Source organism: Lepidochelys kempii, chromosome 25 (genome assembly GCF_965140285.1).
Source record: "Lepidochelys kempii isolate rLepKem1 chromosome 25, rLepKem1.hap1, whole genome shotgun sequence".
Taxonomy (NCBI): Eukaryota; Metazoa; Chordata; order Testudines; family Cheloniidae; genus Lepidochelys; species Lepidochelys kempii.
This window is the reverse complement of record NC_136404.1, coordinates 10,045,523-10,171,028: the sequence shown is the minus strand read 5'-3', so window position 1 is coordinate 10,171,028 and position 125,506 is coordinate 10,045,523. Positions and strand designations below refer to the sequence as shown.

At 49.8% G+C, this 125,506-nt stretch overlaps 3 protein-coding genes and 1 long non-coding RNA gene across 11 annotated transcripts; 1 reads left to right on the top strand and 3 right to left on the bottom strand.

Annotated features, from left to right (window-relative positions):
• Positions 1-28,928: 28,928 nt before the first annotated feature.
• ACER1 (alkaline ceramidase 1) lies at positions 28,929-65,926 on the bottom strand. Its single transcript, XM_073324222.1, has 7 exons — positions 65,836-65,926; positions 60,392-60,497; positions 44,220-44,334; positions 42,036-42,174; positions 36,165-36,302; positions 32,267-32,404; positions 28,929-29,455 (listed from the first exon to the last, which is right to left on the bottom strand). Exons 2-7 carry the CDS (start codon positions 60,482-60,484, stop codon positions 29,287-29,289), a joined length of 792 nt encoding a protein of 263 aa, XP_073180323.1. The 5' UTR covers positions 60,485-60,497; positions 65,836-65,926; the 3' UTR covers positions 28,929-29,286.
• Positions 65,927-81,222: 15,296 nt separating this feature from the next.
• Positions 81,223-95,272, top strand: LOC140903275 (acidic leucine-rich nuclear phosphoprotein 32 family member B). 3 transcript variants are annotated; one of them, XM_073324286.1, is made up of 7 exons: positions 81,223-81,372; positions 87,826-87,975; positions 89,829-89,951; positions 90,492-90,693; positions 91,078-91,196; positions 91,708-91,744; positions 93,316-95,272. In XM_073324286.1, exons 1-7 carry the CDS (start codon positions 81,319-81,321, stop codon positions 93,402-93,404), a joined length of 774 nt encoding a protein of 257 aa, XP_073180387.1. In that variant the 5' UTR covers positions 81,223-81,318; the 3' UTR covers positions 93,405-95,272. The 3 variants fall into 3 exon arrangements, with proteins under 3 accessions (XP_073180387.1, XP_073180385.1, XP_073180384.1); XM_073324284.1 differs by having other exon boundaries at positions 81,224-81,372; positions 91,081-91,196; positions 91,708-91,753; XM_073324283.1 differs by having other exon boundaries at positions 81,225-81,372; positions 91,708-91,753.
• On the bottom strand, positions 84,510-89,951 carry LOC140903276 (uncharacterized). Of its 2 annotated transcripts, none has more exons than XR_012156206.2 (2): positions 89,775-89,951; positions 84,510-84,720 (listed from the first exon to the last, which is right to left on the bottom strand). It is a non-coding gene; the product is annotated as an uncharacterized LOC140903276 (long non-coding RNA). The 2 variants fall into 2 exon arrangements; XR_012156207.2 differs by having other exon boundaries at positions 88,954-89,822.
• ZNF414 (zinc finger protein 414) lies at positions 94,137-124,981 on the bottom strand. 5 transcript variants are annotated; one of them, XM_073324278.2, is made up of 9 exons: positions 124,835-124,981; positions 111,394-111,547; positions 109,569-109,679; positions 108,460-108,567; positions 107,240-107,345; positions 106,031-106,569; positions 104,944-104,994; positions 103,471-103,629; positions 94,137-102,631 (listed from the first exon to the last, which is right to left on the bottom strand). In XM_073324278.2, the coding sequence occupies exons 1-9, from the start codon at positions 124,835-124,837 to the stop codon at positions 102,555-102,557; spliced, it is 1,308 nt and encodes a 435-aa protein (XP_073180379.1). In that variant the 5' UTR covers positions 124,838-124,981; the 3' UTR covers positions 94,137-102,554. The 5 variants fall into 5 exon arrangements, with proteins under 5 accessions (XP_073180379.1, XP_073180380.1, XP_073180381.1 ...); XM_073324279.2 differs by having other exon boundaries at positions 102,123-102,631; positions 109,569-109,676; XM_073324281.2 differs by having other exon boundaries at positions 102,544-102,631; positions 103,451-103,629.
• Positions 124,982-125,506: the final 525 nt, after the last annotated feature.

Genomic DNA, 125,506 nt, shown 5'->3' with positions numbered 1-125,506 from the left:
AAAAGTTGATAGCACGTTTTCAGTTGTACATCAAGAAGCCCTTGCAATGCAACATCATATGAAGTAACTCCTGCAAAATGAGTGGTTATTAGCCACAGGCCCAGCTGTGCTATGAGATGCAGCAGTTACTACCACAAGCCCAGCTGTGGATGAGGCGCCTGAAAGGAACTGTTGTCTGTGGCATGCAGTTCACTGAGAAAAGATCCTCAGATGTGGTTCTCAGTGCTGCTGGTGAGTTTGTGTGTCATATTTACAACCAAAAAAACAAAAGGTTTTAATTTTTTTGAGCCTGGAAGGCAAGTTATTTTCCTCAGTTATGTAAGGCTCCAAATAAGCCCCTGGCTATCATCACATTTTGAAAGTTTGTTGAAATCTGTAGGGGTACATACAAAAATACATGTCATCCATTAACATAGTATGTGTAGCCAACTCATAGGGAAGAGGCAGGGATGAAAATGAGGGTAAGTTAGTGACATCTGAAAAAAATTAACCAAGATCCTAAATTATTCTAGACACAGAAACAGTTTTATTAGCCTGATGTCAGATGTTTGCAAAGCACAATGGACTAGAAGTGTTGAATCTCAGTTGTCTAACAGCAATGACTCCATCACTGTCTCCTGGTTTGAATGCCACTGCTAACTGCTACTCTTTTAGTTTTCCATGTTCCCCTCTGCTAGAAACAGGGTCTGAAAACTGTCTCTCTGTTCTTCTCCTTAGAGCTTCTCTTTATGGAAGGTCTCCTTGATAGCTTTGATTGTGAACATCACTTCCATGCAGATAACTCCCAGCTCTACACGCCTCTTTTTCCTCTAGCTCACTGTCCTGACTGTTAGTTCCTAGTATCATCATATGGTCCTTAGTGTCTGCATGCTGCAAAGACTGAAGTCCGTTTTGGAGAAGAATCTCTTTTCCCCTTGTCTCAGGCTCCGCTATTGATCTCTTAAACTTTGCTCCTAAAACTAGTCATTTGTGTCATTCTTCCCTTGAACTTTTCATCCTTCGTCTTCCTTCTCTGTAAATTGTAAACTTCTCTCTATTCAGTTTATTTGTACGTGAATATTATCAGGATACTTCTTTTCTTTGAGCCTGCCCCCGTCAAAAATATTTTAATTCCTTAATCTTCCTTTATCTCAAATATTACCATTCTTTCTTTAACACTTTCCCTAAATTACCATCCTCTAAACTCCAGGGATTCCACAATGCAATGACCAGACTATTCGCTCGCTTCAGAATGTGGGACTGTATCTCTCCTGTCTTTGAGTACAAGTTTCCCTTCTGGCTTTCAGTTGTTCCTGGTCTCCGCGCTTACTGCAACTCAGCCATTTTCTCTTCTGGCCTTTTGCCCGTGACTTCTCTGGCTCTCATTTTATTAAAGACCTCTCTGTACTCTGCCCCAGGCCATTGGGAATTTTCAAAAAACATGCATCAAGGACTCGGTACAGAGCCAATCTAACTAGCACAGCTAAAACTATTGCCATCTGAAATGACTGGAGAATGAGGAAGATTTCCACAGTGCAAATGTATGTAGCACATTACAACATGAACATTCCCACATCTGAAGTGCGTTCTAAGGAGGTGATAAATTAATGAGAGGGGTGGGTCTCAGGAAAATTTTGGATTTTTTACGTTCTCCGATGCTCTGCTCTCATACTAGTCAGGAATATATATGCTTCAAAGCCAGGTCTGGGGGTAATAAATTGCATCCGCTCTTCTCCCTGGTAAAGTCTGTGTGCAAAATGATGACGTTTTGAAGTAAATTCATACCAGAACATGAAATCTAATGTTAGAGAGATGCACAGGTTGGGTTAGAATAGTCAACTTTTGAGAGAGAAAATTTCTTCTTAAAGTATGGTTCTAATCTATTTAAAAATGGCACTGTGTTATGCCATATATCTTGTACTTCTGATTCATATTTGTGGCTTTAGTGATTAAAATAGGGTTTTATTGATTTTTTACTCCGGATAGCCCTACACAATCAGCGTTGCTAGGGTCTTATATTCTTTTAACATGGAGAGGCTAACATGTATTAACTCGCACATTAAAATCCTTGTGTATGGAAAACAAGTTGTAGTTTTAATATGTCTTAGCTGGTCAAGGTAAACTCTAGGTTCCTGCAGACATATCTCCACTGCTACAATGATCAGCTCCTCCACAACACACTTTTGAAGATCCATGGGTCCTACTCTTGCCTATCACAACATGTTGTGTACCTCATCCCGTGCACTAAAAGCCCTGATAGCAACTGTCTGGGTGAAACGAGACAATCACCATGCTCTAGAATGAACTTGCGTAGGAAAGTGATAAAAGACAAAACCTGTGCATCACCTGAGGGTGAACACTTTTGGCAAAGCAATCACTCTCTAGCTGACCAATCAGTCCTCACCCTCAAAGAAAACTTGCACCACACTTTCAAAAGATGAACCTGTGAGCTAACATTAATGACTTTGCTAGATACTCAAAATTATGAACTGAATAAAGACACCAATTTTATGGCTTATTGCAACAATCTCTTAACCCACTCCAAACCCTGCTTTTCCCTTCCTTCCTTTCCTCCCTGTGACTGGGGTGTATTAATGGGCCACTTCACCTTGAATGGTCCCTTGAAATATATGATAACTACTTATGCTAAACAATCTGCTCTACCTTGTCTTTAGCTGTGACACTGAAGGCTGGTCTACACTACAGAGTTAGGTCAACATAAGGCAGCTTACATTGACCTAACTCTGTGTCTACACAAAAATGTAGCTCCCACTGATGTAACTTGCCCACTACGCCAACTTAATAACTCCGCCTCCGCGAGAGGCATAGCGCTTAGGTTGATGTAGACATTGCGTTGTTTACATCATAGAATCATAGAATATCAGTGTTGGTAGGGACCTCAGGAGGTCATCTAGTCCAACCCCCTGCTCAAAGCAGGACCAATCCTCAACTAAATCATCCCAGCCAGGGGTCTGTCAAGCCTGACCTTAAAAACTTCTAAGGAAGGAGATTCCACCACCTCCCTAGGTAGTGCATTCCAGCGTTTCACCACCATTCCTAGTGAAAAAGTTTTTCCTAATATCCAACCTAAACCTCCCCCACTGCAACTTGAGACCATTACTCCTTGTTCTGTCATCTGCTACCCCTGAGAACAGTCTAGATCCATCCTCTTTGGAACCCCCTTTCAGGTAGTTGAAAGCAGCTATCAAATCCCCCCTCATTCTTCTGCAGACTAAACAATCCCAGTTCCCTCAGCCTCTCCTCATAAGTCATGTGTTCCAGTCCCCTAATCATTTTTGTTGTCCTCCCCTGGACTCTTTCCAATTTTTCCACATCCTTCTTGTAGTGTGGGGCCCAAAACTGGACACAGTACTCCAGAGGAGGCCTCACCAATGTCGAATAGAGGGGAACGATCACGTCCCTCGATCTGCTGGCAATGCCCCTACTTATACATCCCAAAATGCCATTGGCCTTCTTGGCAACAAGGGCACACTGCTGACTCATATCCAACTTCTCATCCACTGAAACCCCTAGGTCCTTTTCTGCAGAACTGCTGCCGAGCCATTCGGTCCCCAGCCTGTGGCGGTGCATGGGATTCTTCTGTCCTAAGTGCAGGACTCTGCACTTGTCCTTGTTGAGCCTCATCAGATTTCTTTTGGCCCAATCCTCCAATTTGTCTAGGGCCCTCTGTCCCTAGTTGGTTCCTCCAGCACTTGCACCATCAACTATTACTGCCTTTCAGAAGCTGCCCCTCACTGTCAGTTAAATCGGTGCAAGTGCCCCTGGTGAGGACATGCACCGCTGACACAAGGAGCGTAGTATGGACATGCAAAAGTGATGTAATTACTATGGTGGCTGTATGTCAATGTAACTTCGGTCAACTTAATTTTGTTGTGTAGACTTCCCCTGAGTTAGTTCTGTAGCCTGAAGAAGAGCTCTGTGTAAGCTTGAAAACTTGTCTCTCACCGCCAGCAGTTGGTCCAATAAAAAATATTACCTCGCCTACCTTGTCTCTCTTGTCTACACTAGGAATGTAAAACCAGTTGGCTAACTTGTGTTAGCCGACACATTAATAATACACCTTTTTTCCTTGTGTAGATTTCTTGTGAACTGACTTTCTTGTGATCTGGAGTTACAGAACCCAGTGAAGCCATACGCTGTGTAGCTTTTCTGAGTAGAAGAACATTTCAAGGGAAAACTTTAAAAATTCCCTTTGGGAAAATGTTATGGTGCATTTAGAATTACATTCTACATCATTCAACAAGGGAAATGGGCAGAACAATTTGCTACACAAATTCAAATTAATTACACTTTCTAGAATCTTTGTAGATTGGAAAATGCATGAGTATTTTGATAGGATAGCGCTAAGAAAGGTAATTTGACAGTCTTTCCCTTAACTTCCGTGGGACTTGGCTCAGTCCCTTTGGGAGGAATATAAGAGAGGAAAGGATCCTTGCCAAGACCAACCAATCCTTAATGTGGGATCAAGTCCAGAAACTGCGTGCTGAGGAAGGAAAATACACATTGTTTGAGAATAGCTAGAGTGATCTGACGTCAAGTAACAGTCACATAATGCTCATGCTGTGGGAATGACAAAATGGACCAGTGGGCAGGAAAAGACAAATAAATACCATAGCTGAGTATGAAAGAAAAGGAACTAGCAATCCTCATCATTTACCTACAGTCTCTAGAATATTCCCAGTATGACAGTGGGAACACATCATCTTCCCTGCAGCTGTTTATTTAAAGGAGCACTGTCAACATGTTTAGGTTCCAAAATATACCTGCAAAAATCTAACATTACTCCTTCGGTGTAACTAAAGTGGATAATCTCCCCTCTCCCTCAACAGAAGCTGCAGAGCATGAGGTTTGCCATGCTTCCACTGCAACAACCTGGGGTAAGTTTTCACTACAGTCAGAAGTGTGACTGCAGCTTGCCATACTCAGGCTAGCTTTAATCTAGCTAGCCGTGCTAAAAGTACCATGAAGATGCAACAGCTCAGGCTTCACCATGGGCTGTACAAGCCTATCCAGGACCCTGGCTACTTATTTGCATTACTAGGCTGCTAACTGTGTCGCCACGTCTTCACTGTTATTTTTAGCCGCGCTAGCTAGATGGAAGCTAGCCTGAGTGTGCCTACTCAAGCCAATCACACCTTCAGTCGCAATGTAGATATACCCATGGTTACAGCAGCACAATGATTTGTCACAAGGGACAGGAGTACATTGCAGAAGTGGGAGAGAATGGATAATACGGAGAAAATTGTGGGGATTTTGCAGAGATTTTCCTCAGTTTTTGCTGATGTTTCTCCTGATTAGGAGGAATTATCTACCTTTCTGAGGTACATTCACCCTTATGCTGCAGTCTAATGGTAAAGCATGTAGCTAGGACTAGTAGAGAATCTATCAATCTATCTGTTTTAAGATTCTGTACATCTACCTACCACTGTAGTTTATGAGCCCCTCTCACATAAAATAGATTGGCAATAGCAAAATCCAGTGTGGCCGCCTTGGAGTCTCTGGCACACCAGTTTTGTATTATAGAACTCTTTCTGCATGGGGAGGGAAGGGTGGACATTTCTGGTGGGGAAAGTGGGGTGGCTGATGTTGTAAATACTGTTCTGGTTTTGATGGAAAAACGTTATCAAAAAGGAAGATTGTCCAGCATTTCCTTCAGGTGGTCAGACTCTGTTTTCATCTGATCTCCTCTGGAAGTTCATTCTGTAGCTGGATTCCGTCAACCAAGAATACTTTGTAGAGTTGGGTGGAAAACAATTTTCCAACTTGTGAGAGTTTTCAATATTTTGAAATGTTTCCTGTCCCAAAATAGGACAAAATGTCCCAATCTCGAAAATATTAATGAATCAATCATTTGAAAAATGTTGGAATCAATCAATCAAAATGTTTCTTTTGGTAAATTTTTGAAACATTTTGTTTGTACCTTTTAAAATATAAATTAATTTAGATTTCAAAACAAAAATAAAAAAATGATTTCCCCTCCCCCTAAAATGTCAGAGTGGGATGTTTCAACAATCTTGACTTTTTTTTTTCTTCAAAAACTGTTCTATTTGAGAGATTCATCAAAACTGGCCCTTTCTTGTAAACAGTTTTGGTTCCAACAAATCAACGTTTTCTGATGTAAAACCATTTCATCAGGACATTCCTGACCAGCTCAAGTCTTCTGTGTTTTGTTCTGCATTGTCTCAGAAAAGCATAACTGCCTTGGTGATTCATAGATTGAAATGTGGTCTCTAATGTAGCTAGAACCTGATCCATTAAATGTTTTGGAGATTAGGATTTAAACTGGCAGCAGAAGGAGTCGGTGGTAGGACTGGAGCAAAGACTAAATGTGTTCATGGAGCTGGAGCAAAGGCTTAATGTGTTCAGCCTAAACCACAAAGAAGGTGGGTAACTGCATTTGTATCAGCTGGACTCTTTGCAGAGGTTTCACAGTCAGCTTGAGATACACAATTATACAGCAGTTTCATTTATGAAGAGAAAGAGAATACATCATTTTGTTGACACTTTAGAGGGAGTTTAGGAGGTTGAAAGCAGTTACCCAAATTAGAATTTGGCCAGGACACTATGATTAACCCCTGTTACTCTTGTGAAAAATATCTGAGGATGTTAAATGTCCACAAGGGAAGCTATCCTTTGAATACATCTTCATTATTTAGTTACAAAAAGGAAGCAGGACTCTAAATGATTGTGTGCTACAGTTACGGCCTCACAAATGAACTGACCACATTTTCTCTCTCTCTATCTTAGAGTTTTATACTGCCTCCTATCATCATAGTATCTGAGCACCTTCCATGTAAAATCAATAGCAATAGAAAAGTTCCTAGTGGACTTCATGGACTCTGTAGCTCCTCCTGCCTTTTTGAAGTAAAAACTCTGCTTGAAGTGGTTTGTGACCGGTGTTTTTGTTTTATTTTGTTTTGGTTTTTTGTTTGGTTGTTATAGGGTTTTTCTGGGGAGTGGGTGTTGTGCGACGTCAGCATTGTGAGTGACAATTTTGCTATGGTAGAAATGCGTTTTTCAGAAGGAAGGTTTTATGGCATTTCCTAACAATGGTTAACCTCAGTATTCGCTTGATTTCTGGAAGTTTGTTCCACAGCCTTATCCCCTTGACTGTCCCCTGCTCTCATGTACTTCATCCTTGGGTTTGGGATCCCCATTGTCCCAGGAGAGTGCAACTGTCTCAGTAGTCCAAAGATCAAAATTCGATCTATAATGTAGCTGGTGCTTGATCCAAAAATCAAGTTGAATATTAGGACTAAGGCCTTGAACTGGCATCAGCTGAAATGATATCTTAATGCTGATCAGCAGGTGTACTTTGGGACTTTCCACTGTGGCCATACTGTAGATAGAGGCAGGTACACCAAATGTACTATAGAATGTATCTGTTGGCTCACTGTATAATATTCATCACTTATAAATTAGTATCACAGACTAAGTATGTGTGTATGGAAAAGGGACAAATTCTGCCCTCAGTTAAACTGTTGTAAATCTGGACTAATCCCAGGCTTATCACAGAATTACATGGTGGAAGGGGGCAGAATTTAGCCCAAAGTTTATACTAAATTGAGCTGTCAAAATGTTTTTGTTATTCACTGTAATTCTTATTGCAAAACTTGCTCTACCACTTACATGTAATGACATCTGAAACCCATAACTAATCTACATAATATGCCAGCTCATTACATATTCATAATATAGAGCAATGTGAACTCTGAGGCCTTGTCTGTCCCTCTTCGGGGGGGGAGGGATAGCTCAGCAGTTTGAGCATTGGCCTGCTAAACCCAGGGTTGTGAGTTCAATCCTTGAGGGGGCCATTTAGGGATCTGGGGCAAAAATTGGAGATTGGTCCTGCTTGGAGCAGGGGGTGGGACTAGATGACCTCCTGAGGTCCTTTCCAACTCAGATATTCTATGATTCCCGACTGGAGAGATCAATTGAATTGTTCTTCATTCGGTAGGCTGTGCCCTTCACACATACAAGTTTGCTACAATTGACTTTTCACTTGTTATCAAGTCTGTTCAAGTTATCCCAATTTCTTGAGAACCTTAATTGGAATTAGCTCAATCAACTGTTTGCTTGTGTGAACCCATCTCACTACTGTGCTAACACAATAAAATACAAATAGTCCTCCCTTCTGCTGTCCCACAGTACCCCAGTGACTGTAAAAATGGCTTGTCTGGTTGGTCTCTTTTCTGCACTCTGCTGTCCAGGGATCAGTTTGGCTGGAAGTCATCTACCATACCAGCAGTGCTGGGCACTGTGTGATGTTCATTTGTGAGCCATATCATAGTGAGCAGCTTCTGGATACAGAGCTGTTTTTTGCAACAAGAATTTATGGAAATTCCCTAACTCCTCCTCCCACAGTTCCTTTGAGTAGCGCTGGTTCTATCTCACAATACTGAGCACAAATTGCCCAGAAGTTAGAAGGCATAGCACCATGCTAGTGAGCAGTGCCAGGAATTCTGGGATACATACCCAGAATGCAACGTACTACAATCAGGATAGCCCAATACTAGTGTGGATGCAGGACAAAGCTGTACATGTTTACTTGCATCAGTACATCACTAAGAATGTAAATACACTCAACTGGAATTTAAGCATTTAAGTATTCTGTATAGGATTTATACCCCACTTGTCACCATAATATCTGAGGGTGTGTCTTCACAGCATAGTTAGCTCAAGTTGTAACTCGAGTGTTACCCCAATTCAGCTCCCACCTACACACACAAAATTTTTATTCAAGTTAAGTGGCGCTTTAAGCCTGAGCTACGTACCCTGTTGAGGGCAGGGGTCGGGGAGGGGGTCGAAGCTGAAATGAGTAAGGTAGTAGTGCTGTGGAGATGCAGCACCTTATCAGCGCCTCATTTGTTGGCTGCTCATCAAATCTGTGCTGCTCATCAAATCACCCTGTGTAAATCCAGTGTTGTTTTGAACACTAAGGACTTGTCTTCGTGTACAGTGCTACTACACCGATAGGAGAGCCTCTTTTGTTGGCATAATTAAGGCACCTCCCCGAGAGGCAGTAGCTATGTGAATGGGAGAAGCTCTCCTGTCAACAGGGCTGCGTACGAGGGAGGTTCGGCTGGTATAGCTACATCGCTCAGGGGTGTGGATTTCTCAACACTACAGACCAATATAGGTCTGTAGTGTAGACCTGGCCTAACTCGAGCTAGCTATTGCAGTGAAGACATACCCTGAGTGCCTTCCAGCAGTGCATTAAGCAACACAACTAACATCTGCTAAATGTTGTTTGTTCTCTGCTCATGAGATTAAACCAGATGATTTTTGTAATAGAGACAAGACCTATATTGTTAAAAACATACTTTGTACTTTACCTGACAGACTTTACCTAACATCCCTTAGCACTGTTCCTGAGGCAATTGATCAGCCCTGACTCAGGCTGGGTCTGTACCTAAAATGTTTAGCTCCACCTAGCTACATCGCTCAGGGGAGTTTGTAGTATCTGTAGTGTAACTACACCCTCAGAGAAAACAGTGTTACCAACATTAGTTCCTCTGAGACCTGCCTGTTCTTTGGGGGTCTCCATTGATGTGCTTATCCCTTCGTGCTTTATGAGATTTGAAAAGATCCCCAAGGTGGAATGGTTGCATAAGTAAATGGGAGTGCATAAGGAATTTAATGTGCACAAAGCACTGGGGAAGGCATAGCTAGTAGACAAATCAGCCCTCTCAATGGTTCTAAATGTATGGGGATGTCCCACATTAATGAGCTGTCAGCTGAATGTCTCAGCATCCAAGACAACCATGGGCTGAGCTCCTGTTTCTTTATATTCATTCCAGCAACTTCTGGGTTTTGCAGTGGGTGATGCAAATCCAATTAGCTTCCTTCTTTCGGGGGCTGTATTCTGGCAGAGAGTTGCTATTTTGCTGTCATTTACAGCAGATCCAGTGCTCATGGATAAGAAACTGGCCTAATTTGCATATTCATATATGCAGATTCAGTGTGGTAGATCTCCTTTATTCTTGTTTAGGTTTTTTCTTTCAGAGGCTCTGCTTCTGAAATCCTTGACTTGGGCCTTGCCCACAACAGAGAATTTTACAAAATAATTGCCACTGGTTCTACAAGCAGGGTTAAAACTGGTGGGTGATTATGTAGCCAAGCAGGTCACTATGGCTCTCATTGGTGCTACCATCAGATAAACTGGTGTTAGGACCAGGAGGGATATTTTTTGGAAAAATCTCTCATGTAAACTCTGCCTCAATGTTTATGTGTAAGAGGAAAAGGGAATCATAGAGTCCAAGGATGGAGAAGACCAACTGGATCATTTTGTTCAACGTAGGTGGAGAGATACCAAGGACAGACTAATCTCCAGCCCTTCTTGGGAGGGTGCAAAAGGAATATCAAACAAACCCTCTCTGACCCCTACAGGTACACAAGCCTGGACCAGATATATCCCCATTGCATCAGCTAAGTCTTGCTATCTGGGGAGCATACAAGCTTGTGTCTGATACCAGGGAGGGGGAAACTCTTCTGTGTTGACAGGAGAAGTGAGTCCAGATGCATTGGTGGAGAGTCTGGCAGTATCAAGCTAGCAGAGTGCAAGCTGTTCTCAGTTACCCCACAAGGCACACTTCTGGGGAGCCAGCTGACCATCAGGCACTGAACTCCTCACTTCTGTCACCCCCTCACTCAACTCTCAGGCTTCCTTACCTGGGCCCTTTGAGAGCGTTTGACTGGATCTGTTTGAAAAGAGGAAACAGGAGAGCAGATGCCAAAGCTGAGTCCAGGAGGTTCTTTCCACTCCCCACTCCCCACACTCCAACCCCCACGCCCCCATTACCATAGTACCTTCAGGCCCCAACGTGGGAAACCTTAATTCTATTATTTCCAAACTTTGGAGTGATTGATTTTGAAACCTTTATAAAATCCAGCCATCTGTCTAATTCCTGTTCTCTTTGTCACACCCATGGAGATATACTGATCATTATCTGTATTACTGTTTTATTATTACTTCATTTGATTCTTTGAGGATGTGCGTGAAAAGCTAAGAGGAGTGTGTTTTGCACTCTGAGCTGAAGGTGCCTGACTTTGTAGTCATTCTGTGCTTTGGTGGGTGAGAGTTTTGTCGTCGTGGTCCGGTCTCTAAGAAAAAACACTATCTCCTGTACTGACGATTGTTAGATAACATGTTTGCAGTTTCTGCAGAACATGGCTGATGTGGAAAGTAGTGACCACGGACACTCTTTAATAGCTTGAACCAGTCCCCTGTAAGAGTTTTGAAGATTCAGACACAGACCTTGCATCTACCTTGGTATTCACTGGGGAGCCGTTTTGTTCCTCTTTTGTTCCTTATGCAGTGCAGCCTAGTGGATAGAGCACTGATCTGAGGCTCAGAAGATCTGGATTTTGTTCCTGGCTCTGCCACTGGTCTGATGGGTCACCTTAGGGAAGTCACTTCACCTCTTTGTACTTCAGTTTCCCATCTATAAAATGGGTATAATGATGCTTACCTCCTTTTTACAGCACTTTGAACTCTACTGTTGGAAAGTGCTATATAAGAGCTAGGTATTATTGATAAAGAACTTCAAAAATAGCAGAACTGCATCTGAACCAGAGAGACTCTGGTTTGTATATTTATGGATATAGATATCAGTTTCCCAAACACAGTAACTAACAAGGACACGAAAACAATGAGGAGTCCAGTGGCATCTTAAAGACTAACAGATTTATTTGGGCATAAGCTTTCGTGGGTAAAAAAACCCACTTCTTCAGATGCCTCACAAAGACTCAACATTCTTCTCTTGGCAATTAGAATTGCTGGGTGGCATTGCTAGTAATGATATCACATCCCCCCACTTACGCACTTAGCAAATATTTTGAATCCAAGGTAGCGAAATTATTCAGTTACTTTGGGCGGAGTGAGGGGCCGTGTGCTGTTTTGGTTCATGCCACAGAGTTCAATGAAGGACACTCTCTCCAAGGAACACTTCCCTGTTGGTTGCCAGAGAGAAGATAGAACAAAGGGTAGTAACAGAGGGAGAAAACAGCTGGCAGGATGAAGAAATTTTGGTTCTGCGGCCATAGATCCTTCTGATATTCTAGTACTACCAGTGTATGAGCAGCGTGCCTCGGGTGGCATGTGACCGGGATTCATCACTGAATTTGGTCCACTGATTTGATCATTAGCTTCCCTGGCCCGGGGAGTGTGACGTGAATGCTGATCCATGCCCTGGTTATAGTACTGATACTCAGGGACTCCCAGCATGTTTCTGTGTATGGTGACCCTGACAACGCATGAGATCTTATGAGCACGTTAGGTCTTAAAAACAAATCAGATGCTTATCCCCAGTGATGTATTTTTTCTTCTCTCGGGAACTGCTGTTTAAAATGAGGTGCAAGGCCTCTCCTTCACCCCCACTATTCACAGCACATATTTAACTCCAGCACACAGGATAGTGAAGGCCCAGATTGTTAATAGCCAAGAAATTGGATTGCCAAAAAGATACTCTTAGCAACTATGAGCTGCATCTGGGAAAAATTACTGACAGCTTGAACATTCTTCTAGTCTCCTGATTAGTGAGGGACTCAGTAGGGAAAAAAAACCAACAACACTGTCAGATAGTTAGCTTAACTAAGTTCTTTTGTGGTAGAGAAAAATCTAAATTATAGTGTATATCAACCGAAAAATGCAAAAGACGTTAAAAGCACAATCACCCTCCTTGCCAGAAGGAGGAGAGACATTTTTCTTAGTAAGTAGGAACACAATGGAATTTATTTTCTTCTTTCAGTGTATTTAGTGCTGATGAAAAGAACCAGATGAACAGTCATGAATACAGCATGTCCCTAGCAGATGCTGCACAGGCCATGCAAGTGTCCTCAGGCTGCCCTGCTAACGTGCTTCAATTCTGAATTAGAGGGACCAGCTTTATGGGTAGGAAAGCCATACCATCCGTTTCCACTTCTATTCAGTCCTTCACCTTTCTGCTTGAGACTGCTCGTGAGAGATCCAATTAACACCAAAGGTGAGGCTGGTTTTACAATGTGGCCATTTGTCCATTGGGATCTAAACCGAGACCCACCAACTCCTGTTGCACAGACTATTGAATCGCTTTCTGTCACACTCTACAGACTTATGCTGGATTTGAACTAGTGATGGAAAGGCTCCTTCTATTATCAGTCCCTTGAGCCAGCCAGATCCTCCGCAATGAACACTTTACTTGGCATACGTGTCCAATACCGAATATGAGATCTTGGCAGTAGTGCATGATGGACAGCAAATCCCTGCCACGGAAACGCCTAATCACATGACTTGCCCTTGGCAGCTTATGCATTTCTGATGCAATTGGAGGGTGACAGCGCACTGAAGAAACCACCATCTGCTCTCAAGGTGCCGCCTCCTGGCTGACACATGGGCTTGCACTGATGATGGTTTCACTGGAAGCTGCTCAATTGCAATGTCAGACTGATGCAGCCTTTAAGCGTAATGTTTGCTGCTGACAATCCACCTAAGAAAGGATTTCCCTGGTAACTTATAAGCCGATCAAACATCCTAACAGAAAAACAAGGTCACAAAGAGTAGGATATTATTTTCTATGGAGAGCATATTACCCTGCCTCCTAAAGGCAGTGACCGGCAGTGGCGGGCAGGGGAATCAGACCGGTGCTGAGAACTCAGCCCATGTGGAACTGCTCACATGGATCAAAGAGGTTCAGTGTCCAAAAGGGGAGGTGTGTTTCACCGCTTGAGAATCAGCCTCTGAAAAAAGCCACTACAAAAATATACTGCCCTGGAGTGTAACAGCTCCATGGTCACTTACGGTGGCTGGTGTTTCCCCGTACCCTGGATTATAGCTTGCCATGGCATACATGCTTGCTGGTGTTTCAGAAGATCTCAGACAGCTGGTGTTGGTGGTCCTCACGCTGGCTGATGTTTCTGATGCCCCACGCCCTAAGTGTCCGAGTTCGGTGCCCACAGCCCCCATAGTGACTGTCACTTCTGATACCTTTGAAGTTCCAACATGGCAATTTGATTCTCTCAGCCCTCACAGAGGACTGAACTTATGAGGTTCCCAGGTGTCCGTGCAGCATTTCAGTGACCACAGACCTCAGAATTACTGGAATTTCTAAGGTGCCTGAATCCCAATATGGCAGCTAGATGCTGGTAGCTCTGACTGTACCTGGTGCTTCCAATGTTACAGACCCCAATGCGGCATCTGAGAGCTTGTGTCTCTAACAGCAACTGCTGTCTCTGGTGCCTTGGAATCCAGTGCAGCAGCACAGAACCACAGCTCTCTCAGTTTTAGTGGCCCATGCTGGGCCATAAGGTGTAGGACATATGTGATGGCTGCCATACCAGGAGCTGAACCCGGGGCCTCTAGAGCTATAAACATGAGCTGCTGTTATTTGAACTACTGAGCCAGATCTCCCTGCTTAGAGCTATAACACCCATGTCCACTGTAAAACACACTTACCAGTGGGTTGTGTATATTTCTTATACATCATAAATATTTTATATAGATGGAGGATAGGATCAATTTGGCCACATTTCATGCCTTTAAAATGCATTCTGTAAACATCACCAATGCTGGCCAGAGTCATTCTGTTGCCCGTTTATTTTTATATGCAGTCACATATCATTTAAATATACGTGCGAAATGTGTCATGAAACATCTGATGTAGATGGAAAATGTATGACTGTACTGTATAGGCAGTACACACTAGATCACTTGTCAACAGCTCAAAAGTGGTGAGCATTTGCATATAATTGTGTGTATGCTGCAATATAATGATGCCATAATAGGGTCATTAAGGTGCACATCACTAACCTGGCCACAAAAAGCCACAGTATCTATTGGTCAGCAATAAACAAAGTGATTTTAGCAACTAACGACAGCTAGATTATTTAGTGTTTGCAGATTATGATCTACCCTCTTTTTTTGCTTTGGTTCCTCATTAGGCTACAGCTCCTGGGGTCCATACAAATCACTGCCTGAAAATGAGCAACAGAAAAGCCAGGGGTGAGAATTCTTCTTATGGCATGTTGCTTTTGGGTCGATATAAAATATTGATCATGAGAAGTGAACCTAGTCGAAAAAGGAGGCCCTTATTTCTAGTGGTGTAAAGTCTGGGAAAATGAATTTTAAGGGCCAGTTTTTGCTCTTGTTTAGACCAGTGTACATTTGAAATGATACTGCACCTCTCTTCCTGACGTTTGGCCAGTCAGTGAGTGCAAACCTGCCCCCCATCTCACCAGGGCGGATCTGACGCTAGAGCTTCCCTTCTGTGCTGAAGGGCCCCGGGTGGATGGGGGAGAATTTTAATTAACTGTCTGCCTCTGCATCATCCCTTGTTCCTAAATTATTTTTCTCCCTGTGTCCTGCCCCTCACTGGGATGCTGGGTTCTGGAGTCTGAAATTCTCTTCCAGATACCATCAAATGTTCCTGCCTGTCATCTTCATGCAGTGTGACTCTAGCCCTAGGAGGAGGAGTCAGGGAGCAAGGGGAAGGAAATCCCATGGGCGGGACTGAGATAGGGGTAGGGTTAGAGTGACCAGGGGCCCATATGTTTGTTTCAGTTTTCACCACAAACCTTAGCAGTGATTGGAGGACTAATGTAGTGAACATCTGTGAAAACGGGGTAAGAGCTGAGACTAAAATAGGGAAAGAACAAGTTAAGAATTACTTGACAAGTTAGATGTCTTCATGTTGGCAGGGCCTGATGCAGTACATCCTAGAATACCTAAGCAACTGGCTGAAGAGATCTCTGAGCCATTAGCGATTATCTTTGAGGACTTTTGGAGGATGGGTAAAGGACTGGAAAAGGGCAACTATTGTACCGATCTATAAAAAGGGGAATAATAGACCAGTCAACCTAACTCCGGTACCCAGAAAGATAACGGAGGAAATAATCAAATAATCAGTTTGTAAGCACCTGGAGGAAAATGTGGTGATAAGTAACAGTCAATATGGATTTGTCAAGAACAGATCATGGCAAACCAACCTAATATCCTTATTTGACAGGGTAACAAGCTCGATGGGGGGAAGCAGTAGATGTGATATATCTTGACTTTAGTAAGGCTTTTGATGCTGTCTCACATGACCTTTTCAGAAACAAACTAGGGCAATGTAGCTGAGACAATCCCCACTCCATTCATGCTGCTCCCCATGCATGGTGCAAAACACGAATCCATTCAAATTCAGAGAACGATGTCCCGAACTGTTCCTTTGATGATCCCATCCGTTTTCTAATAATGTGTTCATAAGCACGACAGTTTGATCTCACCCCGCCTGTGCCACGTGCATCCTGCAGATCCCACTCCTTTGCTTAGCCCACGTTCACTGCTCTCCCCAAGCTAGCAGGCAGGAGGATGCTGGTGGGGGCACACCCTGCAGCCCCTTTAAAGCAGCCTCGTGTTTTTTTACAGGTGTCTAGGGTCAGGGACTCAGCGCCCAGCCTTGGCAATAACGTTTGGCTTCATCCAAAACCCCATGAAGGTTTCAGATGCCACGAGGCCTCTCCGGGTATCGATCCACTTGACTGGGCGTTTCAGTTACACACCTAGGTGTGACTGAGGCCTGGGGCACCCACTCAAGTGCAGTAACCTCATTTTTAATGTAGATGCGCTTAGAACAGATCCCTTGTTACAGTCAGATGCAGGGGCTTTTGCCTCTGGGTTTGTCTGCAGCGGAAACTGCCCCCACAGTGACTCGCTGAGTCTGGGGATTGTTGCTTCCCTGTATGGCATCTATGTGTCTGATTATCTAGGGCCTTGGGAAATGCCCACCACCACAGCCCTTCCAGGCAGCCCCTGGAGGAGGCTGGGGGAGCATGGGTGACCAGCTCTTCCTGTGCCAAGTTACCTGGCAACGGAGTCATTTCTTTGAGCAGGAGGGAGGGGAAGAAAAACCCCACTGCACTTTTGAACTTGGTGCCAGAATGCTGAGTGGCTGGGGCTGGATAGCTCCATTGGTGGGGAGGGCACCCAGCAGTCAACCTGTGAAATTGACCAGAAGTTATTAATAGGCAGAAGAAGAATGCAATGGGGGGGGAGGGAGGGAGCGGGGGAGAGGGAGGGAGCGAGCGGGTGAGCGAGAGAGAATTAAATGGGGAGGAAAAGTGAAAGGGAGAGAGTGTGACAGAGAGAGAGAGAGACAGACAGTGATGGAATATGAGAGACAAAGAGAGGGAGAGACAGACACACTGGACGAGGAAGAAAGCAGCGAGGCAGGTGGACAAAGACAGGGGATCTGATTCTCCGTTGTCCAGCTTGTGCAGTCATTTGACTAGGGTAAAGTGAGCGCACAGTGGGTGTAAAATTCAACCACAGCATTCCCCTTTGTACTGGTGTACATGTCTGCCCACTGTTTCATTTCTTCACCTTTGTCTCTCTCTGGAACCATAAATGTTTACCTAATTTTACATGCAGTGCTGACATCTAGTGGCTGCAGAGGGGGTAGGAAAGGGAACCGGCAGGGTTGGGCTGAAAGGTCTGGTGTCCATGGGAGCTCTCCTGGCGCTTTTGCACAGTGTCTCTGGCACCGATGCAGCTCCCCTGGAGCTCGCATCACCAGGGCACTGGTGTTCTTAGGGCTTTGTTGTCGAACTCCATTCAAAGCACATTGAGATGACACAGTGCCAGGGTGAACACACTGAAGCACTGTCTGCCGCGTAGTGTTTCTGCTGTTGGTTCAGCTGTGAGGAAAGGGCTGACCATTCCCAATGCAAGTGTACCCACAGTTACCTGACTCCGGGAGGCATGTAACATTGTGGGGAGTGAGCCCCTGCAGCAGCTGGTCCCCATTCGGAGCCACCCTTTAAGCTGTGTGCAGAGATCTTCTCCTACTGCTTGTGCGGGGACACAGACTCCCCAGGCAGTGTGGCCCCTGGGAGGCAAGGCAGCTCACAGCCCACAGAGAGGACACGGAGAGATGGGGCCAATAACTGTGTCCTCTTCTCAGCCTGAACAACCCCACTGAGTCCTCAGTGTGTGTCTGTTTTGCTGCAGTCGGGTGAAGCCTTTGGCATCAGTAAGGTCATGGGGCTGACGATCCTGGTGGCCGACACATCTCTGCCCGACTTCATCAACAGCATGGTCATCACTCAGAAAGGTCCGGGGACACGGCCGTGCCCAGCTCCATCTTCGACACCATGGTTGTGTAGGCAGCCAGAAAAGGCTGCAGAGTGGCTGTGGCCTGGCGCAACGCAGTTCCCTCTGCTGGGGCTTTAAATCCGCTCTGGCTCCTGCCATCCAAGGGGCCCAAAGTGCTTTACACCAGTGCTGCAACTCAGCATCCCCCGTCCCTCCCAGATAGCAATGGCTAGCATGTGGCTGCCATATCTTCTGCTGGGCCGTGGCCAGAGAGTGTCGGAGTAAGGGCTGGTCTCCAGATGGGAGAGGCAGGGCCAGGTGGAGATTGGCAGTCGTGAGGGAAAGGGATAGAGGGAGACAGAAAGGGAGAGGAGTAAAGGGAAGGCAAGGGGGAAGTGTAGCAAGAGAGCTGGAGAGGTATAAATCCAGGTACCGAGCTGCAGTCCTCAGGAGATGCAGACAGAGAGTGTGGGGAGAGAAAGGGGATGGCTCTGAGCCACCTTTGCCCCTCCCTGATTCTGGGCTGCTCCTGGGGCTTATATGACCCCGAGGGTAGGTTAGAGCACCCCGACCTAGCTCCCAGGGCTAGCATAGTCCCTGTTTTGGCTGTGACGTGTTCTCCGAGCACTAAGAGGGTTTCTCTTTCCCAGGCTGCCGGCTCCAAGGCTCTTGTGCTCTCTCTTCTCACGTTTCTCCGCCCCATCATGCTTCTCTTCCTCATGCTCTTCCTCGTCTTTTCAGTGGTGCTGGGTAAGTGGAGGATGAGCAGGCCTTGGGCGGGGGGGGCTGGCTGCTTGTGCTCTGCCTCCCGCTCCTCACTGTAAGCATCCTGCTAGAGAAGAGGATTCTGCAGTGCTGCACACTGGCGTGAAGATCCCAGTCAAAGCCAGGCTGCTCCTTGCCTCCAAGGAAAGGCAAAGAAACAGGGGGCTGTCCCCTTGTGAAATCTGATCGTACAATCATAGAAGATTAGGGTTGGAAGGGACCTCAGGAGGTCATCTAGTCCAACCCCCTGCTCAAAGCAGGACCCATCCCCAACTAAATCATCCCAGCCAGGGCTTTGTCAAGCTGGGCTTTAAAAACCTCTAAGGAAGGAGATTCCACCACCTCCCTAGGGAACCATTTCCAGTGCTTCACCACCCTCCTAGTGAAAAAGTTTTTCCTAATATCCAACCTAGACCTCCCCCATTGCAACTTGAGACCATTGCTCCTGGTTCTGTCATCTGCTACCCCTGAGAACAGCCGAGCTCCATCCTCTTTGGAACCCCCCTTCAGGTAGTTGAAAGCAGCTATCAAATCCCCCCTCACTCTTCTCTTCTGCAGACTAAATAACCCCAGTTCCCTCAGCCTCTCCTCGTAAGTCATGTGCTCCAGCCCCCTAATCATCTTTACAATTTTTCCATATCCCTGGAGATCCAGGAGAGCTGGCCCTTCCCTGCAGACTGGGGGTTGGAGCACAGGAGCTGTCAGAGCGGGTGGGAGAGTATATGCATGCTGGGGAGTGCGGGGGGGAATGCGGCCTAGGGGTTCCAGCAGTGGACTGGTGTCAGGAGAGCCAACTGTCACAGACTCGCTGCTTGACTTGGGGCAGGGCTGCTCTGTGCCTCAGTTTCACCATCTGTGAAACAAAGAGAGTGACACTGACTCCTCTCGCGGGGTCGGGGTCACGAGGCTCAATTCACATTTGGTAAGGTTTCTGCCAGAGATGGGTTGGGGGCTTGTATTGTGTGTCTGGAGGAGCTTGTATCGGAGGGGACTAGAGAGGGCTTGTGTCAGAGGGGTGTGGTAGAGGGGTAGGCCTTATGTCAAAGTGGGCAACTGTCTCATGGGTGGTAACGGATGCTGAGGTGCATGAGGTGGACTGTGCATTGTGACAAAGTTTCTGCTCTACCCTGGTGGGTCTTGCGCTTATTGGCAGATTTGTTCACCTTGGAGCTTCACGGCAGCCCTCAGCTTGGCTGTTTTTCTGAACCCACAGTCCAGGTCGACTCCTCCTGTGTCTGACCAGGAGTTGGGAGGATTTGGGGGGAACCCGGGCCTGCCGTCTACTCCGGGTTCCAGCCCAGGGCCCTGTGGCATGCAGCTGTCGAGTGCCTCCTGGAACAGCTGTGCGACAGCTACAACTCCCTGGGCTACTTCCCCACGGCCTCCTCCCAACCCCTTCTTTATCCTCGCCATAGGACCTTCCTCCTGGTGTCTGATAATGCTTGTACACCTCAGTCCTCCAACAGTCCGCGTTCTCACTCTCAGCTCCTAGTGCCTCTTGCTCCCAGCTCCTCACACGCACACCATAAACTGAAGTGAGCTCCTTTTTAAAACCCAGGTGCCCCAATTAGCCTGCCTTAATTGATTCTAGCAGCTTCTTGATTGGCTGCAGGTATTCTAATCAGCCTGTCATCATTGTCTCCAGAAGGTTCCTGATTGTTCGGAAACCTTCCCTGTTACCTTACCCAGGGAAAAGGGACCTACTTAGCCTGCTCTCCTGCTGCTGCCCTCTGGCCTGGGCTTTCCTTGCTTTTTGCCCCAGCTGTTGGCTTCTCCCCCCGACTGGGCCAGGCGCCTTCCCCCCTTTCTTTTCTTTTTGTTTTTTTTTTTTCTTTCTTTGCTGTTGCTAGAGTGCCTGCTGGCTGCTGGCCAGCTGTTAGCCCCCCCCCCCCCCCCCCGCCCGCCCTCGGACGCTGCTGCTCCAGCTGAAACCCCCCCCCCCAGAGAGGGGGGGCCTGCCGGCCCGCTTCCCCAGAGTGGGGGAGTGGAAGGACCCAGACTCCAGACCCAGCCGCTTGCTGTTTGTCTGCTGACCCATCTCCGGTTGAGATGACTCTTATCACTTGCTCCGGCATTTCTGGAATGCAAAAAAGAAAGCCCGGAACAGACAGAGAAAAAGCCGTCCACCGGAGGAACACCGCCCGGGGAATCTACAAATCGCCGTGGAGGGGGCCTAAGACTGAGTAACTTTTGAACTGTGCTCTTGTGTGGGGGGAGGCCTTGACTGTGTATCACCTGTCACCGCCCCCGCTGGGGCATCGGCAATGGAGGGCACCGGGGTGACTTCCGCCGCTGCCATGCCCATCGCCTCCCCAGACTCTAGGGAAGCCCCCCCAGCCGACGGGAAAGGCCAGGGTAAGAAGAAGGGGAAGGGCCCCGCTAAAACCACCAGGCCCTCCATGGCAGGGGCCACCCCCACTGCTGCAGCCCCGCCACCGACCACGGTGTCCTCCCCCACTGTCCCCTCCACCAGCTCTGCGGATGTCCCTCCCTCAGCCCCCAGGATGTATGCCTGGGCGGCGGTAGCCCCCCCGCCTGCCGCCTCGTCCTCTCTCCCGCCCACCACCTCAGTCACCATCAATAGCGGCCGGGGCCCCTTTCCCACCGTGACAAGGAAGCACGGTGTCTGATGCCTCCTGGTGCTCGCCTCGCCCCACATGGAGACCTACGTGCGGGCGTTGGCGAGGATGGTGGGGCCCTCGGCCATTGTGGCTGCCTCCAAAATGTACGGGAAGGTCGTTTTCTTCTTAGCATCGGAGGCTGCCACCCAGGAAGCGGTGGAGAGGGGCCAGGCGGTGGGGGGGGGGTGTTTGTCCCCCTAGAGCCGCTAGAGGACCTGGGCGTTCGCCTGGTCCTGACTTCTGTCCCTCCTTTTCTCCCCAATGCTGCCCTGCTACCCGCCCTTTCCACCCTGGGGAAACCTGTTTCTGTTATCAGCCCTCTCCCGTTGGGTTGCAAGGACCCCACCCTCCGTCACATTTTTTCCTTCCGCCGGCAAGTGCAACTTTTACTGCCATCAGCGGCGCGTGACAGAGTGGCGCTCGAAGGGTCCTTCCTAGTCCCCCGCCAGGGGGCCCGTTACCGGGTGTACTTTTTCACGGGGGAAGCCCAGTGCTACCTCTGTCAGGCGCCAGGGCATGTGTGGAGGGACTGCCCCTTAGCGCGGCAAGGAGGGGCACCTGGGATCCCCAAGACCCAGCAGGACATTGGCCCTGTCATTGCCGACGCCCCGGCCGCCTGGTACCCGAACCCGTCCCCCCTCCTCTTCAGACCACCACTTCTCCCGCTCAGGCCCAAGGGGCACCTCCCCTACAATGCCCAGACGAGCGAGAGAGCCCCGCCCTCGCTGCTGACAATCTAGCGGGGCCTATGGAGGAGGGTGTGGCAGAAATACCACCAGGCATGGGAGAGAGCCTGCCCCAGGGAGAATCCTCCCTCCCTTATGCTGCCCCACTGTTCCCCCCACAAGTCCCTGAGCCATCGCCTTTACCCCCTGACACGACCCCTGCTGACCAGCCCCCAGATGATGCCAAGGAGGGCTGGGCCCTAGTCTAGGGGAAGTGAGGCAAGTGGAAGGCTCGAGCTCCGCCTCATCTACCCGAGACGGAGGCCCCCCGGAAGACCAGGAAGGGGGGCACCGATGCCGAACTTTCCGCTTTGCCCACGAGTGCATCCCATCCACCAGTGTCAGCCGGGAAAGACGTGGCAGCACCGGAGGGTAGTGTCTCCCCTCCATGGGAGACCCTCCCCTCCGAGACCCTTGAGGAAGCCGCTTCTGTCCTGACACTACCCGAAGCCCCCGTGAACCCCGAGGCAACCGTCGTGGCGGGTGCCAGCGGGGAGAACCCCAGGGCGACAGAAAGTGTCCTCTCCTCCATGTTCGAGGAGATCGAGGCCTTAGATCTGACCTCAGTCGCCCAGGGGGAGGATGACCTTTTGCCAGCAAATCTCGATCTGAGCGACCTCACTCCACCCCTCTTTTCCCCATGCTCCCTCCCCTTAACTGCTGCTTCCGCTCCCACCTCCAAGGAGCCCCTGGACTCCTCCACCGACCAGCCGCTGATGGCACCCCGCTGACGACCACCAAGCCTGCTCAGGTGACAGCTGGTGCCACGCGGCCGGGGCACGAGTCGCCAGGGGCACCCTCCGTTGGTGCTGAGCAATCGACTTCCTTCCCAGGCAGGGGCCCTATGGAAGATAATCCACCTCCTGATGCTGTGGCCACTAAATCCACCACAGAGCGCATCACCTAGCCACCGTGACAGCCTCCCTCTGTGCGGAGAGGCTGGGGCCAGCCTACTGGCATTTTAACAACAGCCTGTTGGAGGACGAGGGCTTTGTGACGTCCTTCTGGGAATTCTGGCTGGCCTGGCGAGGGCAGCAGCGTGCCTTTCCCTTGGCGCGGCGATGGTGGGACCTGGGAAAGGTGTGCGCCAGGCTTTTCTGCCGCGACTACACCCGGGGCACCAGCTGACGGAGAAATGCAGCGATAGAGCAGTTGGAATGAGAGGTTTTAGAGCTGGAGAGGCATCTGGCCGCCATCCCTGAAGACCCGCTCCTCTGCGGAGCATGCCGGGAGAAGCGGGAGGAGGTCCGGGGGCGCCTTTGTTCAATCCCGCATCTGCCTCCTTCGGGAGATGGATCGCGGCTCCCGCTTCTTCTATGCCCTGGAGAAAATGAGGGGGGCCAAGAAACACGTCACCTGCCTCCTGGCAGAAGACGGCACCCCCCTCACGGAACCGGTGGAGATGTGCGGGAGGGCCTGAGCCTTCTACTCAAGTCTTTTCTCCCCGGATCCGACCGACCCTGGCGCTTGCAGAGTGCTCTGGGAGGAGCTCCCTACGGTCAGCGCGAGCGACCGAGACCGGCTAGAGTTGCCTCTCACTCTGGCCGAGTTCTCGGAAGCCCTCTGTCGCGTACCCACTAATAAGTCTCCAGGCATGGACGGGCTGACCGTGGAGTTCTACCGCGTGTTTTGGGACGTCCTCGGCCCAGACCTAGTCACTGTCTGGGCCAAGTCTCTGCAGAGCAGGGTCCTCCCTCTTTCGTGCAGGCGAGCCGTGCTCGCCTTACTGCCGAAGAAGGGGGACCTCCGCGGTTTACGAAATTGGCGTCCCGTCTCGCTCCTCAGCACGGACTACAAAATCGTAGCGAAAGCAATCTCGCTGCGGCTAGGGTCTGTGCTGGCGGACGTGATCCACCCAGACCAGACCTACACCGTCCCGGACCGCAGTATCTTTGATAACCTATTTCTGGTTCGGGACCTTTTGGAACTCGGGCGTAGAGACGGTCTGTTGTTCGCCCTCCTGTCCCTAGATCAGGAGAAGGCATTCGATAGGGTGGACCACGGGTACCTCCTGAACACTCTGCGAGCGTTTGGCTTCGGACCCCAGTTTGTGGGTTTTCTCCGGGTGCTGTACGCCTCCGCAGTGTCTGGTTAAGCTCAACTGGACCCTGACTGAACCGGTCAGCTTCGAGTGAGGAGTACGGCAGGGGTGCCCCCTCTCGGGCTAGCTGTATGCTCTGGCAATCGAGCCCTTCCTCTGCCTCCTCTGCAGGAGGTTGACAGGGTTGGTGCTGCGGGAGCCGGAGCTGCGACTGGTCCTGTCGTTGTACGCTGATGACGTGTTCCTCGTGGTCCAGGACTCAGGCGACTTGGCACGAGTGGAGGCTTGCCAGGCCATCTATTCGGCAGCCTCCTCCACCTGGGTCAACTGGGTCAAGCGCTCTGGCTTGGCGGTAGGGGACTGGCGGCAGGCGAGCTCCCTCCCACCCGCGCTTCAGACCATCTGGTGGAGCGCAGGTCCGCTGCTCTACCTCGGTGTTTACCTTTCTGCCACGCATCCCTCTTCGCCGGAGAACTGGGAAAATGTAGAGGGCGGGGTAATAGAGTGGCTCCGGAAATGGACGGGACTACTCTGATGTCTCTCCCTTCGTGGGAGACCGCTGGTGCTTAATCAACTAGTCCTGTCCAAGCTCTGGTACCGGCTCAACACCCTGGTCCTAGCCCCGGGTTTCCTGACCAACCTCCGGACATCGATTCTGGGGTTCTTTTGGTCAGGAATGCACTGGACCCCTGTAGGGGTTCTTCATCTAACCCTGAAGGAAGGAGGGCAGGGCCTGAAGTGTCTGCACACTCAGGTCTGCGTCTTCCGCCTCCAGGCCCTACAGAGGCTCCTCTATAGTGCAGGCAGTTCGTCGTGGCGCATACTGGTGCACGCCTTCCTGTGCTGCATCCGAGGGCTCCGATATGACCAGCAGCTTTTTTATCTCTGTCCGGGAGGTCTTCCGCGAGACCTCTTCGGGCTGCCGGTCTTCTACCAGGACCTCCTCCGGACTTGGAAATGTTTTTTAATGACCAGGTCCGTGGCGGCCACCGAGGGGGCAGATCTCCTCACGGAGCCCCTGCTACACAACCCCCAGCTCCATGTGTAGGTGGCGGAGTCCCGCTCGGTGCGCCAGAGCTTGATCCTGGCAGAAGTCACGAGAATTGGAGACCTCCTGGACTATGACTGGGGAGACTGGCTGGATCCCCTGACGCTTGCTTGGCGCATGGGGCTCTCCAGACCTTGTACCCCACGGTGCATACTTCAGGAGGTGAAAGCCGCTTTTCCGCCCGCTGCTAGAATTTACCTCGATCGGGTCCTGCTCGAGGGCACGCCCTGCCCACCCTCTACCCCAGGCCCGCCGGACCCAATCAACCCCCTCACCCCTTTACGGCGAGCCGGCTGCATGAACTGCAGCTGGTATGCTTCCAAACTGCACCAAGAAAACATCTATACACGCTCGTGCTCCACACCCTTCACGCCCTCACCCTAGTGTCCCACCCCGACACAAAGTGGCGAGACCTTCTGCCACCTTTGGAGGGTGAGCAGCCCCGGTGGGCCAGCCTATATTCCACCTTGGTTCCGAGGCCCGTCGGGGACGTCAGTTGGCGGCTCCTTCACGGAGCTGTGAGCACGGGCACGTACTTGGCACGGTTCACCCCCGTCCCAGATACTTGTCCCTTTTGCGGTGTGAGGGAAACCCTGGCACACGTATAGTTGGAGTGCGCCAGGCTGCAGCCCCTGTTCCGGCTCCTCACAAATCTTTTATTACGTTTTTGGTTGCATTTTTCCCCTCACCTTTTTATTTATGCACTCCCCATGCATGGCCTCCCAAAGTCGTGGGATCTCCTAGTTAACCTCCTCCTGGCCCTGGCTAAAACGGCCATCTATAAAACCAGAAAGAGGAGGTTGGCCGATGGAGTTTCCTGTGACTGTGGGGCTGTTTTCCGATCCTCGGTCCGTTCACGTATCCAACGGAGTTCCTCTGGGCGGCGTCCATTGACTCCCTTGATGCTTTTGAGGAGCAGTGGGCGCTGTCCGAGGCTCTCTGCTCTGTGTCCCCGTCCGGCTCCCTTTGTTTTTGACCCTTTGATTGGGGGAGAGAGTAAGGGACCCCAGCCCCAGCCATTGCTGCTGCGGACACCACCACCTTAGAGGGGTCCTTTCACACGTGGGTGTACGTGCCCCCTCCCCGGGTTGTCCACCCCACAGCCTGCCCCTTTTGTTGGATGCTTTCAGAGGAGGGAATTGTTGGTGACACTCAAGTGTGGCGCCAGGTAACTCGAGGGGGTGGCAGACCTTGAGAGTCGATGAAGCCCCCTCGTTCTGGACCACCAGGTAACTTGGAAGGGTGGAAGACCATGTGAGTCGAGGAAGCCCCCCGCGCTGGGCCCAGGCAAGCTTGAACACTTCCTTCCCCTGAAGCTAATGAGAAAACAATTGTGATTGGTTGCTGTGTTACACATTGCATATGCTGTTGTTTTGTTTTGTAAGTGTGTTATGCAAATAAAAAACACCTTTTTTGCTTAAAAAAAAAATTACTCTCCTATAGCCATCTGGTCCGACCCTGTCACAGCATGTACAGTAATTCTGACACCTGCAAGCTAGCGAGGTCCCTGTCTAGACTAGGAAAATAGCTCACTTTTGAAAACATGTCAGGCAACATGTGCTTGACCACAAGTGTAGACCCCAAGTGTAGACAGGATTTAACACTTTTTAAACCACGTAGCTGCTTATGGTTGAGCTCAGACTCCCCACTCTCCCTAGGGATGCAAGGGAATTTGACAGTTGCTAAATCTTTCCCTCTGGTAGGGAGGGCCATAGAGGAAGATGTTGTCATCACTCGAGTTTCCCAGGCATGGGCCAACTCACTTCATTTAATAATAATAATAATACCTAGCACTTACATGGTGCTTCACATCATATCAAAACAAATCCTGGTTTGTGAATCTGACTTTCCAAACACCCTGAGGCATGATTACCATCCTGAGCAATTACCCAGTGCTGTATGTCTTCAAAGCCTTGTGCAAACATTAATTAATCTTAACAATCCCCCGGAGGTGAGACAGCAATGTTACCCCCATTACACGGAGGCTGGGACAGAGACGGGTGAAGTAACTCACCCAAAGCCATAGATGGAATCACTGTCACTCAGTAATTCCTGGCTCCAAGTCCTGTACTTAATCCAACCTCCCAGCTGGGCAGAGAGACTGATCCCTTTGTCACCTATAACTTCGATGTGCCTTATCAAAAACCAACCATCAGCTCCGGTGTGCATGCAACACAGGGAGAGGGAGTGAGGGGCAGGAAGCTGGAGGGATTCCAAAGCTCAGAATTTATGAGAATGTCTTTGGTTTGGGAATCTGTGGAGCTTTTGCTCACCTGGAAGTCTCCGGTTTGGGTTGGTTCATACGTGCTTCTAGATCAGCTCCTCGTTGTTCTGTGAACACCTCACGAAAGTGGACAGAACCTTCTTGGATGCTGGGTTGATTGGAAGTTGGGGTGATAGCTCTGGGTAGATTTTGTGTGGTTAGAGTTGGCTCCATGGAGAGCAGAGAAATGGATCTTAAAATAGCTCTGTGTAATCTGAGATGGTTTTTTAGCTGGGGTGAGGGTGCGGAGCTGGGGAGGTTAAGTCTGGGAAATCAAGTGAACATAGCTACAGAAGGATAAACCCAAAGTGCTCTAAGTATAGCTGGGTGGTGGATACTGTGTTTCTGATCCCTTCCCTCCCAGATTCCTGACTTGGTACTGGACAATGAACCATAGGGTTTACAGAGGAAGACAGAATCACCTTCTCAACCCACTTACTGGGTCAAATTCTGATCTCAGTTACACCAGTGTAAAGCCAGAGTAACCCCAGTGGGGGTACATTAGTGTAATGTTAGTCTGAGTAAGCTCAGAACTGTGCCCATAGATGCAGTATCTTTCCTTCTGGTCCCAGTGTTGCTGTGGCATCCCACCCCAGAGATGGCTGCATTTCTGCAGTGAGTGAAGGGAATTTTTCCTAAAATGCGTATATGGTTTGTAATAGCACAGAGCACTTTATGGCTGGCTGTACTGTTGGTTTAGGACCACATTGTGCCTGATAGGATCTGGGCCCGTGATGGGTGTGATGCTCAGCTGCACCCTTCATAGGAGGGACTCGAGAAGAGATTGCATCTCCATGCCTTCTGCAGAAACGAGGCATGCTGGGAGAATGCACTGAGAGAACACAGCTTGATTGCATGTCCGGTTAGGCCTTTCGTGTTAGCAGCTTCACCAAGGATGCCCCCTATAGGGTTAGCAGAGCTACAGGTAACAGTAGAAGGGAGCAGCACCTGTGCTCAGGAGAGTTGCAAGGACTGCAATTACACCTGGCTCTGACCCAGGGTCTGTAAGAGGGAATGGCTCCTTGTATCTCGCCCCTCTTTGGACACCCAGTCATCATCTATCACTTAGAAAATCTAGCCCTCTCAGGATCAGGTGGCAGACGGATGCTTTGGTGGAAATCTTTGTCCAAGTGACTCACAGACAATGGGTGTGAAATTAGGTACAGAGATGTGTTCCGGCAGTCATCATTGTCTATAGCTATAATACACAACACTCATGAGAGGTCTCACATACATCAATAAATAACAATAATGTTAATCATAGCAGACCCATAGCCAGTTGCCAGCACTTTGGCTTCTGTTTTATTAATAAAAAGGAGGACTTGTGGCACCTCAGAGACTAACCAATTTATTTGAGCATAAGCTTTCGTGAGCTACAGCTCACTTCATCGGATGCACGAAAGCTTATGCTCAAATAAATTGGTTAGTCTCTAAGGTGTCACAAGTCCTCCTTTTCTTTTTGCGGATACAGACTAACATGGCTGCTACTCTGAAACCTGTTTTATTAGTGTGATTCCTCCAGCCGGGGTCACCCCCTCTCCCTGGGGATCAGTGCAAAGTGTGAACTCAGGACAACGTTGGATTCTTCCAACTGTGCAGACGTCACAGTCAGTCTCTAGCACCAGGCGCTGCACCCCAGTCACCATGGTGGCATCCAAACAGCCATTCAAAGCAACGCACAGAGAGAATTGGGTATTTTAGCAGAAAATGGCTGTGCTCTGGCACTCCTCCCCCTCCCAATGTATGCCAGGGATCTGAAAGACAGCACCTCACCCTAACACCGTTTGTAAGGTGTCCTCAGAGCAAGGTAGGGCAGTGCAATTGGCCAGGAGTCACTAGGCCAGTACTCCAGCTCCGGTTCAAAGGAAGGTATCTCGTACTGAGAATCGAAGTAGATAAACAAGGGACAGCAATAGAGGATAGCGATGGATATCAGTACATGCCTGGCAAAGAAACAAAGAATGGGTGTGAGAAGCAGGCGGCAACACCAAAGCCAGTAAATCTTGCTCTCTGCAACAACACAGCCCCTGTCCATATGACGGTGGAAAGTATTCCAGCCACACGGTAGTTGCCAGGATAGTATGGTGTGGATTTGTTGAAGAACACATTAGACCACGTCGCTCGACACAAACCAGGCCAGATTCTGGTGTAAATCCATGTGGCTCCATTGAAGTCAGTGGCCAACTAACCCCATCGGAGGTCTTGGCCCAGTCATTACCCTCTCCTAATTCTCAAACCAAAACTCAGTCTACACTGAGCTCTGATAATGTGATGGATGCTAGAACAATTCCAGCCACAGTGTGGCTACAGCTACACAGTTAGATCAAAACCAAATTATCAAGAAATCATATGCTGTCTGGCCTTGTATGTTCTGGATTTCAGGGCCTGATCATTTGGATCTCAGGTCTCATAACATTTAGCTGTGAGGTGGAATTTGGAGATGCTCCCTGAGCATGGAGTTTTTGAACAAAGTGGCTGACCCACTCAGGCAGCTATAAATCCTGTGAAAGCAAATTATTATCCTTCTCCTTCACTGTCGGTTATTCAGAGAATTCAGAGAACATGACAATTGATACAGCTCCCTGAGAAGAGATCCAGCATATGGAAAGAAAAAGGCATAGACTGCTATTTAATCAGAACAGTGTAAGAAAAGGTCTGGTTGGTAAGAATGTATTTGGCTAGTGCCAAGGGCTTAAATGGTGTTTAATCAATTGTTAGGGCCAATTGAGTGGTGCGAAACATTCACTGAGTTTTGTGTAAGTAAAGACTGAGGCCATGTCTATACACACAGCACTGCTGCAGCATGTCTGATGAAAAAGCTTTATGACAAGAGGAGAAAGCTGTCCTGTCAGCATAAAAAAACACCTCCATGAATGGCGGAAGCTATGTCAGTGGGAGAAGCTGTCCTGCCAACATAGCACAGTGCACACGAGTGTTTATGTCAGTGTAACTTATGTCGCTCATGGGCGTTGGAATATTCACACCCCTGAGTGACAAAAATTATGCCGACATAGGCTGTAGTGAGACAGACTGTGAGTAAAAACTGAATCAGGACCTCAGGATGCAGTCCTTATTGCAGAAAGTGTCAAATAAATAGAGCTGTGCAGAAACAGGAATTTCCATCCTGCAGGAAGTTTCACACTTCAGACAAAAATTTAGTTACAAACTGGAACAAAAAGTCAAATGTGTGAGAGTTTCTGCAGAACAGAAATGGTTGAGAAAGTCCATTCTGGAAGAACTGTAAGGGAATGTTTTAAAACATCCTGGGCCAAGCCCAGGGATCCAGCTTCCCAGGAAGATGGCAGACCGGGGACCCAGGGAGTCAGCTGTCTGGGGAGACTGGCAGGTGGGTGAGCTGCCGGAAAGGAAAGCCATCCAGGCTGCCTGAGGTGTTTACTGGCCACTTCACTTTGAATGGTCTTTTACAGTATGTGTTAAATACAAATGCTAAACAATCTGTTCCACCTTGTATTTAGCTGCGACACTTTTGAGGCTTGGTCTACATGAGCAAATGAGGTCGGTATAACTGAAAAACCCACACCCCTGAGCAACACAGTTAAACCAACCTAGCCCCCGTGTGACGATGTGACGCAGCAGGGAGAGGGGAGTGTTGACCTGGGAATGTGCCCTGCGGATGGGAGACCTGAGAGCCTGTCACCTGAGCCAGGAGGGGAAGGGGGAGGTAACACCTCTGCCCAGGAATGTGGACAAAGGCTGCAGGAGGGAACCTGCTGTGGGGGTTTAGTTTCAGTTTGGTGCTGGGTGGAGGAACGCAGGGAACCCCAGGGCTGGGGTCTAAGCTCCCTGCTCCCCCAGAAGGACTTGACTGAGGGGTCCTGGGGGTACCCACAAGCTCTGTTTTAGACTGTGTTCCTATTGTCCAATAAACCTTCCGTTTTACTGGCTGGCTGAGAGTCTCAGTGAATCCCAGGAAGAGGGGTGCAGGCCCCGGACTCCCCCACACTCCGTGACACCCCGGTGTAGACAGCGCTAGGCTGACAGGAGAATTCTCCCATTGACCTAGCTACCACACTGCCTCTCAGGGAGGAGGAATACCTACACCAGTGGGAGAATGCTTCCTCTTGGTGTAGATGGTGTCTTCACTGAAGTGCTATGGCTGAACAGCTGTGCCGTTGCAGCGTTTTAAGTGTAGACAAGCCCTAAGTACCTTTCCCAGACCGGAAGATGAGCTCTGTGTAGCTCAAAAGCTTGTCTCTTTCATCAACAGAAGTTGGTCCAATAAAAGATACTACCCTACCCACTTTGTCTCTCTGGTTTTCATAGAAAGTTTCAACAGAATCGACACGTTCCGGTGGAACTCTTCAGCTCTGTTGAATCAGCATTTTTCCGACAGACAACTGGTCCTTCAGAAAAATTTCAGCCAATTCGAGAAATAAAGATTGAGGCTGGGATTTTCAAAGCAGACTAAGGGAGTTAGGCACACCCATCCAATGGGATTTAGGGACCTGACTCCCTTAGGTTCCTTTGGAACTCCCACCCTAAAAGAATTAAAAAATGAAAATGTATATAACAGTAAGGGATCATTTATCAACCCTAATCTTGATTTCACATCACCATAGAGCTTCTCATGCTCTCCCCCCCCCAAGTGCTTTCTGATCTCCTAAACTCCCAGGCTGTCTCTGGGCATTCCATTCTGAAATCAGCAAGATGGATTTTCCCGTTGTGGAGTAACTCCCCATAGCAACTTCCCTACTGAGTCAAAGCAGCACTGGGGAAGAAACAGCCACTCTTACCAGAAGCTGTGAAGGTAACAAAAGTTGATCCTCTGCCAAAATCCACAGAACCACTTGTCGCTTAACCAGCAGCTAATGGCTAGCACCCACCACATGACCATGAACGCAGCTGTGCGGTGAACACGTGGGTTACTGCACCTGGGAGAGAGGAGTGGGGGAAAGATTGGTGTCTTGAGGTTAGGAGAAAATTGTCCTTTCAGTATAGAATACATTTTTAAAAAGCAACAGTTAGATTTGATTTGCCAACCTTGATATATCAGAGCAAGACTTGGCTGCTTCCCATTGGAAATGGACAGACCACATTTTCCTGCTGTTCCAGAAGCAATTTGATTTATGTAAATGGCAGTGTGCAGTGCTTAATTTTTGCCAGGGCTGAGCCCTGGCACCTCTGGGCCTGGCAGTTCATAGCCCGGCACCTCTGGGCCTGGCAATTCATAGCCCGGCACCTCTGGGCTTGCTGCATCAGTTATGAAAGTAAAAAAATGGCGTGAGCCCCAGCACCTCTTTCATTACAAATTAAGCCCTGGTTTGGTGATGATGAAACGTGCAGGATTGACAATCCTGGAAACATTCAGGTGGGATTTCCAAAAGAGTATGAGGGAGGTAGGCACCTACCTCCAATTGGAGCATTTTCAGCTCCTAACTCCCTTAGGCTCTTTTGAAAATACCAGCCCCTGTCCCCAGAACAAGTACAGCCCAGGGAGTGGCAGAGCAAACTTCTGCACAGATTACCATGTAGACATACTCCTTAGACTGTCAACAGGAGGGTGCATTCATACCAGTTGTGCTGGTGGTTTCATGTGCTTGGGCATTTGCCCGTTAGGAACTGAGCCCACCTCACAGAAGCCATCAAACAGCTGCAAATTGGGAACACCAATCGCTCTTCACTGACAGAAGCTGGATTTGAGCTTCCCTTCCCCAGCTCACTAGATTCTGAGCATCTTCAGAGAAACGATAATTTGCCCATTCTTTCTCAGGTTGACGAGCCTGAACCTTCTGATTTTGGGGCAGCGAAGCCTGTATGAGCTCACTCTGAGAGGCTGAGTGTCCATCCCAAATGTCTGTTGGTTCCAGCTGGCCAGCCTGATCCTCAAAAGAAAGGCAAGTTGTCTTTGTTCACAGTTTTGTGTGCGCTGTTTACACCGGCGCTTTACAGTGCTGAAACTTGCTGCGCTCAGGGGGGTGTTTTTTCACATCCCTGAGTGAGACAGTTGCAGGGCTGTAAATTGCCAGGGGAGACCAGCCCTAAGGTCATGTCTAGCCAGTTTATAGCAGCACAATGGTGCCAATTCAGCTGCACCACTGTAGGCTCTCACCAGTAGCCACTCCATGCTGGCGGGAGAGAACTCTCCTGTCGACATAATGAAACCACCTCCTACAAGCAGCGGTAGCTTTGTCCATGGGCGAGCGTCTCCAGCCACCATAATGCTGTCCACACCGGCGCTTTTGACGGTGTGGCTTACATCAGTCAGCGGGGTGTTTTTTTCACACCCCTGAGCAGCATCCAAGTTATACCAACCAAAGTGCTAGTGTAGTCGGATTACCAGATAGCAAGTGTGAAAAATCGGGACAGGAGGTGGGGGGTAATAGGTATCTATATACGAGAAAGCCCCCAAAATCGGGACTGTCCCTATAAAATCGGGACATCCTGGTCACCCTACAGTGTAGACATAGCCTGAGTAGGTTTCCCAGACGTGAAGAAGAGCTCTGTGTAAGCTTGAAAGCTTTTCTCTCTAACCAACAGAAGCTGGTTCAATAAAAGATATTATCTCACCCCCTTGTGCCTGAGTTTTTTGTGTCATTTAAGCCCCAGTTCAGCACAGCACTCCAATCCCTATTCACCAAAGCACTTAAGCAAATGCTCAATTATTTCCCTGAATAGGGATGTACTTAAGCAGGTACCTGAATGCTTTGCTGAACTGGGGCCTTAATGCAGGCAGTGGCCCTGTATCTGTCTAGGGACCACCTGAATTGGAACTGATGGCCTGTTCCAAAGCCCCTTGCAGTCAATGCATCCGACGAAGTGGGTATTCACCCACGAAAGCTTATGCTCCAATATATCTGTTAGTCTATGAGGTGCCACAGGACTCTTTGCCGCTTTCACAGCTCCAGACTAACAAGGCTACCCCCTCTGATACTAGTCTTTCCATTGACATCAGCAGGTTTTAGATTAGGCTCATGGAGAATAGAATTAGGATACAATCATTTAGGGTAGCGATAGACTTAATGCAGATGTTATCTTAGCTGTTTATACAATCCTCATTACCCCATCTGAGCAGCTTCCAGTCTTTAATATATTTATCCTCACAAACATACTGTGAGGTAGGGGAGTGCTATTTATTTCCCTTCTAAAGAAGGGTAACAGTGGCAGAGCAGGGCGTTCCCAGACTTCCCAAGTGCAGGCTAGCACTCTCATCAATGGGCCACCCTTCCTCTTCATAGAGCCCTAATGGACAGAACCAAAGCAAGATTCGTGTCTTTGAGTTACGCCTAGGTTCCTTTGTGCCTGTGTGAATGTCTCCCTACGGCTGGGATTCAGTCATTACTGTTTTCCTGTTTAAAGTAGGTTTCAGTATCTTGTTTCCTTTCATTTTGTCATTAGAATTGTCCGATGAGGACAATTTTTGCACGCAAATTGTTGCACCCAAATGGCTGAAGGGGTTTAGTGCAAGCTTAACCAAAAAATTCCCCATGAGGCAGACACAAAAGGGTGGATACTGTGGTCAGTTCTGAGTATGTGAAAAGAGGGGGTGTTAATGGTTGCCTTTTGCAACCTTATCAGCAGTGGGTGCAATTCAGCGTCCACTATCACGCTGTAACATGATGCTTGGCTGACTTCCCACAACACTTACCTGGTAAATAAACTGATACCAGTTTCTAAATCCTGTAATTGATTCAAGGCATTTGCTTCACTTTGAGTGGTTGCTAATTCTGCTGATTTGGCTCTAAACTAGAAAATTGTCGCATGCCAGGTTCTTACATATTTGCTTATGTCTGTTGAAATAACAAATTAAATTGCAGGTTTGCAAAGCCCTTTGCACAGACATTGTACAGACTTGTACACCTTGACTTCTGTTCATTTCAGCCATGGTGTACGGTCCTCACAGACTGTAGGAGAAGTCCCCAATTTCATTTTCAGTTTAATTTCACCACTGTTACCCACAGGTACTATTGATTGTTAAAAGATTGCAGTGGGGGAGGTTTAGATTGGATATTAGGAAAAACTTTTTCACTAAGAGGGTGGTGAAACACTGGAATGCGTTACCTAGGGAGGTGGTAGAATCTCCTTCCTTAGAGGTTTTTAAGGTCAGGCTTGACAAAGCCCTGGCTGGGATGATTTAACTGGGAATTGGTCCTGCTTCGAGCAGGGGGTTGGACTAGATGACCTTCTGGGGTCCCTTCCGACCCTGATATTCTATGATTCTATGATTGAGGCACAAGGCAAATAAACAAAAGAAATCTGAATGGACAGATGTAGGTCTATCCAAAGTGCTTGTGTATTCTTTTGGCACATCTTTGGAAATCTTGATTTACTGCAGTGCTGGTGATGCGGTGTATGTGTCTGTTTGTGCACACATGTGCGAGGATGTTTGTCCGTGCACAGGTACCTTTGCATGTGCGTGCTGGCACGCTTGTGCGTTAGTGCATGTGGGGGGGGTGCACTTGTGTGTGTCTTTGTGTGTGTGCATATTTGGCCTGCGTGGGCACATTTGGGTGCATGTATTCGCGTCTTTGCTTATGTGTATGCAAGTGTGTGTGTGTTTGTGTGTGTGTGTGTGTGTGTGTGTGTGTGTACTTTTTTTGTGTCTGTGGGTCAGCTTTCCCCTACACTCCTGCCTGCAGAAGCATGAAATAAAAGTGCAAACAAACTGCCCTGCAAAGAAAACCCACATCTTACTTTTTCAGCTCCTGACGTGTTAAATACAGGAGGTGGAGGGAAATGCTGTTGAGCAGATAAGCGTTGAAGGTAGGTTTGATGAATGACATCAGGGTGCAGACAACGGTGGTGAAGCCAACCAGCCAGACAAACTGAGTCCTAATGAGAAAGGGGAGGCAGTCAGATGGGAGTGAGTATTAGGGGTTATACATGTCACAGCAATGCGGGGAGGAGAAAGTTCCCTGTCAGTTGCTGAGAGGGTTAATATTAGGGCTGCTGATTAATCACAGTTAACTCAAAAAAATTAATCGTGGTTAAAAAAATTAATCACGATTAATCGCACTGTTAATAATAGAATGCCAACTGAAATGTATTAAATATTTTTGGATGTTTTTCTACATTTTCAAATATATTGATTTCTGTTACAACACAGTCTACAAAGTGTACAGGGCTCACTTTATATTATTATTTTTTATTACAAATATTTGCACTGTAAAAATGATAAAAGAAATAGTATTTTTCAATTCACCTCATACAAGTACTGTAGTGCAATCTCTTTATCATGAAAGCGCAGCTTACAAATGTAGGGCTTTTTTGTTACATAGCTGCACTCAAAAACAAAACAATGTAAAAATTTAGAGCCTACAAGTCCACTCAGTCCTACTTCTTCTTCAGCCAATCGCTAAGACAAACAAGTTTGTTTACACTGACGGGAGATAATGTTGCCCGCTTCTTATTTACAATGTCACCTGCAAGTGAGACCAAGCATTCGCATGGCACTTTTGTAGCTGGTATTGCAAGGTATTTACATGCCAGATGCGCTAAACATTCGTATGCCTCTTCATGCTTTGGCCACCATTCCAGAGGACAGGCTTCCATGCTGATGATGCTCATTAAAAAAAAATGTGTAAATTAATTTGTGACTGAACTCCTTGGGGGAGAATTGTATGTCTCCTGCTCAGTTTTACCCACATTCTGCCATATATTTCATGTTACAGCAGTCTCACATGATGACCCAGCACATGGTTATTTTATGAACACTTTCACAGCAGATTTGACAAAATGCAAAGAAGGTACCAATGTGAGATTTCTAAAGATAACTACAGCATTCGATCCAAGGTTTAAGAATCTGAAGTGCCATCAAAAATCTGAGAGGGAGGAGGTGTGGAGCATGCTTTCAGAAGTCTTAAAAGAGCAACACTCTGATGTGGAAACTACAGAACCCAAACCATCAGAAAATAAAATCAACCCTCTGCTGGTGGCATCTGACTCAGAGAATGAAATTGAAAATACGTTGGTTCGCACTGCTTTGGATCATTACTGCGCTGATCCCATCATCAGCATGGACGCATGAAGGGACATAGGAATCTTTAGCACATCTGGCATGTAAATATATTGATATGCCAGCTACAACAGTGCCATGAGAACGCCTGTTCTCACTTTCAGGTGACATTGTAAACAAGAAGCAGGCAGCATTATCTCCTGCAAATGCAACCAAACTTGTTGGTCTGAGTGATTGGCTGAACAAGAAGTAGGACTGAGTGGACTTGTAGGCTTTAAAGTTTTACAGTGTTTTATTTTTGAATGCAGTTTTTTTGTACATAATTCTACATTTGTAAGTTCAACTTTCATGATAAAGAGATTGCACAACAGTACTGTACTTGTATGAGGTGAATTGAAAAATACTATTTCTTTTGTTTTTTTACAGTGCAAATATTTGTAATAAAAAAAAATACAAAGTGAGCCCTGTGCACTTTGCATGCTGTGTTGTAATTGAAATCAATATATTTGAAAATGTAGAAAACGTCCAAAAATGTTTAAAGAAATGGTATTCCATTCTTGTTTAACCATCACAATTAATTTTTTTCATCGCTTGACAGCCCTAGTTAATATTAATGAAACGTTGCCCTTCTCTAGCACCTTTCAGTGTTTTGCACAATGAGCTCAGCCTCACCCCACCCCTTCCCCATGGGGTTGGTGGTGTTATTCCTATGGTACAGATGGGGAAACTGAGGTACAGAGAGAGGAAGTGACTTGCCCAAGGCTTCAGAGGGACTCCATGGCAGAGCCTAACTGAGATTGGCTAACCATCACCCCAGGCACAAAGTGATCCATGTGCACATTCACAGTGACAGTGCTCAGCTGGTTAGCAAGTCTGCCCAGGGCTGCCATCTCCTTAGCGGTCTCTCCCTAGATCTTTCTCCAGTGATAGCTTGGGGGTGGGGAGGTTGGAGGGTGGCGAAGGCTACACAGCAACGGGATCTCAGCAAGGGCAGGTGACTGGCACTACATGGGGACTACAGACACTTCCAAAGTAGACACCCTGGAGGGCACAACGGGAGGGTGGGTGGGAGCAAGTTAACTATACATCAGCCCCAATTCCCAAGGCTGCTGGGGTCAGGACGTGTTGGATCAGTCCCTCAAAGCTGTTCTGACAGCAGCTTGTAATGGTCCCCAAGGGACCATTATGCCAGTTGTGACTGCTGGAGCACATTTGCCTCCAGCATGCCGCAGAGAAGGGCTAAGAGGAAACGGCATGGATCTGGCTGCACCAGCTTCCTGGGAGTTCCCCCGTTCAGGCGGAATCCTCAGCTGTCAGCTTAGGGCAGCTTTAGGTCTGCTTTGGACTGCGAGAACGGCATAAGCAGGTTTACAACGAGGCAAGATCTAGTCCCTTACGTAGGACACATGCTTTTGCCGGCTTGTCTCGTTGTGGTTCCTTCTTTCTGTCTCTAATACACGGCACAGGCTGCCGTTTGGCTAGGAAACCGTGTTTGTTTTATTAACTGAATCACTCTGGGAAGGAACCCCTGTGTTTAAATGTTGGCAAACAACATTTTGTTCCCTGGTAGCTGTCCCAGCTGAATCTCTGGGATCTTCCGCAGGAAGGGAGATGAGGACAAACGGCCGAAATCCTCCCTTCAGGCTGCTGCGATAGGATAGCCAGCTCACTGCCCTGATGCCCCGGGACAAGGTTGGCCTGCTGCAGCAGGCTTTGAGTGAATGATCCCTGCCACGCAGTCCCATTCTCTGTTGCCCTCCCCCTACCCCAGGCCTTTTCACTTTCAGAAACTCAAGGCAGGTTTATGTCCAGGACAGGCCCATTAGAAATGTCCCAAAGAACCAAATGCTCCTGAAGGTTCATGCTATCAGCATGCCTTTGCAGAGCCCAAACCAGCAGCTGACTCTAAATTTGCATCCAGCTCCTGCCTGGAGGTCTCCCAGTATGGAGCCCAAGTATGCTTTATCCACCTGGAAAGGCCCAGAGCTGTGCCTGGCAGAGGGCAGGGGTCACCTGAGCAACAGTTGGACTGAGACAGCAACAGGGCAGAGCCCAGGAGAACAAGACCAAGAACAGAGTCTCCCAGAATGTCTGTTCTCCAAGGGAAGCTTCCCAGAAAGCAGGCACACCTCTGCGGGAGAGAGAGGGGATTTTCCAAAAGGCTCCTTGAGAGTAAGGCTGGGTTGTCTGGCTCTTGGGGTGGGCATGGAAGAGTTGGGGATTCCCAAAGGAAAAGAAGGTGGAAATGGCAACAAGAAGCTGCAAGCACGAGCCGCTTCTGCTTTGTGCTTTGCCGGAGAGGCAGGACGGATGCAAAGTCAGTGGGAGTTTTGCTTGCATAAGGGGACTGCAGGATTGAGCCCAGTGGCAGGAGTTCTGTCACTAATGACAACCCTCCATTTCTCCTGAAAACCCATTCAGATTTTGCCCATTGCTGAACAACAATAGGGCTCTCGCATGGGGGCATTCACGTGCAAATCCCTTGCAAGGTCCCTCCACAGCTCCTCCCGCCCAGGGCTCTGCAGTGAACTCCCGATGACCTCCTCTTTCGCCTGGAAATGACAAACTCCAAGTGTCACCAAGCCCAGCTTGGAGAGCAAAGTCTCACCGGCCTGAAGGGGGAAGACAGACTGTCTCCCCAGACTCTGCCCTTACCCCACAATGAGAAATCCAGAGCTGCCGCTGTGAGGCTGCCCTAAGCCACTCCTCTGGGTGCGCTCATGGATTTTATTGTGCAATAGTGCTAGTCGGACTAGGAAATGCCCAGCACAATGGGGCCCACTGGTCCTGGTTGGGGACTTGGGGGGCTGCTGCAAAACCAGAATAAACAGTAATAAAATAAGCCATGAGAAAAACAATTGCTCCCTGTGAGTGAACAAGGACAATTGCAGGGCTCCTTTGTGGCTGGTCTGGACTTTCCTCCCCCACTGCTCTATTTGCCACCTGTCCGGTTTTTGGCTTCTGGGTGCCATTTAGAGTGCCCGGTTACTGCGGGGCAGGAGGAGGTGATGGGTCATTACTGCCTCCTATCTGCAGGTAGGCTTCTTGAGACAATCCAGCGAATGACCAGGGGCGGGTGGTGAGAGGAGCAAGCGATGGGGGCAGGGTCTTGGGGAAAGAGGCAGAGAAGGGGCGGGGCCTGAGGGAAGAGGTGGGGCCTTGGGGGAAGAGGCGTGGCAGGAATGGGGCCTCAGGGATCCGGTTACCAGGAATTAGAAAGGTGGCAACCGTAGTCTTCGGGGACCCTTTCTCACTTGCTGCAATGGGAGCACCTATATGCAGTGACCCAGCTCCAACCAGCAGTCCTGAGATTTTGGTGGCAGTCTCAAGAAAGCCCCCCAAAGCCTGAGGCTCAGACAAAAAGCCTGAGATTGGAGCAGATTTGGCCCTAGTCTCTGCTCTTGGGGACAGGGCCCAGGGATAGGCAGAGCATCCTCTTGCATACGAAGCTGCAGCCATGTCCCTCAGCCTATCAGAGTGACCATCTGGGCATGGATGGTACTGCAGGGTCAGGTACAGGGAGACAAAGGCCATCCAGAAGTTAACCAGGACAAGGAAATAAGAGGTTTCAGTGATCAGAGGGCAACACAGGAAGTGCTAAAGGAGGAGTGGTAGCAACCAGTGTATTGATTTTGCCCAATGCTGTTCCTTATAAATATTTTTCCAACCGTTTTTATTTTAAGAGTTCTTGCATCGCCATGTTCTGGAGCAGGAACTTGAAATTGGGCAGGGGATGGACCTGGGGGCAGCCTTCTGCTGTCCCCACGAAAATCCAGCCAGATTTGGTGGACTTATAAACTGCTGAAAATTCCCATTTGCTTGTGCTCAGTGGAGCTTCTGATTTGTTGCTAAAAGCACTGATATTCCATCTGCACTGAGCATGCTCCCCAGAATCTCCCTGCATCATGCGGAAGCAGAAATCCTGAACTGAACCCCCCATATGGGAGAGGACACAGACAAGATGGAACATCACCCTCATCCTCATGCTTTCTTCCATCAAAATACTCTTTGACTGAGGCCTCGTGGGTGGGAACTGGGAGACCATGTGTCCTAAATTCACTTCTTGTAGCAGCTGGTGATATAATAAGCAACTTCGTCCTTATTAATAAGCCAGCAACCCTGCCAGAACATGAATTCGCTAGAGCTCTTAAAATAAAAGTGGTTGGGAAAATACATATAATGGGAGGCATTAGGCAACCTCATTATAGTGGTTGCTACCCACTGAGAGGTTATACAAACAGGAGCTAGATCTTAGGTCTCTAACTTGGCAAACCCAAGTCTTCTCCACTCAGCCACACGCCCTGTAAGAGCGATCTTGCCAAGTCTATGTATTTGAAATTCTCCATGCTCAGCCCCCTGGTAAGCTTTGTAAAGAAAGCCAGCTCCAGCTGAGATGAGCTCTTGGAATGGAGGATCCCCTCATGGGTCCATTGACAGAGCTTCTGCCTGTGAACGATGAGGTTTCTGGTTCCCAGTACAAGCGATGGTACCCTGCAGGGTGTCTCCTCTCAGTAAGGCTGGCTGATGAATGGGGGATTCTCTGGATCAGACAAATCCAATATAGTGTCACAGCCCTGGAATCTGCACCACGTGTCCCGCCCAGGTTGTACCTGTCCTTGATAAATCCCGGGAAGTAACATTTTGGGATCCAAAAGGTGTACGTCAAGGCGACTGTCCAGAGGATGGAGAGCTCATCCAGCAGCTGTCCCACATAGCTCAGGGTCACGTGATAGTAGGTAGAGAAAATACCTGCAATGAGTGAGGCGGGTTGTGTTAATAACCTTCCTCCTTCCAGCTCAGCACCCCCCTCAAGGAGACAGTCCGCTGCAATTCCTGGGAGAGATTCTCTGCTTCAGAAGATCCCGCAGTTCAGTTTCGTCCCACCAGCCCCTTGATGCTTGTGTTGCAGGAACCCTCCCTGCCTTTCAGGCCTTCGCTAGGCCAGATCAGCTCAGCTGCTGTTCCTGTCTAACCCCAATGGACACAGCAGGGTTGGATGTTTATAATGGAGACTAAGGTCCAGCCCCACCTGTCCAGTGGGGGAGAACTGGGTGGAACTCCCTTGGGAGGTGGCAAGAGCACTCCTGGCTTAAGCAGAGGAGGTCACGCTGGGCACCCCTTTGGGGGCTTGGTGTATCCGTGGCACAGGACATGCAGCCTCTGGTGAGCCTGGGCCGCAAGAGAGCACAGCCAGGAGTCAGCGAATGGGAGATCTGAACCCTTTGGGCCTGATTCCTCTTTATCCTAAGGCCCCTTTACACTGCTTCTGGCCAGGTAAAAGGGCCTTCAAGTATGACCGGGCCTTAGTGCAAATGAGAATCAGCCTTGGCGTTCAGTGGGACTGGGTGGCAGGGGAGGTTTCCATGGCAGACAGCACATGCTCCTATTTTCAATTTCCAGATAAACACACCACCCCTTCTTCCTATGGGAGCTCCTAGGCACCACCCTGCCAGCCACGGAGAGCACAGGGGGACTCTGCTCAGAGTCTACATAAAGGGAATTCGTCCCATGCGAGTGAAAATTCGTTAATATTGTCAGGGCTGCTAGTTGGGTGGCTGGGTCACTGTTACACATTGTGAAGGACTCGCTCCCCACGGAGGCCCTGATTCAGGAAGGTCCCAAGGCACTTGTCTAAGGTGGCACACATCCCCGTGCAGGTATGAGCTTAAAGTTAACCATGTACTTAAGGACCTTCCTGAATCAGCGTCTTAGCCTGTAGGGAAGTGAGGCAGAGGGGACCTGCGGGAAGTGTCCTGGGATGATGGAGGGGCTAATCAATCCCTCTTCTTTTCACCCTTTTCCATAATACGAGAACAAAGGGTAGCTCCAAAAGTGCGAACCTGAGACTCTCCTCGAAGCGTCAGTGGGTGTATCTACGCTGCAGGTGGGAGGGGTGGTTCCCAGCCCGGGCAGTTGTACATGATCTGGCTGTGCTCAAGCGAGCCTGCCGAAAACAGGAATCTGGCTGCAGCAGGGCGGGAGACCCCTCAGGCTGGCCACCCAAGTGCAGCCCCATCCGAGGTCTTAGGTGCGTGCTTGGGCGGCCACACGGCTATTTTGGCGTGTTAGCTCGAGAAGCTATCACGTGTACACCTCCCAGCTGCAGGGTAGACCTACCCGGTGTGGGAAAGGGCTAAACTATCCTGCAGGCCCCCAGGGCTTTACTGAGAAAATATGTAACCCGCAGGGAATAAATAATTGGGCTGCATTCTGGCTCCTGCTTTGGTGACATAAAGGGGCTGGAGAGAAGTCCCTTGGTCCAAATGCAGCTTAGGGCTTGCATATACAGCCTTTTGCCACCCCCCGCCCCCTTGCAGACCCTGGCATGCCTGAAGGGTTCAGCGCTACAAGGATTCTGGGCTGCAAACCAGCCCATTTAAGTCTTATGCCTGGGGCCATTTTAAATCCTGCAGGCAGCACAGAATCCGGGGGTACGTCTACGCTGCAAGGAAAAACCCATGGTGCCAAGTCTCAGAGCCCAGTCAATGGATCAGGCTTGTGGGGCGTGGGCTGCGGAGCTAAAAACAGCAGTGTGTAGACTTTCCCGCTCGGGCAGGAGGAACCTGGCTCTGAAACCCGGCGAGTCAATCGACCCAGGCTCTGAGAGTTATCGCTGCAGTGTAAACATGCCCTAGGGGCCTAAAGCTATCTTTGGCTTCTCCCGGGTTGTGTCCTTTCTTCAGCATCTCTCAGGAGAGGTAGCACAGAACAGAATCTCGCTCCACAGTCTGGTCCTTTGGAAAGCTGAAGGCAGTGGGGGTTATGTTAGGCCTTTTAATAACCCTGAAACATACCTATTAATAGGAACATGAAGGAGATGCTATAGGCAGACAGGGGGCGCTGTTGGACATATTGGTGGTTCAGGTACAGCAAGATGGGGAAAAGGAGGAAGAAACTCACATTGCTGATCTGAAAAACAACAAAGCAACACACACATTCAGCTTAAAGGGCAAAGGACCTGTGTCAGCTCGGGCAAGTCACTTCACCTTTCCATGCCTCAGTTTCCCCCTCTATAAAATGGATACCTACCTCCAGTGAAAAGCACAGTATGCGAGTGAGGGGTTGTTAAAGGTGCAAGCGGCGAAGGGGTCAGTCAAAAAGCAGGGGTGAACATGGGTGTAGGGTGACTCCTGGGGAGGAGGGTACTGCTGTATTCTTTCTGACTGAAGTCAGCAAGCCAGTCCTCGGGCCAGATTCCTGGGGTAATTCCATGCAAGTCAATGGAGACATGTCAGGAGTGAGTCTGGCCCAGTGAGGTTAAACTGGCTTCTTTACTCAAGCATGGCCACCGAAATGCCAGTGTTCACCCGCCCACCCTGTCCCTCTCTCCTCCCCAAACTCCTCTAGTACCGCCAGCTCTGTCCAGCTAGCCCTGAACACACAAGGGAGTCCGGGTGGTATTGACTGGGAATGAGGAGCTTTGCATAAAGAGGCCAGTAAACCAGGATGGGGCAGAACTAGCATTCGCAAGGGGTGTGGGTGGGGTGGGATGGGGCAAGAGCAGGAAGATAGATGGGGTAGGGATTCGACTGGGGCCAGAGTAATGGGGTGTTACGTGGGAAGCTCTCTAGGGCGGAGGGGAGGGAGAGAGGTGGCAGCTATTCAGTACAACAGTGATCCCATGAAGCAATAAGCATCCGTTAATCATACTGGTGAAATTAACGTGACAAGATGACTCTTCCCAGTCCATCTTCAAAGCACTTTGTAACAATTACATGTTATTACAGTAATTAGCATGTTTTAATATGTTTAGAATCACAGACATGTAGGGTTGGAAGGCACTTTGCGAGGTCATCTAGTCCAGCCCCCTGCTCTGAGGTGGGATCAAGTATACTCACACTGACCCCGACAGGCGTTGTTTAACCTGTTCTTAAAAACCTCCAGTGATGGTGTGATGGGGCAAAGAGGCCCACACCAGCAGAGAGCCTATAGGCCAAGCTAGCTCTGCCCCACTATACCTGTAGCCAGTGCCAAGCCTGAAGGGGGAATAAAAGGAGAGAGTCTGGCTCAATTCTGGGGTAAGACATTTTAGCTGTCTAACAATGTGCAGCAATGTCCCACAGTGGTTTTGGGCAAGAGGAATCTTTTATCCAGTTGAAATTGCAAGAGGAATTGAAAGAGGTGAAATGTAGCAAGGACACCAGAACTAACAGCCTGATTCTTGTGAAAAGTACCCTGAAATCTCTACAGACCACGAGGGTCAGGAGCTTGGCGTTAAACCTCATCTGAAACGTAGCACCTTTGGGATGCATCTGTTAAGTACTGAACCAGAGGGAAGAGAGCCAGATGATGAACAACCAAGATGACTTCCTGCCTCGCCTAGGTGGTCCTCCTTTTGTCTCCCATCTAGGTACGAACTTGGGCCCTGATCCTGCAGTCAGTTCTGCAGGGATGGACCCTCATATCCGACTGGACTCTCATTCATCTCATGAATCTGATTGCAAGATCAGGCTTTGCTTATCTTGTGAGACCCAAAGCGATCTCAGCTCAAGGTAACATGGCTGTAGGCTAGAATGAAGTTGTTAGAGGTATGGTGCACAGGCTAGCATACTTGGGATGCAAATGTTGACGCTCTCCTTTAACTTTTACGGATTAATCTTGAATTGCATCAAGTCTTTCATGAAACCAGTTGATGCTTTTATTTACTGGAATTTTCAGGCCAAGGAGATCTGCCTGTTGTTGTCATTTAGCACTAAATCCTGCAGCTTTTGCACCCTGGACTGGGCAATATAACCAAAACTAGAATCGGCGCAGCCTTACCCTTCATATCTTCAGGTTGTGACACAACAGACGCAAGAGGAAATACTAGTCCCACTGATGAGATCAGTGACAAACTGTTCAAGAAAGGCAGAGAAAACATACCAAAGATGTAAAAATCACAAACAGGCTGTAAAAACATTCCTGAAAACCAGGTAAAAGAGGCTCCTGGAGAACAAACAGGGATTACAAAGGACAAGTGAAGAGAAAGTGTGCACAGAAAGGATGGCAGAGTGCAGATTACAGGAGTTAGCGGAAGGAATTAGCGCTGGTTGCTCAATCAAACACTCAGCAGACCGGAAACATAGATGTTTAAGGTTGCCCACACAGATTGCCTCATTGTGCATTGCGACAGTGTCCTTAATATCTGATCTCAACACGATTTCCCAAAAGATACAGTCTGTGAAGCACAGCAAGAGCTGAGATTAGTGGAAAGGTATAGTGTACAGGAGGATGCTAGGCTGGGAACTGTGCAAATGAGAATCAAGAAATATCAGACTAGCTGAAATCAGGGCAGTTAAGCTTGGCAGCTAGATGCTGAGGCACTATAATATTGTTGGCCGTAATGTCAGCCCATACCCCTCAGCCGTGAACCCTTGGAAAATTAGAAAGTAGCAGCTGACCTCCTCCAAGCTGCTAAAGGGATGGCAACAGGAATTCACCTCTAAGAGTGAGTCAGTTCATTGGCTTTCCATCTCTTGGGTTCACATACAGGTTTAGCTCTTGAGGAGAGTGAGTCAGAGTTATAGGTCCCCATTTGTCCAGGTCACATCATTTGGCAAGATTCTCGGTCTCAGTTTAGGAGCAAACCTGGACTGGGATAGCAGAGATGCTTCCAGGGAGGACTGAGCAATAGCAGGGCGGTGCGAGGTGGCCCTGGACTGGTGTAACGGGGCATGCTGCAGATCAGGCTAGAGGTGCAGGTGTGGAAGATTTTTCCAAAGAAGCTGCCTGCACTGTACATGGCTTAGGTCAGTGCTGTTCACTGGCACTAAATTCATTTCCACAGAAAGGGGATCTCCCCCTAGAGAAAATACCAGAAGAGGCAGCAAGAACTACCAGGCTGTTCTTTGCCCTAGATTCTAATCAGACTGAAACCGGTCGTTCAGCAGATGGTATCTCCAAGCCACTCCTTTGGAATCCATCTCATGCTCTAACCGTCACCAGCGGAGCGGGACTGTACATACCAATCAACCTTTGTCCCACTGCCAGGCACACCCACCCAGTAGTATCAGCCTGGGCCCGTTTCAGACACTGTATCATATCATAATCCGACTCTGAATCTGTCTTGCATTGCAAGAGCAAAATGGCAAAAGCTCAAGAAACAGGTTCAAGGGACATTATCAGTGATCCAAAAGAATTTTCCTTCAGGCACAGGCATTCTTCGACTTTTAGGCCACCTTTTAATAGCGAGACAGTCTCCTGGGCACACCTCCCCTCCCATTCATGATTGTATAATATCCCTGGAGCTAAACAAGCAATGGCCCACATGGAAAAGTAAAACATTGATGTGTTTCCAGCTGCCCAGTGCAGCGAGGGTTAATCAAGCTGGATGGGATTTTCAAAAGCACCATAGAGAGGAAGGTGCCCGACTCTCACTGAAAGCCAGTGGAAAGTTGAGCATCTAACTCTCTTGGGTGATGCTGAAAAACCTGATCTTCACTTGCTCTGCATTTCGTCTCTGGATTAACACGGGTGGAACTGAGAGTGTGGAGGGAATAATTGATTTTTTGGTTCAGTGGCCAAACCGAGGGCAGGATTGAGTTCACTTGGAACCAGAACTGATTGTTTTCAGGTTTCCTGGAGTCACAAAATGAAAAAAAGAATTTCATTTGTGTCGACTGCAGTGTTTAAAATGTTGATGGGAAACCAAGTGCACAAACTGTTCATTTGGAAACTGTCAAAAAGGAACATTGTTTTGACATTTTCCCCCCAAATTTTTTCTCATTTTTTTTTCAGCTGAAACTCTGTGCCAAATTCAACCCAAATTAGACACACACACCCCCATGCACTTTTCTGCAAATTTACTATTTGCTGAAAATATTTCACCCAGCTCTATAACGGGGAGCAGGATTTGGCCAGGTGGGGGTGGAGAACAAACCACGACATCTGTGATTGGTAGAGAACCGGTTTTGTCCAGAAGCCAAAGAGACTTTCTCACCATGCTGTACCTGAGTGGTTGAGAATAATTATGTGAGCATAATCAATGATTATTGCTCACAAGTTCCAGGACCTAGATTTACCTGACACCCTAGGGCCTTCAAGGCTTCAGCTACTAACAGTAGAAGCAAATACCGATGAAGCAAGCTGATGAAGGGTAGGCTGAGGGACTAGCGTGACGGTTCTGCCTGACACCCATCCACTCCCCATCCACGGGATCCTCTGCATTAGCAACAAGAAGCCATGATCAGAGGGCACGGCTACAGCGGAGCTGGAGGTGTAATTCCCAGCCCAGGTAGATGTACACGCACTAGCTCTGATCAAAGCAGTGTACTAAAAATAGCGCTGTATTTGCGGCGACCCGGGAGGCAGCATGAGTTCGATGGGACTGTTGTCAGGGTAAGTACTTAGGCAGCTAGCCTGTGCTGCTGCAGCTACACGGCTATTTCAAGCGTCCCGACTCGGTCAAAGTTAGCATGTGTGTGGCCACCTGAGCTGGAAAATGCCGCGCCAGCCTGCAGCATAGACTTAGAATCAGAGAACCAAGCCGACCAGATTTAGCATGTACTGAGCAGACACTTATGGTAATTCAGATGTCACCAGATGGCTTCATTAGATAATGCCTCCGCTGAGAGACAAAGATGACTGGGCCACTCAGTCGTGCCTATATTTTGAGAAAATGCCACAGAAACGGTGGTCGTTCCCAAGAAGTGAGGGAAGTTTGACACTCACAGTCCACTTGGAATTGCAGAAGGCTTTTTGAAGTGTCCCACAAGCCGCCGCTTCATAGAACTGGGGGATCATTATTAATAAAAACACAATAGCAGAGAGAGGCTCCAACGGAGATCAGGGCCCCATTGTGCTGGGAACTGCTCAGACACCTCATGAGACAGTCTCTGCCCCAAACAGTTTGCAACCTAGATCAGGGGTCCCAAACGCACGGCACGCGGGGTTATTTTCTGCCACCCGCCAGCTCCTTGTGGCACCCCCGAACCCCTCCTGCAGCCGAACCCCCTGCCCTGAGCACCCTGCTGCACCCCTCCTGCACTCCAACCCCCTGCCCTGAGCCCCCCGCCACACCCCACACCTCTCCTGCACCCCAACCCCCCTGCCCTGAGCCCCCTGCTGCACCCCTCCTGCACTCCAACCCCCTGCCCTGAGCCCCCCGCCACACCCCACACCTCTCCTGCACTCCAACCCCCTGCCCTGAGCCCCCCGCCACACCCCACACCCCTCCTGCATCCCAACCCCCTGCCCTGAGCCCCCTGCCACACCCCACACCCCACCTGCACCCCAGCTCCCTGCTGTGCCCCACACCCCTCCTGCACCCCAACCCCCTGCCCTGAGCCCCCTGCCACACCCTGCACCCCTCCTGCACTCCCTGGGGACAGGGAGGGCACGGAGTTGGGGGGTGGGGATTTCAGGGAAGGGGTTGGAATGAGGGCAGGGAAGGGGTGGGAAGAGGTGGAGCAGGGCGTCACTGAAGGGGTGGAGTGAGGGTGAGGCCAGGGCAGCCGGGGAGGCGGGGGTGGTCAGTGGTGCGGCCCTCAGGCCAATGTACTAGTCCTCATGTGGCCCTCGTGGTCATTTGAGTTTGAGACCCCTGACCTAGATGGACATGAGGCAGAAGGGGAAGTGATTTGCATAAAGTCCGTGGCAGAGCCAGGAATAGAGCCCATGTTTCTTGATTCCCAGGCCAATGCTGTACCCACTAGACCATGCTATCTACCAATAAAACAGCTACCCAGAGTGCAATGGGACTGCAGTGGTGGATTAGAATCCCGCGTGCGGGGCAGAAGCTCATCTGGAGGAAGCTGACTAGTGTGGACACACTCCACTGCTGTTGGTTCTACCCGTGCGATCCTGACAGTGCCCTGACCAGCGGCCCAGCACGCTCATGTAGCTGCTGCTGCTGGAGAAGCCCCAGTGGGGCTGGGAGCAGAATGTAGCCCTCAGCACAGTGTATCCTAGCCATGGGTTATCTGCCACAGCCGTTTGTTGGCAGACAACTGCCGGGCCAGCTGGTTAAAGCACTGGGTATAATAGCCAGTGTGAGAGGCATTATGCTATCTAGTTAAGCCTGAATTCCAACTTCAATTCTAACCCCTCTTTCTAGCTGCTAATAACTTCCCAAACAAGTTCCTTTTTTGTGCTGAAATTTTCCATGCTGAGTCTGAGCCTGGAGGCAATTTAAAACAAACAACCAAAAAAGTTTGATCCAGATCAGTTCAGTTTCAAGCATGAAAAGCAAAACAGGCTTCTCTTCTCCACCATCAGCCGGGTGGAGATTCCTCTGATAATGCGTCTGGCTGCGTAAACTTTCCATACCCTTTTCTCTTAGAGATTCAGGGGAGTAAACCCACTTGATGGAACAATTGGCTTAAGTGCTTGGTGGAATCAGACTCTAAGCCTTAACAATGTGCATGGTGCTGTACAAGGAGCCACGGGAGCGGTGCGCCTTTTGAAAATCCCACTAGGTGCCTATATTCAGATTTAGGTGCCTGAATCCCCTTAAAGATCTGGCCCAAATTCCTTACCCTGAGTTTCCCACAATCTTTGGGCCCAGTCTTGCTCCCATTGAAATCAATTGAAAATCTTTCGTTGGCTTCAGTGGGTGCAGGATTAGGCCCTAAATACAGGCGGATACCAGAGGGGCTGGTCAGTCACAAACTTCTAATTGATTTATTGAGTTTCTCCATTTATACATTTATCTGTATCTAATTCCCACTTATTTATATTTGCCAGAAGCTGGGAATAGGTGACAGGGGATGGATCACTTGGTGATTCCCTGTTCTGTTCATTCCCTCTGGGGCACCTGGCATTGACCATACTGGGCTAGATGGACCTTTGGTCTGGCCGTTCTTATGTTACCAGCCTATGTGAGTTTACAGCTGTCCTGTTGTCTTGGAAATATTGATTTACTGCTATGTACTTGTACTGCATTTAGAATGGTTTCAGAGTAACAGCCGTGTTAGTCTGTATTCGCAAAAAGAAAAGGAGTACTTGTGGCACCTTAGAGACTAACCAATTTATTTGAGCATGAGCTTTCGTGAGCTACAGCTCACTTCATCGGATGCATACCGTGGAAACTGTAGCAGACTTTATATATACACAGAGAATATGAAAAAATACCTCCTCCCACCCCACTGTCCAGCTGGTAATAGCTTATCTAAAGTGATCATCAGGTGGGCCATTTCCAGCACAAATCCAGGTTTTCTCACCCTCCACCCCCCCCCACAAATTCACTCTCCTGCTGGTGATAGCCCATCCAAAGTGACAACTCCTTACACAATGTGCATGATAATAAAGTTGGGCCATTTCCTGCACAAATCCAGGTTCTCTCACCCCCTCACCCCCCTCCCAAAAACCACACACACAAACTCACTATCCTGCTGGTAATAGCTCATCCAAAGTGACCATTCTCCCTACAATGTGCATAATTAAGGTGGGCCATTTCCAGCACAAATCCAGGTTTTCTCACATCCCCCCCACCCCCATACACACACAAACTCACTCTCCTGCTGGTAATAGCTCATCCAAACTGACCACTCTCCAAGTTTAAATCCAAGTTAAACCAGAACATCGGGGGGGGGGGGGGGGTAGGAAAAAACAAGAGGAAATAGGCTACCTTGCATAATGACTTAGCCACTCCCAGTCTCTATTTAAGCCTAAATTAATAGTATCCAATTTGCAAATAAATTCCAATTCAGCAGTTTCTCGCTGGAGTCTGGATTTGAAGTTTTTTTGTTTTAAGATAGCGACCTTCATGTCTGTGATTGCGTGACCAGAGAGATTGAAGTGTTCTCCGACTGGTTTATGAATGTTATAATTCTTGACATCTGATTTGTGTCCATTTATTCTTTTACGTAGAGACTGTCCAGTTTGACCAATGTACATGGCAGAGGGGCATTGCTGGCACATGATGGCATATATCACATTGGTGGATGTGCAGGTATACGAGCCTCATTTAGAATGATAATTTACCATTATTGATGATCAACCATGATTGATTTTCATTAATAATTATTAATAATATGTGATGATGTAATCTGAGCTCAGACTTGGGAGAACAGAGACCTTGGATTCTTCTATTCCTGGCTTTGTCAAAGACTTACTGTGTGACTTCACACAAATCATAGAAATAATGTAAGATGAGATAAGGAAGCAAAAATGGGTCCTGAGAAAACTGTACCCATTGGGTTCAATTTTAATCATGATTGCGGGCCGTTCTGGGCTTGGGCTTATTTTGTGTCTGGCTAGGAGGCCAACATTAGACTAGTTAGGAACATTATTTTCATAGATGTGTTTGCAAAGCAGAGACTAGAGATGGATTTAGGAAAGTAGCTGTAGCTATCTAAAAGTTACCATTGCACTTGCGTTGGTCTAGGATATTTGTCAGACAGAAGAATAATTGACAGCTGGTGTAACTGAAATAATCATTGCCTGCCCGCAGCTAAGGGGCTGATCACAGCAAGTACCACTAAAATTCTAAAGAAAATGAATGACTAGCAACAAACCACAATGGAAGAAAGCCAGTCACAGGAGGAAAGCTTAATAGGAAAGACAAAGCAGACTGGTTTCAGAGTTGTAGCCCTGTTAGTCTGTATCAGCAAAAACAATGAGGAGTCCTTGTGGCACCTTAGAGACTAACAAATTTATTTGGTCATAAGCTTTCTTGAGCTGCAGCTCACTTCATCGGATGCTGAGCTGTAGCTCACGAAAGCTTAATGCTCAAATAAATTTGTTAGTCTCTAAGGTGCCACAAGTCCTCCTTTTCTTTTTGCGCAGTTGTTTCCATTGCAAAGTGGGTATAAAGTGCTACCACTCCGATCTGGTGGCAAGTTTACATTCATTTTGTCCTGGTGAAAATGACAGCACCAGGTGCAGGGTAATGGAGAATCAAACCCAAACCTGAACAAAGGACAAAGCAAACTAGCCCTAGGGAAAATTAGGAGTTTTGCTTTTCCCCAGTGGGACAAGTCCTGGAAGTACCCAAGCTAGTTACTGTGATGTATTGAAAACTGTGTTAAAATTATATGCTACCACTTTACATTCTCAGGGTTTCCTGGTCCTGCTTGCAGGCCAGAGGGCTCTGTAAAGAGGTGTGCAGTCTAGATTTCAGCAATCTGTCTGCAAAGAGTCAGCCTAGAACAAGGTGGGATGACTTCTGCCTCTCTGTCTGAGGAGCAGTTTGCTTTCTCTCTCTCTGTTTTTTGTTCTTGAGTGTTCAAGTTCTGGATTTTAATAAATAAAGTAATGTAACGTCGCAAGCTGCTTGAAGGATAAAACCATAAAATACTCCAACTTCCCTCTCTATATATGACTTGGATGTAGAGTTACCAAGTTAGATCCTAGTTATCACTGGTAGTATGTTGGTGGGACAAGGGGAGAATATTATCCAAGGCTCAGAGGAGACAGGCTACCCAGGGCTTGACAGTGTCAGGGAGAATCCTTGAAGTTCCTCCTAGATGCTGATGGTGTAACCGTTTGTACTAAGGAGCCCATTCACCTAAGGAGAGCTACACCACAGCGGTGTTGGAATATACCACTCTGAGTGATTTCCCTTTCAGATTTACATGGTTTTTCTTCTTTGAGTACGGGGAGTTCTCTGCTGACCCTCTATTCTCTCAATGGCCCAGATTCCCATAGGTATTTATGCACCTAACTCCCATTGAGTTAGGATCTGGCCAATATCTCTCCAGCCCTGACCAACAACATGACTTGGGCCCAGATCAGCAGGAAAAGATCCAAAACCTTCAAGCTGGCCTGTGGAAGCCTGAGAGGGAAGTTACTGAGAGTGGTAAATTCCAACACCCCATTAGGCTCCTGTGCAGGTGGACATTAGAGTCCTATTACAATGAATGAAGTCAAATGACAAACCTGCTTCCTTATCTAGCTTCCCTGTTTATGAGCCCATTAAAGCTGCTTGAAAACTGGCAGTTTGTCTCCAGTGAATCACCACTTTAGTTGTATCAGAAGAACTGTGCGGCCCAGACCTGGATCTCTCTGAGCCTAAAGTCTTTCCAGCAAAGATGGGGTTGATACTGCTGGAATGGGGATAGGATGCAATTGATCGAACGCTGTACCTTATGTAGCTTGCTGGTTCCGTTTCTGTTAACGCCCGAGGAGAAACTTGTGCTCCTAGGTTTCATGGATCACGAGGTGCGTGAAGGAAGATGATGGGCTCCATGAGAACCAGAGCCAAGGAGGCACAAGGGGACACATGCAAAAAGGTGTTGAGATGGAAGTGAAGGGAAATATACAAGGGATTGTTAGCACCCTAACAATATCTGTCTCTAAGCTCACTATTTCCTTGCGCTCTTCCATCTGTCTGTATCCACCGGGTTCCTCTTGTCTGGTACAGACTGCAAGCTGTTTGGGGCAGCTTGTTAGCTTTGTGTCTGTACATCGCCTAGCACAATGGGGTTATGGGTCCGTGGTTGGGGCTCCAAGGCGCTACAAGATATAACTAATAATAAATAATAATAGGGCAGCAATGGCTGGAGAATTTTCACTTAGCTACTATGAATTATTACACTTCTGCTACTGAATTACAGTGCAATCATCAACTATAATTCATTGATTACATATTTAACTGTCGATTTAATTTATATGTAGCCTTATCTTTTGTATCTAATTTTTATATAACGTTTTAAAAAGGACTTGATCTAAGACATGGGATGGAACAACACAGTCTTGCATGAAGTTATTCCGTAGCAGCAAACCACAGCAGATGGTAAGAATATAACTTTTTAGATGCCACCCAGGATCGTTTTGAGAAGGAGCCTTCATTGAAAGTTCTGCTGATTTAATGCTGCAGCTGCAGCCGCCGATAGGGAGGGCCATATCCTCAGCTGGTGTAACTAATTGGGCATAGCTCCACTGAAGTCAACACTGATAAATATTCAGACAAGGATCTGGCCCCAGGCCATGCATGAGAGATAAAGCCCAAAAGATTTGTATAAAGTGCCGATGCATACAGAACGCGTCGTATTATTTATTCATTTGAAAGCACCCACTGCTGTATTGTGCACCTCACAGTGAAAACAAAAGGGGCAGATTTTCATGCAAATTATCATAGTTCGATCCAGCTGAGGGTCTGCCTCAAAGAGGAAACGATCTGCCTACAACTTGGCCCTACCAGTAAGGGGTATAAACAGACTGAGGGGGAAAGGTGGGAGGAGAGGAAGGACAAAGGTGCCGATCAATGTCTCATCTGATCCCCAGCCAGTGCTGTCAAACATCTTATCTAAGGCGCACTTGTGAGCTGGCTGACATATCTGCTCAGGGGAGTTGGGTGTATAAGATACTACTCTACTCTCCCCTGCGGGGGCCGTTCACCGTTACAGGTCAAAGTGCAACTGGGAGAACCACCACCGTGGGGCTGCTACTGTCAGCTCCCTTGCAGATAGAGGAAGAGTGGATCGAGCCCTGAATCTAACCCCAACCCCAACGCACTGGCCAGCACAGAGGAGGAAGTCAGCTGTGCCACAAGAAGAGCTGGGATAGCTGACTTCCCCCATGGAGCAAGCCGGGAGCAGCTGACTCTGCTCCTGGGGCCCCATCCTCAGTGCACATTGCTAGGTGCCAACCCAGCCCTTCGTGTCTGGTAGGGACTGGGGCAGAGAGTTGCTAGATAAAGCTGCACCTGGAAAAGACTAATAAGCTAATGCTGGTAAACTGCTGAAAGCAACTGGAAGGTGCGGTGAGGATTGTTTCTGCCTGCCAAAGGGTGACGGGTCATTTTTTGTGGGGGGGGGGGTCCAGTGCACCTCTGAGTAATTACCTGGTTTAAGGGAAAGCATCTGGGCCTCATAAAGGGAAAGGAAGAGAAAGATGCTGCTAGAAGAAGCTGTTTAGAGTCAGCCGAAGGGCCCTGTAGGAGACCCTGAGGGACCTTGAGTGTGGAAGATGGGGTTCGCCTGCTGATTAGAGAGAGCTGAAGAAGGCTGAGCTGGCGAGGAGAAGGGCTGCTTGGTTAAGAGCTGACTGGCACAGAAGACTAGGGTTGCCAACTTTCTAATTGCACAAAACTGAACATGCTGGCCCTGCCCTGCCTTCCCTGAGGCTCCGCCCCTTCTCCAAGGCCCTGCCCCAACTCACTCCAGCCTGCCTCCCTCCGTCTCTTGCTCTCCCCCACCCTCACTCACTTTCACTGGGCTGGGGCAGCAGGTTGGGGTGTGGGAGGGGGTGAGGTCTCCGGCTGGGGGTGCAGGCTCTGGGGTGGGGCCATAAATGAGGGGTTCAGGGTGCAGGAGGGGGCTCCTGGCTGGGGCAGAGGGTTGAGTGCGGGAGGGGGTGCAGACTCTGGCTGGGGTTGGGCTCTGGGGTGGGGCTGGGGATGAGGGGTTTGGGGTGCATGAAGGTGCTCCGGGCTGGGGCTGAGGGATTTGGAGTGCAGGGGCGGTTTCCAGGAGGGAGTTTGGGTGTTGGAGGGGGCTCAGGGCTGGGGCAGGGGGTTGGGGTGCAGGAGGAGGTGCGGGGTCTGGGAGGGAGTTAGGGTGCAGGAGGACATTCTGACCTAGGGTAGGGGGTTCAGGGTGCAGGGTCTGGGAGGGAGTTAGGGTGCGGGTGGGGGTTCTGACCTGGGGCAGGGGGTTGGGGTACCAGTGGGGATGCGGGGTCTGGGAGGAAGTTAAGGTGCTGGAGGGGATTCTGACCTGGGGCAAGGGGTTGGGGTGCGGGCTCTGGCCAGGCGGTGCTTACCTCAGGTTGCTCCTGGTCAGCAGTGCAGCAGGGCTAAGGCAGGCTCCCTGCCTGCCCTGGCTCTGCACTGCTCCCAGAAGAGGTCAGGGGCTGCGGATCCAGCGCTGGGGATCGGGGCAGCATGCGGAACTTCCCTGATTGCCCCTGCGCCTAGGGACCAGACACGCTGGCCGCTTCCGGGGAGCTGAGCAGAGCCAGTGCTGATCGGAGCCACCAGGGTCCCTTCCCGTTTGAAAACCAGATGCCTGGCAACCCTATAAAGCACCCTTTTATACTGCCCCTTTAAGTGAGCAGGTGTGCCTGCCCTTTGTTATTAGAGTTCTCCTTCCGGGCATGTCGCAGCTGTTGTACGATGATCACAGGACGATGGTCCTGATTTTTCTCTTGCTGAGGACCTGCTCTGAGGGGTGTTGAGTACTCTTAACTCCCACTGACTGTAATAGAATAGCTGTGGTTGCTCAGCACCTTGCAGGATCAGGCCCTTACACCTGAAGGCAAGAGCCCTATTGAGGAGAGCACTTATGGATGTTCTTAAGTCCACCCCCCAGTCAGGACAGCACTTCAGAACATGCTTCAGTCCCAAGGACCTGCTTCCATCCCCTGGGACTTAAGTACATGCTTCAACATCCACTTAAGGGAGGCTTTCTTGAATCGGGAGCTGAGCCTGAGTGTGGATCAAAATTACCTTCATGGGGTGCGATCCCACTGCAGTCAAAGAAGTAAGGCCCAGATCCACACAGTATTTAGGCTCCTATTGTCCCTTGATTTCATTGGAAGTTCTGAGCATAATAAGTGTACAACTGGAGTGAGATCAGGTGCCCCCAAGGACCAGAAAAATCTCTCTCTCTCTCTGCGCAGTTGCTCTGTGTTCAAACTGAAGGGACACAACTAGCCACTTAATCACCAAAACAAATCCTGTAAGGTTCATGCTGTCTGCAAAATCTATTTTCGTTCTTGGTCTCACAAGTTGGGCACCTGGGTATAAAAATACTTTTATCTCGTTCTCCATCCTATGAGAGACAAGCTCGTGTGTGAGGCCTGGCTAGTGGGAATGAAATAAGACAAACCTGGTTAGGTCAGAACTTTAGGCATCCAGATTTGAAAGTTAAGCACCTAACCCCATATTTAGACACTTAAGGTGACATTTTCAGACGCACATATAGGATTTAAGAGCTTCAGTCCCGGATTTTTACAGTCATTGCTGGGCTCAGCATTCCAATGCCTAAGTCTCCTTTTCAAAAGTGATTTGCGCCCACCGTCTCAGAGGTATTTCAGCATCTAACTCCCATTGATTTCCTCCTAAATGCCTTTGAGGGTCGGGGCCTTAGGTCCTTTTGAGAATCCCATTGGGGCTGATCTGCATCTTTAGGTGCGTTAGTATCTTTAACAATCTGGCCTGAAGAGCCCAAGTCTCTTTTGAAAACGGGACTCTGCTCCTACATCTCGTGACATTTTTTCCTTTGAACTTATTTAGGTGCTAAAAACCATAGGGCCAAGATTCATGATTTTTGTGAGTTTGAGACAGAGCTTCGTTTTCAGAGTGTGGATTGCTCACCGCTTTCTGATACCAGGCCACTGTAGGGTATCTTTGGGGCACTGAGAACTGCTAGTCCCATTTGAGAATGCTGGCCTAAGTGTTTGACTTGAGTAAACCAAGTGTAAAAAATGTTAGCATCCTTGCTTGCTATTCCCCCGTCTGATATAGGCCCACTCAGCAGCGATGCACCGCCATTTGCCGGGCAAGTTAAATGCAGCGTAGGCCTTAGTCAGTCAGACCGTGGGTGCCAGTGGCAATGTAGGGCGACTTGCACGGATGATGACATTTGCTGGGTTGTGTAAGACCAGGGTAATGTATACCACGGGGGTGGTCTATCTGGACCAAACTCAGCTCTGGTGTAAGCAGGTGCAATACCTCTTTAAACCCAGGGTTGTGAGTTCAATCCTTGAGGGGGCCATTTAGGGATCTGGAGCAAAAATTGGGGATTGGTCCTGCTTTGAGCAGGGGGTTGGACCAGATGACCTCCTGAGGTCCCTTCCAACCCTGAGATTCTATGATTCTATGAAATCTGTAGGATGTGTGTTCACTTGCACTAAGGGGGAATTTGTCTGGGGGGACTCCAGGGTAATGTCTACTCTGCAGCTGGCATTGTGCCTCCCAGCCTGGATAGACAGGCTCATGTTAGTGGGCTAAAACGCAGTGTGGACATTGTGGGATGGGCAGTGGCTAGCCACCCGAGCTGGGACCCAGGGGATCAGACAGGTTTAGATGCAGCTGGCTAGCCTGAGCCACCACCAGCTTGCGCGGACCTAGCGCCCGTCTGTCTGCCAGGGCTGGGAGGCTCGCTCCCAGCTGCAGCGTAGCTGTACCCATAGAGAACTGCGTGAATTGCATGGGTTCCGCGATCGACTAGAAGATCCACTCTGCCATGCAGGCGCTGGTGGTGGGTTGGTAGGGGGAAGCTGCAGTACTGTGTTAAGGGAATTGTTAAACCTGGGAGGTATCACAAAAGGAAGAACCATCTCCATGGATGATGGGAACGTCCAGAATTAGAACAGTTATTAAACAAGAGCCTGGGGAGGGATACAAATCCACAAGCTTCAGGGTTTAAGCCAGTTCCTAACTATTGGGGATGGGGGTAGGAGGAAACATTCCCAGGGCAGGTTATGCCTTAACTGCCTACTGCAGCACCTTCCCCTGAAAAAGCTGGTCCCGGCCACTGTCAGGCAGAGGACCCTGGATTAGATGGGCCCTCTTCTCTGATCTAGCCTGGCAGTGACTGCGTTCTTAAGTGCGGTGGGGATGTGGTTTGTTAATGCATTAACATTCCATTTTCTGGAGTCGTGGGTTCAGAAGCTGGCTTGCGGTGCCTTTCAGCCCCTCCTGTATTTTTCTCTGTATTACATGAATCTGGCTGTGGTGTATACAGCAATTGGCAGAAGAACTGCCGGACTGAAAAGCAGGATTTTCGCAGAGCTCTCAGAGTGGGAACCCTGCACCGTACCCACCTCCAGGATCCCCAACTCCAGCTGACGCTGTCAGAACCTCACTTTCATCAGCAATAAATATCCCATGATTTACCTGGCGTTTAGCACCTTCTTTCCATCCCCACTCTCCCAAAACACTGATATTCAAAGCAGAGGGGTGCCTGGAGACAGACAAAGCACAAGCCCACTTCTCAGACCTGCCTGGCCTCTCCCATCTCCGCTTGCCTCTTCCCTCGATTATACACAGCATTTGCCCCACAATTGCTGTTTTCAGCTGCCCCAGGGATGTGTGTGAGTTTCACAGTCACAGCACAGCAGTCCACAGTGAGTCCTTGCCCCCCTGGCTGCTCACACTCACCGTGTTGTAATACTCCGCGATGACCTCAGAGTGCTCAAAGTTGCCTTCGCACCAGTCGACTTCGGAGGTGAGGTAGGTGAATATGCTCGGCATTTTGGGGCTCCCTCTGCCAAGGGAGAGAAGCTGGTTAGGTTGTTCCCGGAGAGGAAGAGTGCACTGCACACCACTAGGGAAGAGGTGAAACCTGCTCTGCCTGGCTGCCCTCCTGTATCTCTATTCACGAGCACACACTACATCAGCCAGTTTGAGCAAAAAACCAACATCCAAGCCCTTGGCAGTCACGCTGCTTGTAAAACTAGGGTGTGCCACTGGGTTAAACTAGAGATAAACCCAGGTCCATTCACCTGCCTGCTTGTTTTTTAATTCAAACCAAGGGCAGGGCCAGATCCAAAATCTGCAAATGGACGTGCTCCTTATGCTGCAAGCCAAAATCCTGGATCCAAACTCCCCCACCCTTGGGGGATGGGGTTTGAAATCTGGATCCAGACTTTATGGCTTGAGCCCCATCTCTAATTACAGCAGAGAGGAGAGAAAAGGCGAGGCCCCTTTTCTCCCCTTCACTACCATCCCCTGCTCCCCAGTTGCAGTTATGGGAAATTGATCATGTGAGCCAGACACACCTCAGCCTAAAGAAAGATAGGAAAACACCAAGGCTGTGGGGAAGTTCCTTCCTGACCCCAAATTTGGCAACCAGTGAAAAACCGCCATGGTTAAGTGTCCCAGAGGCCAGATTACTCCTGCTTCAGAAAAGGTTTGAAATTGTCAAGGTGTTTTTCAGTCGTTCGGCCCCTTTAGGTGTGTAATTTACGTTCAGCAGAGCTGGGGTGTGGCTGGGCCCCGTCTCTGGTTTCTATGGAGCTGAGCAGGCATTCCTCCTGGTTTTTCCACCCCTGAGAGATGTAGCTGAGTCAACCTCACTGTTTAGTGTAGACCTGGCTTAAGTCTCCTTCTCTTCCCGACGTGCATCAAATTGCAGAATGTGTCTTCCTTGTCCCTTGCAGCTCAGGAGCTGCATGGCATTCTAGAAACTCCCCAGATATAAGCACTAAAACAGCTGCCAGCATCACTGGTCATCTCTCTCACCAGACATAGAATCATAGGACTGGAAGGGACCTCGAAAGGTCCAGTCCCCTGCCCGCATGGCAGGACTAAGTATTATTTAGACCATCCCTGACAGGTGTCTGTCTAACCAGCTCGTTAAAATCTCCAATGATGGAGATTCCACAACCCCCTACAACACAATTTATTCCAGTGCTTAACCACCCTGTCAGGAAGTTTTCCCTAGTGTCCGACCTAAACCGCCCTTGCAGCAATTTAAGCCCATTGCTTCTTGCCCTATCCTGAGAGGTTAAGGAGAACAAGTTTTCTCCCTCTTCCTTGTAACAACTTTTTAAGCACGTGAAAACTGTTATGTCCCCCCTCAGTCTTCTCTTCTCTAGACTAAACAAACCCATTTTTTTCAATCTTCCCTCATAGGTCATGTTTTCTAGACCTTTCATCGTTTTTGTTGCTTTTCTCTAGATTTTCTCCAATTTATCCGCATCTTTCCTGAAATGTGGTGCACAGAAGTGGACACAGTACTCCAGTTGAGGCCTTATCAGCATGCAGTAGAGCGGAAGAATTACTTCTCGTGTCTTACTTATAACGCTCCTGCTAATACACCCCACAATGACATTTGCTTTTTTTGCAACAGTGTTATACTCATATTTAGCCTGTGATCTACTATGACCCCCAGATCTCTTTCCACAGTACTCCTTCTTAGGCCGTCATTTCCCATTTTTATGTGTGCAACTGATTGTTCCTTCCTGAGTAGAGAACTTTGTATTTTCCTTATTTGAATTTCATCCTGTTTCTTTCAGACCATTTCTCCTATTTGTCCAGATCATTTTGTATTTTAATCCTATCCTCCAAAGTACTTGCAACCCCTCCCAGCTTGGTATCATCCGCAAACTTTTTGAGTGTACTCTCTGTGCCATTATCTAAATCATTGATGAAGATATTGAACAGAACCAGACCCAGAATCAATCCCTGCGGGACCCCACTCGTTATGCCCTTCCAGCCAGACTGTGAACCACTGATAACTACTCTCTGAGAATGGTTTTCCAACCAGTTATACACCCACCTTATAGTAGCACAATCTAGCCTGTATTTCCCTAGTTTGTTTATGAGAAGGTCATGCGAAACAGTATCAGAAGCCTTACTAAAGTCAAGTTATACCACATCTACCACTTTCCCCCATCCACAAGGCTTGTTACCCTGTCAAAGAAAGCTATCAGGTTGGTTTGACAAGATTTGTTCTTGACAAATCCATGCTGACTGTTACTTATCACCTTATTGTCTTCTACGTGTTTGCAAATTGATTATTTGCTCCATTATCTTTCCAGGTACAGAAGTTAAGATGCCTGGTCTGTAATTCCCCGGATTGTCCTTATTCCCCTTTTTATAGATGGGCACTAGATTTGCCCTTTTCCTGTCCACTGGATTCTCTCCCGTCTTCCATGACTTTTAAAAGATAATCGCTAATGGCTCAGATATCTCCTCAGTCAGCTCCTTGAGTATTCGAGGATGTATTTCACCAGGCCCTGGTAACTTGAAGACATCTAACTTGTCTAAGTAATTTTCAACTTGTTCTTGTTTCAACCCCATAATTGTTCCGCTCCTTCTCCCTTCCAAGTTCACATCATTTTTGCTGTTAGACAGAGGAGCGTCTTGTTTGGAGAAAAATGCAGAGTTAGTTACTTTTCAGGGTTGCATGAGTTCTGCTCATTGGGTTTATCCTTGTAAATCAGTCAATTACTAAGCAAAGCTACAAACTGCTCTAGGTCAGTTTGAAGTGGGGATCAGGGTCATCACTAAGGGTGAAATTCACCCCTGCGCAGGCCTCTAGCAGAAGATCAATGCATCACTTAAGTCCTGGTTATGTGGAACAGAGGCATCATGCTGCAGCTCTATGCAGGGGTGAATCTCTGCCTTAGTGCACATCTTGAGGAAAATACCTTCCCTGGCAGTAACATTGTGCTCTCAACCATCTAGGAGGGATTTTCACCTGACCATTCATAGGTCTAGCATCCCCAAACTAGCCTGATGACTGCAGATGCTGTGTTTTGAAAAAGGAGGTGGTGGAAAATTCACCCCCTTTTATCCCGCTCTTCCAAAAAGCCAAAGGATCTCCTACTCCCAAGATGGGCATCATCACTTTCATAGTCCTCTCCTGCTCATTTTTAAAAGCAATTCTGTGTTTTTTGTTTGTTTGTCTCACAGCTTAGAAGTTGAGATGCAGGGACACATTTAGACTTTGGCAGGTTAGAAATTCTGTGCATCCAACTGCTTAGATTTCCTTGGAACTGGTCCAATCTGGCTTGTTTTGGAGTCCAGTGGAGGGCAACAAAAATGATTAGGGGACTGGAACACATGCCTTATGAGGAAAGGCTGAGGGAACTGGGATTGTTTAGTCTACAGAAGAGAAGAATGAGGGGGGATTTGATAGCTGCTTTCAACTACCTGAAAGGGGGTTTCAAAGAGGATGGATCTAGACTGTTCTCAGGGGTAGCAGATGACAGAACAAGGAGTAATGGTCTCAAGTTACAGTGGGGGAGGTTTAGGTTGGATATTAGGAAAAACTTTTTCACTAGGGGAGTGGTGAAGCCCTGGAATGGGTTCCCTAGGGAGGTGGTGGAATCTCCATCCTTAGAGGTTTTTAAGGTCCGGCTTGATAAAGCCCTGGCTGGGATGATTTAGTTGGGGCTTGGTCCTGCTTTGAGCAGGGGTTGGACTAGATGACCTCCTGAGGTCCCTTCCAACCCTGTGATTCTATGATTCTATGATTTTGTTTGTTTTTAAGGCATCCTAAAGGGTAGTTTAAACACAGCACTCTGAGTTTTGTAAAACATTAGTTACAAAGCATGGGATTTTCAGAAGCGCCTGAGTGTTAGGAGCACCTGGTCCATTCCCTCGCGTGAGACTTTTGGTCAAGATGCTCAAAAGTGACTGCAGTGGTGTGGGAACAATTTTTATAGAGAAGATGCTGAAGGTGGAGACCATGTGTTTGAGTTGTTATTACTCCTTCAAGCCAGGAGTTGTGGCAACACCCACTCATTCCAGCATCTAGGAGTGACTGGTTTTTGGGAATGCAACTATAGATGCCATAAAGGGGCCTGATTTTTCAGAGCGTGGGATAGCCCAAAATGACTAGTCAATTTTTAAAACCTTAGTCGTTGCTCCTAAGTCACATAGGCACGTGTGAAAATGGCACCCAGAACCTAATGGCTGAGAGGCAGGTACCCAATATCCACAGAAAATCAATGAGTTGGGCGCCTTAGGTGCCATTGAAAGCTCCAGCCAGTGCAAACAGAATTCCCTCATAGATGTGCTATGTAAATGTTTTTCAGGAGTTAAATCTTCTCCTACAGTAATCACTGGAAACGCCAATTCCATAGATTTACATTAGGCTCCCAGGCTGAAACTGACTAGATACATAACAGAAACTAACGCTTCTAGTTACACTTCCTTAGCTCTGAAAAGTCTAAAATGTGGAATAATAAAACTTGGCATTGACATCGTGCTTTAAATCTTCTAAACACCCAGCAGGCATTACGTTTGATTGCTTTCTTTTTGCCTTTTTCAGGTTTAATAATCTAAGAGTGAAGGGAATGTTTCGGGGGGGGAGGGAGGGGTGGGAATAGTACAATTTGTATCTTGATCATGTTCCTTGAAATTAGGGACCCAAATTCTGCTGCCACTAACACCAGTGAAATCCAGAGTAACTTCACTGAGTACATGCAGTTTCTCAGATTCATACTAGTGTAAGTGAGACCTGAATTTGATTTATTTGCATCTCCATGGGAAAATTCAAAGGGAGAGAAAATAGGAATGTAATATTAAAACAAACAACTTCTCACTTCATCTATTGTACCGTAATAGCAGACAAACTGGGCTGTGAATAAACATCTGTCCCTTATTTCGCTCCAGGTTAGCAGACTATGTTTAAGATACCTCTACCTTAATTAAACTCATGCTGTTCCTCAGTGAGAGTGGGAATGCAACTCTGGAAATAAAACCAAACATTGGAGGAGCAGATTAAAGTTATTAGTGGGTCTCATTCTCCATGGCCCTGCATTTTGTGTGGTCGTTCAGGCCAAAGCAAAGTGGATGTAAACTAATTCCTTCCTGATCTGGCAGCAGTTTGCGCTCACTTTTGCAGTGGTGTAAATGACTGCACCAGCTGCAGGGTAAGAGAGAATCAGGCCCACAGTGTAGATAATCCATCTCCCAGCAAACTAAGCCTTTGTCAACTATTAGCATGAGGGAAGTACAGAAAGTCCAGGTGAAGAAATCCTTAAAATAAAACAAAGTGAAAGGGAAAAGAAAATCTAAGCAACACTACTGAATGAAGCTCTAGGTAGCTTGCTCACCTGCTGTTTGCTTCTTAGATGGGTCTAGCTTACCTGTATTTCCCCTCACACGACCCAAACCTGCTGTCACACCGAGCAGCCAGACATCGAGAGCCTCAAGGTGCTTCTGGTAACGCTGGAGTCACTTACAACCTGCCCTGCCCCTCTGGTTCTAAAGGAGCACCCACTATGTGAGGTCATCGAGAGCAGCAGCCAGGAAGCATGAACTCACTATTGCTCCATCTCTGGGATATGCCACTAGAGGAGAAGGCAGCACCCTCTGTCCAGACCTTCCAATGTGCTTGCCAAAGAGAACAGGTTGGCTGGAGGGTTTAAATCTCTAAGCCGGAAGGTTGTGGGGAGGGATGGAGAACGTGAGCTGGAAAAGTAGATGCAGCTGTAATCAGAAACCATTTCAAAACCTCTGTGCCTGCATACATATGCACACAGACATTACAATCTTTTATTTTCCATGGATATGATAGAGGCTGTCCTATTCGGATTTGCTGGTACAGCTGCTTTTTTTTAAAAAAATGACTCTTTTCACCAAAACAAAACCCAAAACTTTGAAGTTGTTTCCATTTTGCAGTTTGAAATAGAATCCATTGTTCAATTTTTTAAAATTTTGTTTGTGACTACCAGATATTGTGTTTGCAAAAGAAAAAATGTGATTTTTTTGATCAACTGCTTTTTCCCCACTTACTAAAAAAGAAAGAAGAAGAAAAGAACTCGGGGTTGGGTAAACATAACATTTTTGAGAGTGCTTTCAACTAAAAGCAATTTTGATTTTAAATGTCACAAAAAAAAAAAGTGATAAATGAAAGCTTCCCCAAAAGTCAATATTGTAGTTATGTAGAACTGCCAGTTTAGCATCACAGAAATTACCAGACTGGATGAGAGCAGGATCCATCTAGTGTAGTGTTCTGTCCCTAGCTACTTCCAGGGAAGATTAAAGATCCCCTGCAGTAGGCAAGTGTGGGATAACCTGCCTGTTTCCTCCTGACCCCGGTTTTTAGGGTCTGGCTCATGCTCTGAAGCAGATGGGTTTAGATCCCTTTATAAACTTCCTGTTTGTTTATTTATTTATTATTTACTGTTATCACTCTGAATGTTCTTGTTATCCCATCCTTTTCCAAAAATAAGTGATCAACAATCATCATGAGGTTTGAAAATGGCGCATAGTCCGCTCCAAACATAAAACCCGGCAAACTTCTTGTTAAGGCAAAGTTACACATCATACATTACTTGTTCAAAGAACCTGGCTAAGGATTGTGGTTTGCTGGCTGGGGAGCCCTCCTCCTCCTCTGAGTATGCTAAAAAGGGTAAGCAAATTTCTCAATACCTTTCCTCTTTTTGGTGCTTCTCTTGTGTACAGACTTGGTTTGAAAGCTTTTCCTTTACAAGCACAGTCCATATTTAGTCCACAGGAGGAGAAATCACATTTTTCTAATAGCATCAAGATTTTGTACTGCACATTAACAATAAAAAGGAAATTAATTTGTCTTTCTGTTTAAATGTAGATCCTTGAGTAAAGAGGTCGGGGATCTTTCGGAAGGTGGCATTTTTGTCATAAGATAACTCTCTTTATAATAATTTCCTCCCAAAACCATCTCATGGGTATGTGCAACTTTCCATGCAGCTCCTCCATCAGAGCACCTCCCTATGAATAAAATAGATCTTAAATCGAGTCAAATACCATGGAGAGGATGGTGTGATGAGATTGCTTACAATGCCATGTGGCCCATCTGTGACTGCTAGTAGCAAATATCTCCGATGGCCAGAGATGGGACCCTATGCACTCACCAGTGTGTTACACAAGGAAGCAAGTAGGTGAGCAGAGGTAGCTCATTGGGGCCAGGACTGTCTCTTCATCTGTGTTTGTACAGTGCCCAGCACAATGAGGCCCCAGTCCCGCCTGGGGTGATGGGCACCACTGCAAAATAAGGGGGTTTGAACCTGGAGCAGAATCAGCTCCAGGTGTCATGATAAAAGAACGCACTGTAATGAATGGCATGGAGCGAGTAGAGCGGGAACATCTCTTCCCCTTTTCTGCTGCTGTAAGAGGAAGGAGACATTCAATGAATTCAAAAGGTGGCAAATTGGTAACTGATAAAAGGAAATACTTTTTCACCGCATACTGTTGACTTGTGGAACTCCCTGCCATAAGATCTCGCTGAGGCCAAGTGTTTAGCAGGAGTCAGAGAAGGACTGGACATTTATAAGTTAACATCTATGGAGCCATCGATACAGGAAGGGCCCATTGTGATCTATTCTGTGATCTATTCTGTGCACATCGCAAGCCACAGAACCTCACCCACCCACTCCAGCACGTGACCCGTGCCCCATGCTGCAGGGGAAAATCAAACCCCCCCACGGTTTCTGCCGATCTGACCTGGGGGAAAATTCCTTCCCGACCCCAAATATGGCAATCATTTAGGCTCTGAGCAGGTGGGCAAGACCCACTAGCCAGATGGCTGGGAAAGAATTCACTGTAGTAACTCAGAGTCCTCTGGGTCCTCTGTGCCTGATCTGCAGAGGATGCAAGTCTGCTACGACTATGTGCTCCGAAGCTTGGACTCTTTAGCTCAAGCTACAGCAGCTCATGCTTTTAGCTCTGGAGCTCCCTGTTTAAATTGCGATAGCCAAGACAGCAGCCATCACATGTCCTCTCCCCCATCGAAATAACCTTTGGTCCAGAGGGAAGGCGCACTGGGCTGGGCCAAAGAGAGGATTCTTGCTGGAGAGGGGCTAGACTAATCTGAAAGCTGATTTCAGCAGAGCCCACAAGGCCATGTGTGTGGTCTTGTCTGAAGGTAGGGGAGTTCAGGGTAGGAAGAAGTCAGGTGGCTCAGAAGGGGAGGAAAAGCAGAAGGTTCTTCTGTTGCACTTAATCCTAGAATAAAAGAGAACAACTTGTCGGGGGCCGTGTCTTTGCCTGTTCCCAGCACAACTTCTTACCATTGATTGGCAGGAGATGCAGGATGATATTTCACACTCCCCATAGGAAGCCAAACCCTTTCTTCCAAAGATCCAAGCTACCCCCCTCCTTAGACAGCACCACATTCTTTAGTGGGGTATGTGTCCCTCTTCCAAAGACTCAAGATCAGAAAGCAAAGCCTCCCTCTGAAGATCTAAATTCAGACACTGTTACTCTAAAACATCTCCAAGGACTGGCAGTATAAAGCCGGCTTTTCACATACAGTTGCCTTATTGTTTCTATTAATAGAGCACCTCTGTCAAGGGAATTGTTTCTCCAGTTTGACACATGTGGGTAGACTAGTCTCTGGATTATCACAGCTTGAGTTTACCTGATTAGGGAGACGAGATATAATACTCCTATGGGTATGGCTTCCCGCCCTAGGGTTAGGGTTCCTATGAGTACGGGACTTGGGGCTAGGGTTAAGGTTCTCATCCCGTTCCACATCCTTTCTTGCATTTCCCAAGACAAGTGGGGCCAGATTTTTCCAAGCTGCTCCCATTGTGATACTTGTAGACAAATTGTCACCACATGTGCTGAGCTGGCTTGAAAATCGGGCCACTTATTTTGGTGCCTAATGGGAGTGAAGCTGTTTTGGAAGATCTGGTGCATACGGTATAGTTCCCTTTCAGCATCTACACACAGCACAAGCTGCACCACAAATTCCAAAGAGAAATCGGATGCAAAATTTTTAACAGTGAGTGATTAACCACTGGACCAACTTCTGAGGGATGTTGTAGACTCTCCGTCACTTGAGATCTTTAAGTCAAGACTGGATGTCTTGCTAAATGACATGCTATGGCTTGAACGAAAGTTATAGGCTTGATGCAGAAATTACCTACGATTTTGAATGACGGGAGGGCATGTCACACACAGGGCTCAGGAGAGATTCTTTCCCCGTGACTACCGCCATTCTACGCCTTGCTGCCTACCATGGCAAGTAGGTGGGCAAAGTTGGAGGAGACGAGTGTGTCTGGAGCCAACGTGTCAAAGACAACAACAAGCTGTGGTAATAGCAGCCCTACTTGTCAGGAGATGTTCTCTCTGCACAGTGGTATTCTTCTTCTGAGCCATTGCTTGTGATTATTTATAATGTAGCACCTTTAAGCCTTAACTGGGATTGGGGTTCCATTGTGTTAGGCACTGTCCAAACAGTTCCTGTTGAGAAAAACTTATGCGTTATATAGACAGGGTGGGAGAGGGAAACGGAGGTAGGATGAAAGTCGGATCAAAGCAGGTCCCTAGCAGAGCTAAGAATAGACCCTAGGTCTCTGACCCCACTCCAGTACTCTGGCCACTAGACCACACTGCCTCTTTGCTGACTGCCTCTCTTAGGTTTCTATGCATCAGCTCTCACTGCAGTATCTAAGCATTGCACACAGTCATGATATGTGTAAAGCTGGAATAACAAAGTCTGTTTTCTTCTTCCACCCCTCCAAGGCAGAGGGGTGTGACTGTGTGTGTGGGACGTTATTGTATTGTTTTGTTTTGATCTGGGGGAAAGGAACCCAGCAGGTTCCATGAGCCAGCGGATTGAACAAGTTTTTCCCCCTGAAGGGAAAGGGGCACTCTGGATTCAAACCAAAGGAATCACTTGTCAGTCCTTGCCCAAAAAATAGCTTTCCCCCTACCCAACCTTAAATAACAGAGACAGAGTGTGTCCAGCTATGTAGACTGCATTAGCAAGGAAAGTTCCAGGCCATGAAATCCTGAGTTGACCCTGATGAGTATCACAGTGTGTCTCTTTCTGCGTCCCCCGCCCCCCCCCCCCCCACATCCCAAACGGATAGGTCCCATATAGTGGTTTACTATTTATTCCTCCCTTCTGGGCATGCTGCTTTAGTTCAACGAGGAGCAGCTTCTGCTTTCAGCTGCTGAAGGCCCCCCTGCTCAGTTGCAGCCGGTCACGCATAGGCGGTGAGTTATATGGGCCCACGATGCCGTGCTCCACCAATATTTAGGAACGTGAGCAGGGCTCCACCAATGTTTGGGCCTATATTTTACATACATTTTGATGTGACCAATACCTCTGTTCACAATTGTCCACTGAGCATCAACTTGAAGGGCCCGCTTAAACTTATTTTCATAGGTGCGGGAACTAGGGATGCAGGGACTGCTGCAGCACCCCCATGTTTTACGCGGGGTCCTGGCTGATGCTCAGGACTCTGCTGCTGGCCCTGCTAGGGTCCTGGCTTCGGCCTGGGGCTCGGCCCCCTTACCCTATCCTGGTCCCCCCTCCTGGAGACGTGGCCCTGCTCCTGGTCACAGCTGGAGGGCTGGTGGACAGGGATAAGGATATATATCGGCTTATTAGGTAGGTGTGGGGGGTGGGACTTGGATCCGTTCTGGGCACCACCAAAAATTATACAAACCTGGCACCCATGTGCAGGTGATATGACCCTGTAGTGTTGTTACATTGCATTTTATAATACTTAGCACTTACAGTATATAATGCTCTTTATTCATGAGCTCTGTGGAGCAGGGACCAGGCCTTCTCCTCTGGAAGCCACCTACCACACTATGGCCCTAGTAGAAATAATAATAACAATTAATAAACAGATCTTGAAGCCCTTTCCAAAGCTGAGAAAAGCAACCGTATCACCATCTTACGAGCCTGTTTTACACAACTTGGCCCATTATTATTCCTTTTATAGGACTGTAAATATCTGTGGTCCAGCGAAAGGTCCATGCCCCAGACCATGCAAAGACAAAAGTGGAGGCAAAGGAGACAAGACAGATCACACTCAGTGCAAGGTGTGGCTTTTATAACTTGAATGCCTGGAACTCATTTACAACATCATTGTATCTGTGGTTATGCAAGCCACATTACAATTTATCAGATCTCAAACTAGGCTGACAATCACTTGATTGCTGTAGGGGGTCTCTGAGAATTTTCCCACCGTTCCAGCTACATACAGCATTATTGTACAATAGGTCAGCACTTTATTAGCCACTCTTGTAGGCAAGGTACTATACCAGTTAAACCAGTAACCTAATACAGTTAAACCAGTAACCTAATACAGTCTGATGTATCCTGTGTCTTAAATCCATGGAGCATTCAACTAAAGAGAGATTTAAATTCAGATGCTCGAATTAAGTAGATAATTATCCGGTTTATTAAAGTCCTAATTAAAGCACCAACCTGGTGTGATCACACCAAAGACATGGCTTTGGACAGGGTCTCACACTGCTGTGTCATCTGTAGCACTGGGCATTTGTAGTTGGGTACAAGCCTCGTACAACAAAGTAGGCACCACAGATAAATTTGGGCAAAGAGTGGATTTTTCAGTCAGCTGGCAATTCCAAAAAAAATTGGACAAAAAAAAAATTAATTTTGGGTCAAACCAAAAATGCAACTTTTCAAACTTTTTGGTGAATCAAAAAGTTAAAAAAATAATTTTGGATCAGACAAAACATTTGATTTTGATTATTTTTTCATGCTTTTAAATGATTTTGTAATTCATCAAAATTGTGAAACAAAAAGCTGTTTTGAATTTAAAAAAATCAAAAAGCTTCATTTCTTTCAGACTTTTTTTCAAAGTCCGTCCCCCCCAACTGAAACAATTTGGCAAAGTCCATATGAATTTGCAAAATGTTTTGGTGTTGCCAAATCCTGCGAGTTTTTGTTGTTGTTGCTGCCAAAATAGCATTTTGGTGGAAAAATATCTACTCATGGATACTTCCACTTCTGTATCCCATGAGGCTCTGCTGGATGCGAATATGGGCTGCCAAGCAGAAAAATCTGTCTCTCTCTAGAAGAATGGAAGCATCCTATTTATCGTTAAAAATATGAACCATCTGGTTCAGAAGGAAGAAATCATATTACAGAAGCACCTGGAAACCCCAGTCATGATCAAGACCTCACAGTTCTGTACGTACACATAGTGGAAGACAATTACTGCCTTGGAAAGCTGACTAAATAGACAAGCCAAAGAGTGGAAAGACACCCTTCAATAAAATCAAGTCCCAAGTTTATACGTAGATTTGAAATGGCTAATGATTTGTCTTCCCTTCTGAGCTGCAGATATTACATGTAAACATATGGGCAAATCCCTGGGGGATTTTCACTTAGTCTGAGCCTGCAGCTTTAGGTCTTAATTGTAAAAACTTTATAACATTTTGGACTTGCATAACACCTTTCAGCTGACACTCCCAAAGCTCTTTGTAAAGCTGGGAAGGTGTGAATGCCCCCTTTGACTGGAGGAGAAATTAAAGGACAGAGAGATTAAGTGGTTTGCCCAGATTCTCATAGCTAGTGAGTGGCAGAGTCCAGAAAACAACCAGGCATCTGATCTCCCAAACATGCCATCAGGCGTTGTCTGGGAATAATCTAGGTGGTGGGCAGGGTGTGAAAATCACCTAAGGTTTTGAAGGAAGGGAGGGAACATTCACACTCAGGAGAGATTCCCTCCCCCAAGACTTCTACCACTCTGCCTTGCCTCCTGCTCCATCTTTCACCAGGTGACCTGTGAGGACAAAGCTGAGGGAGAGGGGGTCTGGGAGCCACCAGGTAAAATACAATAAGCCGTTATAATGTCACCCTGACTATCAATAGAGTGGTCTGGTGGCACAATGAGATTCATCCTCAGAGCCATTGTTATTACAGTTATTTGTTATTGCGCAGTAATAACGAAATTTGGGGCTTTTTTTGTGTTAGATCTGCTGAGAAGAGCTGACAGTCTGAACAGGCAAAGAGTGGGGAAATGACTTCCCAAACTGACACAGGAGGACAGTGGCAGAGCCAGAATTAGCACCCAGGTTTCTGTCACTGCCGTGCCCTCACTATTAGCCAGGGTGGAGAAGCATCACAGAGTTGCCTGGTGGCAAGTGAGTGATTGCCACCAAATTATTTTCACTCGTGGTCTAAAGGGCTGAGGGGCAGCTGATGACAGCTGAGGTTCCTTTCACTGCTAGGCCACCCATTTGCATTCAGTCCAGGTTGGTAGCAATCAAAGACTGTCTCCCTTTGAAGGCTGTGTGTGTGTCATGTCAGTGGTCTTACCCAAGCTGTCCACATGACAAAACTACCCCCTTGTCCTCATGCCAGCTGGCACCTGCTGGCCCCACTGTTGGCAGCCTTTATAGAGAGAGGAAGGAAAGGATGATCCATGAAGAGCAAACTCATCTTTCTTCAGCAGAGCTGGTCTCTCCAGATCAGGGGTAAGGCACTGTAGCAGTGGGAAACTTACTGTGCCACTTTCCATGAACAGAGAACCTCACATCCTGTGGTGCTGGAACAGTTTGTATAGTGGGGGTGCTAAGGGCCATGGCCCAAAACTGTAAACCCTGCATATGATGGAAACCACTTCAAGCCAGGGGGTGCTGCTGCACCCCCAGTACCCCTAGTTCCACTGCCCCTGCCATCTATGGATCATGTTTTCCAAAGTGCTGGGCAGCTCTCAGTCTGTCACTAAAAAACAGATGTCCAGGAGAGCTGGAAAGCCCTTTTGAAAATGTGGTCCTGAATGTGTCTAATTTATTGAATATCTATCACTCTACCTGGCACTTTTCACCAGCACTGAATTCACTTTAATTTTTATTATAACTACTCTCCATTCCTCAAATGGGTTCCCCTTTCCCCCATCTTCTGGGAGGACGGGACTAAAACACCCTTTAAATAATTAAACCAACTAGAGATCAGTGGTTTTAATTCTGCAGGTTTCACGGGCTGAATTTTAAGGGCTAAAATCATCCCACGATGCGCGAAGCTACACTGACTTCAGGTGAGCTTTGCCTGCTTCCACCTGTGCAGAGTCCAGCTCAAAAGTACGTCTACACTGCAATTAAGAACATGTGGCTGACCAGTGCCAGCTGGCTTGGGCTAAGGGGCTGTTTCATTGCGGTGTCAACATTCAGGCTTGGGCTGGAGCCCAGGCTCTAGACCCTGTGAGATAGGAGGGCCCCTGAGCTTGGGTTGCAGCCTGAGCCAGAACCTACACTGAATTCCAAAGTGAATTGACTTCCAGAGTGAATGAAACTAAACCAAATTAATTCACTTTGGAAGTGAATTTAAACTAAACTAGCGCTGTCTACACCAGGGGGTTGGTTGGTGTAACTACATCGCTCAGGGATGTGGATCTCTCACATCCCTGAGCGATGTGGTTATACTGATATAAGTCTGCAGTGTAGACCTGGTGAGAGTGTCTACACAGGCATTTAATGGTATTCAACTAACACACTGTAAATTCACAGTTTTAGTTAATTTTAATTAATTTTCCCGAGTGTCCCTGTGTGGTTAAATCCTGAGAGATGGATTAACTACATCTATGGAAAACCCCCTACCATCGATGTAGAAGTGTACACATACCCTAAGAAATCACTGACTACACCAGCTCTCTGAGTTCTCTTTTCATAAGGGCATTAACTTCTGTAAGGAGCCCAAGGCACCAAGCTGCCTTTGAAATCCTTGACCCCTTCCAACATCTTGCATCCCTCCTGCCTTTTTGGCAGGATCTATTCCAGGAACACCAGTGTCTTTGATCCCAGGCTCTGTCCTTCTATCGAGGAGAAGATTGAATGGAGTTTTACTGCAAGGTAATGTCCCTTTACATTGCTTGGAAATGGCTCCCCTTACTGGTCCCAGCACATCTCTGCAGTTACAATGGAGCCTAGGAAAGGCTTTCATTGCAAAGAGCTCAGGGCTAGAATCTCAGCTGTCTCTTAACGCAATGGAACTAGGCCCACTCACACCAGTTGAAATCTGGTCTTCAGTGTCTCTGATAAAGGAAGGGAGGACACTGACCCAGAAGGACCAGCAAACTAGGCCTTAAAGTCTATGCAGCTATGTGTTTTGCCAACCCCAAGCATTATAATAGCATGAGTTAGGGTCCAATCAATTTAGCTAATCAATTTTGGGTTTTCTTTATTTGCTTTTTGCTTTCTTGAGTCATTAGGGTGCACCCAGGTCATATTTTCAAGCTTTTCTTTGCAACCATCAGAGGAACTCAGTGATATATATATATATAGAAATATATATATTTTAGTGAAAGCTGACATTCTCACCTAATCACATGCCTCCAGGAGCTGGGGCTTTTTGGAAAAATGCCAAAAATTGTGAGACTTGCAATTAAGTTGCTAGAGTTGGCAACACTGACTGTAAGCTCTTTGTGGCAGGGACCATCATGTTGTTTGTGCAGCGCCTAGCACAATGGAGTCCTGGTCTAAGACTAGGGCTCATAGGATCTACCACAATATAAATAATAAATAATAATAATTAATAATTAATAATTAATAGCATATCACTATATAAAGGTTTTGGTTATGAGATCACCTAGGAGGTGAACCTTCATCCTGTATTTTAAGAGACATCCCTTGTTTAATGTCTCACCATCTTTCCCCAGTAAGTAGCTACTGAGAAGCATTTGATCAGATAAACAAAGGAGCAGACCCGGTGATACAAATGAGAGTTTTGTCCCAGGAATTGAAACATTCTGGGAGGGTGCTCCTTAAAAATAAGCTTTGCTCTGGATTTGAATGTTGTCATTCTTTCCCTTGAAACATAATCCAGTTCCGGTCACCAGTTCCCAAAAAAAGATATGGAAGAAGATGGTTGGGTTCAGAAGTAGGAGATGATTGCTTCCCTATAAAGAGAAATTGGAAAGACTGAGGCTGTTTTCTATAGCTAGGAAATGAAGAGGACAGGCTATGCAAAGTAATGGCCGGCATGGAAAAATACTGATTGAGAATTTCTGTCCATGCTGACTCATGAGACAAGAACAAGGGGGCATTCCAGGAAATGAAAAGACAGCAAATCTAAACTAATACAATGAAATACTTTTTTATGCAACATATAATTAACCTGTGGAACTCCCTGCCACAAAAAGTGTGCTTGAAGCCAAGAGCTTAGAAGAGTTAACAAAAGATATTTAGATGGGTAATGAGAACATCCAGCATTATGCTAGGGGAGAAAAGTAGGAGAGTTATTAACTCTCCTGCTTCAGGACATAAACCAGCCTCTAATTAATGGGGGTTAAGAAGAGATTTTCCTGTGGTCCTTCTATAATTACCTACTTCAGGGTTTCTTACACCTTCTTCTAAAACATCCGGTACTGGCCATTATCAGAGACAGGATACAGGACTATATGCACCACTGGTTTGATCTGATCTGACAGTTCTTATGTTCCTATTTTGAGGCTGTGTGATCAGAAAGCCATCGTAATTCAGAGACAGCCATTTAGGTCAGATCATTTGTGGTGACTGGTTTTTGGGTAGTATTAAATTTGATCTTAGGGCTTGCCGACATGGAAACTGGAACCAGAATAACTAAATCAATAAAAAAAATGGTGTTAGTAATACCAAAATATGGCTTTCTTATTCCGAAATAAGTGTCCACACACAGACTTGCACTGAAACAGCTGCCAATGGGAATTACCAATATAGTTATTTTGGTTCACGATCCTGAATAGCCCAGCCCTTAAATTCATGTCAATTCTGTTGGTGAATTACCGATGTAAGCTAAATCTATGGAAGCAAAGTTTAAAGTGCCTCTCCAGTAGGAGCTTGTATCATTTAACTAGCCTGATTCTAAATCAATTTAGTTACATCAGTGCAATTTTTCTAGTATAGACAAGGCCAAAATTCAACTTTATAGTAAACCCAGTGCAAGGACTGGTCTACACCTAAAACTTAGGCTGACCTACCTATGTCATTCAGGGGTGTGAAAAATTCACCCCCATGAAAGACATAGTTAAGCCAACATACGCCCTGGTATAGACACCACATTAGGTTAATGGAAGAATTCTTCCCCCAGCCTAACTACTGCCTCTCAGGGGCAGGATTCAGAGGAACAGCCGTGTTAGTCTGTATTCGCAAAAAGAAAAGGAGTACTTGTGGCACCTTAGAGACTAACCAATTTATTTGAGCATGAGCTTTCGTGAGCTACAGCTCACTTCATCAGATGTTTACCGTGGAAACTGCAGCAGACTTTATATACACACAGAAATCATGAAACAATACCTCCTCCCACCCCACTGTCCTGCTGGTAATAGCTTATCTAAAGTGATCAACAGGTGGGCCATTTCCAGCACAAATCCAGGGGCAGGAGTTACTGTGCTTCTGTAGGTTTCAGAGTAGCAGCCGTGTTAGTCTGTATTCGCAAAAAGAAAAGGAGGACTTGTGGCACCTTAGAGACTAACCAATTTATTTGAGCATGAGCCTTCAAGAGCTACAGAAGGAGACAGAGAACCACGCGATGTAAGCCTGCGTTACAATAGCTCTGGCTGGATCCCTCTGCAGCTGAGCAGGAGGAGTCACCAAGGGGATCTAGATTAAGGAGTTAATACAGTTTCAAGCTGTTTGTCTCCTGGCCTGATTCTTTTACATTTACACAGCAATCAGGCAGAGCTGCAGGGAAGAGTGCCAAGGACTGTAGCTGATTCCCTGCCCCCACCCCTCTCTCAGCTTTGAGATACAGGGAGGTTAAGGGGCTAGACTACAGTTGTGGTGGTCGTGGGTTCGTGTCTTGCTTGATCTCAGTGAAAGGCCACCTCCAGTTCCCCCCCGCTGCAAAAACGGTACCTGACCCATAGGGGTAGGGACCTCAAAGGTGGGTAGATGTGATGCTGGCCACACCACTCCCTTTATGTGTTGTGGCTATGGAAACTGAGGTGCCTTAAACCACAACAGCCTGATGAGCTGCTTGACTTGACCCCCTTCTCAGGCCCTGACACCCCCCCACACCTAAAACTCTGTAGTGTACCAACTAAAGGGGCACCCATGCTGTTATAAAGGTAGGAAGGAGATGCCAGCAAAGAGGCCCTGCATAGGGAGGGGACCATGTGAAGGGGGAGAGGAGGACGAGGTGGTGGGGCAGCAGGGGAGAGAGGAACAGAACAGCTGGGAATGGGAGATGAAATGAAGAGTGAAAGCAGGCAGTGAGCCGGATTGGTGCCTGCCAGGGCTCACGTATCAGTCACTCACAGCTGTGCAGTGAGGGTGTACAAGGCTCCTGCTGACCTGGCTGGAGGGGGTCTGACACGGGAGTATTGACCCAAGCAGCGGGGCAGATAGAAGAGCAGGCCCAGGGGGCCAGACCCTGAACTGGTGAGACTAGGGTTACACCAGCTCGAGATGTGGGCTGGTGAAATCCTTCTCCCATTAAACACACAAACACTCTCCTAATATTACTTTGTCCTGAAGGCGATTGCTGTCATCGCCAGAGGGATCCTGTGCCCGGTGGCGAAGGAGGCTGGAAGAGGTGAGGCCTATGAGCCAATCATTCCATGAGCACGTGGCCCTCGCTGCACTAGAGTTGGGGACCCAGGGGTTTCTCTAGTTTGTAGAAACTGGAGCGGCTTTTGAGTTAGGGGAAATTACTGTGTTATAAGGAGGGCAAATTTGGACCTAAGGGCAGGAGCGAAGGATGCAGCAGTGGGGATCTGAAGGTGAAGAGGAATAGCAGCAGGGTTAGGCTGTGGCAGGCCGTACAAAAGTGATGACCCTTCCAAGTTCTGCCATCAGATGTTACTTCCTTGTCAAGGGCCCACTGCCTCCAGGACAAACCCATCGACCCTTCCACCTCCATCTCTCCCAAGGTGGGCAGCGGCTGTGCTACGAACACCTGCTGGGCAAGCCACGTTTTCCCCAGGTTCCTGCTGATTTCGATGGCGGCTGGGCCATCATACCAGCTCCACTGGATCCAGGCTCATTGGTGCGGCTTGCCCGTCAACACGGAAGGACAAAAGAAATACATGGGAGTGGAGAGAGAGAAAGGGACTCCTTCTTGGGTTTCCTTCGAGAGCAGGTAAGGTGCTGAGCAATGAGCACAGAGTAGCATTAACGGCTAGCCAGATTAGCTAGGGAGAAGCCAAAGGTTGTGATGCTGCAGCTGTGCAAGTGGTCATAAGACGTGAGTTTATCCAGTGGCCAAAAGCTTCTCTTCCCCCACCCCCCCAACGTAGTCACCCTTCCCCAGGATTCTTGGGCTACAATAACTTGAGTATTAATTTTTGTGGGAGCCACTTGTCTCCTCTGATTTCCCCCTGCTTGGAGACGTCTGGGATACAGGGGCCAAGTCCTGGGGCCTCCTGGGAAAATTCCCTGTAGGTCAGTCTGAGGATGGGAGGGTTTTGCCTCTCCCTGAAGCATAAGTTTCTGGCCCCTGCCAGAGGTAGAAGACTTGGCTACAGGGGCTGACGGTCTGATCTGGCGTGACAGACAGTCAGAGACGGGGTTATCGGGGTTGATGGTCTGATACAGCATGGGAGGCGGCTATAGGGATAGGAGGCTATAGGGATAGGACGCTCTGATCCGGCGTATCAGGGGATTGGATACAGGGTTATAGGGACCGATGGTTGGATCTTGCACAGCAGTGGGTTGGATACGGGGCTGACGGAGCACAGCACTCCCAAGACAACACTATCCTTGTGCACTCATGGCAGAGGAGAGGAGCAGGGGGCTACGCCAGACCTGTTCCAGCCTCTCAGTTCCTTGCCAGGCTGGTGAGCCAGGGCTGTGGTGCAGTGGTTAGTCAGTCAGCAGAGGCTGCCACAGAGTGGGTGGGCCCGGGAGGCAGCACAGTGGTGGTCCTGACCAGCCAGGGGTGCCAGGACCCTGAGGGACAGTGGCGGCGGTGCAGTGGTGGGTCCCAGCCAGCAGGGGGCGCTGCAGGGAGGGTTGGTTAGGGCAGCAGGAGGTAGGGCAGTGGCAGGTGACTGCCAGCAGGAGGTGCTGTGGGGCGCTGGGGTGGCAGCGCAGTGGCTGCGTCCCGGCCAGCAGGGGGCGCCGCAGAACAGCCGCGCGGTGGCGGTTCCCAGCCCGGCAGGGGGCGCCGCGGGGCAGCGGCGGGTCCCGGCCGGCAGGGGGGGCCGCAGAACAGCCGCGCGGTGGCGGGTCCCGGCCGGCAGGGGGCGCCGCGGGGCAGCCGCGCGGTGGCGGGTCCCGGCCGGCAGGGGGCGCCGCAGAACAGCGGCGCAGTGGCGGGTCCCGGCCGGCAGGGGGGGCCGCAGAACAGCCGCGCGGTGGCGGGTCCCGGCCGGCAGGGGGCGCCGCGGGGCAGCGGCGCGGTGGCGGGTCCCGGCCGGCAGGGGGCGCCGCAGGGCAGCGGCGCAGTGGCGGGTCCCGGCCGGCAGGGGGCGCCGCAGAACAGCCGCGCGGTGGCGGGTCCCGGCCGGCAGGGGGCGCCGCAGAACAGCCGCGCGGTGGCGGGTCCCGGCCGGCAGGGGGCGCCGCGGGGCAGCGGCGCGGTGGCGGGTCCCGGCCGGCAGGGGGCGCCGCGGGGCAGCGGCGCGGTGGCGGGTCCCGGCCGGCAGGGGGCGCCGCGGGGCAGCCGCGCGGTGGCGGGTCCCGGCCGGCAGGGGGCGCCGCGGGGCAGCTGCGCGGTGGCGGGTCCCGGCCGGCAGGGGGCGCCGCGGGGCAGCGGCGCGGTGGCGGGTCCCGGCCGGCAGGGGGCGCCGCAGAACAGCCGCGCGGTGGCGGGTCCCGGCCGGCAGGGGGCGCTGCCCCGTAGGTTCCCCCTTTGTTGCCTTTGGCGCCTTCCTCTATATAAGCGGCTCGGGCGGCGGCGGCGCTCTCCTGGCTCGGGCGGCGGCGGCGGGTCTGAGGTGCGCGGCCGGCGGCGCAGGATGGAGATGGAGAAGCGGCTCACGCTGGAGCTGCGGAACAAGAAGCCGGCGGAGGTGAGCGGGGCCGGACCCGGCCTCCCCCGACACGTGTTCCCGGGTGCGGGGCCGCCGGGCCGGCGTCTCGTGGAGCCGGCGGCTGCCGTGAGGGGCGCCGCCGGGTGGGGGGGGGGAGGGTGAAATCCGTGCGGGGGGAGGGGTAGCCCTTTCTGTGGGGCGGGGGAGCCCCCCGGCGGGGCGGGTGGGGGAGGGGGAGAGCCCCCGGGCGGGGGGGGAAGGGGCCGGGGAGCCCCCCCGGCGGGGCGGGTGGGGGAGGGGGAGAGCCCCCGGGCGGGGGGGGAAGGGGCCGGAGAGCCCCCCCCGGCGGGGGGGGCGGTTGGCGGCGGGGGAGGGGCAGGAAAAGGCTCCGGCCCCGGCTCGGGGGGGGCGCGGCGCGCGTGGCGGGGCCGGCCCGGCTGCCCGGGGGGGCCGGCGGCGGAGGCTCGGCGCCAGGCTCGCTCCCGTGCTGGCGGGCCTGAGAGCCGGCGGCCGGGGCTGGGGTCGGCGGCGTGTCCGGGGCTCCGGGCCGGCCGCGGGCAGGAGCCGGGCCGCGCACGTGTGCGGCGGGGCCGGGGCCGGGGCCTGGGCGCTCGGGCGAGCGTTGCGGGGAAAGCCGGGCCGGGGGAGCTGGCGCCCGGGGGGGGGGGACGGGACGGGACGCTGAGCAGCCCCCCCTCCAGCCCCGGAGCCGCGTGTGTCCCGGGGCCCGCCCGCGCTGGCGGGGAGCTGGTGGCAGCTGCCATTGAAATGCAGATCCTGTTAATATGGCCGAAGCGTGACGTGCCTGCAGCCCCAGCCATGCCGGCTCCAGGTCCGCGGGGCCTTCTCAGCCCGCTGGTCCCCTCTGTCGGGGGTCTGCTGCGGCTTGTGCCCCCCCCAAGTTTCACCGGAATCCGACCTAAAAGCGCCGGGGTGTCACCGCGCACGGGCGCTGAAGCGCTGCTTCCGTTCCCATTTCCATCCCGGAGGTGTAAAATCAATTGGCCTGTAACGATTTGGATCGACACTTCAGGGTCCAGAATGTAGAGTCGTAAAAGCAAGTCCTTGTAGGGAGCTTCGGTTTGTCCGGACTTCGCTAGTGCCTTTTATGTAGCCTGTTGTGAAGCTAGGCAGGTATCTCGGTGAGCGGGTGCGCCCCCTGGAAGACCCCTGCGCACCCTGGGGTGAGAACCACGGCTCTAGAACAGGGTGGTTTTTTAAAATAGTCTGTAAAACTTGCATCTGGTGGCCCCAGCCCGGACACAGTGCGGGCAACAGACCTATCTGGCTTCAAGATTAAACTCGATAAGTTTATGGAGGGGATGGTATGATGGGATGACATGATTTTGGCAATTAATTGATCTTTAACGACTCATGGTAAATAGTCCCCATGGCCTGTGATGGGATGTTAGATGGGGTGGGATCCGAGTTACGGCGGAGAATTCTTTCCTGGGTGTCTGGCTGGTGAGTCTTGCCCACATGCGCAGGGTTCAGCTGATGGCCATATTTGGGGTCGGGAAGGAATTTTCCTCCAGGGCCTCTGCCAATCTGCCCTGGAGGTTTTTCACCTTCCTCTGCAGCATGGGGCACGGGGTCACTTGCTGGAGGATCCTCTGCACCTTGAAGTCTTTAAACCACGAGTTGAGGATTTCAATAGCTCAGACATAGGGGAGAGGTTTATTGCAGGAGTGGGTGGGTGAGATTCTGTGGCCTGCATTGTGCAGGAGGTCAGACTAGATGATCATAATGGTCCCTTCTGACCTTAATATCCGAGTCTGATGTCTAACCATGGACAGTGTTAGCAGAGTGCCCTCTTGCCAGTGAGGATGGGCACCTGAAACGCACATGTGGCACTCAGCCATGTTAGATCTGTCCTCGGAGAAGGTTGCATACGTCTCTTGCCCTGGAATTTGGTGTTACTGGTTAAAAATTAGCCAAGGGGTTTTATAATTTTTTTCCATTTTATGTAACTGATGTTTATTCCTTGAGCAGTGACTGGCCTTTCCCCACTCAGTGTAGCGGCACACAGAGCTCTTCTCCTTTTTGAGAGCTTTATTCATAAACTGTCTCCCCGCTTTTCTCCACATCACCCACATGAATAATCCTGTTGAGTCTCCCTGGTGTACTTCAGCTTGTCATGACTGCTTTGCATCCTCCCTGTTATCCCTCATGGCCTTTCCTAACCGCACCATGTGTGGCATCTGGCTCCTCTGACACTTTGATGCCCCCTGTAGTATTTATTTCAGGCCTCCTGCCCTGTTCAGAGTTTGTGGTGAGTGTTGGCTGGTTTCATGGACTGCTTGTGAAAATAATATACCAGATGTCTTGTGACATCAAAAGTGGATTCCACTGATGCTTGGCAGGGGCAGTTCCTGGTCTCTGAATCAGGGATTTGTCTTTGAAGCTTACCCAGGCTAATACAACCCATTTCTTCCATTATCTCCCCTAATTGTTTGCATGTGGTTCAAGTGGACACTTTTTTTTTGTTACTGGAGGTTGGGGCTATTGTCACCAACAACTTTGGCTAGGTTAGGAATAAAAACACCTTTCTTCAGGCTAGGAGTCTATTTTGACTGGTGTTGGTGTTCCTTGGGGTTTTCAGTTAACACTTGATTAGGTTTTTAACTGCTAAAATAGTGCTAATGGTGTTGAACTGTCTGCATTTTTAGTGGTGTTTTCGATAGTTAAGTTTGCACTATTGAGCAAACTCATTTCAGGTGTGGGGGTTTGACACCCTTTGTGCTAGTCTAGATGACAGCCAAAGTGGCTTAGAAAGTGTATGAGTGGCTCCTCAAACCTGGCTTTTGTGGGGTTTTCTTAGCTGTTTAACCACCTTGTAAAAATGCTGTTGATGACTGGGAGTAGTATGGGAGAAAAGTGAGAAAGTCAGAGAGAAAGGTGAAGAATGGGGTAGATCCATGCTCCAATGTGATGGCTGAGACCCCAGACTTGGTTTTTGTTAATACCATAGGCGTTTTGCAATTTTTAAAATAAAAACATTTTCATGAAATAAAGTGGAGCCAGTGTTTTGCTAGGTTTATCCCTTCACTGCAGTGATTGCAATGTCAGGATTGCAGCATTGAAAGGGCAGAAGAAAGGACAAGTGACTGGTCGGTCTTTCACTGAGCAAAAGGAGTGAAATGTAAACAATAAAGCAGCAACATAGATAGGGCACATTAGTGACTGTCCCTTTATTTGTATTGTCGTAACTCCCAGGAGCTCCAGTCATGGGTCAGGACTCCACTGTGCTAGGTGTTGTACAAAAGAATCATTATTGGTACGGTCTCAGCAGTGGTATTGTCATGGCCTGGAATTGCAGGTGAGCATGCAGGGGGTCTTCGAAGGAACAGGAGAGCGAACAAGACTCTGGTAGCTGTTTGTAGGCTTCTGGAGAAAGAGAAGAATGAAAACGTTGATGGCTTTAAAGCATTGGAGGGTATTGAAATCACTGAGATGCAGTGCAGTAGAGAGCTAGGCAAATCTGCCTTGAGGGTGGGGACTATTGGGGCCGAGTTCAGCTGGTGAGGAATCATTTAAAATTCCCTAGTTGGTGCTTGGTAAAAGGATTGGAACAACCTGACCTGCCTGTTGATTTGTAGGAATTCTTGGTGATGTAACCTGCAATTTGGAAGCGATTTGTGGCCTGTTTAAAACCTAGTCTGATTCTCTGCTAGGTTCCCCCGTGTTTGGCCAGCCTGTTGGCACTGTGGCTCCCTTTGGTCTAGTCTCTCAGACCCAATTCTCTAGAGAGCAGCCTCCTGCTCCTAAGCTGTTTTCCCCAGTGCTCATTCGGAGCACTTAACTTTAATTTCCCCTGCACTCTTCCCCCATGCTCCGCTCTGATCCTCTGCTGTAGCCACCTCAATTTTAGCTGGCTGTTGTCCAGGTGCTGGGCTTGAGGCTACACCTTGCAGTATAGGAGTGGAGCTGAGTTGCCAGGCTACTGAAAGGAGTGCAGGGGTTCCTGCTGCTCAGCTCACCATTTGAACCCACAGGGTAGTGAAATGAACTTTCTCACATTGAAGGTTGGAGGAAATGTCATGCCCAGTGCTCAAGCCCCAGGGAGCAAGTGCTGACCCTCTTCCCCCAGCCCCGCTTGAGATACTTCCAGGCTATGTGATTCTTCCCCTTCTGGAATTGGGGCAGCTGAAAAATTCACCTTGTGAGCTGGGAAAAAGTCAAGCTAGCAGAACAGTGTTCTCTGCCTAGTGCAAATGAGTTAATGGGGAAAGGAATAAAGAACTCTAACCTCTCCCGCGTCTCCCCAAATGTAACTGAATATGTTAGGGGTGAGAAGGGAGCTGTTCCTATGTGTTTCTTAATATAGGGAAATGTGGAGGCATAAGTGGACACTGAGTGCTGTGGCTGGGTAGGAGAGATCCTGGCTGTTGGTCTCAAGGTGAAATTGCCCTACAAAACTGAGGTCTCCTGCAGTGGGAGGAGTTAAATCTCTTGGGGATGGCTGGTGCAACAGGATATGGAAGGGTCAGCATAAAGAATTGGGGATCTCTGGTGATGCCTGATCTTTGGGGAGAGGGGTTGATCAGATGCTTCTTTGAGTAACTTCTCCCTTTTCTGTAATCTTAGTCAGTTGCCTTGGCTGTTCTTTCCAGCCAGCTGGTTGGCTGATCTTTTGTCTAGCAGAGCTATTGGTGGCTAGCACCTCCTTAGCCAAGCAAGGAATGCTGCCCCCGCCTTGTGGTGGGGCCAGTTCAACTGCATTGTTGCTGGAGTACTTCAACACAGCTGAGCAGCTGAATCTTGAGCATTGGACTTCTGCATCCTTCAAAAGTGCTTTGTCTTTCATGCCTGGGTTCATGGGTGCTGGCTTGACTTGCTATAAGTACCAGGCTTTGCTTATAACAAGGCCTTCCTCTTACCTAGGGACAATCTTGAGTCTAGGTAACATTTATGTAGGGAGGTACGGTCTTGCTCTTGATTCACCCACAACTGTATGGCAAGCCAGAGGAATGGTGTGGATCAACTTTAAGGCTAGGGACATAAGGACAGTTGTGGGCATTAAATAGGACCTGACTCGGGCTAGACAAAATGCTTTCTAGATGGTGGGATGGCAGGGGAGGCAGTAATAGCAGGAACTGGGGTATAAAACTTACAATCTACTGCAGGGTACCCTGGGTCTTTTACAAACGGAGTATTTTTTGACATTTTGCAGCACATTAGTCACTCGTACTCACTCATTCCGTCAAATGTTGCAAGCAGAAAGTAGGAAACTCTAAAGTACGTGAAATGGCAAAGAGGGTGGCTTGTGCTTGCTGCTTGACTCTAAGAAACTCTTCCCACTACCAATTTTAATGTGCCTGATAAGAAACTGTCTTTAAATGTGGGGTTAATGTGATCATTCTAAAATAGGTTAAACAGTTTTTCTGGTCAATGTGAACCAAGCAAGGTGGGATTCAAAGGATGAGTTTGGAGAGCAGCAGTAGCTTTTTAGCCAAGGATGTGACTTTTGGCCTGCTTTGAAGAACATGTAGGACAAGAGCCCACTTTGGGAATTGAGCCTGTAACAACTGCTGTTGGAGTACTGGGACCCCTACTTGTTTCTGGGGTTCTTGCCATGCATGTTTGCCTATCTGACAAGTCATCAGAAGCAGCATGTGTGGCTGTGGGGTGCATGTGCATCAACTGAAGGGAGTAGATTCTTTTACTGTGGTAAATACTGAGTGGATGTGAGGTCTGAGTGTGAGCTGACCATGTTAGAACCTGTTCATAAAAAAAAAAGTTAGAGCAGAGGAATTGTCATGCACCCCCCTGTGCTGTTGTGCTCCTCAGTTGGCTGGGGGCTAGTGCACAACGTAGATGGAGAGTCTGGCCTTTGAGCCAGGCTGGAAATGCTACTTTGAAAGATTTTTCCAGCATAAGAGGGAAATCCAGATGGATGGAGAGATGGGACCCAAAGGGGATTAGTAACTGGATAAAACCTTGTAGTTTCAAATCTGCATGAAAATAATTGTCATATGAAAGCTCTTTGGTGCCATGTGAAATGAGTTGAGATAGTTCAGTTCAGCTCAGTTTTGATGCCCTTGTTAACATTTCGCTGCTTAGAAGCCACGAATTAGCTGGGCCACAGAGACTGAACCCTTTTTAGAGGTGATCCCACCATATCTTGGTGACATGGCATAGTGGCAGTGAAGATTACCACTGCCTTTTCTTTAACTATGGGTAGGACTGTGGTATGTAGGGACTGCCATGTCTGGCACCTTGTACCCACACTAAGGTAAACTTGGTTTACAAATAGTGGAGTACTTGCATACCCCCTTAACAGGGTGGCTGAGGGGGGGTTATTTGGTATTTGGCCTTAGACTGGTTCATGGCGCTTCAATTTTAAATTGGTCCCACTCAGGAGCTTGATATTAATGGGTTAATTTGATAGGTTAATACAAATTGATTTTAGAGCTGAGACACTCCAGAGGTTGTAAGTGACAGTGATGGCTCCTTGTGCCAGCTGCTGAGTATTTCTCCCTCCTCTTGTAGGTGAAGGAGCTGGTGCTGGATAACTGCCGCTCGGACGATGGGAAGATCGTCGGCCTTTCCTCGGACTTTGAAAATCTGGAGTTCCTCAGCATGATCAATGTCAACCTGCTGTCTGTCTCCAATCTCCCCAAGCTCAACAAACTCCGCAAGGTAAGCTAAGGGGTGGTGCCAGTCGGGTGTGAGGCTGTGCAGCCCTACCATGAGTTTTCTGGCAAATGGGGCAGTAGTGGCTGGCATTAGAGCTGAGCTTCCCTTATAGCGATTACTCCATCCCCTTGTATCGTTGTCCTACTTCATCAGATGCATCAGTGCCTGCCTCCTGCTTTCATGCACATGTGTGCTAGAATAGCCCCTTGTGATAGGGTTACCCTTGCATCGTGACCCATTCTGAGCACACCTGAGTGTCTCAAGTTGAGCACCCAAAACTAGAGACCACTTCTGAGAATCTTGGCCTCTTCCCTAAGCCTCTCCCATCACAGGGCCGTTATGCCTCTTTTGGTGCTGCAGCTATCTTACTGCTTTGAAGTGCTGAGCAAAAATCCTTTTCTAAACTGAAGTATGTTAAAGAAACATTTCTTAAAAAGCAGGAAAGGCCTGAAGCCTAAATTAATCTCCCCTTAGCCCATATGCGTGGACCACACTAGAAAAATTCTGTTGCTGGTCCTGGGTGCTAACAACTGGCTCAGCACCAGTTCAGAAGCCATGGGGCTGTCTTCCTCTCAGGCATTTGCAATGATTTCTCAACTCTTGCTGTCCCCGGCATGTCCCTCTCTACACCTGTAGCTAAACCAGCATGGGAACTTGTTGCTGACACCTGTTGTGGGTGCTGCCTTACATCTCTCAGCTGTGTGGGGAAGGGGCCTGAGCCTCTCAGGAGCTGCTTTGCTGCACATGATGTTTATATGGGGGTTAATCGAATAGTGGTGGGAGCAGTAACCAGGCAGGGTGACTGTACAGTCTCATTTAACCATTTAATAATCTTCTGTCCTCCTTTGAGAGGTTGAAGATCATATATGTGATGGCGATCACTCTATGTGCATGTGACTCCAATTTGCTGGAAAGCACTGTGGTCTTAGCAGATGCCTGCGACTCTGATCCTAGAAGCAACACTGCCTTTGGGGGGCATACCTCATTGTGATGGGAGCTGCCTGGTGAATGGCTGGCTGCGCTAGCTTCTTTCTGAAAATTTCCATCATTGCAAACACCTCTGGAGTGGCTGAATGTGGTAGGGTATTTTAAGCACTACCATATTTTTTGTGAAACAATGGTTGAAATGCAGGCAGCTGCCTGGAGTCTCGTCTGCAGTAGCCCTACCACCAGTGGAGATGCAGTGGTGTGAAATCTTCTGGAAGAAAGGATTAGTGTAACCAAGGTTGTAAAGATCCTTGGCAGTTTCATATCACTGACCTTGTGCTCTGACTGGTGTAAACATGCCCCTTGTAGCTGAAGTCTTAGTGATTTTCCCCCCGACGCCAGGCATGTAGGAGAGTGGAGGAGTAAACCTCACATTATTGCTTTTAACTTGGATTTTTTGGCACTGCTTCTTAACTTGAGGGATTGTTACTAGTGTGCCATATACGGCCTTGAGTGGGCTCAATAGAACTCCCTTCTGACATGATCATTCTGCTGTTTGTGTTAGGGAGGGTGGGGTATCAGAGCTGTGCTGGAAAACTGCCCAGTCCCCTGCCCTGATTCCTTATTTCCCTCCCTTTCCAAACAGCAAATATTCAGGGGGAGGAGAGGGGCTCATGTTTGCCTGCTGTGGGTTATATAATGAAGTTAAAATAGATTCTTAAACTGCAGTTTATAGGTAGCAAGGTCTAGTGGCTAGAGAATGGGGTTGGGAGTCTGGACTCCTGTGTTCTGGTCCATGCTCTGACTCACTTTGTGGCCTTAGAGAGTCAATGACTTACCCATCTACCCATATGTAAAATGGTAATGTTACTCACCTATGTCAAGTGTTGAGATCCTCTAAAGCAATGCCTCTGAATGTTTCCTGGCAGCTGGAGCTGAGCGATAACCGGATCTCCGGTGGCCTTGAAGTTCTAGCAGAGAGGACCCCTAACCTGACCCACTTGAATCTAAGTGGCAACAAGATCAAGGACATCAACACCCTGGAGCCCCTGGTGAGTGAAAGGCCCGGTGCATGGATCTAACTGATAGATGCTGTTCCCTTTGGGGGTCATGTGGGTGCAGCTGAAGTCAAACTATCTTGATAAATGTTCCAGTAGTACTTCGTGGTTCTCATGTGAACTGACAAGTTGCCCAATGTGTGGCTGGGCTAATAGTTATTGGCGCCTCTGTCTGGAAAACCAGCAGCCAGTTGCTCAAGGAACATGAAATTAGGCTGGATGAACAAAACTGTGGATGTAGTGCTCAGTGTCCACTTGGGAAAGGACTGCTAAGGGGTCGGATGTTTGAGGTAGGTGGCACCTGGGGGTGTCATGGAGAGGACTTGCTTGGCCCCCAGTGGGTGTCTGACATCAGTCCTAGGTTTTGTAAGGGGCACATATTATAAAAAATAGTATGCATGAAAGAGTTCCTTTACTATAGGTCAGGTAGTAAACCACCTGCTCCAGGCACATCCTTCTATCTCTCTCATCCCTTTGCTCATAGCAAGTTTACCAGAATGGTCTCCTAATGGCCTAACAAATTAATATTTGCAGAAGAAACTGCCGAATCTGCATAGCCTGGATCTCTTCAACTGCGAGGTGACAATGCTGATCAACTACCGGGAGAGCATGTTTGCCCTTCTGCCCCAGCTCACCTACTTGGATGGGTTTGATGCTGATGACCAGGAAGCCCCTGACTCAGACCCTGAAGCAGATGGTGATGGGCTGGATGATGAATATGATGAGAACGGAGAAGGTAAAGGGGGCTTAGAGTGGCTTTCTGTCATTGCCTCCCACCCATTTCACTAGCTGACCCCACTGACCCCTCCATAGTGGTGTGAACTCATTACCAAAGTCTAATCTTGCTTTGGTAATCCCATCTCCCGCAAGCATGAACTGGAAAACCAAATCTTATTTGAGCCAGCTGGGCTTGTCAGTTGACATACCTCCTGTGCATAGGTCTGTTCTGTGGCACAGGGTTTTACCTAATGTCAGTGGGGCTGTTCTGGGTTAGTTGCTCTTTCTGAGTTGGCACAGCTGTGCAAAAAGATGTCTGGGAGCATTTCCTGGCTCCCTGTCCCTGGTGTGTTGCTTTGAGCACATTGGTGGGGAACCCACTCATCTCCCTCTGTTGTGGTAGAAGGTGAGGAAGAGGATGATGATGAGGAAGATGAGTTGGATGAGGAAGTCATTGATGACGAGGAGGAGGATGAAGATGATCTGGAAGGTGAAGAGGAAGAAGATGGAGTAGATGATGAGGTGAGGCTATTCTTGTTGACTTGACATCAGCATGAGCCTTTGGGGCTGCCTGTTAGTAAATACTTCATCTGTGCTCTTGCTGATGAAAATCAGTCCTCCTGAGAAACTTTGTAATCTGACCAAGTATGCTGTATCCTTTCCTGAAAAGTGCTTGCTAGGTAGTCAACTGCTCTGGGAAGTGATGTCTGGATTCCTAATGCTGTAGGTGGGGATGGCATGAGGGGGAAACACCTTGCTGTGTTTCCAGGTGACGTTACAATTTCTCTTCTTTGTGCCCACGAGTTCCTGTCCCTGTGGGGTGAAGGATGAGGAAGGGGAGCAGGCAACAGGGTGCAAGGATGGGGGTTAATTTTGTTACTTGGCCATTTTGAGTTCCTGTGCTGCCAGAGGGCAGTGTCTTGAAGTCATACTTGAAGAGACCATGAATGATGACTTGAGTGGAAAAGGAATTAGATCTCTAGTCACTGGATCTTGGTCCTTGTACAAACAAAGATTCTTTTTTTAACTCAAGGAGGAAGAGGATGAGGAGGATGAAGATGATGACGAAGGTGAGGAGGGTGAGTAGATATAATTCTCCTAATTAAGATGCAGCACTCACAAAGGTAGCATTAACCATCCATTACTCTGATGCCAAAAGTCACTGTCTCCTTCTGGGGGCTGAGCAATAGAACTAGACACTTCTATCTTTTATGGCAAGGAAGTCTCGCTCCTGTCACCACCGAACTGGGACACTGTCCCAGAGCTAAATAAAATGTTAAGTATTGAGGTTGGGAAACAAAGCACACAAGTCAGGAAATTCAAAGTTAGGGCTTCCACTCTGCTACTCAGTGCATCCTGTGCATTCCATGGGAATGTATTAGTTGCACTAAACAGCCATCCCAAATTGCACATTCTGTGTTGTTGCAGTCAGTGTAGCGTTAGAAACACGAACTTTTGAGTTTCCTTATCTTATAGTTTTTTCCAGCCGTAATGCTGCATTAATTTTTGCATTTGATTTGCACATTTAAGGGAAAAGACCTAGTAGGTCTTTAACTGTAGGTGCTCATTGTTTTAAACCACTATTGAATGAGGGTGGTGAGATCCCAGAGTGTGCTAATGTAAACATGCTGACTGAACATTCAGTGCAGCTAACTCAGATTAAATCAGTCTCAGGTAGAATCCATTTTCCTTCCTCAGTGAGCTCTATAAAACAAGCCAAGTTTTGTAGCTTCTAGCCTCAGATCCTGGAGTCCCTGTTTCTTTTGCGACTTATGGGGAAATGGCTGACCTAACTTTGCACTCTTACCAAAATACTACTGCTTTGGACTGAGACCAAGCATGAATCTACAGCCCAAGAGAAACTGGTTAACACTAGAACTAAATTATACCACCATCCCAAGATATCTAAAACAGTCAGTTGGTATTAATAGGTTGTCAATTGCTAAAAAGCTGATAGGTAGATTGGCAAAATAACCCAGTTCTGTGTAATTCAATATGATACTCTGGAAGGAGGAGAGGCTCTAATGGAAGCTCTGCTGTGTTAACATTTTTATAAAGCACTTGTTCTAGGAACTGTGGTTTCTTTTATACTCTAGCTGGGGCCTCACTTCACTCTAGACAACAAAGCCCTGGACATCATCTTCTAACTTTGAAGAAAATTCCCTAGATAGTTGAAGATTGGATCTGGATGGGCTTACATATAGTTGATTATTTGTAAGGGTATTTATAGGAAAATGGAGGTTGGCGCAACTCTTGAATGACAAATCACCAAGAATAAACTTGGCTGAGAGTCTCAAAAGTGACTGGTGATTTTAAGTGCCTCAATTTTTGGGTTCCCAATTTCACATCTTGAAAAAAGGGACATTAGAGTTCAGGTGGTCACAGTATCTAAAATTTGGGCCCTCTGAAGTATCTCAAGAGCACCAAAAATCACTCGTCACTTGAAAATCTTGCCCAAGGCTTTTGCTTGGATGCTATGTAAAATGGAACAGTGGGTGGGACTCCGTACAGCAATTGTTGTGATTCTAGTTCATACTTGTTCACCTGCGAGATGTGTAGCTTAAATAGCCTGTGAAGAATGAGATCAAATGCAGTTCTGCAAGACTGCGAATAGAATTTAATTCTTACTCCCTCCCTGCAGACCTTCCACAGGGAGAGAAGAGAAAAAGAGACCTAGAGGATGAGGGAGAGGAAGATCCAGAAGATGAAGAGGATGAGGAGGATGACTGATAATCCTCGCGAGCCAATCAGTTTTACGGACTATGACTGTGCTTGTCCTAACCTCCCCGTTGTGTCCATGTGAGACTGTAAATCCCCTCTCCTGGCCCCTCCCCCCTTTGTATGGCTGCAGTGTCCACAGTATATTTTTTTAAGATGTAGAATACCGTAGGTGTTCAGGGGAATCTTTCCATACAAGACTCACTGTCAAGTATTTTATGACCAAAGGCTTTCTCCGTTCTGTGGTTTGCACAGCATTTTGCAAAAAAAAAAAAAGTTCTCCTCCTCCTAGAGCATCTCTCATGTCTGAAATCAGCCTTACCACATGGGACCGAGAGCTCCAGCAACCCTTTGCCATCCCACATGACCACAAGTGGCGAGCGCTCACCACCTCTGCATACATGTCCTCAGTCCAGCATTTGAAGAAGCTGCAAGCATTCTGAGCAGCGGATGCAAACTCTGCTCATGAAAGTGGACACTGAAAGCAAACAGTCACCCAAGGTGAACTGAAATCACAATAGTGGTGTGATAGTTGGAGATGCTTGAAGATACTTTGGGGGTTGGGGGAAAGGGCTTGAGTCCCTGAGAGAATCTGCTCTTTGCTGCATCTCAGACCTGTTAGGAGGAACTTTGCAGTAGCCTTGTCTCGTGCTTTCCTATTTTTTTTATAAACTGGAATTTTTTTTAGCCATTAGCTACTACTTTGTAGCTTTCAGTTCTTGGATGTCTGCAAAGCAATTCTGGTTGGCAGCTGTGAATATCTTCACTTGCCATAAGGTGGCTTTCTCCACCCCCTGCCAACCTACACCTTCAAGGAAGGATAGGAAACATCAGGCAAGGGGATACTGCACTGCTACCAAACTGCATTTGTCACTGTACAGAATAACCATTATCACTGTGATACACCTAACTCGGCATTCACCGGGAGACCGTGTTAGCCTAAATATTCTCAGGGTCCTTCTGGCTAGCCAGTAACAGCTCTCAGCAGTGGCCTCAGTCGCTAGCCTGGTGCATGTACACCTCTCCTTTTCCTTTTCAGAGTGATGAGAAGTCCAGCTCTTTCCCATTTATGCACTGTGTGCTGTGACAGCTGTCTCTCTTCCCCTTCACCCCAGCTCGTAGGAGTGGAGCCACTGCTTCTCTGACCGGTTTGAGGCATTTTTTTTAGAACAGAGAGGGTGGAATCCTGCCAAGTGCAACATGGGATTTCTGACCTGAGTTCACATGATACATCTGTTAGTTTCTAAGGAGGGCTGTGGCCCCATGGCATCAGGGGCATTAACCAACCCTTCAGTATTGAGTGCCTAGTGATCTCTGCTCAGATAGGTTGGTGAGAGTGGGGGAGAGTAACTACCTTTTCACCAGGTTTGTGGGGTGTTCCTTGAGGCTTTATACTAACGCAGATGCTTTGGCACTTAACAGGGTTCTCCCTCAGCCACTGTGGGCAAATATGTCAGCACCCAGCAGTTGCACGTATTCCTCTTGCAGCAAGAAGAGAAAAATCTCACCCCCTCCTGTAAAAGGCAATTTTTGCAAAGGTGCGTTGGGTACTGCAGCACATCTGGATTTCTAGCCCTGCCCTTGTCTCTTGCATTGTACAGTAGCTATAACCATTGAGAGATGAAACTTCTGTAAAATGCAAACTGAGTAACTTATAAATGCTAAAGGAATTTAAAAAAAAAATTCAGAGCAGCAGTTGATATTTTTAATTTCTTCCTTGCATTTTTTCAGCAGATTGTATGGATTTTATATTAGCCTAGTAACTGTCAGGTTTTGATTGGTCAGACTAGTCCCAGAAATAAGGATCTTCACCCCTTTTGTATCTTTTTTTGTTACAAAATTTGGATAAAACTTTTAATAAAGACTTCAGTTTTTAAAAACCTATTGTAATGGATGGTGTGTTCACTGCTTCTTGGGAAACTTTACATTTCTTGAGGAAATCAGCGCTGGATGTGAGACAAGGGAGTGTATTGACCACTCTTGCTCAGAGCAGGGTTTTCATTCCAGGACTCCTCAATCTAGAAGCACAGCTTATGGTTAGCTTTTCTTGTGAACGCCAGGATCTCTTCAGGGAAGCCAATGACTACTTTGTCTCTGGTTACCTTTAATAGCTAATAATGTAGGTGCATGCTCTGTATTGTTCCTTCATGATGTATCAAGATCACCTTGGGCTTAGAAATATTCTGCTTTTTACTCTTGAAATAACTAGAATATGGAGCCTTCATTTATCTCTTTGCTGGAATGGAAGATCTGGTTAAAATCTGGAGGGCTTGTGCTACTTTATTAGCTCCATAGGGCAGATGCCCTTAAATTCCATAGGAAGAGTCTGACTTTCAGGTGTATTGAAAGGGATCAGGTTGTTTGGGTGGGGAGGCAGAAGAAATTCCAGCTTTCTTTCCAATCCTGCTTGATTGGCTTTTCTGTAACATCCACGCTTGTCCCACAACACAATTCCTGCAGAGCATTTTGCCATGGCCAACTTGCTTAAAGGGACACTGGCCAAACGTGTTGCCTAGACCACTCACGCCTTTGTAGTCTTGATTTGCAAGGACCCTTCCAATAACCCTGTCTGAGGAATTGCACTCCAGCCCTGCAGCCTACTGCCAGGGCCACTCTGGGTGCAAAGGAAGTTTAGCTTCCTAAAATGAGATGGAAAAAACCTTACCAGATGAATTTCAATCTTCCTCCCTCCCCCATAACAGGGGCAGGGTTGTTCTAGTATATTGGGTTTTGCTTTGCTGGCTTTAAACTGTCTCTTCCCCCTGCCCCATCCTGCTGTAAACAAGAGGAGGTTGTGTCCCAATAGTGACTGATCAAACTCTCCTTGTCTGGGATCTGTAGGGGCCCCCAAATCTTGCATGCTCTGTGGCCAGCTGAGCTACCTTATGTTGTCAGGAGAAGGCCTGGCTGCTACAGCAAGGTGGGAAGACCGGCAACCATGACTCTGTTCGAGGACAAAAGCAAGTGCTCACACTTACCCAAGACCAGCTGCGAGTTGGGAAGCAGGTACCCCCAGGAAGGATGGACAGACAACCTAGAGCGATTCCCATAGGAGATCCAGGCTTGGGAGAAAAGCACCACCCCAATAGGCCCACAATCTACAAGGAAAAAGTGGAGGGGGAGTTCTGCAGCAGGTCCTGAGCACTGGTCTACTGCAGAGCTGCTTTGGCTAGTTTCCTATTCCACCTCGAGGCTGCTGGGAGGCAAGGGAAGTCCTGTTTTGCCAGCCTCTGATTCCTTCTGCTGGTCAGACACCCACTTTCTGCTTCCCTTCTGGTGGCCAATAGGAGAATCTGGCCCTTTGCTGGGAGAGAGCCCTGATCAAGGCAGCTGTGAGTCTCCTGCTGTGCGTCCCAGCAGTCTGTTCTCTCTGGGGCCTGGGCTTTCCACGAGCCTTGCAGGTGGGCAGATCTCTGGGGAAGGCACTAGCTTGGGCCCAATCTCTGGGGTGAGGGGGATTGAGGTGAGGGACCGTGAACAATCCCTGCTCCCACTCTATTTCCTGCTGCTCTGCAGCATTAGGAAGTGCTTGCCCCATCCAGTTAGCTGTGTGGGCAAAGCTGCTATTGGTGAATAGCAACTTCCCTTCATAGCACCAACAGGGCTGTGGCTGATTCTGGGAGCTGGTGGGAAAGGGAACCTGTGGCCTGTCAGATGGCTGGGATGCCCACTTTGGTTTTTCAATGCAAAGGGAAAGGCCAGTGCTCTAAATATTTAATTACAGTATCACCCAGAGGTCCCAAACCAGATCAGGATCCCGATGTCCTAGGTGCTGTACAGACACGAGACAGTCCCAGGGACCCTGCTGTCTAAATAGAGAAGACAAAAGGTGATAGGTTAAATGGAGGCACAAGAATGACAGGGACTTGCCCAAGTTCAGTGATGCAACCAGTTCTCCTGGATCCCAGGCAGGGCCTGATCAATATGCTGCTGCCTCCCGAGAGCGGCTTTCCCTTCCCTGGAGAGAGGGTCCCACAGCCTGACTGGCAGGAAGTTCCTCCTGATTGTCTGTCTATTTACTCCTTGATCTGCCCCAAATACCCTTTGCTGTGGTATCCATCTTGGTAAGATGCAGGCATGTCCTCTCCTCTCCCCTCCCCAGCCGACTTGCTGAAGCTGTTCCCACAACCCAGCCCCTCACAGCTGCGCTCCCTCCAGGCTGGCTGGGTGGAGTGGGCTTGTTGCTCTCTGGGCTCTCTGTTTATGCTGCCTCTACATTGTGCCAGACTCCCCCCCTTTGTGAATTCCTTGGGAGCTGAGGGCTCAGCTGTGTGCCAGCAGGGAAGAGGGGTCTGGCTCTCCTGCTGGCTGACTCATGCAGGGTGTAGTTGCCACAGGCAAGTCTGAGGAAGGCTTTGCAGTTGAAGCTGCCTGGACAGATAGCTGCTGGAGGAGGTGGGGAGAAGGAGGTAAATTAACCCTTCATGGTCTTGGAGGAACTGCTCACAAGCTGTGCTGGGGTACAGGGAGACTCCTAGCCCAGAGTGGCTGCCTACCCCTTCTCTCTGACTACCCCTGCGTAAGGTAACTGTATAGTTCCCCCTTACCACAATACCCTGGGACCTGTTCTCATACGGCACTCACCACTGTGGTATGCGAATGCCTTCCACTGAGCAGTGGTTCTCAAACTGGGGGTTGGGACCCCAAAGTGGGTCATGACTAGACATGTAAATATTGTTTAAAAGTTAACCATTTAAGCAGTGCATTATATTGTTTAACTGGCTAACTGATTAAAGGGAGAGGGGCTGGGGCTGCTCTGGGCAGTGCGGCTGGGGTTGGTGGGCCAGCTGGCCTGGGATTGGGGGTTAATTAACTGGTAAGACTAATACTTACTGGCTAACCATTTAATATTTTAAATCCCTTGTCAACCCCATTTTAATGCGGTTGCCAGGGCTAGCTTAGACTTGCTGGGGCCAAAGCCTGAGCCCCACAGCCTTGAGCTCAGGTTACAGGCCACCTGGCTGGGGCTGAAGCTCTTGAGCTTTGACTCCTTCCTGCCCAGGGCAGCGAGGATCAGGCTTTGGGCTCCTCCCATCTGGGGTAGTGGGACTTGGGCAGACTCAGGCTTTGGTCCTCCCTCCTGGGGTATAGTTGTGGTTTTGTTGTTTTTTTTTGGCAGAAGGGAGTCACAGTGCAGTGAAGTTTGAGCCCTGCACTAGTGTGTCAAGCAGTGTGATGTGCGTCATCTGTCTTGTTTGCTCCTGTCCTCTTCCCAGGGGGAAACTTGAGGGTGGGTGGAGCGGTTTGTTTTTGATAGGGTTTTGTTTTGGATTGTCTTACTGGTCCCATTGCTCTGTTTATGCTGGAGCAGGCAAGTCAGAGAAATGTGCTTGGTCCAGGCCATGGCGTGCCTTGATGAAAAGGACTGAGACGCTGGTGCAGAGAGCAGCAGACAGGTTTGATGTGCTCACATTAGGCTGTGCTGCTGAGGAGCTGGGTGCAGTGTTCTTAGTGAGGGTTTTCTGAGGGCTGGTGGCCTCCTGCCCAGGAATAGGGTGTTGCTATGGTCCAGCTGAGTGGGGATGAAGACTGGTATAAGTTGATGCCAGAGCATCGTTCACCAGGATAGGACAGGCTCCCAGCCAACTGGCGATGATAGCAAGCGTTACTATGTGAGCCTCCTGAATTGACCAGTTGTGGGGCTGAAGCTTCAATCAGGGCCTGCGTTACAGCTGCAAACTCTTCAAAGTGCTTTCCTTATGTGCCTCCTCTCCTCTCTGCACCCCAGCACCTCTGCCTTCCTCAGGTTGAGCCATGGGGGAAGGAGAATTAGAGCTGGGTACCATCTGCCTAGCAGTGCTAGTTGAGTCCCTGGCATCTGATCTGCTTCACCTAGTGAAGGCAAATACAGCCGGAGTCAGAACTGAGCCTTGGAGGGCCAGTTTCCAAGCTACAGAGGGCCAAGTATTAAATCCCTTTTACAGCTGAGGCCCAGCAAGAGAAATTTGTCCAAGGTCCCCCAGGGCTGGGGCAGACCCTGTGGCGGGCAGACTAGCTGCCTCACTCCTGCATTAGCCTGCCCCTTACCCACAGGTGGGGGTGTGACTCCGGCAGCTTGGCTCAGTCCTCTGCTGAGCATTCACCCTGGGCAGCTGAGGTGGGGTGGCTTTCCCATGGGACAATAGTGTCCTTGTTTGTATTTCCCAGCCCCAGCCTGTGGAGCAGGTCGGGGAGTGAGATGGTGCCCTGGCTCAGTTTGTTGTTGGGCCACTTCAAGGGCCACGCTTTGCTCTGTGGAAAACAATAAGTAGTGGTGTCCCCACCCCGTGCTGTTCAACATATTAATCAATGATCTAGAAAAAGGGGTAAACAGGGAGGTGGCAAAATTTGCAGATGATGCAAAACTACTCAAGCTAGTTAAGTCCAAAGTAGACTGTGAAGAGCTGCAAAGGGGCCTTACAAAACAGCAGATGAAATTCAATGTTGATAAAGGCAAAGAAATGCACATTGGCAAATGTAATCCCAATGACATATAAAATGATAGGGTCTAAATTAGCTGTTCCCACTCAAAGAGCATTGTGGATAGTTCTTTGAAAACAGCCACTCAATGTGCAGGGGCAGCTAAAAAAGTTACCAATGTTAGGAATCATTAGGGAAGGGACAGAGATTTTTCTATCTAAAGCCATGGTATACCCACAGCTTGAATACAGCATGCAGGTCTGGTTGTCCCAGCTCAAAAATGATCTATTGGAACTGGTACAGAAAAGGGCAACAAAAATGATGAGGAGGCTGGAACAGCTTCTCCATGAGGAGAGATTAATAAGACCTGGGACTTTTTAGCTTGGGAAACAAATGACTAAGGGAGGAGGGATATAAATGGGGGAGGCAGGTCCTATAAAATCATGATGGGCGTGGAGAAAGCAAATACTTATGTGTTGTTTACTCCAGCTCATAAACAAGAACGAGGGGGTCACCAAATGAAATGAATAGGCAGCAGGTTTAGAACAAACAAAAAAGTATTTTCATACCATTGCCCAGTGGAACTCAGTCTTGGCCTTCACAGCATGCTTTGGCAAACAGCGTTTAAAAAATAACTAGGTAAGTTCATGGTGGGGGTGGGAGTAGGTCCATCAATGGCTATTAACCAGGATAGGCAAGGATGGTGTCTCTAGCCTCTGGCCAGAAGTTGGGAATGGGTTCTAGGGGATGGATCACTTGATTACCTGTTCTGTTCATTTGCTCAGAAGCACCTGGCATTGGCCACTGTCAGAAAACGGGCTACTGGCCTAGATGGACCTTTGGTCTAACCCAATGTGGCTGTTCTTACGAATGGTGAACCTAGCACTGTGGCTGCTTCCAGGCTGCTACTTGATCACTGTGGGTGGGTGGTAAACAAGAGGCTGGCAGAGAGTAACTGATGGGGCTGTGCCATGCACCCGATTTCCCCATCTGGCCAGGCTAGCTGTTTTTCTGCCTCCTTGTTGTTGTGATTGTGAGATCTGTGGGCCAGACCCCTCTCCCTTCTGAGTGTTGGTGTAGAGCACCTAGCATGGGGGGGAAGCCACCTGCTCAGAGCCTGTGGGCACCACTTCAATACAACTAATTCACAGGGGAGGCCAAACAGCCTGCAGGTTGTGTAGAGCAGTGTTTAAAAGTAGCTTCTCTATCTTCTTTATGCACCCCCCTGTGAGATTGAAACAGGCTCTGGTTGGAGTTAGAAGAGGTAGGTGGGTATCAACTGCTGGCTGGATGTATAATAGGAAATAGCTTAGGGTTTTGTAAACCAGTCTGCCAAGAGTTACAAGCCCCCCCTGAACTAGGGAGGATTTTCACCTAGCCAGGCTCAAGGGGTTTAACTGAGCAAAAAAAAAAAAAAAACCCCTCACATATTGACAGGTTTGGCTCAGTGAACCTCACTTGCAAGGAAAAGGCAGCCCCTAGGCACAGTGTGAGCCATGAACCAGCTGCACTTGGAGTGGAGGGAATTTCCACTTCCCTCTGGCCTGGGGTTGTACTTGAGCTGCTCAGTTCCAGTCCCTGAGCACCGGAGCCAGGTTAGCCTACCCCCCTTGGGTAGATACAGCTAGCTCAGCAGCACAAGGCTTCTGGCGCCCTTGCTCTCCCATCCCCGAGAGCTGGATTAACCAGTTGGCAGGAAAAAACCTGTTACTGCCAGAAGTGTCTACACACTGGTGCTACCTCAGGAACTTTGGGCAAGTCCCTTCGGGTCAGATTTGGGAGGTGTAGAGCAAGGGGCTTGGTTTCACCCAGAGCATGTGGCATATGGGGGGTGCACTTTTGAAAACTAGGCCCACCCGCTCTCTGTCTCTGTCTCCTCTGCTGTGAGACAGGGCTAGCTGGGCCGTGTTTTCTTAGAGCAGAAGCTCTAAAGGGCAGAGGGGCTGGGTGTTTACACAGCAAGTTCCAGCCTGCAGGTGCTGCCGCTAGAACAGAGCACTCCTGCTCAGGCCAGCTCCCTCGGCCTGGATTGATGCTGTCAGCCTCTTCCTTCGCTCTAAGCAGAATCCTGCAGGTCGACCATGTCCCCCTGCTCCTGCCACGGTGCTCTGAGGGAGCCAGGCCCTGCTATTATTACCCTATTAAAAGTCAATTATCTGGCCTTGAGGCAGGCAGGCCCACCCCCCATCCAGCTCCATCCCCCAAGGGAAACTCCCAACGGTTTCTACCCAGCTGCAGCCCACGCTCAGAGCCCTGCCTAGCAGCCCCCTGCTCCCCGCCTGGGGAGAGGTCATGCCCAAGGCAGTGTGACACAGAGCAGACACAGCCCCCTTCTGTCCAATTCCCATTTATTTCTTAGCGACCTCATCCCCGAGAGGAAGTCCACTAACTCCTGAGCAACTCTACCAGGCTTTACAGCAAACCCTTGTGCCTGGAGCAGTAAAAGCTGGAGCGGGGCAGGGTGGGGGGAGATATGACACATACAAGCTTCCAGGCCTTAAATTAAAGTTTTCCAAAAAAAAAAACAACCCCCCAAAAACCCCAAACCCAAGAAAAAGCCCCCTCCCTGCTCAAACTCTTTGCAGTGCACAGCTTGAAGTCAGTGGCATGGCTACCGCTGAGGGGACCGGTGCAAACACAGCATGGGAAGAAGAGAGGAGGGTGGGTAGGTTCCTGCTGCAGCACTGGCTTTTACATACACCCGTTCCTACTGCATTCCCATGCACACCTCCCTCCCTCCCCACCCCTGGCTCAGCAGGAGCATCAGAGCTGCGAGTACAGGGAGTTCTCCATCTCCGGCGGGAGCTTTGAGTGGAAGGAGGCGAGGCCAACGCCAAAGTCTGCAAGAGAAGCACAAGGTTGAAGGATCAGCGCTAAGAAATCCTCCCTGGCAGCTGCTTGAGAGGCTGTGGGGAAGTGGGACACTGGGGGCATGGCCTCCTAGCTCATGTGGGGCCAGTGCTCTGGCTTTATGCCACACTGCTGCATCTCAGCAGAGGCCCACGGTGTTGGGTTGGTGTAGAAGGCAAGCTTCTAGCCCAGCTGGTGACCAAGAAAACCTGGTCAGGTCCAATACAACAGGAGCTGGTAGAAAGGCCCAGGCTGTTATCTGCTCCAGGCACCTCACCTGACTCTAAAGCCTAATGATAAGTCTAAGGTCACTGCAGTTTGGTAGAACCATCCAGTTGTTCTGGGCTCATGGGTGGAGCTGGAGTCAATGCACTGGCCCCTATAGGAGCACTTCGGCCAGGACACCCGGGCAAGGGGCAGGTTTCCCAGACAGGTTGCAGGATGGAGATGGTGCCGCTCAGACAAGTGGGGAAGCAGTTAACCTCAGGGGGCCATTTCTATGGCAGCTTTAGCAGTGGCCCCATCTCTCCCCTCCCTGGGCATTGAGGCTTACTCCCCTACCTAGATCAGCGAGAAGTTTTTCTCCCCCCCTAAACCTCACCAAGCCAGGCTCCCTGCTTCTCCAGCCAGGAGGGGCAAACTGCAGCCCTGTCAGGCTCTGGGGAAGGGTGTGACTTTGGGATATGACCCACTCCTCCCCCTGAGAGTACAGGCACACTTGTCATGCGAAGGAATCTGGGCTGAATTCCAGGGATCCGGATCCCCAGATCAGCTCCCACCAGCAAGCATGGCAGATTCCTATCCCCCACCTCCCCTCACTGGACCGCACCCATCTCTCCATCCAGGCGGCTGGGCAGGGGCGGATTCTTGTGCTGATCCTCAATGTGCAGCGTCATCTCTTCCCGCGAGGCGCTGGAGTACGGGCACTGCATGCAGGTGTAGCGTCCTCGCGTGTGCTCCCACACAATGCGGCTGTTGGAGGAGTGGCCTGCAGCACAGGGGGGTGGAAAGCATGGGCCCTGACTCGCTGCTGCCCTGGGATAGCGGTCACACGGCCATCCCCCCTCGGGCTTGCTCAGCTGTTGGGCAGCACCTGGGGACGCACCCAGCAGCTGATGGCCGCCAGGAAGGGAGATCCGAAGGCCAAGGCAGGCAGCATGGTATATTGGACGGGGGATTCAGGATGCCTGGGTTCTATTCCCAGTTCTGCCACTGACCAGCTGGTCCCCTCCCGCCCTTGGCCTGTCTTGTCTCTTGAGACAGTATGCGCTTTGGGGCAGGGACTGTCTCTCTCTGGACAGCACCCAGCAGGGTGGCCAGGGTCACTGGTGCCTCTCACGGCTACTGTAACGCCCCTAACATAGAAAAGGGGCAGGGGGCTGGGCCAGTGGCTGTTCCAGCTAAGCCCCAAAAGGGCAGGTCATCCCCCTGCCCAAAGCCTTCACTGCCGCATGCTTGGCTCGGCTGGGGAAATCCAAGCCTCCCTGGTAAGGCAGGAGAGCAGCCGATTTCCCACGCTGCCCAGCAGGGACAGGCCAGCAGACGCTGCTTTCAAGAGCTGCCAGGCCTCCGAGACCATCCCTGCTCTGCAAATGGTCAGAGCCCCCAGAAACTGCAGGGCCACTCTCCCTCCCCAGGTATCGGGGCCAGCGCCCCCCAGACACACGCTAGCAACATGGCACACAGCCTCAGGCTGAGGGTAACAAAGCCAGCCCCGCACAGGGTTTGGTTTAAACAAGAAGTCTTGTCCATCAAGACACCACAGCAGCAGTCAGTCCCAGACAACGGATAGACTTTTCCCCCCCACCAGGGCAGGCAGCACCCTCCCTTGTCAGCTAGAGATATTAAACGGTTGACGTACAAGGCCTCTGTATTATGTCCCTTATCGAGGGGTTCTGAGGTCCCCCATCCAGTGACTGAGCAGTCTTGGCCCTGCTTAGCTTGCAGCGCAGAGGCAATCAGGGCATGTGGCTGCAGGTTAGAACGCCAGAACGGCCAGACTGGGTCAGGCCGCCTCGCCCAGTATCCGGTCTTCCAATGCCAGGTGCTTCAGAGGGAATGAACCGTTATTGGACTAAGCCTCCCAACCACACGTATTGTGGTTGTTTTGCCCCCTGGGTGGTGCCCTTGGGCCTTCCAAGGACTAAGAGCCCTTTGCTGTCCTGTGTGACGTGGCTAATTCAAGCCCTCCTCCCTGCTTTCCTGGGGTTCCCCTGTTCCCAGGGCAGGTCACCCCCTCACTGCACAGCAGCACCACCCAGTGACCAGAGAGCAGCCCAAAGCCGAGAGGTGCCGGACTAACCTGAAGTCACACCTGAGCCAAAGCATGGGAGGCGTGGGCCGACGCACACACCTGCGAAGGGAATCGAGGGGCGAGACAAGCATTAGGCCTTCCCCTCCCTTGGCTGGGGGGGGGAAGGGAAGCGACCGAGAGGCCCTGGCTCGGATGCCAGCGGTGTCCAGCTGCCACTGGCTTTTCAGAACAAGGCTGACAGGACCAGGGGGCATCGCTCCACGCGCTGCCCCTGCAGGACTCCACGGACATCTCCAGGGGGCGGGAAGCGGGACGGAGATTGGGGGTGGGGAAGCTGAACTGGGATTTTTTTTTAGCACAAGGAGGGACTTTCACACTGGAGCAAATGAGAGCCAGGAACACGCCCCGGTGCCCACACCATCCGCAGGTTTGCCAGGGCGTTAGCTGGGCAGCAGTCGCAATAGCCTGTCACCGGGGCTCCTCCTCCCGCCAGATCCTGTGCCGAAGGAGTCCCCAGCGCAGACCGACCACGGTCATCACAGGAAAGGGAGCGGGGCTCACCAGCTGAGCACAGCGGCCACAGGCTGGCGGGAGGGAGCGAGGGAGGAACAGGCCAGGGAGGAGTCTCGACCTCGGTTACAGAACGAGAGGGAAAGTCTCAGCTGGCGTGGTAACTCCTGAGGTTGAGCCAGCGGGGGATTCAGCCCAATATGCCCCCAGGCCTTGGCAAACAGAGCAGGGCAAAGGGGATCCTGCGTCACGCCCCATGTCTGGGGAGCCCTCCAGGAGGGACGTGGGCCTTGTGATCAAGTTTTCCCGTCGAGCAGCTGGTTTGTTGGGGGTGAGATCGTGGGACGAGGGGTGGAGAAATGGCCACTGGAACCCACCCCACCCACCATGGAGTCCGGGACAGAGGGAACCTAGGAGCTTGAGCAAGTGGGATCTCTCTCGTTCTCAGGGTGGCAGGGGGAAGACCAGGCAGCTGGTGGGTAGCGTCCTCGGCTGGAAGTGCCTCCCTGCCCACCTGTGGATTCTCGCAGCAGCAGCCTGGGGCGAGCCTGGAAGGAGGTTTGCTGTAGCATGGGTGATTCCCAACTGAAGAGGACAGATTTACCTGCTGGCCCTGTGTTCTCACCTTGACTTTTCTTCCACACAGCATTGGAGACTGGGAGGCCTTGGCTGGGCAGGTACGGCCTGAGGCGATGCTGAACCGAAGCCTGAGGTAAGCCGTAGGGAGACGGGTGCATGTAGGACAGGAAAGGCCCCGGCACCGTGGAGTGAGGCTGGCCCGAGAACCGGGTCAAGGACGATGGCCCGAAGAGCGAGGGCTCCAGCAGAGGGAACGGGTGGGAGGCCGGAGAGACCAGAGGCATGGACTCCAGGGAGCCGTGGAGACCAGGGAGACTAGTGGGGAGTGAGGCTGGCACCGCGGTGGAGACAGCGTCCATGCTGGGGAGGATGGCTTCTTTCTCCATGTGCCGGATGACGCTCTGGAGTTTGGGCAGCGCCTCCAGGGGCTTGGCCGGGGGGTCCTTCTCCAGGCCGGAGGTAGCAGGTGGGGTGGGCTTCTCGGCTTTCTGCGCTGGAGCCGGGCTGCTGGTGCTGTCGGAGCAGACGTGCAAGTGCTTGAAGAGGGAGCGGTGGGTTCGGAAACGCAGCAGGCAGTTCTCACACCTGGGGAGCGACAGGAGAGGGCGAGTCCACAACAGCCTGGCCTGAGGGGAAGCCCCCATCCTGCAGGCTCCGCAGAGAGGCCAAGAGCCGAGTGGACCAGGAACTTTCTCTCTCATGTAGAAAGGAGCCATTCCAGGCACATGGCCAGAGGTGGAGCCATTTTCTGACCCGACCTCCCCCTGCCAAACCGGAGTCAGAGCTGCGGCTGCCTCCTGCCCCTGGGCTTGGCACAGCAGTGCCAGCGGCCACGGGCCCCTCTCGTCAGCCGCCGCCCCCCTGCTGCGCTGCCCAAGCGCTGCGCACCTTGGCGGTCACTCCGCAGCACAGAGCCTGACCCTCGGAGGCGGGTCCTGTTGGGTTGTGGGGCTCTAGACTGCAGGGGACAAAGCCAGCGCCAAGGAGGGAGAAGAACTGGCCCATCGGATCACTCAGGGGCACGGCCACAAGCAGAGGGACAGCACAGAGCGGAGGAAAAAATTATGCCCTGCAGGGCAAAGCCCACTGCCTCCTGAACAGTCCCCCAAGCCACAGGAGAGAGCCCCATTGCTTGGCACATTTACGACAGTGCCCTGGAGAATAGCTTGGTGGGTGCAGTGCCCTGCCTAGGAGATCTGGGGGCTCTGGACTCGCTGGGACCAGTGAGGGGGTCGGTGGGGGAGAGGGGACTTACTTGAAGTAGCGGTTTGGCTTGTAGTGCACCTTCATGTGAGCCACGAGGTCCTGCATGCTGGGGAAAGTTTCCGTGCAGCCCTGGGTGGGGCAGTGGAATATTTTACCTGGCAGAAGAGGGGCAGAGGGGTCGGTGAGACACTCCGTCAGGTCCACCCTAGACACAACGGTCTCAACTTATATCTAGGGGATTCTTTATAACCAGCTACGCAGTGGTTATGGAGCCCAGCCCCTTCGTCATGCACAGTGCTCACCTCTGCAAACACGCACAGAATGTCTATTTGCCAGTAACCCTCTGCAGGGAAGGCAGGGGACCCAGTTATCACAGCAAGGCACATTTCAAACCCCTCCCTGCCCCGTTAAAAAAAAAAAAAAAAAGGTTAATTATACAGTTTACCAGCACAGCAGCTCGGCAGAGAGTGGCTGATAAGATGAGGGGAGGGGGTTTGGAAGAGAACCTGGAGGTGGGGAAGTTAGTGAATTAGCTTCTCCTCTGATAGCCAAGGGGCAGATTTGATCTAGGTCCCAAGCAGCCAGATGCACAGAGCGGGGGCACGTTGGGGAGCATGTGTACGATCAGAGCCAGTGGGCTGAGCGTTTGGGATCAGCAAGCTGCTGTTTGCGGACACTTGGCTGGGCGAGTGCCGCTTCACACTGTCTTGGGGGACGAGGGGGGGTTTGAAACACAACCACCCCCCCCACCCTCCAGTTTTATAGCTACGAGCTCCCATTCCCACGTACCGCTATAAAAAGTTACGACCAGAGTACCCAGCACCTCCCGTTGTTCCTTGTCGGAGCAACGGAGAACTGAGCTCCTGGGAGAGTCCCACACCTGTACTGGAGCCAAGCCCACGTAAACCCAGCCTTGCAAACTTGTATGTTACAATTCTCCCTGCACAAGAGTTCCAACCAGCCGGTCAGTGGGTAGCGATACCATGCGACTTCAGTGGACAATCACAGCTCCGACAAACACTCATGCAAGCCACCCACAAGCAACCCGCAGGCTGGAGTCTCGTCACCAGCTGCTCAGTCATCAACAGCAAACCGACGCTTTAGAAGTAGCCCAGCAGGGCCGATGCCCCAGAGGAAGCACTGGGAAGGGATAACGAGGCCTCCCCATCCAGCCTGCCCGAGCACGTGGTGTCCTGGCACCCCACCTCTCGGCAGCAAGGCCCCCTTCTCCCAGCACCCTACTGGGATGATATGCAACCCAGGTCTTACCCTCCAGGGACTGGGTGGGTCTGTAGTGGACTCTCATGTGATCCATCAGTTCCTGCATGCTGTGGAAGGCCAGCTTGCAGCCGTAGCTCGAGCACGGGTAGTGCTTCCCTGGAAGGAGAGAGAGCCGCCGGGTCATTTATCTCCCAAGCCCCAGTATCTCCCCTCCCTTCATGTCCTCCCTCTTCCCCAGAAGAAGTGCAGGGCCTCGCTGGTCCTCCGCGGCTGGCGTCAGAATTGGCTGATGTGCGTCATGCCCAAGCCAGCTACCCGTGAGAACACGGCCGGCTGCCTCTCGCAGAGATCTGGGCCAGAGATCCTGCAGATGGGACACGTAGCGGGTTTACCCAGGAAAGGGGCGCAGATGGCAGCAACGGCCCTTTGCTCCCCCCACAGCATACCTCACCCCGGACCTAGGGGGATCCCCAATGGCTCATTCAGGCTGGGGCTCTCTGCCGAGATGAGCCACCAACAGGGCCAGTTCACACGGCGCGATGGCGATTTTTGCACTGTCCCTGAGGAGACCCACCAAACTGATGTCATACAGGCTGCTGAGTGGTCAGATGGCAACAGTTTCCAGTCCCTATCAGCCTGGGCTCTGCTTGGACCAGAGACAAAGGGTCCAGAGCTTCAGTTCTCCCTTAGAAAGATCCCATCATGACCCTTTTACAGTGTGGTCCCCATTTTCTTTTCTTCCCACCTCTGCCTCTCTCCTGCCACTGCCTGGTCTCTCTCCCCTGCTCCAGGTAGCCACTGCTTTCCCTTGCCCTGAGAACGGTGCCAGGGAGAAGACCCAGAGGAGATGGCGAGCAGGAAGAGTTTAGCAGATTAGCCCAGGAACATAGTAAAGGAGTCCGGCACGAACCCAAACCGCTCCCCCTTCTCTAGCTTAGATGGAAAGCCCCGAGAAGGGGCAACGTCAGACTAGCAAGAATCCCAGGTGAACACTTAAGGGACAAGTTCGAGTTAGTCTCCCTAGAGAAAACGGATGAACGGTCGTGGCCCTTTGAATGTACCTGGAGCGGTGCCCTCTGCTGGAAGAGAGTGGACCTGCTGGGAATCACAGTTCTACCTCCTCCCCCCTCCATGAACTGCTGCTCCCTTGAGCTCACCTGGGAGGGGTCTGCGCTTCGGGAGCCGCAGGTCCTGAGCTTGAGCCCCGCTGCCTCCACTTCCCGTTGGGTGCATCTGGCTGCCCGACACTGCCGGGTCATTGTCGCCTGCTGGAGAGATCCTGAATTACGACGGGCGCGTGGCCACCAGAGACGAACTCCTAGCAGCCGGGCAAGGCCGAGCTGCAGTCAAGAGCAATGTCGCCCAGTGCATAGCAAAGCTATTGCCAGTCAGCCACCAGGCAGAGGCCATCAGAACAGGAGTGCGCTAGGCACAGTGGGATATTTCAGCCGTCGTGGCGGTCTCAGAGTTCTGTATTTCGATCAAGGCCATTGCTGGGTGCCACTTCCAGGAGTTTGGATTCCTTTTCAAGTTGAACCTGGGTTTTGGTTTTATTGGAAGCATCTGGGCTGGTCTACCTTGCAATTCAAAACCCGCGGCTGGCCCGTGCCAGCCGACTCAGGCTTTGGGGGCTCGGACTATGGGGCGGTTTCAGTGCGGTGTAGATGTCTGGCCCCAGGCTAGAGTCCAGGATCTAGGACCCTGCAAGGTGGGATGATCCCAGAGCTTGGGAGCATCTACACTGCAATTAAACAGACCAGCTGACTCAGGCTAAGGGCACAGGCCAGCCATGGCACAGACCTACCTCCGAGTACATCATTCCGGCATGGGTCTCACCTGAGCTTCTTGACATAGGCTCTCAGCCGGAACGCCAGGCTTTTAACACCTCGGAAAGGTTTGGGAGCCATGCTGGGAGGGAGCCACATGCAGGCCCCTCCACAGGGCATCTGGGGACAAGGAACCAGCTCTGTGGTCACGTCTTGGCTCATCTCTATTTCCTAGCTGCTCTGAGGCACCAGGTCTTCCACATCCCACCTTTGGAGGCCAGCAGGAATGAAGGCCTCAAGGCCATTTAAAAGTCAATGTCCAGCTCATGCACTAAGTTCTGAGGCTCTGTTTGCTCTGGAGCAAAGAGCTATTCTTTGTATAAAACTCGTTAGCCCCTGGATCCAAGAAGGGCATGCCCAGAAAAGTTCTACACATGGGCGTCTCTCGCCTAGGGACGAGTCCCATGGAGCACATGAAGGATGCACTTTGGAAGTCAGAACTTTCGTTGACCCAAATGGATCCCCCCCCCCCGAAAACTAAGGGGACACACTAGATCTTCACCACCAGGGCTATGCCACGGTCCAGACCTGGGGGCGGGGAGTTCATAGGTCCAAATTCAGCTACACTGAAGAGGGTAAGACATTTTTTCAAGTGGGAAAAGCATTTATTATCCTGTTCTCCCATAATTCCAAGCGAGAAGCTGGAGAGATCTTTCCACCGTCTTAGTCTGATCCATTAAGTCACCTGCCCACCCCGTCCAAGCCTGAAGGACTGGAGGAGAAAGGTTTCAGAATGGGAAGATGGGGGGTTGGAAGGGAGACAGCCTGGCGCTCGTCTAGCTCACATCACGGCCTCTATCCAACCTGAAGAGGGACATGTGGTCTTAACACGGGTGGGAGGTGGCAGCAATGACCATGAGACGCACACCATGCTAGAGGAGTGCTCAGCTGCGTCAGCAGGAGAATTCTGCACATGGTTCCCGATATCCCACGTTTGACACCTCCTCGAGCAGAGCCTCGTGGGGGGAACCCACGCAACGGGTTCCGCTTGTGTGTTATTGTGAGCGGGGGCTTTCCACGAATGGACGGCTTCACTCTGCAGCCTGCCACACACACACAGAGCCCGTGGCTCTTCCCTCCCATGCCAACTGCCTTGCAACCTGCATCCACCCTCCGCATCTCCCACAGACACTTCTGCTCCCTCAAACGTATTTACCGCCCAAGGAGAAGGAGGGCAACGCTGCGTCTTTCTCCGTCTTCAGGGCTTTGCTCTTGACAGGGCCAGGCGAGGCGTAGTGCTCGTGGTAAGCGAGGGCCGAGGCGGAGCGGGCAATGCTGGGCACTGGCGAGGGGCTCTTCTCCTGGTGATGCTAAACCAGACACAAGAGGACAAGGTCAGCCGTGCACAGAGAGGTCTTGTGAACGTGCAAGACCGACGCCTCCCCTCCCCAGCTGCCAGATGTGATGGACTCCTGCAGGGGATAGGTTCTTTAGGAGAGGAGGCTGAAAAGGCCAGGGGTGATTAGTCTGGGGAGGGATACAAAGCTGCGTGGCCCATTGAAGCGGGGAGCCCACCACATCCTCTGAACATCATGCCAACCGCTGGCTGCCCCCCAAAAGCAGGGCCTCCTCTGCCCCCCGAACTAGTTGCTCCTTAAAACATTTTAGCTTCCCCTGCCCCGCCCCTCCCGAGTGTGGCATGGGACAAGCTGCTTGAACAGCGGTGACCAATTCCCCCCCATCCACCTATTTGCTCCTCAGCTACTGGGGCATTTGGGTGCTAAGGAGGTAGCTTTACCTCGGCCTGTGGCCACTGGAGCATCAGACTTCCACAGCGAGAAAACGGGAGGCCCATCCAACGGGGAGGGGAGGGGCTCACAGGGAAGATTTTAGTCTGTGTGGGGAGGCAGGTTAGGGAATTGTCCTGGCCCACCAGCATTCTGCTTTCCCTTGCCACTCACCCTTCCCTGCCCCTTGTCCCCCACCACCGAGGAGAGGCCAGCGTGGCTGGATTGGAGCTGGACAGGGGCAGCAGCTGGGCAGAAGGACCTTGGGGTGGACAGGAGCACATGGTGCTGGGGAAGGAAAGGAAGGGGGAGCTGCTGGAGGGGACGGCTGGTGAGGTGGGTGGGGACTGCTGCTCATTCAGGGCCTGGTGAAGGACCTGCCCCTACAAAGCTGGGTCAGGTTCTCGGCATGAGCAGATGGCAGGGGCTTCCTGCTCTAGGGTGACCAGACAGCAAATGTGAAATATCAGGACAGGGGGTGGAGGGCAATAGGAGCCTATATAAGAAAAAGACTCAAAAATTGGGACTGTCCCTATAAAATCGGGACACCCTATACTGCTCCCTCAGGCCAGGGTGTGGGGTGGCAGCACCAGTCAGGAACAAATCCCATCAAACCAACCAAATGTCCTTCTTCGACAGTGCTCCTGGCGCAGCGGATAGAGGGGAAGCTGTAGATGGGGGATCTCTTGGATTTTAGTAAGGCTGTCCCACATGACGCTCTCATAAGCAAACTAGGAATTACTACAAAATGGGTGGTTGAAAGACTGCACTCAAGTCGTAGTGATCAGTGTCAAACTGGGAGGGGTAGGGGGGGTCCCACAGGGGTTAGACCTGGGTCCGGCACCGTTCAATATTTTCATTAAATGACTTGGATCACGGCGTGGAGAGGATGCTTCTTAAATCTGCAGAGGTCACCAAGCTGGGAGGGGTCGCCAGCACTTTGGGAGGCAGGATTAGAATTCAAAACAACCTTGACAAATTGGAGCATTGGTCTGAATTCAACAAGATGAAATTCAATAACGACAAGTACAAAGTACTTTATGTAGGAAGTGCGGGGGGGGTGGGGGGGAATCAAACACACAACTACAAAGTAGGGAATAGCGGCTGGGTGGTCATACCGCTGCAAAGGATCTGGGGGTTACAGTGGATCACAAATTAAATAGGAGTCAAACCATGTGATACAGGTTTGAAGAAGGCCAATATTCTGGGATGTATTAATAGGAGTGTTGTATGCAAGACACGGGAGGTAACTGTCCCACCGTACTTGGCACTGGTGAGGCCTCAGTGGGAGGATGGTGTCCAGTTCTGGGTGCCACACTTTAGGAAAGAGGTGGACAAACTGGAGAGTCCAGAGGAGAGCAACTATAAAAGATTTAGAAAACCCGACCTATGAGAAAAGGTTAAAACCCAGATGTTTAGTCTTGAGAAAAGACGACTGAAGGGGACATAACAGTCTTCAAACATGTTAAGGGCTGTTACAAAGAGGATGTTGAGCCGTTGTTCTCCATGTCCACTAAAGGCAGGACAAGAAGCAGTGGGCTTAAACTGCAGCCAGGGAGATTTAGGCTAGATATTAGGGAAAAACTTTCCAACTCTCAGGGTAGTTAAGCTCTGGACCAGGCTCCCAAGGGAGGTTGTGGAATCCCCATCACTGGAGGTTTTTAAGAACAGGTTGGACAAATCCCTGTCATGGATGGTCTAAGTTTACTTGGTCCTGCCTCAGTGCAGGGGGCTGGATTTGACGATTTCTCAAGGTCCCCTCTTCCAGACCTGCTTTTCCTAGATTCTCCTTGGATCAGTGCAGCAGGTGGCCAGGATTGCTGGGGGCCGAGCGAAACCCAGGATCTTGGCCAGCCTTAGCCAGACCCCAAGACGGTCCTGAAAACTAGGAGACTCTCACAAAATAGGGCCACATGCTTAGCCAAGCGAGTAGGGGATGAACAGGGAGCACAGAAGAGTATCACATGGAGTGGGGGGGGTTTCAGACCCATGGTGGGCTCCCAGCTGGGGCCTGGTTGGACACCCAGCACCGAGAGCCGATCATCTATGAACAGGCACCACCCTCATAGGAATAGCAAGAATAAGGACCCCATTTGACATGTTGCTCTAATGGGGCTCTCATATCATGACACCACGCTTGAAACTCGGTGTCAGCTTCACGGACAACAGGTCTTGTCAAACAAACAAACTGGAGAATTTGTTCGGCTGGCCCCTCAGAGTGCATCGTAAAGGTCACCGGGTTGAAATGGCGTGTATTTGGCAAGGCGTCCAGCCCGGAAGTCTACACAGCAACAAAACAGCCCTGTGAGCCTGAGTCAGCTGGCACGGGCCAGCTGTGGGTTTTCCCTTGCGGTGTAGACATACCCATAGTCTACGCATCTAGCCCGTACCCCATCCCTGACAATGCAGAGTTGCAAGAACCTCCCTAGTGGACAGCTAGGGAATAATATGCCTGTAAGGATGTTTTCCCCACCCTCTGGCAGTTAGAGGTGGGGTGAGCCTGGAAGCAAGAGGGCTTTCCCCCACCCCCCCCAGGGATGTTTAGTTCTTTGAGCTCCTACGCATTTTCTCAGGATCCAGATCTTCTGCTGAGCAGCCCTCAACAGGCCATTGGAAGATACCCTGCATTCGTATCAGGAGCCTGCTCCTCCCAGCCAGCGTGTGCACCCAAACGCACAGTGCGTGCCCCACGGATTGCGCTGGCCTCAGAGGCGCGCACCCACCAGTGGCCAGTTTTTGCAAAGCCTTCCCCACACGCAGCACTGAAGACATCCGCGAGCTCAGCGCCTGCAGCTAAGCTCCTGCGAGGAGTAGGTAGATCAGCTGCAAAAACCCCTTCGCCTCCCCATGGCAAGGAAGGTGGATCAGATGCAGGAAGACACTGGCTTGGTCGGTCATCTGCCTGCCAGGACAGCTGATGACGGAGCAGTGCATGGTGGGAGCCTGCTTTATCTTTCTCTCCCCCACAGGGCCAGGGAAATAGGCCTTCCCTACGCGGGTCCCAGCCTAAGCCTATTAGAAACAGACCGTCTTGAAAAGCCATTTTAAGTTTTGTTAGCTGCAGCGAGGATGAAGCATTGAGGAGCAGCAGCTGCCAGGCTGACAGACAGATGGGAGCCGAGGCAGGGAACCACACACACACACACTGCTGGGTGCTGTGCGAGATGGGGAGCCAGTCCTCACGCTGAGGAGCTTGTCATCTAAATGAGGCCAAGCTGCCAAATGTATTTCCCCAAAGCTGTCAGAGCAGAACAGCTCTTTAGGATGGTGCTGAAATCAACCACCCCTGCAGAGTGGCTGCATTAGCCCTGGGCTGTGAACTCCTCTCTCATGTCGGGGACTGGGCTGTTCCCCCCACCTGCACAGGGAGGCAGCAGTGGGAGGTAGAGGACAGGGCTGTGTAGGGGACCCCATGCCATTCCATCAGTTGGCTCATTGCCCCCCCCCCCCATGGAGGGCTCAGGGCAGCCCAGCTGCTTGGGGACAAGGAGGTGCCAGAGCTCACCCTTTGCTCAGACTCTCGTGCAGGGATGAAAATCTAACGCCAATGCTACTAACTACAGGGCAGGTCCAGCGGGAGACCATTGGGCCAGTCCACTCCAGGCAAAGCGCCCACCATTAGAGCTGGATTTCTGGTTTGCCTGGGCAGGTGTCCTTGGACCAGTGGGGCTGCTTCCCCCCTGGGCATGGGCGTGTAGCTCTGGTTCACATTGGCACATCAAGAGCAGGGCACCGCCGTGGTGCAACTCACTAACTTGTTTCCAGTAGAGCCTGGTGTTTACTCTGTACCAGGCCTGAATGCAGCCGGAGTACCCCACAGCCCTGACCACAGGGGAGGGTCACATAAGTTGCTCCATGGCCTCCTTGATGCTGGCCTTTCTGCCAGTTGTGGACACTTGCCCCACTAGGAACTGGTCTGTCACCATTAAACTCATTTTCATGCAAACCACAAGTCAGGTGAATGATTTTTGATCATTATTGCCCTGGACAGGATCTGAATCCATGACCTAGAAGTGCAAGGCTCCCCACTGCCAAAATCCCCAGGATACCCGCCACATCCCCCTAGTATCCAATGTGTTTCTCCTCCTGGCACCCAGTGAGGTTTGACGTTTTACAGATGACATGCCCATGGTCATACAGGAGGCCTGTGGCAGAGCGAGGAATTAAACCCAAATGGCAGGCTAGCACCCTAACCATGCCTCTTGAAAGGGCCACAGATGGATCCCTCACTGCCAGGGATGCCCAGGCCACTTGCAAGCCACCGGTGAGTATGGCACCTGCCATGCTTAGCTCGGTGCTTGGGGCAGCTGGTACTGCACAGAACCAGACCCCCTCAGGCGCCTCTGAGCAGCGAGGCTAATGGCGGGCAGAGGCTCGGTCCTGGTTTGTACAGAGGCAGCAAACTTTAAAAGCCTGCTCTGTGGCACACAAAGAGGAGCCTGTTTCCCCTCCTGGCCGTGCTGCTATAGAGCATGTCGGGGCTAGGGATTCCCCAAGCGAACGCAGGCCCCGTGCAGTGACAAGCATCGCAGTCAGCGCCAGCTAGGGATGGAAGGAGATAAGGACCTTGCCCCAACAAATTTGCCACGTGGCTTCTCAACCCAGCTGCACTGTATGGGAGTTGTCAGCAGTGGGGATTGAACCTGCGACTTCTGGTTCGGAAAGCAGGCGGCCCACTGCCTGAGCTAACAACTCCCCCAGCTGCTGGCAAAGGGCCGTAGCAGGTTCATTGGCCTTCGTGGGCCAGCCATCGCCCAAGCACCACTCTGACCTCCTGTCTTAGTCAGCCATATTCCCCTCATGGATTTTTCATGGAAAAGTAAAAGCGACAGGGGAAGAACCCGGGTAGAAGAACGTCCTCGCCATGCCCAGCAACTTCCCATTTGCAGGTATAGTGCAGGAAAATACTTCCAGGTTATGGCTGGGTGACATCTCACCTTTTGTTCACCACAAGCATTTAAGCATGATCTTAAGCCCTGGCAGAATTGGGGCTGAAAATTGTACTGATCCGAGGCTGGCTGCTTAACTTTGGGGTTTGTATTTAAAACAAAAAACAAAACCAAAAAAAACAAACCACCAAACAAAACCCCCAAAATTATCTAGCTCTTTTCATCAAGAGAGCTCAAAGTGCTTTACAGAAATCACTATCCTTCTTTTGCAGGTGGGGAAACTGAGGCATGGGAAGGCAAAGGCCAGACCACCAGACAAACCAGTGGCACAGCCAGAAACTGCACTGGGATCTCCCAAGTCCAAGTCCAGTGGCCGATCTACTAGGCCACCTTGCCTTCCTCTTAGGCTGGATGTCAGTTTTAGGAAGTTAGGGGGCTCAGCTTGTTCGCTTGCTGGTTTGGGGGCCTCTTTGCAGCCATCAGCAATAGTGTTATGCTACCTGCCCAGTCTGTGCCTTTAAAGCCAGAAACTCCCTGGCCTTGTCTAGAGGATTTTGCTGCCGCTACACTGTGGGATTGATTATGGGGTGAATCATCTCAGCCCTCACAGGGTCAGCACAATGAGGCGAATGCTGCTGCTCTTTTACTTCTCCTCCTTAGAGGCCAGGAGGGGAAGGTTCGGGGGCAGTTGGGAGGACAGAGCCAGGGGTGCAGTAGCGGGGACGCGTGCAGTTGGTAGATGGATATTTGGGACCCATCAGGTGCAAAGGCTTCAGGGCCCAGCAGCTCAGGTGCCTACACCACTTGCCTGAGAAGTGGTACCTAGGACAAAGGTGAGTGATCACGGCGCTCCAGTTACCCTGACACGTTCCAAGTGTTTCCTTAAATCCCAAAGAGGGGAACAGACCGGGCATATGGGGAGACGTAAGGCACCTCACAGGGCTATGCCTCTATCAAGGGTGCCTTAGAGCGGTCCCTGGACCAAGCCACAGACCCCGAGCGGAACCAAGCAGCCTACAACAACCACACACAAGCAAAGGGGGAATCTTTCAGTGGGGCGACTGGGACTTAGCTCAGAGGTGATGCTTCTGCCATCTTCTCACCCCCCCCCACCCCCAGGGATCGGAACTCCTCCCCCTCCCCCCCAAACCAATACAGGGGCTGGAAATTCTATGCTCTCTACCCTTAGGCTGGGGTTTTCCCCAGGTGGCAAAAGAATTTTTGCCCAAACCCCCAGCAGGGGTCTAAGGCCCCAGGGGGTGTTTGCTTTGTAAGCTGTGAACTTTTCAGCACATCTCCTCCTTTGGAAAAATAGAGTAAAGAGACACACAAAGTACCATGAGCCATAGCGTCAGCTTGCGGGTCTGTGCATTTGCGATCGTCAGTTTCTGTTGAAACCCCCCACCCCCTCCGCCACGTACAATCTCTGCAGGGGTAATTTTTTAAAACAACAAAAGCGAGAGATACCAGGTCAAAAAAAATCCCTACGTGCAAATGTTCAAATGACCCCCCGGAGGTAGAAAAAACAAAAATGCTGCATAGCAGACAAGTCTGAGGGAAAGTCAATCATTCCGTCCACACTGGGCCATCCCCAAGGTTGGTTTGGCTCAGTCCCACGGACACACAAGAAACAAAGACCGACAATCACCTCCAGCTAAAAGTAATCTCAAAGTGCGTAGAGAATTCCACAGAGATCACGGAGTCATCTGACTGCCAGAGCGAAGTCTGCACGTACAACTTTAGCTCTGCCCCCACTTGCGTATGTGCCTTAGGGTAAAGGGTTAAGTTTTCCAAGAGCACTTAAGAGACTTATGACCTAAATCCCATTGAAAGTCAACTATGCTGGGCACTGGACAGACCACATAAGTGACAGTCCTTGCCCCCAAAGAGTTTACAATTTAAGAGAGAAGACAGCAGGTAAATGGAACAAACAAGGAGCAGGAGGGGGGAGAGAGGGGATAGGACAACATATAGGATGTTTCAAGGACTGTGTCAATATCTAGTCTTGGGGTACTGTGAACCAGACACACTGAAAGTAATTGGTGTTCTAGATTTATCCCCTGTAGGCTAGTAAGATGTAAGCTGCAGAATATTAAATTTGGGAACGGCTCGTGACCGATTCAAGCCTGTATCATGATGCACATACACAAAGGGACAGAGTTAAGGTTCTACGTCAAGGTTAGCACAATATTAAGGTGGAGTGGCTAAACTGGGATGTTAAAAAGCACCCGTTTGACTTCAAAGCACAAGTCCGACTGCACGTCAATAGGATTTGTGCTCCCCTTCCCCATGCAAGTTGCACATGCAATGAGACAAGGGCTCCTCATTTGCTGAGCCCCTGTTCCAAAGCTTGCTTTAGCAAATGGGCATCGTTCCATCAACATCCTGGGGCTTAGATCAGGCCTGAAGCACGCCCGTCACACCAGTGAAAAAACTGGAGCTGACTGGGACCCAGAATTCCTGTTCTGTGGGAAATTCAGATGTTTAGAAAAAAAAATTCTTCCAATTGGGAACGAAGAACAAAGTTTCAGAATTTCCTACAAAACAAAAAGTAAAATAAAAATAATAATAATAATAAAAAGATTCAGGACCATCAAAATATTTCATTTCGATAGCATCAAAGTGTTTCTTTAGTATGGTTTGATTCATTCTGACTTGTATTAAAAAACTCAATCTACTAAATCTACCTAATCTTAAACATTGTGTAATATAAAAGCCTGAAGAAGCAAACTGACGCAACTTTGTCAAAATGAAAAGTTTTGCCTTCCCCCCCCCCGCATCCAAAAAATTACATGGACGTTAAGAAGCTCCCACAAAACCTTCTGGATTTCAAAGGAAACCTGTTCTGTTAAAAGATTTTCCACCAGCTCTAGTGTAAACCTCCAGGTGCCGAGCACAAACCGTACAGCCACATAACTCAGCACGTTGTGAGTTCAATCCCTGAGGGGGTCATTTAGGGATCTGGGGCAAAAACTGGGGGTTGGTCCTGCTTTGATCAGGGGGTTGGACTAGATGACCTCCTGAGGTCCCATCCAGCTGCAACCCCAAGCACCGGTGGACAGCCCCAGGAGGAGCTGGAGATGAGGGGACAGGAGCGAGTGCCATAGAGCAGTAGTTCTCAACCAGGGGTCTGGGGCCCTAGGAAGTCTCGAGCAGATTTCAGGGGGGCCTCCAAGCAGGGCCAGCATTAGACTCACTGGGGCCCAGGGCAGAAAACCAAAGCCCCGCCGCATGGGGCTGAAGCCCAGATCCCTGCCACCCGAGGCTGAAGCCGAAGCCTGAGCAATGTAGCTTCGTGGAGGCCCCTGTGGCAAGACCCCGGGCAATTGCCCTGCTTGCTACCCCCTAACGCCGACCCTGGTCTTTATATGCAGAAAGCCAGCTATCGTGGCACAGGGGGGCCGTGGAGTTTTTATAGCGCATGGTGGTGGGGGCAGGCTCAGAAAGGAAAAGGTTGAAGCCCCCTGCCCTAGAGGATCTTAGATCTCCTCTCTGATCTGGAGCTGGAGGCCTGTTTGCAGGGGAGGGGCCAGCGAGCCTCCACTCTTCTTCTCTCTGAAAGCCAGGGGTATTTCTGAATGGCTCTCCATGAGCTTTATGGCCTCTGCCCTGTCCATGGCACGCTGGGAGTGGAGAGAACTCAGTGAACCACCGAACAATCCCTGCAGATTTGGAGTAAGAGGATGGAGAAAACCCTGCTGATTTGGGGTGGGGCGCGGGGAAGGTAACAGGACAGATTTTCCCCAGACTCCCCTGCTGATTTATAGCACCCCAGGTCAGGCTTCTCCATTGGGAGCAGCACCACTCGTTGCTATGGCAACACCTATTCAGCCTCCTTTCTTCAGGGGTTCGATCTACCGCAGGGAACGAGCATCTTCGAAGCCCCACAGGAAGCAGCGAGCGTGCGCCTGCGTAGCGGGAAGGGGCCGGGGGGGAGAATCCAGTTTTGGGCGCAGAATGTTCCGAGTTAAGAAAGGGAAGCGGCGGTCGGGTGTTTGAAATAGGGAGGTTTTTTTTCAGATCCTCGTTCCTCACTTTGGACACTGCATCAGCTCCTCCCCAAACGGCCACCGTGTTTTGAGAGCCAGAGAAAGGCGAGAGAGAATTTTAGGCCTGATCTCCCCTGGGGGTTAGCCCCCATTTCAGTATCTGGTACAGAACAGCAACCCTCCCCTTCCCCCAACTCCAATTCTCCAGGTCCCCGCTCCTTGTTGCGCCCACTCACCCTCAGTGCAAAGCAGGGGCAGCATGTTACCAGATCAGAATGGGAGTGTTCTCGGCCGCCTCCAGATCAGACCATGCCCTGGTGGGACGGCACATGGTGCAGGGCCATGGGAATCAGGGCCATGGGAATCAGGGCCATAACTCCTCAGTGTATTTCTGTCCTCCAAACCTTAACTCTTACAGTATGTCTGCAGCACAATCAGAGGCAGACGCACCCGAGCTCGCACGGTTAAAAACAGCAATGTAGATGTGGTGGCATGGGCTGTACCAGCACGCTGGGAGCCCGGGGAAACGCTCGCGTTTCTAGCCAGCCCGCACGGAAGCCCGGGCCACTGCATCATCACTGCTCTGTTTAGCGGCATGAGTGCTGGTTGAGCCAGCTCAGGTCGGTCTATCCACGCTGCAATCACGCCTCAGACTGCCGTGTAGACACACCGTTCGAGTCAGGATTCCAGCCCCGATTGCTAATTCAGAAGTCACTTTTTGCAAGTATTCCGCTTGGTTGTGCAAAAATTCACCATTCCCCACCCCCAGCCGGAGAGACTTTCCACTAGTGAGCTCTCTCACTAGAACAGCTGCAGGAAGCAAACGCAGCCAGAACACGGTCCTTTACAAAATTCGAACAAACGGTCGTGGGGGAGGTTCGTGGGGGAGGTGTTCACAGCAACTACGCAGCCCTAACGAGGGGAGAAGTCACCATTGCCCCGTCTGTTAACTGCCCTGGCTTGGCTCCCCAGTGCAAACACGAGGGCTCCTTCAGACCAGCTAACAGAAGACATTCACGAATCCACAGCAGTGGGCTACATGGAACAAATAATCCTATTTGAGGATCTACACCATGCTCTGCAGCCAGAGGTTTAATACAATTTCTGAAACACATATTGTCACACACAGAGATGAGAGACAAAGGGTTTGGAGCCAGGGAATCCTGATCACTCACTACAAATGTAATAAAAGAGAAGGGGCCTAGAGATACAGGAAATAAATGCTATGACAGCAGAGCGGCTTTTTCACTGATCGTTCTGCTGAGCTTTCAACCCACAGCTCTGGCTGCTGCTCGCTCAGTGTTTCCTGCTCAATCTGGAAAGCATAAATTTGTCTCAGGTAAGCCTTTTCCTTTCTTGATGTATACAAGCAGACCAGGGATCACAGGGTTAATTACGTACACGTTAAATAAAAATAACTATGTTAAAAGATCACTACAACTGAGCTCAAATTGCATGAAAGTGAGATAATTCAGATTTCTCTTCCAAAGTCTCCTTGACTCATCCCCCCCCCCCCCACACGTGTGTTTTATATTATCGCATGGGGCTGACCCTGAACTTCAACGCCATAATCTACAGTTTATAATGGATCCAGATGACGACACTTGTTTTTCCTTATTTCAGCCTTAAACATAGATTTCTTCCTTTCTTTTCTTTTTAAATGACAAGGGGAAAAGACAAGAACTTTGAATTCGTGATTAAATACATTCTCGGTGGAGATCACTCTTATTTATGAAGCATCTGACCCATGCTAGTCAGAGGAACACACAGAGTTGCTTTGAATCCTCCCTGCACCAAGCCGTGATCATACCTCGGTGTTAATTTCAAGATCTAGTCACTGGAATAAATGCGGCTGTGATGGTGGATTACAGCATTTCCCCTGCTCTTAATTATTTTCAGAGAGGGCTGCATGTCAGGGTCCTACATTTATGATGCTTTCACCATTTCTATGCCAGCTTTTAATGACCCCAAGTCAAGTGACTTGCCCTAAGCAATCTTTTTAATAGTCCTTCTGAAAATGCTTCTTTCAAATCCTTCCTCATAGCTCATTTAGGCCATGTCCATGCTCTAGTGGAGCAGCTTACGGCACCATGGCATAGACGCTTCCTACATGGATGGAAGGGGTTTTTCTATCAATGTTGTTAACCCACCTCTCCGAGAGGCAGTAGCTAGACTGGCAGAAGAATTCTTCCACTGACCAAGTCGTGTCTACACCAGGCTTAGGTCCACCTACCTGGAGTGCAAAAATTTTTAAGTGTAGATCAGGCCTTAATTTGGAACCTTTCATCACTAATCTCTGCCTATTCACACACCTGGTCATGTAAGTCAAATAATCAGGCATTAGGAAACAGAATAGATGATATGATCTATCATCATCGGTAAAACCACCTTCTCCCAAGAAAAAACAACGAGGAGTCTTTCTGGCACCTTAGAGACTTACAAATTTATTTGGGCATAAATAATTTATTAAATAAAATATTATAAAGTATAAATAGATATCTATGCCCAAATAAATTTCTTAGTTTCTAAGGTGCCACAAGGACTCCTCGTTGTTTTTGCCGATACAGACTAACACGGCTACCTCTGAAACCTTCTCCCAAGAGCCTCTCTCGCTCTCCTTCCCCCTCCACCCCGCATCTGACAGTGATCGGTTACCACAGCCCCATGTGCTATCCTGCAAATTAAGCTGCAGAGGAAGCCTCCTTCCACGCAGGGCCCATCTGAAGTTATTTCAGCTTGCAGGATCTTCCTATGCATCCATACTTCACCATACACACACCGGGCATTACAGCAATAGGGGGTGAGGGGGAGAATTGCCCCCCCCAAAACAAAGGCTTGAACCCCAGTTTTCCCAACAAACAGCCACCACCAGCCCAAACCGGTGCAACAGCCCACCCATTGTCACCGCGTGCAAGCAGTTCAGGCCGCCCTGAGCCCTCTGAATAACTGTAGCATCCCAGGGCATCTGCCAGCGACTCTAAGACGACAATAACAAAGCCAGTGCAAGCAGCTCTCGGACAAGGAGCCAGCTAACATGTGCAGTCAATCGGGATTGGGGGTGGGGGAGAGAAACTGAGGTTTCCCAGGGGTGTCCTTTGCAAACAAAGACAATTTATAAAAAGGAGAAAGAAAAATCAATATGAAATAAACAAACAGCTTCCTGGGAAGAAAAAACGGGGCCACTCCAGGTCCGTGTGACAGATGGGCGGGAGGGTACAATGGGCAGGGCACAGTACAACGTGAATTCCCATTAGCAACCCTATACCAGGTTGGCTCATGATCATCCTTGGGGCAGGGGGGGAAGAATGGCTGTAATGACTGGGCCCCTGCCCAATGGTGCCACTCCTCTCCACCCCCCAGGAGCCATCTGCCTGGCTCAGCCAGTTTCAGTTTTCCTTTCCCCTCGGAGTACAGAAGCTGCTAGCCAGCGGGCTAGTTTAGAGGGTCCTGTATCCAAATCCAGGAGCCCCCAGAACCAGGCCTGTCATAACCAAAGGACATAAGGCCACCGAGGGCGCCCCCTCCCCCGCAGGCCCGCACCCCTCCTCCCCCACCAGGGCTTGAATCCCCCCGCCCCCAACTCCACCCTAGCAGATGGGGTGACATTTTCTCCCTTTGCAAAACACAAATGCGGTGGATTATTTTAGGGGAGGGTGGGGGGGAATATGTAACGCTACCCCCCCCTTTTTTTAGCATGACCTGCTTCTCTCTTTGTGGGGGTGAGGAGGGGGCGACCTCCCCCCCCCCCCGCCCCAACCAGCTCCTCCTCACTTACTTTCAGCCCCTTCTGGTTTATTTCACAGGCAGAGAGCCCAGCTGCCTCGGGTCAGTTTCAGGCTCCCTCTGCTGTACCGGGCTCGTTTATTTCGTGTCTCGCCGGGCCAGGATCAGGGAGGTGAGAAGGGGGGGGAAGGGGCTTGCCCCCCAACACAGACAGACAGACAGATAGACAGACACGAAAGGCTGCTCCTGGATTAGCAGAGGTCACCTACCATTTCTCTGGCAGGTCCTGCAGGGGAGGGGCTTTTGTTCTGGCTTTAGATCCCAAATTCTCCCGGAGCAGCAGCGAGAGACATCACAAGGCAAAGATGTTACATTGTAGCCATTTTATGTTAAGCAGCTGTCGCGAGACCGAGGGTGATTGGGGGGGGGGGAGAAGGGGGAGGGATTTGTTAGAGGAGGGAAGTGAGGGATTAGATTCCTTTAGCAAAGGGGGGGGGATCTCCTGGAGTTGACAAGACTCCAACACAAACCCAAGAGGCGGTGACTCCAGCGCCCTACCCCCTTGGTCCCCCCTCCTCCCTCTCTCCTATCACATGGTTGTGTCTCTCATGTGCTTCTCTCCTGCTTTTTGTTTGCTTCCTTTTTTCCCCCTTCGTTTTTTGTTTAAAGGCCAGAGGTGATGGTGCTCATAGAAGGGGGCAGATCCCCGTCTTCCCCCTTTCCAGCCCCAAAGCTCCGCCCAGGCCATGGGGCACCCGGGCTTTGTTTAGGGCAATGCACGGAGTGGCCGATGTGCACCGAGCCATCGCATCCAGGTGCAGAAAATGGCGGCAGCATCCTGACCTTTCGGGTGTTTGTCGCGGGCGTGGGGTTTGCGGCTCGCTGGCAGGTGTTGCTCTGTGCAAGGCCAGGCGTGTGAGACGCCCCCACGTCTGTTCGTA

Bases quoted from the DNA above. Each gene is read 5' to 3' on its own strand.
- ACER1 (XM_073324222.1), bottom strand. From the start codon at position 60,484: ATGCCGAGCATATTCACCTACCTCACCTCCGAAGTCGACTGGTGCGAA. The intron at 42,175-44,219 runs GTATGTTTCAGG...CACTCATTGCAG, and splicing joins CTTCATGTTCCTATTAATAG to GTATTTTCTCTACCTACTAT. The intron at 29,456-32,266 runs GTAAGAGTGGCT...TTTCTTTGCCAG, and splicing joins TGTTACCTTCACAGCTTCTG to GCATGTACTGATATCCATCG.
- ZNF414 (XM_073324278.2), bottom strand. The intron at 109,680-111,393 runs GTAAATACGTTT...GGATCTCTCCAG, and splicing joins GCCCTCCTTCTCCTTGGGCG to CAGGCGACAATGACCCGGCA. The intron at 104,995-106,030 runs GTGAGAACACAG...TTCCCTTCGCAG, and splicing joins TGTGTGGAAGAAAAGTCAAG to GTGTGTGCGTCGGCCCACGC.
- LOC140903275 (XM_073324283.1), top strand. From the start codon at position 81,319: ATGGAGATGGAGAAGCGGCTCACGCTGGAGCTGCGGAACAAGAAGCCG. The intron at 81,373-87,825 runs GTGAGCGGGGCC...CTCCTCTTGTAG, and splicing joins GGAACAAGAAGCCGGCGGAG to GTGAAGGAGCTGGTGCTGGA. The intron at 87,976-89,828 runs GTAAGCTAAGGG...GTTTCCTGGCAG, and splicing joins AGCTCAACAAACTCCGCAAG to CTGGAGCTGAGCGATAACCG.